At 39.4% G+C, this 144,179-nt stretch overlaps 3 protein-coding genes and 1 pseudogene across 13 annotated transcripts; 1 reads left to right on the top strand and 3 right to left on the bottom strand.

The window, feature by feature from the left end:
* The first annotated feature begins 24,616 nt into the window (after positions 1-24,616).
* ANAPC1 (anaphase promoting complex subunit 1) lies at positions 24,617-126,750 on the top strand. 8 transcript variants are annotated; one of them, XM_032843920.1, is made up of 49 exons: positions 24,617-24,880; positions 25,507-25,624; positions 26,611-26,847; positions 28,015-28,176; positions 31,530-31,581; positions 31,810-31,910; positions 32,445-32,527; positions 33,603-33,676; positions 35,408-35,553; positions 35,778-35,998; positions 36,703-36,912; positions 39,625-39,720; positions 41,614-41,704; positions 41,798-41,860; positions 45,947-46,081; positions 49,144-49,284; positions 50,453-50,513; positions 52,841-53,028; positions 58,222-58,296; positions 60,588-60,856; positions 62,673-62,764; positions 63,681-63,829; positions 67,398-67,476; positions 67,887-67,923; positions 68,016-68,086; positions 70,860-71,038; positions 73,914-74,128; positions 76,880-76,998; positions 81,297-81,568; positions 83,681-83,915; positions 86,687-86,778; positions 88,568-88,702; positions 88,879-88,961; positions 89,872-89,950; positions 90,656-90,730; positions 95,567-95,643; positions 96,169-96,259; positions 96,349-96,402; positions 97,298-97,491; positions 102,250-102,336; positions 104,863-104,980; positions 105,867-105,944; positions 106,301-106,368; positions 107,815-107,953; positions 110,180-110,266; positions 111,631-111,726; positions 113,359-113,557; positions 120,888-121,022; positions 126,378-126,750. In XM_032843920.1, exons 3-49 carry the CDS (start codon positions 26,635-26,637, stop codon positions 126,491-126,493), a joined length of 5,832 nt encoding a protein of 1,943 aa, XP_032699811.1. In that variant the 5' UTR covers positions 24,617-24,880; positions 25,507-25,624; positions 26,611-26,634; the 3' UTR covers positions 126,494-126,750. The 8 variants fall into 8 exon arrangements, with proteins under 8 accessions (XP_032699811.1, XP_032699809.1, XP_032699812.1 ...); XM_032843918.1 differs by having other exon boundaries at positions 41,795-41,860; XM_032843921.1 differs by lacking the exon at positions 126,378-126,750 and adding an exon at positions 115,107-115,153 and having other exon boundaries at positions 41,795-41,860; positions 120,888-120,975.
* LOC116858941 lies at positions 103,518-104,750 on the bottom strand (annotated as a pseudogene).
* LOC116858962 (protein S100-A10-like) lies at positions 118,833-119,144 on the bottom strand. Its single transcript, XM_032843927.1, has one exon. It carries the CDS (start codon positions 119,142-119,144, stop codon positions 118,833-118,835), a length of 312 nt encoding a protein of 103 aa, XP_032699818.1.
* Positions 126,751-133,371: 6,621 nt separating the features above from the next.
* LOC116858929 (putative speedy protein E7) lies at positions 133,372-139,002 on the bottom strand. 4 transcript variants are annotated; one of them, XM_032843886.1, is made up of 9 exons: positions 138,975-139,002; positions 138,151-138,263; positions 137,563-137,679; positions 137,180-137,377; positions 135,619-135,677; positions 135,201-135,286; positions 134,517-134,691; positions 134,332-134,429; positions 133,372-133,514 (listed from the first exon to the last, which is right to left on the bottom strand). In XM_032843886.1, the coding sequence occupies exons 2-8, from the start codon at positions 138,164-138,166 to the stop codon at positions 134,370-134,372; spliced, it is 711 nt and encodes a 236-aa protein (XP_032699777.1). In that variant the 5' UTR covers positions 138,167-138,263; positions 138,975-139,002; the 3' UTR covers positions 133,372-133,514; positions 134,332-134,369. The 4 variants fall into 4 exon arrangements, with proteins under 4 accessions (XP_032699777.1, XP_032699775.1, XP_032699778.1 ...); XM_032843884.1 differs by lacking the exon at positions 138,975-139,002 and adding an exon at positions 138,707-138,968; XM_032843887.1 differs by lacking the exon at positions 138,975-139,002 and adding an exon at positions 138,707-138,968 and having other exon boundaries at positions 134,577-134,691.
* Positions 139,003-144,179: the final 5,177 nt, after the last annotated feature.

Here is a 144,179-nt window from a genome sequence, read left to right as displayed (position 1 = left end):
TCCAGATGTGCAAGACACAGAAGACCCTGGCGGCGACGTTCCCAGAGGCGAAGGCGACCGTGGCACCGCTTTCCACTGAGCGCCGCCCCCTGGGTACCTGGCCGGAGGTGTGAGACTGGGCCCTGGCCCTGGCGTCGAGGAGCGCACTGCCTCCGGGACGAATCCTTTACTGCGCCCCCGTGAGGAGTCAAAGAGAGATGAGGCTCAGGAAAGGAGATGAACATCAAGGGAAAAGCGCACAGCAGGAGTGGAAAAGCAGCTGGAAGCTATAAAGTGTGGAGGGACCAAGAGGGAAGCCGCAAAGAAAGTTCATTATAAAAGAGATCTAAGCCACTTTTACTAATAATTGCAACAGGAGCTTACACTTACATATTTTCTCTAAGGAATCATTTCTAGGATTATCTTATTTTTAAAGATTTATTTGTTTTTTTGAGAGAGGGCGAGGGGCAGCAGGAGCCAGAAGAGAGAATCGTAAGCAGATTCAGAGCCTCATGGCTCCATCCCATGGCCCTGCTGAGATCACCACCCGAGCTGAAACCAAGAGTGGGAGGCTTAATTGTGCCACCCAGGTGCCCCAAGATTATTTTTGACAACGTTAGCCAGATTATTGTCATTTCTCTGCTCAAAACTCTCAAAACTCTACAGTGTTCCCTGCTTTTTTGCTGCGTAACGGCTGAAGGCCTACAAAGTCCTAGGGGATCTGGTCCCCTCTCCCCTCTGACCTCATCTCCTTGCTCCAGTTCTATTTATACTGGTTTGCTGTCAAACAGTCCCTGAACCTTAGGCTGGCTGGCCTCTTTGGATAGATTTGGTTGTAAAGAGACAACAAATCCAAATGGATTTAGGCAGGTGGTTATACTGACAGCAAAAGCAAAATCAGCATGGTATCAGCTCCTTGTGTCCCCAGCCCCAAAGGAGGACACCAAAACAGAGGGACCAGACGTACACACTCGAGCAGTGGGGGGCTCTAGAGCAGCGGACTCTAGACTATTGCCAAGCGGTTATATGGACTTCCACTGGGGCCTGCAGCTGTATCCTTTACGGGACGGGGAGGCATGGAGGGAAGAAGATGAAAAGTCCGGTGCTCAACTAGAACTATGGAGAAGAAAGAAAAAAGGCTTGCCACAATGTCCCTGCCTTCCAAGAGCTGCTCACCAGGCTTCCCTGCTCTTGTTCCAGGAGGAATCCTACAACCATCTGTCAAGACTTGGGTAACACTACAATCAAGCCCTGCCTACATGCCTATGTGGAAATGTGCAGGGTCACCAGGGCATCTCAGCAGGATCATTCTAGAATTTTCCTACTGTGGTTCATATACAGTAGACACTCTGCCAGCGCAGGGTATTACACCGTCTGCTCAGAATGCTCTTCCTCCAGACTCACACCCTCTTGGTTAACTCTACTCCTTCAAGTTTGCTCAAACCTCTCTTTCTTGGTGAGGTCTACCTTCATATAACATTGTAATATCTATTTCTATGTGACATATCACCTCAAAGATACTGGGGATAAAACAATAGCCATTATATTAGAGTCATGGATTCTGTGGGTCAGAGATTTGGACAGAGTACGGGGAAGATAGTTTATCCCTGCTCTCCCGTCTCTGCTGGGATCTTAGCCTCAAATGGCTGGGGACTAGAATCATCTAGAACAGGGGTCAGCAAACCAACAGCCAGCCAACCTATCGCCTGTTTTTGCAAATAAGCGTTCTTGGAACACAGCCATTTGTGCTGCTTTTGTACTATGACAGCAGAGTTGAGTCGTTGTGACAGAGATCATATGACCTTGTGATCTGGCCCTTTAAGAAAAACTTGGCCAACCTCTGATCTAAAGGCTTGTGCTGGGACTTGCACTGGGATGACCTGAAGACTAAGGTCACAGACCAGAGCACTTAATGCGGCTTCTCTGTGATGGCCTCAGTGTAGTTGGGAGTCTTGCATGGTAGTTTGGGCCACCAAGAGCAGGCATTTGCTCTGGTGAACAAGGTAGAAGCTGAAGGCCTTTTAAGACCTATAGCCTCAGAAGTCATCTGGTTCTACTTCACTAGACTGTCTTGATGGGATCAGGTACAACCCCATTCTCACAGGGAAGAGCCATAAACCCCCTTTCACCTCTTGATGGTGGAAGTGTCAAAGAATTTGCAGCTATGTTTTGTAACTTCCACAAATAGGAAAACATAGCTAAAATGTGGGATATCAGCTCTATTGTATTAATTTCACACATGCCATGCATCTAAAAGACATCGGAATTTATTTATTTATTTAAATATTTGAGTTTTTAAAATTTAAATCAATTAATTAACATATGGTGTATTATTAGTTTCAGAGGTAGAGATCAGTGATTCATCACTCTTACATAAAACCCAGTGCTCACTACATCACGTGCCCTCCTTAAGGTCCATCACCCAGTTACCCCCATCCCCCACTCCAGTTCCCTCCAGTAACCCTCAGTTTCTTTCCTATGTTTAAGAGTCTTTTATGGGGGTGCCTGGGTGGCTCAGTCAGTTAAGCATTTTCTTTTGGTGCAGGTCATGATCCCAGGGTCCTGGGATTGAGCCCTGTGTCTGGTTCAATCCTGTGTCGGGCTCCCTGCTCAGAGGGGACCCTGCTTCTCCCTCTCTCTCTGCCTGCCGCTCCCCCTATTTGTGCTCTCTCTCTGTCAAATAAATAAATAAAATCTTAAAAAAAAAAAAGAGAGAGAGAGAGAGTCTCTTTTGGTTTGTCTCCCTCCCTGATTTCATCTTGTTTTATTTTTCCCTCTCCTCCCCTATGATCCTGTTTTGTTTCTTAAATTTCACATGTGAGTGAGATCATATAACTGTCTTTCCCTGATTGACTTATTTCACTTAGCCTAATATCTTCTAGTTCCATCTATGCTATTGCAAATGGCAAAATTTCATTTCTTTTGCTGGCTGAGTAGTATTCCATTTATATATACCACTTCTTATTTATCCATTCATCTGTTGATGAACATCTGGGCTTTTTCCATAGTTTGGCTATTATAGACATTGCTGCTATAAACACTGGGGTGCAGGTGCCCCTTAAATCAATATGTTTGTAGAAGAGTATTCTAGAATATGTATGTTTTGTAAACTTAGGTCTTAGTAATTTAAAAATAAAAAATAAATAAAATCTCTAAAAAATAATTGATGTATTTGTATCCTTTGGATAAATACCTGGTAGTGCAATTGCTGGGTCATAGGGTAGCTCTATTTTCAACTTTTTGAGGAACTGCCACATGGTTTTCCAGAGCATCTGCACCAACTTGCATTCCCACCAGCTGTGTAAGAGGGTTCCCTTTCTGCGCATCCTCGCCAACATCTGTCATTTCCTGACTTGTTCATTTTAGCCATTCTGACTGGTGTAAGGTTGTAACTCCTTGTGGTTTTAATTTGCATTTCCCTGATGCCAACCAATGTTGAGTATTTTTTCATGTGTCTGTTGGCCATTTGGATGTCTTCTTTGGAGAAATGTCTGTTCATGTCTTCTGCCCATTTTTTTTTTTAAGATTTTATTTGTTTATTTGACAGAGACAGTGAGAGAGGGAACACAAACAGGGGGAGTGGGAGAGGGAGAAGCAGGCCTCCCACCGAGCAGGGAGCCTGATGCGGGGGCTTGACTCTGGGATGATGACCTGAGTCGAAGGCAGACGCTTAACAACTAAGCCAGGCGCCCCTCTTCTGCCCATTTCTTGATTGGGTTAATGGATTGTTCTTTGGGTGTTGAGTTTGGTAAGTTTTTTATAGATTTTGGATACTAGCCCTTTATCTGATAGGATATTTGCAAATATCTTCTATTCTGTTGGTTGTCTGTTGGTTTTATCGACTGTTTCCTTCCCTGGGCAAAAGCTTTTTATCTTGATGTAGCCCCGATAGTTCATTTTTGCCTTTGTTTCCCTTGCTTTTGGAGACATGTCTAGCAAGAAGTTCCTGCGGCCAAAGTCACAGAGGTTGCTGCCTGTGTTCTCCTCTAGGATTTTGATGGATTCCTGACTCACCTTTAAGTCTTTCATCCATTTTGAGTCTATTTTTGTGTGTGGCATAAGGAAATGGTCCAGTTTCATTTTTCTGCATGTGGCTGTCCAATTTTCCCAACACCATTTGTTGAAGAGATTGTCTTTCTTCCATTGGATAGTCTTTCCTGCTTTGTTGAAGATTAGTTGACCATAGTGTTGAAGGTCCTGACTTCTCTATTCTGTTCATTGGTCTATGTGTCTGTTTTTGTGCCAGTACCACACTGTCTTGTTGATTACAGCATTGCAATCGAGCTTGAAGTCAGGGATTGTGATGCCACCAGCTTTGGTTTTCTTTTTCAACATTCTTTTTGCTATTCGGGGTCTTTTCTAGTTTCATACAAATTTTAGGATTGTTTGTTCCAGCTCTGTGAAAAAAGTTGTTGGTATTTTGATAGGATTGCTTTGAATGTGTAGATTGCTCTAGGGAGCATAGACATTTTAACAATATTTGTTCTTCCAATCTATGAGCATGGAATGTTTTTCCATTTCTTTATGTCTGCTTCAATTTCTTTCATGCATATTCTACAGTTTTCTGAGTAAAGATCCTTTGCCTCTTTGGTTGGGTTTATTCCTATGTATCTTATGGGTTTTGGTGCAATTGTAGAATGGGATGGACTCCTTAATTTCTCTTGTGTCTGTCTCCTTGTTAGTATATAGAAATGCAACTGATTTCTGTGCATTGATTTTATATCCTGGGACACTGCTGAATTCCTATATGAATTCTAGCAATTTGGGGTTGGAGTGTTTTGGGTTTTCCACATAAAGTATCATGTCATCTGTGAAGAGTGAGGGTTTGACTTCTTGTTTGCTGATTTGGATGCCTTTTATTTCTTTTTGTTGTCTGATTGCTGAGGATAAGACTTCTAATACTATATTGAACAACAGGGGTGATAGTGGACATCCCTGCAGTGTTCCTGAGCTTAGGAGGAAAGCTCTCAGTTTTTCCCCATTGAGAAGGTGTGGGCTTTTTGTACTTGGCCTTTATGATATTGAGGTATGCTCCTTCTATTCCTACACAGTGAGGAGGTTTAATCAAAAAAGGATGCTGTACTTTGTCAAATGCTATTTCTGCATCTCTTGACAGGATGATATAGTTCTTGTCCTTTCTTTTATTAATGTAGTGTATCATTGATTGATTGATTTGTGGATATTGAACCACCCTTGCATCCCAGAAATAAATTCCACTTGGTGGTGGTAAATAATCCTTTTAATGTACTGTTGGGTTCCATTGGCAAGTATCTTGGTGAGAATTTTTGCATCCATTTTCATCAGGGATATTGGTCTGTAATTCACCTTTTTGGTGGGGTCTTTGTGTGGTTTTGGGATCAAGGTAATGCTGGCCTCAGAGAAGGAGTTTGGAAATTTTCTGTCCATTTCTATTTTTTTGAAACAGCTTCAGAAGAATAGGTATTAATTCTCCTTTAAATGTTTGGTAGAATTCCCCTGGAAAGCCATCTGGCCCTGGACTCTTGTTTGATGGGAGATTTTTGATTACTGCTTCAGTTTCCTTGCTGGTTATGGGTCTGTTCAAGTTTTCTATTTCAGAAAGGTTTGTGTTGCTATATTATTCCCTCTTAGGACTGCCTTTGCTGCATTCCAAAGTTTTGAACAGTTTTATTTTCATTTTCATTTGTTTCCATGAATTTTTCTAATTCTTTTAATATCCTGGCTAACCCATTCATTCTTTAGTAGGATGCACTTTAACTTCCATGTATATGAGTTCTTTCCAAATTTTCTGTTATGATTGAGTTCGAGTTTCAAAGCATTGTGGTCTGAAAATATGCACGGAATGATCCCAATCTTTTGGTACTAGTTGAGAACTGATTTGTGACTCTCTGTGTGATCTCTTCTGGAGAATGTTTCATGTACACTTGAAAAGAATGAGGATTCTGTTGCTTTAGGATGGAATGCTCTGAATATACCTGTGAAGTCCATCTGGTCTAGTGTGTCATTCAAAGCCCTTCTTTCCTTGTTGATCTTCTTCTTTGGTGATCTATCCATTACAGTGAGTGGAGTGTTAAAGTCCCCTACTATTATTGTATTATTATAAATGTGTTTCTTTAATGTTATTATTAATTGGTATATATAATTGGCTGCTTCCATGTTAGAGGCATAAATATTGACAATTGTTAGATTTTCTTGTTGGATAGACCTTTTAATTATGATATTGTGTCCTTCCTCATCTTTTATTACAGTCTTTGGTTTAAAATCTAATTTGTCTGATAGAAGGATTGCTTCCCTAGCTTTCTTTTGATGTCCATTAGCATGATAAATGGTTTTCCACCCTCTCACATTCAATCTGGAGGTGTCTTTGGGTCTAAAATGCGTCTCTTGCAGACAACATACTGATGGGTCTTATTTGTTTTAATCCAATCTGATACCCTGTGTCTTTTGACTGGAGGTTTTAGGCCATTTACATTCACAGTAGCTGTTGAAAGATATGAATTTACTGCCATTGTATTACCTGTAAAATCACTCTGTTCCTTTCTGGACTATATTACTTTTGGGCTCTCTCTTCACTTAAAAAATTCCCTTTAATATTTATTGTGGGGCCAATTTACTGATCACAATTCTTTTAGTTTCTGTTTGTTCTGGAAGCTTTTTATCTCTCCTTCTATTCTGAATGACAGCCTTGCTGGATAACGTATTCTTGGCTGCATATTTTTCTCATTTAGTATCCTGAATAATCATGCCAGTCCTTTCTGGCCTGCCAGGTCTCAGTGAATAGGTCTTCTGCCAGTCTAATATTTCTACCTTTGTAGGTTATAGACCTTTTATCCTGAGCTGCTTTCAGGATTTTCTCTTTATCTCTGAGATATTGTATGTTGAAGTGTTTACCTATTTTCATTGATTTTGAGGGGGACTCTATGTGCCTCCTGGACTTGAATGCCTGTTTCCTTCCCTAGATTAGGGAAGTTTTCAGCTTTACTTTGTTCCAATTACCTTCTGCCCCTCTCCACCCTTTCCTCTTCTTCTGGGATCCCAATTATTCTAATATTGTTTCATTTTATGGTATTATTTATCTCTCGAATTCTCCCCTCATGATCCAGTAGTTGTCTATCTCTCTTTTTCTCAGCTTCTTTATTCTCCATCATTTTGTCTTCTATATCACCAATTCTCTACTCTGCTCCACTTATCTTAGCAGTTAGAGACTCCATTTTTTAATGCATCTTACTAATAGCCTTTTTGATTTTGACTTGATTAGATTTTAGTTCTTTTATTTCTCCAGAAAAGGATTCTCTACTGTCTTCTTTTTTCAAGTCCAGCTAGTATCTTTATAATTGTCATTCTGAACTCTAGTTCTGACATCTTACTTACATCCATACTGATTAGGTCCCTAGCAGTCAGTTAGTACTGACATAGTGCAGACCACCCAATATACCTCTTGTTCTCCTTTTTGAAGTGAGTTTTGTCACCATGTTGTTGCAGAATGTGATTGCTTTTCTATTTGTTGAATTGTAGCAGTTCTTTTCTTAGATTTCCGTTTGAGTTCACAGGTGTTCATAATGAGTTGATAGGTATCTAGCTGAATTCCTGGGACCAGAAAAACTAAGGTCTCCTACTCCTCTGCCATCTCAGAAAGTCCATGACATTGTAATTTCATGTCTTAATTATTCAAGTGATCAAATATATGAAGGGAAATTTGAACCCCCCCAAAAAAAATTAGACCCCCACACTAAACCACTATTTCCATGCTAATAGGACCTCTGGCCCCAAATGCTACATGTGTACAACTTCAGCAGGGTGACACCACTGTGGAAACCATACTTAAATGCCTACTACGTATCTTACATTTACTAAGAGTCTGTTTATAACAAGGAGGAGCCCCTACTGTTAATTACCTAAGAAAAAGAAGGAATGTCAAGGGCCTGTAGTTGCATTCATCCAGGTCTAGGGAAGACTACCCCCAATGTTTCAAGTGTAGAGGGCTATTCCCCAAATCAAGAGGCAGTGTAATGACAATCTGAATTGACTGTGTTCAACATAACAGTGGCTAGATTTAAGATTTCCAATCAATGCAAAAGTTGGGTATTCATCCTTTCTGATGGCTAAGTAATATTCCATTTTGTATATGGATCACATCTTCTTTATCCATTTGTCTGTTGAAGGGCATCTCGGCTCTTTCCACAGTTTGGCTATTATGGACATTGCTGCTATGAACACTGGGGTAGATAAGGAGGGCACGTATTGCATGGAGCACTGGGTATTGTACATAAACAATGAATCTTGGAACACTGCATCAAAAATTAATTATGTATTTTATGGTGACTAACATAGCACAATAAAAAACCCCAAAAACTTCCAGTTGAACTCCCCATGAGCACACATGAAATATGTAGGGACTCATTCTCAACCACCCCATTGGAAACCCACACCCTACTTCTCTTTGTCCTCCTGGTATCCCATACTTACCCTTTCAGCCTTGTCCCCAGATGCAGTTTGTAATTTACTTCCCCCTCCTACTTCCAGTCTACCACATGGACCCCCAATTCAGAGCTGGTCTCCTCTTGTCCACTTTCACATAGTGCAGACCACCCAATATAGTATTTACACACCTGGCTTGGCCTCAGAATACTCTGAATGAGGATGTACTGAGTAATGGCTTCATTCCTCTTTCAGTGCCAGAGAGCCATTCATTCATTCACCATTTCACAGACATCACCTGAGCACATGCTCAATTCCAGATATAATATCAATACCTAGGACATATGCACAACACCTCCCTCAGGGAGCCAGTCCCATGAACCCTCATGCTAGTCATAGTCTGGACTCACTCACTCAGCAGCCATTCACAGTCTTCCAGTCACAGCTCCCTGGATTTCCTTAGCAGAACCTTGGCTCGCACACTCACATTCCTTCTTGTCCCTGAGTGCTGAGGTGGGTGTTCCCTTCCTGCCTTAACACCATTCCCTGACCCTCCTCTCTAAAGTCTGTGGCTTTGATCATTATGTTACCAGCCCTGCTTGCTCCAGTTATCTATAGACCCCTGGGGCTTTCTCTCTCATTCCTTGAAGATTTCAGTACTTGCACCACAGTCACTCCTTCATGGTATCCTTTTAGGGATACTGTGATTATATATACCATATAATGACATTCCAACACTATATATTTCAAGCTCCTTGACACTCCATTCAGTGTGCTGAGCAACACGTATATGTGCGTGCTAAGTTCTCAAAATTTACTGGGTAACTGGGTGGTGACAATAAAATAGTCAACTTAGAATGCCCCACATCTTTCTGTCTTTTTCTTTTTTTTTTTTAAGAGAGAGAGAGAGAGCGCACGCGTGCACAGGGGCAGTGCTGGAAGGGGCAGAGGGAGAGAGAGAGTCTCAAGTAGACTCCATGCTGAGTGCCACACCTGATGTGTGGCTTGATCTCTTGACCATGAGATCATGACCTGAGTTGAAAGCAAGAGTTGGATGCTTAACTGACTGAGCCACCCAGGCACCCCAGTGCTCCAAATCTTAAGGAAAGCACAGCATCAGAGCACCTCCGTGGCTCAGTTGGTTAAGAGCCTGCCTTTGGGGATGCCTGGGTGGCTCAGTTGGTTGAGTGGCTGCTTTTGGCTCAGGTCATGATCCCGGAGTCCTGGGATTGAGCTCTGCATTGGGCTCCCTGCTCAGTGGAGAGCCTGCTTCTCTCTCTCTCTGCTGCTCCCCCTGCTTGTGCTCTCTCTCTGTCAAATAAATAAGTAAAATCTTAAAAAAAAAAAAAAAAGAAAGAAAGAAACACAGCATCTTGTAGTTTCTTGGGCAAAAAAGATGGTGCATGGAAGGGTCTCCATTCAGTGAACCGAACAACATACTGGGTGTACAAGTGTATAGCTCTTGGAGGCCTGTGTTGTAGGGAAGGTAATCCACTAGGAATACTGAATCTAACACGAGTGTGCCACAGCACTTGTAGAACTGCTAAGTGGCAATTAGACAGAAATCCATTGCTAAAGGAGACTCACCAGATCCAAATCCTACAGTTTGTTACAAAAAGAGAATATGGATAGAAACAACAATAAAGTAAGACTATGCATCACAATTAAAGGTTAGTTTATGGGGAGGGGTCCATAGAGGCCAGGTACAGGATCCTTTGTCCTCCCTCCTGTAAGGCATGTGGCCAGATGCACTTTCCCTTTTGGATCAGGAACCACCTGAAACACGCGAAATAAAGGCTCAGCTGGGAATTTTAATATTTTTGTTTGGTCATCCAGATGTATTTCCAAGGCATAACCAGCCTCAACAGCAGAGTCCTCTTGGGGATCTCGCTGAGACCAGGTGCAAATCATCTGTCTCACTGTTTTCAATAAACAAGGCGGACAAGCTGGTACAAATCTGCTTGAACCTCTACAAACCCATGATTACAAAGCAACATTATTAATCAGTATGCTTCATGCCCTGACCAGGAATCAGGGCCATGCAGGAACTTTAGCAAAATAGCTCAAGCTGACTCCAGGCCCTCATGTTACAATAGCTTTTGTAGTCGTCGCAAAATGAAATGGTACAAGTAGAAGTTTACATTTAGCACAGTGATTACCAAAGTGAAATAAAGGCATTTCCTTTCATGGTGTTGGGAACTCTTTTGTGGGAAAATCCATTCACTAGACTGAAAAACTTACTGAAAGTAAAATTGTCTAGCTCAGAAAAGAGAGAGTACTGTTTAAAGATGCCCCCCAATGTATTGAACAATTGTATAAAAGAATTGTTGGGCTTTTGCTGTTCACTGGGGAAGTGATGTTGGGCATGTCAGAGAGTCCATTGGGTGTCCGGGAAAGAGCAGAAGTGCAAGTATTCCAGTGTTCCATTTTGTTATAAAAATGAGATGGTGTATGTTTTCACCATGGTGGAAAAAAAGTGGAAGTACTCTTGTCTGGCATTTGTAATTTGTTATGGGGCCAAGAGAATTTTTGAATACTTCATTCAGCCAGTAGACTGAATAACACAGTAGAAAGCCAAGTGCTCAGTTCTTGAATTTTTGGGGTATGATAATGGGGCATTTAAGATACCTCATTCCACGTGCTGAACAGATTGGAAATTGTTCAGCTCATGTATCCACATGTGTTTGCATGTGTGTGGAGGGGGTGGGGAGGGCAAATTTGAATTGTGTGTTTAAAAGGCTCAAATCACAGCCAGCAACATATGGGAAGTACAAGTATTGGAGCATATAAGTGACTGCATTTGGAGGAGTAAATGATAAACTGGAAGGACCAGTGTCCAACCCTTGCAACTTTTGGAAACCTGAGATGGTGTTGATAAGATATTCCTTCACGATGCTGAACAACATCTGGGATGTATAAGTGTCTAGACATTAGAATTCACTGAGGTACTCAGATGGTGCTTAGCAAAGTCTCAGATCAGTGTAAAAGCATTCTGGATGTACAAGTGTCCAACACTTGAAGCCTGGGGGACACTGAGACGGTGGATGTAGAGGGTTATTCAGCATGCTACAGAACATAGCAGAAGCATAGAAATCTAGATTTTGGGGGCACCTGGGTGAATCAGTCGTTAGGTGTATGCCTTCAGCTCAGGTCATGAACCCAGGGCCCTGGGATGAGCCCCACATCGGGCTCCCTGCTCAGTGGGAAGCCTGCTTCTCCCTCTCCCACTCCCCCTGCTTGTGTTCCTTCTCTCCCTGTGTCTCTCTTGCTATGTCTCAGTCCATAAATAAAATCTTCAAAAAAAAAAAAGAGCTATAGATTTTATAGTTTAATGGGAAACTGAGCTGATGCCTGTATGCAACTCCATTTAGCTTCTTGTGCAAAATACTAGTAGTCAAAGTGTTTTGCCTTTGTAGTTGTAGGGAGACCTGAGCTAGTTCATGTAAAGGACTCCATTTTGCTTGCCAAAACCATTCTGAAAATAAGAAGTTTCTAGTTCGTATAGTTTGTTGGCAAAATGGGGATGGTAAGGATATGAGGTTCCATTTGCTGAACCATATGCTGAAATTACAGAGGTCTTGTTTTGGTGGTTTCTCAGGAATGGCTGCTGTCTGGTGATCTGCGAGGTAGCAGACAACAGAATCTGATTGATAATAGCTTTTGATTATCTACTTGGATACTTGTACTTCTGTCATCTCCTCACATTCTCTGTGCTCTTTGATGTGTTCATTTACCACTTACAGTGCAAAGACTGTGTGTGTGCATGCATGTGTGTGTGTGTGTTGGAGCTGCTGGATTGGTGTTTTTGAGTTTCAGATTTCCTGTTAACCCTTGGCTGGAGCTGTAAAACCCAAGCTAGTAGTTCTTTTTGTATGGGTGAACATTTAATTTTATTTTACTTATGTATTTATTTTAAAAAAGATTTTATTTATTTATTTGACACAGAGAAAGAGAGAGAGAGCGCACAAAAGTAGGTAGAACAGCAGAGGGAGAGGGAGAAGCAGGCTCCCTACGGAGCAGGAAGCCCGATGCGGGGCTCCATCCCAGGACCCTGGGATCATGACCTGAGCGGAAGGCAGATGCTTAACCCACTGAGCCACCCAAGTGCCCTTGTATGGGTGAATATTCTAAAAGGGAGTATGAAAGGAGTGTCTGGGTGGCTCAGTCAGTGAAACGTCCAACTCTTGGTTTCAGCTCAGATGGTGATCTCACGGTCATTGAATCAAGGCCCGTGTCAGGCTCGACACTCAGCAAGGGAGTCTGCTTGAGGTTCTCTCTCCCTCACCTTCTGTCCCTCCCACTCCTTCTCTCTTTCTCTGAAATAAGTAAATAAATCTTTGAAAGGGAGTCCAGGGGTGCCTGGGTGGCTCAGTGGGTTAAAGCCTCTGCCTTCGGCTCGGGTCACGATCTCAGGGTCCTGGGATCGAGTCCTGCATTGGGCTCTCTGTTCAGCGGGAAGCCTGTTTCTCCTCTCTCTCTCTCTCTCTGCCTGCCTCTCTGCCTACTTGTGATCTCTGTCTGTCAAATAAATAAATAAAATATTTTAAAAATAATAAAAAATAAAAGGAGTCCAAGAGAGAAAAAAGACCTTTCCTCACAAAAGATGACAATCTTTTGCAAAGGCTTGTTTGTCAATAACCCTTTCTGCATCTCTCTTGTCTCTCAACTTAAGGGGAAAGCTCCATGGGCAATAATAAAGTGTTATGAAATCTTAAAAGCTATGCCACTAACTTCAGCCACAAGCTGCCCAGACAAGCCTACAGCTAAGGGTGTGGAACAAAATAGCTAGAGGTAATCTAGCTATTAACTCCTCTTTAGGGTCCTCTTACCTGAGATGAAATAGTCTTTGGAAGAAACACCAAAAGAACCACAGTCAAGGACTGTGGATATAGAATAGACTGACATTGTCAGCATAGACTGCTGTCAACTTGAACTAAAGGACTGGGGTAGGTTTTGCAGACTTCTTAGTCCAGAAGCAGACAAATGCATGAAAATACACTGCTTAACCCAGGAGCCGCGAAACCTACTTTTGATTTAATTATGGGTAATATTCTACTTTTAGTGAACATATCAAAAATCTTTTCCCTTCATCTCTAACCACCAATTTTACTGCCATACTTGTTCAAACTGGAATGAGACATCCTTTATATAGTATCCTGTACTAACTGACCCCTTGGAATTCAGAATAAGCAATCCCATAAAGAGTATAAAGTAGATTATAAGCTAACAATGAAAACATATGATAAAGATTATGTTATGATTAATGATATAGCTTGGTTAGCTTTACCTACAAAACTGCTCAGAATAATGGTAACATTGGTTAAATATTATGCAAAGTGTCTTTACCCAGTTCTCTTCTTTCCGGACCGTAATTTTTTTTTTTTTTTTTTGCATAGCTTCACTAAGAATCTGTCTTCTTTTTTACCAGGTTATAATTGGATAAATCAATTTATAACCATGATCACGGTGAAGATTTCATTTAAGTACAATAAGCTTTATCAAGGAACAAGGTGGTATGTTTCCTTTTTTTTTAGTTTTGAGAATTCTTTATTCTTTATTCTGGATAAAAGTTATCTGTCACTGATGTGACTTGCAAAATTCTTTTCCAATCTGGGCTTGGCTTTTCTTTCTCTTAACAATGTCTTTAGCAGAGCAAAAAGTGTTAATTTTGATGAGGTTCAATTCACTATTTTTTTTTTCTTTTTTGGATTGTGCTTTTAGTGTCTTATCTAAGAACTTTTTTTAAAAAAAGAGCTTTATTCAGGTATATTTCACATAGGATAACATTCTCCCTTTTTAACTATATAATTCAGCAGTTTTTAGTATATTAACAGACTTGTGCAACCATCATTATTTTAGAGCATTTCATCAACCCAAAAAAGAAACCCCATACCTATTAGCAGTCATTTTCTGCTCCTTCATCCTCACCCTCTGTCCCAACCCCCAGCCCCTGGCAACCACTAATTTATTTCTCTGCCTATTCCAGGCCTTTATTATAAATGGAATTATCTAACATGTGGCCATTGGTGACTGAATTCTTTCATTAGGCATCATATTTTCAAGATGCATTCATGTTGTAGCATGTATCAAAATTTCATTCCCTTTTATAGCTGAATAATACACCACTGCATGAGTATGCCACATTTTGTTTGTCCAGTCATCAGTTGATGGCCATTTGGGTTACTTCCACTATTATGAATAATGCTGTTATTAATTATGAATTAATTATGAATATTATGGCTATTATGAATAATGCTGTTATTACAGCATTCATGTAGAAGTGTTTATGTGAGCATATATTTTCAGTTCTCTTGGGTATATACCTGGGAGTAGAATTGCTGGGTCAGATGGTGACTCTAGGTTTAAATTTTTTGAGGATCTGTCAAACTGTCTTACGGAGTGGCTACACCATTTTGCATTCCCATCACTAATGTAGGAGGGTTCCAATATTTTCACATTCTCATCAACATTTGTTATAGTACAACTTTTGGGTTATAGCCACCCTAATGGGTGTGAAATGGTATCTCTCTGTTTTGAGATTTGCATTTCCCTGATGACTAATGATATTGATCATCTTATCATGTCCATTTTTTTGGTCCATTTGTTCATCTTCTTTGGAGAAATGTCTATTCAAATCCTTTGCCCATTTTTAAATTGTGTTGTCTTTTTATGTTGAGTTATAGGAGTTCTTTTTTTTTAAAGATTTTATTTATTTTAAAGAGAGAGAATGAGAGAGAGAGAGAGAGCATGAGAGTGGAGAGGGTCAGAGGGAGAAGCAGACTCTCCGTTGAGCAGGGAGCCCAGTGCGGGACTCAATCCTGGGACTCCAGGATCATAACCTGAGCCGAAGGGGTTTCTTAACCAACTGAGCCACTGAGGCGCCTGAGTTCTTTACATATTCTAGATAATAAATGCAGATGTATGACTTGCAAACATTTCCTCCCATTCCATGGCTTGTCTTTGTACTTTCTTGATAGTATCCTTTGAAACACAAAATCATAAATATTTTTATGAAGTCTAATTTTTTTATTGATTCCTTGGGCTTCTGGTGCCATATCTAAGAAATTAGTGTCTAATTTAAGGTCACAAAAATATACACCTGTGTTCTGTTCTTCTGAGTGTCTTACAGTTTTACTTTTACATTTTTTTTAAAGATTTTATTTATTTATTTGAGAGAGAGAGAGATTACAAGTAGGCAGAGAGGCAGGCAGAGAGAGATGGGGCGACTGGGGGGAGCAGGTTCCCTTCTAACAGAGAGCCCCTTGCAGGGCCCCATCCCAGGGCCCGAGACCATGACCTGAGCCGAAGGCAGAGGCTCAACCCACTAGGCCACCCAGGAACCCCTTACTTTTATATTTAAGTCTTTGATCCATTTTGAATAACTAGTATGAAGTACAGATCAAGTTTCTCTCTCTCTCTCTCTCTTTTTTTTTTTGCACATGGATCTCCAATTCTTCCAGCACTAATTGTCAAAAAGACTTTTTCCTCCATTGAACTGTTTTGCAACTTTGTAAAAAAAAAAAAAAATCAATTGGCTCCACTCTTTAAATGAGGGCTGCACATATTGTTTTCTTTAAGGGGGAACAGTAATTTTAAAGTTTATAAAGTAATACGTTACAAATATTACTTTGGCCAGGGGACCACAGTTAAAATCAGTACTAAGTCATGTGGTTGGTATACATATGATGGGATGAAATGGCACTTTATCTCTATAATCTTCCTCCCTCAAATCCTTATCCCCAGTCTAATCAGAAGAAAAACAGCAGACAAATTCCAGTTGAAGATTAAACAAGATACCTGACCAGTACTCCTCAGAACTGTCAAGGTTGTTATAAACAAGAGGAGCGTGGGCACCTGGGTGGCTCAATGGGTTAAGCCTCTGTCTTCGGCTCAGGTCATGATCCCAGAGTTCTGGGATCCTGGCTCTCTGTTCAGCAGGGAGCCTGCTTCCCTCTCTCTCTGCTTGCCTCTCAGCCTGCTTGTGATCTCTCTCTCTGTCAAATAAATAAATAAAATCTTAAAAAAAAATTTTTTTTTAAACAAGAGGGGCCTAAGGAAACACAGCTACTTAAATGTAATGTATCCTAAGTGGGATTCTGGAACAGAAAAAAGACTTTAGGTAAAAACTAATGAAATCTGAATAAAGCATGGTTTTAAATTAATGGTATATTGATGATATTGGTTCATTAATCTTCATAAATGTACCCACCTTATATTTGATAAATGTAAAATATCAATCATAGAGTAAACAGATTGTGGGATCTATGGAACTCTCTGAACTATCTTTTCAATTTTTCTGATAAACTGTTCAAAAAAATAAAGTTAATTTAAAAATACCAATTGACCCTATTTGTGTGTATCTGTTTCTCAACTCTACCTGTCCATGGATCTGTGCATCTAACTTTTCCCCTATAACCCACCCTCTCTTTTTTTCAACTTTATTGAGAGGCATAGTTGACAACTACAATTGTAATACACTTCAGGTGTACAACATGATGATTTTATGTACGTATACATTGTGAGAGGATTTTCTCCATCAAGTTAATTAACACATCCGTTACCTCACTGATTTCCTTTTTTTTTTTTTTTCAAGTGTTTTCTCCACTACTGTCCTTTTGACCAATGTAAGTCATATGGCCAAGGCCATATTCAGAGTAGAAAGGGACTACAATGTTACATGGCAGGGGCACCTGCGTGGCTCTGGATTAAAGCCTCTGACTTCAGCTCAGGTCATGATCTCATCATGGTCCTGGGATTGAGCCCAGCATCAGGCCTTCTGCTCAGCAGGGAGCCTGCTTCCCCACCCCCCACCCCACCTCTCTCTGCTTGTCTCTCTGCCTACTTGTGATCTCTGTCTGTCAAATACATAAATAAAATTCTTAAAAAAAAAAAGTTACATGGCAAAGCTTAGGGATATAGGGAGGCCTTTAATTAGGGCCCTTAATGCAGTCAGTCTACCATGGGTCTGAAGCCATTCTGACTCCTAACACTTTGTGTAGAAGATCTGTTTTATCTCTTCAAAAATGTATCTGAAATTTAGAAATAAGAGTTGGTGTACATCTTTTCTCATTCACCTTGGGGCACTTGGTGGGTCCTTTTAATAAGTAAATCATGTTCTGGACCATTTCGGTGGTTTTATTGATTCTGTGCTCTCTCTTTTTCCTATTCTCTCTTTTCGGAACTCCTGTTTGAATTTTGATTTCTTGGACCATTCTTCGAATTTTCTTACCTATTTTCCATTTTCCTGTCTTTTTGTCCTACTTTCTGGGAGAGCTTCACTTTATAACTGTTCTAGTGAATATTTTTCTTTCTATAACTACATTTTTAATTTCTTAGAATTCTTTTTTGTTCTGGCTATTACTTCGAATGGTATACCCTTCCTAGTTCACATTACCAGATCATTTAACTTCTCTTATCTGCTTGAAAATCTTACTTCTTTTTTTGAGAAGTTGTCTTCTCTCTCTATATTCTCCCTTTACTCCATGTTGCTTTTTATTGTTTTTGTTTTAGTGTTAGATGCTGTATTCATTTTTTAGGGCTGCTGTAATGATTACCATAAACTGAGTGGCTTAAAATGATGCAAATTTATTCTCTCACAGTTCAGGAGGTGAGAAATCCAAAATCAAAATGTTGACATGGTTGGTTCCTTCTGGAGATTCTGAAGGAGAAACTATCCCATGTTTCTCTCCTAGCTTCTGGTGGTTGCCAATAATCCTTGGTGTTTCTTGGCTTTTGGCAACATGACTCCAATCTCTTCCTCCTTCTTCACATGGCCATCTTCCTTCTGTGTGTGTCTATGCCTTTGTATCCAAAGTTTCTTTCTCTCTCTCTTTTTTTTTTTTTTGGAAGGATTTTAATCATTGGATTAGGTTTAACCATAGTCTGGTATAAATTCACTTTAACTTGACTATATTAGCAAAGACCCCATTTCCAAATAAGGTCACATTCTGAGGTTCTGGGTGGATATGAATTTGGGGGGAGGATGGGTGTAGGAGCTACTATAGATTTCTACAGATTTCTACTACAGTTTTCTCAGATGTGTGTTAATTCCTCACTGTCTGTCTGTTCCAAATGTCTATTGCTGTGCAACAAGTGACCTCAAATTTAGTGGTATAAAATAACAAACTTGTTATTTTAATATTCTATAGAAACTGTGAGATAATAATAAATGTGGATTGCCACTAGGTTTCTGGTAATGTTACAGAGCAAGAAATGACTAATACATAACTGTTGTGAAATTAGATTCTGTGTCTTTTAATTTACCTGGATGGAAGAAACTTTGATTGATGATAGAGTTGTACTTTGCCATGCTGGGAGACATTTCTGCTTGCCTTTCAAGGGGGCAGTCTGACCTTGTTCCTGCGGTAGGAAACCTTGGAAGATACAAACAGTCTCTGTGTCTGGTGCAAAGGGCACGTTTGTTTATAGCCTTTAAAGACAGAGATTGTGTCTCCTTTTGAGCAAAGGGCCAGATGTTCTTACTGCCCATTACTAAAGGTTTTTCTAATCTCACTGTTCCTTTCCTGTGATGCAACCCAATGTGTATGCAGCTGTCATGTGGCCCTCCTCATCCCACTCTGGGAATCGGGGCTCAGGGCACTGGCACAATAATGTGGCTACTGGGCTATTATAGCTTCAAGCAATAAATTACCCTTCTTCTCTGACCCACTGGTTTTCTGGCTTCCACTGGCATTCATGGAACTGTGGCAGGCAGATAGGGTAAAATTTCAGACCCTTCAGAATTCTTAAATAGCTATAGACAGCGGTGCCTGGCTGGCTCAATGGATTAAGTCTCTGCCTTCTGCTCAGGTCATGGTCTCAGGGTCCTGGGATCTAGCCCTGTGTCAGGCTCTCTGCTCAGCAGGCAGTCTGCTTCCACCTCTCTCTCTGCCTGCCTCCCTGTCTACTTGTCTCTTTCTCTGTCAAGTAAATAAATAAAATCTTAAAAAAAAAAAGCTATAGAGAATGATATACAGCACATATTCACCTGTGGAAATTGGAAAGCATTTTTTTTTTTTTTGCAGAGGTGGAAATGTAAAAACTATACATTTATATATATATAATATATATGTATACATATGTATACACACATATACATATAAATACACACTTATACATAGACTCTGAACCTATTAAAGAGGCAAGTGAGAATTCAAGCTGTGTAGTTCTTTCTCAGAATATGGTGTTACTTTTTCTCAACCAGCCTCAACTAGTCACCCTCACTTGGTAAAGTCTCCCTACCTGGGATCAGTTAGGCATGAATGATGGCTAAGAATACCTTTATCATGGAGAGATTTTAGAAACCACTACCTTAATTGTTGCTTGCTACTTTATGGGAACTGTTGTCCCCTCCACAGAGTGACTGCTTGCTGCCATTTGTACTTCAGGTAGCCGTTTTGTACCGTACGATAACATATTCACTGTACTATGAAGAAGTCCATTACCGTCACCATGTCACGTCTTATGGCCTACTAGTTTAGCAAGTATAGTAACAGCAAAGAGACCCAGAGGCCTGAAACAGTAAAGGATTCCTGGTTAAGATCAGAAGTGAGGGGTGCTTGGGTGGCTCAGTGGGTGGCCTCTGCCTTTGGGTCAGGTCATGATCCCAGGGTCCTGGGATTGAGCCCCAAATCGGGCTCTCTGCTCAGCAGGGAGCCTGCTTCCTCCTCTCTCTCTCTCTGCCTACTTGTGATCTCTGTCTGTCAAATAAATTAAAAAAAATAAAATAAAATCAGAAGTGAGAAGCAAGAACTTGTTATAAAATGTACTAATCAAACTAACCTGAGTTGCCTTTGGAAAAAAAAATGGTTGAACACAATCTTTTATTATTTAGTTTCCACATGCCACCTACTCTCAGTTTAATCTCTAATTATAGTTGTCTGATTGTTTTGTTTTTCTTGGGGAAAATGGGTCATTATTGGAAAAGGTAGCATTTAAGTTGCGTAATCAAAATATTGTAAACCATCTGTTTGATAAAGAAAAATTTTAGATCAGAAATATGAACCTTATCTTTAAGATGGGACAGGCTTTGATTAAATGAATAAAACCTCTAATTTCCTAGGTTTTTAGGCTTCCTGTTTGCTCAATGCAATGTTGGAAATTGTTCCTGACCTTGCAAATGTTTTTTGCAAAGACGTTGTGAGACATAAAGTTGGATCATCAGGCAAGCCATGTGTTTGAAATGGAGAAGACACTGTGTTTTATATGCTGTTTTATATATAGGGGTTCATGTCCCTGAACTGTCCCAATACCCAAGACCCAAGAAAGTAAGGGTTTGCTCAGCTGTGTATAAAGCCTGTATTTTGTCATTTCAATTGAGGGTGACAGTAGTCTCATTTGCTGTGGGACGTCTGTTTTTAAAACTGCAAGTCCTGTGTGCTGGGAAACCCCAGTCCTGGGAAAACTGGGATGATTGGTCGCTCTACTTCAAATATAAATCCTAACCCCTTTGCTTGAGTTGACTTCACATTTGTGAACCATGTTTGGGAAAACTGAATACATTCAGAAAGCATTGTGTTATAGCTCATTAATTGTACCTCTTGTTATTCACTTACCATGTAAATGAACTGGTAATGGTCCCCTGACTTTTTGGGTACTTTTTTTTTCAAATTTATAAAAATCACATATGAGGGGCGCCTGGGTGGCTCAGTGGGTTAAGCCTCTGCCTTCGGCTCAGGTCATGGTCTCGGGGTCCTGGGATCGAGCCCCGCATCGGGCTCTCTGCTCAGCGGGGAGCCTGCTTCCCTTCCTCTCTCTCTCTGCCTGCCTCTCTGCCTACTTGTGATCTCTCTCTGTCAAATAAATAAATAAAATCTTTAAAAAAAAATCACATATGATTTCAGGCATTTGAGAAGCAGACTGTCTTTCCTCTGCAGTAGTTAAAACACAGAAAACTTGGCTTTAACCAAAGTCCTTTAATAGTTTCTGAGATTATGAAGTTGTTGAGAACTGGAGGGTGGGATGTGGTCAGCTGTGGGCCCAGTACAGGCCTGGTAGACAGGCAGATATAGGGCGCTGGGCAGGCCCAGAGAGGAAGGGCAGAGGAGGGGTAACAGCAAGGGCTCAGAAGAGAGGAAGAACCTGGCATACATTTCACTCTCAGTTAAATTGGGTAGTCTAAGGCCTTATAGTTACCAGATAGATGTTGGAGACAGCAGTGGGTTGCTTCTGAGCAGGCCTCCGGTGCTCCCTGCTTCCTTATGTAATGCTCCCTCACCCCTGAGGGTGACTTCCTTCTAACCCTCAAAGGTGATTAGATGTCACTTTTGTGGTATTGTGACTGACTTCTTGCTAGTATGCCCTATTGCCTTCTTGGCTTGCATGCTTTGATGATATTGGGGAACTCTCAAGTGGCAAGGAACTGTGGGTGGCCTCTAGTTTCTGAGGACAACCTCCTGCTGACAGCCAACAAAATGCAGAAGCCCTTAGTCCTATAACCACAAGAAACTGAGTTCTGAGTGAGCCTGGGAGCAGAACTTTCCCCAACAGAGCCCTGGATGAGACCATATGCCAAGCAACACCTTGATCGCAGCCTTGCGACACCCTAAGCAGAACCATATACGCCTCTCTCCCGACACACAGAAATTGTGACATAATAAATGTACATTATTCTAACCTACACATTTTGTGGCAATATTTTTATGCAGTAATAGCTAATGCAGAAACTTGTATATTTTGTCACAAATAGATTAAAAGTGACAAATAGGGATTTTATTCATTTTTTTGGCACACCAATTACATATGGAGAATTTTGCTAATTACTGGGTAAGTACACCAACAGAAGAGATCTACTTCATAATACTGGATATACCTGTATCTGTATCCAAAATGCAACCTCGGGAGGCCTCAAGGTAATCCATGCTTCTTTGGAGGACATGGCAGAAGTGCAGTAAATTGGCTGCCTGTAGGAGTCTTCCTACAGGGCTTACATGTTCTGACCAAGGGGGATACCTCAAATGCTAGCAGAAGAAAATGGGAGGATGATGGAGATAACGGGAGGTGACTGTTCTCTGAAACTTCTGGGTTTGTGGTTTGGACCCCAGGAGTGGAGGTTAGCGGCAGAAGCTAGATTTTCTTTTTTTTCTTTTTTAAGATTTTATTTATTTATTTGACAGAGATCACAGGTAGGCAGAGAGGCAGGCAGAGAGAGGAAGGGAAGCAGGCTCCCTGCTGAGCAGAGAGCCCGACACGGGGCTTGATCCCAGGACCCTGGGATCATGACCTGAGCCGAAGGCAGAGGCTTTAACCCACTGAGCCACCCATGCGCCCCTAGATTTGCTTTCTTAAGAGATTTTGTCAGATCATGAAAGCAAGCGTGCTGTGATTGACTCTGGAGTGCTGTGTTTGGAGAGAATGACTTGTTTGACCACTTTGCGGGGAACACAGCCCTGCTCTGGCACTTGAGGATGGATGGTCTTTGAGACTACTGGAGGGGCAATGTCAACATCCCACTTGGTGTCTTCACAGAGCGCATTGTCAGCTGAGGTTGCAGAGAAGCATTTGAGAGAATTTACGAACAGCAGAGGAACACTCAGGACAGAGAGCTGAGTTGAATCCTTTCAGTGACTCTGCTTTACAGATTGGATAACTAGCAGCATAAGAAGCTCTTTATGGCTTATGCTGCCTGCATTCCTTAAAAGACAAGTTTGATGAGTGTTGATGTTCAAGCTGGAGAGCATGAAGGAAAAGGGAAAGGAAGCAGGAAGGACAAGAAGTGCTGAGTTGGAGCTGCTTCCCACAGGATGCCAGAACATCAGGAATCAACTTGGCAGGTGGCGCGCTCAGCCACACACATCTCCTGACAGGTGTGCAGAGAAACCATGCCTTACACTAGTCCACCTGGGGTAGAAGGAAAGGGAATTTATTTGTCTGGCTCCTTCTGGCCTTGTTCCTACTGATCAATTTGCCTTGATCAAAATTTGCTCCTCGTATCAGGCCAGGGAAGTCTGGGGTATTTTGGTTTCAGGCAAATGACTATAGTGAAAGGCAGGTCTACTCAAGCTTTTTAAAAAGTCTCTGGCTTAGTCCTTTTGGGCTGCCATAACAAAAGTACCATAAACTGCCTGGCTTATAAGCAACAAATACTTATTTCTCACAGTTTTGAAGTCTGGGATGTCCAAGATCAGGGTGCTGGCAGATTGGGTATCTGGTGACACCTGCTGTCGGCTTCATTGATAGCTGTCTTTTGCTGTGTCCTCACTTGGTGGCAGGGGCCCGGAGTTCTGTGGGGTTTCTTTTAGAAGTACATTAATCCCATTCATGTGGACTCCACCCTTATGATCTCAGCACCTCCTAAAGGTCTCATTTCCTAATACCTTCCCATGGGGCATTACGTTTCCACACACAAATTTAGATGGGACACAAACTTTAAGTCCTCAGCAGCCTCTTTCCTCTTGGAGCGAAGAATTTGAGAAAACTAAACCCTAAAGGGGTTTAACTAAACCCTGAAGGCTGACATTCCAAATAAAAGGAAGATAATGGACCAAGATACCAGGGCCAGGAAGTGCAAAACGTGTTAGGGGAATCCCAGTGGACGTAAAGTTTCGGCCCACTTTACATTTCTGGAGGAAGCACTTGAACTTTATTTTTTAGGCAATAACACGCTAATCAATAGTTTTAACCCAGAGATATCACGCAATGGGAGATTAGAGCTTAAGAAAAGTTTTCTAGTTTCTGTAAGTGTGGTATTGTACAGTTGAATCCACAAACACAGAGGGAGGGATAAAGCTGGGTTAACCCCTGTCGGTGAAACGCTTGGGGGAAGTGTCTGTGAAGCTCAGAAATTGCACCCTACGTTTTTATGGGGGGGTGCGCCTAACTTTCATCAACTTTTCAAAGGGTCCGGAACCCAAAAAGTTAAAGTGCCCTGCCAAAGAGAGAAAATCAGCACGTGCCTTTCTGTCCTAAGCCTGGAAGTACATAGCTCCCGTTTGGGGACCAGGAGACTGGAGTGAAACTAGCCTGAATATCTCCTCATTCAGAGTTAAGAGGCAGTTTCAGTTGTAATGACATGACCTGAAGAAAGATCTTGGATGCCAGGAGGGACCTATCACCGTACACACTCCAGCAGACACAGGCCGGATTCGGAGATCCATGTTGCGCGCAGAGAGATGAAGCACCCTACACATCCTGCCTCACGCTTTCTTCCCGCAGCTGCGCAGGCGCTAGGACCCAGGCCCCGCCGCGCGCCTCCCGCGACGCTCCACCCCGCCCCGCCCCGCCCCAGCGCGAGGCAGGACGGGAAAACCAAGATGGACGCGTTCATTTGAACGTCTCGCCTGAGCGGCTTCTTAGCACTCCTGCCTGTACCTGCTTGTCGTTCGCTGTCGCGCCAGTAGCTGCTGCCCATTCTTCCTCCGGAATAGGGGAGGGAGAGGGAATGAGAAGCTGCAGCGGCCGAGGAGTCACCGTGACCGACCCCGCCGCTGCCCTCGGGCCCCCTCGGCCCCGCGCCTCCGGGGAGCAGCCGGGGCTCACCGCGCCTGACGCGTCCCGAGTTACACAGGTGTGGGCCTGGGCCCGCAGCGTCCGGTGGTTCACCGTGTGCCCTGTGACCCTGCACCCGCCCCGAGCTGACCTGCGTTCGGTGACCAGAGGGCTGGGAGCCTAGGAGCAGGCCCTGAGCGCTCGTTTGCGCCAAGTGGCCCCCGGCCTGCGGACTGGGCTTTCCGGGGTGCACCTCCCCGCGCCGCTCCTCGCCGACTTCCTTCCAGAGCTAGACGTAGTGTCCCATGTGGGCCTCAGCTTCTATATCGGCCCCTTGCTTCCCGGACAGGATTTTTTGAGGTCCAGGGGCTTAGCTTGTTTGGTTTCACCTAACCCAAGAGGCTGTTCCTGCTCTGCCTTTTTGCGGAGACTCTACACAAAATGCCTTTCCTGTGCATTTGGGTCTCTTCTCGAAGCAGTTTTGTGGTTACCTTTGGCAGGGTAGTTTTTGTTTATTGTAAACAATGCCGATAACTTGATAGCTTATCAATGTAATATAGTACTTTTATATGTAGATTTTTATGTTGCCCTAATAAGTAAACACATAGAAATTTGGGGTACTATAAAGGTATTAAATATGTTTTAATCGTACAAAAAGATACTGCACTGTTAAAATAATTTTGTAATAATGTAATTTTCTCAAAGTTTTAATAGAATAACATTTCGAAATTGCACAACTGAAGTTGGATAAAGTCGCAAGTTTAATGCTGGCTGTCCTGTTGACTAGGAAATAGGAAGACCAGCAGAGTTTTGTTGTTTTCTTGTAAGTTTTATAAGGCACGTTATTAGTTATGTCCTAAATTCAACTGTTCTCAATTCTGAATTTTAGCAGGAGGAAGTAAGTGCCACCATTGTGACATACAGTTGTCTCAGGAATGTTAATTCACAGCAAAATAGGTTTGCAACCCTGGTTGCTGCATAGGAGCTAATGAGGCTTTGAGATAGTGCAGCAAGGAAAACTACTGATGCCAAAAAAAAAAACACCTCAAATGAGAACTCTAAGTCAAATTTAAATAAACTCTTCATTTTGAGTGCTTTCCAGATACTAAACGTTGTCTGTGGTGTTGACATCAAGTGTTTGTTTTGATTTCTTTGTTCGAGGATTGCAGTTTAAATGTGTTGCCACAAAACCTATTTCTAATGTAGGTGTTGTCTCAGACGGAACTGGCTTCCACTTTACATACCATATTGCAGAGAATCAGAATTTTATTAGCTGTCAGTTGCTGTATACAGAAATGTTTTGGAGGTAAAGGAGTATTTTTCCACCCACAGCTCATCTACATCTAATGAACTGTGCTGTAATAGATTAAAAGCTAGCACTCTTAAATTTGCTACAAGCATGAATATTTCATGGCCAGGGTTATTCATGCTTTGGTTCTGGTTTGACCAAAAATTGGAATTGGTTGTAATTACATGTTTAAATGAATTGGGGTGTCAAAACTGTGGATGATATTTGACAGTTTATTAGGTCTTTTGTGGACTGGTCAACCAAAAGCAGTACTTCAACTACTGATGAGTTAGAAGTAATTTTTTTGTTGTTGTTTCCTTTCAGTATGCCAGTGATCCTTTTGGTATGCTTCTCATGAAATCTGGAGTGCCCTTTGATGTTATGATTACTTGTATACCTACAATATGATAGGATTATTTGACACTCATCTAAGGATTAATGACTCTTCTGTAAACTTTTATGATATTTTTATTCTGGTTTTGACTTTAGAAGCTGACCAGAATGTGTTTGAATTCATGCAGAAATAATGTTGATATTTGGAACCCATGTCGAACTTCTATGAAGAAAGGGCAACGATGATTGCAGCCGGGGATTTGCAGGAATTTGTTCCTTTCGGTCGAGACCACTGCAAGCACCACCCTAATGCTTTGAACCTTCAGCTTCGCCAGCTACAGCCAGCATCTGAGTTATGGTCTTCTGATGGTGCTGCTGGCTTGGTGGGATCCCTTCAGGAGGTTACAATACACGAGAAACAGAAGGTTCCATTAAGCTTCCCATTATATTTTTGAAACGTAGAGTGGTGTGATCTCTTTGTAATTTAAGGCTACTCAGATGCAACAGAAAGGAATATGATGCAACTTGTAGAGTAGAGATTCAAATTTCAGTCAAGGCTAGAATAATGACATTATTGTATTATGGGGTCATAACTGTTTATTTATTTTAAAGATTTTATTTATTTGACGGAGATCACAAGTAGGCAGAGAGGCAAGCAGAGAGAGAGAGGAGGAAGCAGGCTTCCCACTGAGCAGAGAGCCTGATCTCGATCCTAAGACCCTGAGATGATGACCTGAGCCAAAGGCAGAGGCTTAACCTGCTGAGCCACCCAGGCACTCCACATAACTGTTTATTTAGACATATGTAACTCATGGTGTCATAATGAGTGTCAATTTCAGTAGTATGATTCTGGTCTATTTTAAACCTCCTCTTCACTTAGTATGTAGGGACCAGATTTCATGTTATTTGATGAGTAGATTGTAGAGTTAGAAATGGTTCCTACTGCAAAAGACCTGTATGTTTCTAGAGGAGAAAAGAAATGCTACACAAGTAGATAGAGTAGGGGAATGAGATGCAAGTGTGTGTCAGAAAATCAATCTTTCCCACCTTATGCCCTTTTCCTTTCCCTTTGTGATACCAAAATCTCAGAGGGGAGGTTTAAACCTTTCTGGTTCCCATTTTGATGGCTAGGACAAGGGAAGGAAGGTGAGCGTATATGCAGTCGTGAAATAGGGAAATCTGTATTATGCATTAACTCTGCTGGTGATTCCCACGTGTACCTCACTACTCCCTTTCCATCATCCCCACATATGCTTAATACACTTTTTTAGTGTCCCAAGTATGTTGGTTTCATTCTATAGATAGGATTATTTTTGTTTGTTTATATTTTTGGCAGGATAATGTGTTATAAGGCAGTTAATATAGAGAATTTTTGAGTAAATTTTTGTTCATGAAGTCATTTAAGATTTATAATACACACCCACTCTTAATCAGTGGCACCAGACCTTCCAAGAGATTGAGTCTTACTCCACAGGCAGAGAGAGAGTAGGAGACTTGTATCTGGCTGACCATTTGATTTAATTAATAAATCTTGTTTCATACTGTTGTAAAAGAGAGTGCTTTAACATGTCTTACATTTGTAAATTTTTAAGGAAAGCTGGCAGTTAAGGAAAGGCGTCAGTGAAATTGGAGAAGAAGTGGATTATGACGAGGAACTCTATGTGGCTGGAAATATGGTGATCTGGAGCAAAGGAAGTAAAAGCCAGGCATTGGCTGTTTATAAAGCGTTTACAGTTGACAGCCCTGTTCAACAGGTGAGTTGATTGGAATTTTAGCATTTTGTTGACTATATAACACTTTTTTTAAGAAAAACTTTTGTCCTAGAATTTAACAGAAGTGATAAAAACATAGTTGAATGATCCCAGCAGCTGGACATATATTTAAAAATGTAGTGAAGATAATAGTAGGAAAATAAAAATTTCACTTGTTTTCTTTGTCCTCACTTTTTTTAATACTGTCCTTTGTCAGTTTAATGATAATCTTTAAACATTGTCCTTGATTAATTTGATTTATTGTCAATAAAAATTTATAAGATGTTAAGGGTACAAAAATGTTTTAACATATGATTATAATTGATTGCAGAGTATTGAATAAAAATTTGGGTTCAGAGTAATAGAAAGGGAAAGGAAAATAGCCTACTTTGCTATCATTATAGTTGGCTATTAAAACGAACTCTTCTAAAATTGGTAATTAAAGGGAAAGAATTAAGCACTTGCCTTGCCTTTTTGGAAAATATGCAGTCCATCTCCAGTTAATGAGGGAAAACCCTTATTTATAAAATGCTGGTGAATAAATTAAAAGGGAATGGTAGGATTAGAAATTACCATTTTTTGGGAGCCTGGGTGGCTCAGTGGGTTAAAGCCTCTGTCTTTGGCTCAGGTCATGATCCCAGGTCACATCGGGCTCTCTGCTCTGCGGGGAGCCTGCTTCCTCCTCTCTCTCTGCCTACTTTCTCTGCTTACTTGTGGTCTCAATCTGTCAAATAAATAAATAAAATCTTTAAAAAAAAAAGAAAAAAAGAAATTACCATTTTTTAACCTCCAGTGTAAACTGATAAGAGACAGTGATTGTTAATGGACACTAACACTATTGAGTAAAAGGATGTGACCATGGCACCAAGGTGTCACCCTGTGGCTTACTTGTTAATGTGAAGGAACAACTGTATCTCTACTTTGGAGATATCTGTTGGTCTCTGCCTCAACCACATTGATTGACTTTATCGGCACTGGTAGTGAGGTGGAGTAATATGCACCTTGAGCTGTAATGCAGCATGAAATACATGTTGTCATCTACTAAGTTTTCTTCCCAGAAATACTTGACTATCTAGAGTTAACTTTTAGTTTTAGGAAATATGGGGACGATAGGATCGGTTTTTAAAATATCAGGAAATGAGGAGTGGGTGGGAGGTGTAGATGAAACAAGAATGGCCAAAGCTTGATAATTATTGAAGCTGGCAGATGGGAATTAATTGCTATTCCTTTTACTTAATACATATTTGAAATTTCCCATAATAAAAAGTTAAAAAAAAAAAACACTGTGAGAAAACAGTTAGGGGGATAGTCTGCAATTCTGGTCTCTTTAAAAAGTTAGGGACAGGGGCGCCTGGGTGGCTCAGTGGGTTGAGCCTCTGCCTTCAGCTCAGGTCATGGTCCCAGGGTCCTGGGATCGAGCCCTGCATCGGGCTCTCTGCTCAGTGGGGAGCCTGCTTCTCCCTCTCTCTGCCTGCCTCTCTGCCTACTTGTGAACTCTGTTAAATAAATAAATAAAATCTTAAAAAAAAAAAAAAAAGTTAGGGACCAAAAAAAGGTCAGGGAGAGAGAAAGAAAAGGTGGGGACTGCTCTAGTTAAAAAAAAGTAAGAGGGCATCAAATGCAGTATTTTTTGAAACTTGTTGAATGAACTTCCAATTGAATCCTGGTTTTAGAAAATTGGCCAAAAAAGACATTTTTGGGGAAAATTTGCAAAACTTGCAAATGGACTGGGTATTAAGTGATGTTAGAAAGTTTTTCTTAGGCAGGATGATGATTTTGTGGGTATATAGGAAAACATCTTTATTTGCAGGAAGTGCATGATGAAATGTTGAGGGGTAAAGTGTCATGACATGATTCAAATAATGCCCCCTCAATCCCACATGGACACAAACAGATATGGTGAAATACTAGTAACTTAGATTTAGGTGAGACAGATTTTTAGTGTACTACTTCAACTTATTGAGGATTTTTAGAAAGAAAGTTGAGGGAAAAAGGAATACATTTATAGTAGTTGGATTGTTAGGCTGTTTATGAGATGAGGCTTTTGACTAATATTAAATTTCTTACTGGTATACACTGAAACCTTTGTACCTGATACTACTTATTATTTATTATTTTTCCATTAACTCTTTTCCTGATGAGCACTAACAATTTATTGGGAAAGATAAACTGAATTATTTTGAAACCTGAGGGCATGTGTGAAAGTGTTTCTGTTCAAAAGTGTTAAAGTCAATGATCTTTTTTTTAAAGATTTTATTTATTTCAGAGAGTGCACACACATACACGCTTTTGCAAGCTGGGGAAGGGGCAGAGGGTGAGGGAGAGAGAATCCCAAGCAGGTTCCACATCCAGCATGGAGACCTAGGTGGGGCTCAGTCTCATGACCCTGAGATCACAATCTGAGCTGAGATCAAGAGTTGGGGTGTTCAACCAACTGGGCCTCCCAGATGCCCTGCCAGTGATCTTTTTGATGATGATTTTTCTCTATGTAATTCATACGGTTAGTGTAGATGTGAAAAATGGATTTGATGATGTCCAGATAGTTCTTTGCTTCGTGTTTCCATCTTAATTTCTCCCAAGAATGATTGCCTGTTTACTAGATTCCATTGGTATGTGGTTAGATATATTGTCTCTTTTTCTTATCTCCTTTCTCTTAAGATTGTTTATAAGTAGGGGTGCCTGGGTGGCTGAGTCGATTAAGTATCCAACTCTCATTTTCTGCTCAGGTCATGATCTCATGGTCATGAGATTGAGCCCCAAGTCTGGCTCTACACTGGGCATGGAGCCTGCTTAAGATTCTCTCTCTCCCTCTTTCTCGCCACCCCCCCACCCCCCAAAAATGGTTTAAGTGGTAAGTTTTATGTTGCATATATTTTACCACAATTAAAAAAATAAAACATAAAAATGCTGTTAAACAGTTTCAATAAGTGATTGTCAAGCATGCTAGTTGAAGTCTAATGGTTTTTCTTAATTTGTATTTTATAAGAGGGGCCTTTAAGAAAGGAAAATGTTAATTTTTCTAAAGCTTTTTTCTAAAATGAGTCTAGGAGAGTCTGAGAAAGTTAAGATCATTGGGTAAGTCTGGAGATTATAAAATGGCTTTGCAATTTTGAACTCTTCTGATAACTCTTTAGCTTTCTAAAACTTATTTGCAAATACCGTTTGTCTTTCCTTATATTTATCATTAATCTGATTTTATTTTATCTTATTCTTTTTTGTTCCAGTGGTGTATGTATTGAGCTGATAAGGAGAGACAGGTATTATGTAGGTGTAAATGTTATTAATCAGATACCATTAGTGAATAGGTTGTTATTTAGATACAATTTTCTCAGGTAAGCATTTTGTTTTGATTTTAGGCATTGTGGTGTGACTTCATCATATCACAGGATAAGTCTGAGAAGGCCTACAGTAAGTTTCTTTTTGAAATTTTACTTCATCTTACTCCAAATGTTTATCTCCTTGCTTATTTTTTGTTGTTGTTGTTCAAATAAGTAGCCACTAATAATAGTGATTTAGCCTAATCATTTTTTTTATGGTATGTTAAATAACTTGTCCTGTTGGGAATTGTAGTTTGTGATTGTTGAGGTTTTTTTTTTTTTTTTTTAAATGCATAAATCTTGTATCCTTTCTTTTCAGGTAGTGATGAAGTAGAAAAATGCATATGTATATTGCAAAGCTCATGTATCAACATGCATAGCATAGAAGGAAAGGATTACATAGCTTCTTTACCTTTTCAGGTAATTTGGGTATTTCACTATTCTTGTGTTTTGTTGTAGAATATTCTTGAATTAATTAGGTGCAGAACTATTGCTATTCTTATGCTTCGTAGTAATCAAGACCGTCATTTTTATTCAAATAAAGTAACCAAATTTTAACAGTTTTAATCCATTTTTCCATCCTTTGCATAAAAAATAAATTATTTAATGAAGTGGATTATGGAGTTTTTTCCTGAGGGATTTTTTTCAGTTTAAGTTATAAAAAGAAAGAATTTTGGAATATTAAAGCATGTGAAGAAGATTATTGTCTTTTTCCTGTTTCTCATCATCACATTGTCATTTTGGTACTGTTATTAGCCAGTGGCAGGAATTTCTGATTGCACTCTTTCTTAAATTTGATTTTGTCTTAGACTTTAAAAAAATATTGCTAATGATCACATTGTTTTATGAAGCTTTAAGTTGGAAGAAAATCTTAATGTTCTACAGTTTCCTAAGCACATGTTACAAAGAGTAATTTCTTTTACTTCTGTTTTTTCCTATCCTTTTACCTGATAGGTTGCAAATGTTTGGCCCACCAAGTATGGATTGTTGTTTGAACGAAGCAGTTCTACACATGAGGTACCTCCAGGTCCACCCAGGTATCCATTTTACTTAGTTCAGTATATTATTATTTGGGCCTTTTGGTGCTGGTTTTGAGGTAAAATTGTTTACCTAAAAGTTCAGGACGATGATAATTTCCGTGCTGACAGCATAGATAAATGCAATTTTCTCATCTCAGTACTGTACACTTATGAGGGCTACTTCTGACATGGCACTTAATTATCTACTGCTTCCCTACTCCCCTCCATAGTAAAATTAAATGAGCACATACTCAGTGGATATGAAGATTGTTCTTAGAGCCATTATTGTTTTACTGTGTTACTTTGGGCAAGTCAGTAGAGCTTTCTTAGCTTTAGTTTCCTTATCTGTCACAGAAGTACTGTCATTTACCTCTTAGGATTTATGCAAAGATTAAATGAGCTGACATATGTAATATATGATGTAAGATTTAGGACATATTAGATGCACAATAAATGGTAGGTGCTTATTGGTAGCATGTTTACCTTGTCTCCCTAATAAATTGTGAGCTCACTTGTCATAGTCTGGTGTAAGTAATAGACAATGTTTTTAAAAAATTGCTTGTAGATTTTAATCTTTCTGTGTTTAGACAGAAGGCCTGTTTTTTGTCCTGTTTAAATCACTCCTTAAAAACAAATAGCCTTTTTATTCACTTGATGTTTTTCTTCCTTTTTTGTGACACTTTTGTAAGTGGGTATAGGACACCAAATTTCTTTCTTAGCTTCCAGAGACACACTGCCACTAAGGAAGGTTAAAAAAAAAAAAAAGAAAAAAAGACTACCTTATGCTTATTACTCCATTGGCTCTGTAATGTGATGGTTCCTGTATGTAGAGATTCGCTGGGCTGTGTTGATTTCCCCGTGTGTGTGCATGCATAGAATTACCATGTACAAGAAGAGATATTTCCAGGAATGAAGTAGAAGATACTGTGAGAAATAGTATGTAAAAAGTTTAGAGGCTTGCTTTTTGAGATGATGGATTTCTAGTTGCCTATATAATCTGGAGAAGGTATTTCTTTGCAAGGAAAGTACAAAATTTGCACATAAATGGAATCATTTTGTGTTGGTGATTGACTGGTTATTTGTTTATTACTAGAGAACCTTTACCCACTATGTTCAGCATGCTGCATCCACTGGATGAAATAACCCCACTTGTTTGTAAATCCGGAAGTAAGTGTATTTTTATAAATTCTTTCATTCCTTTTTTTTTTTAATAAATTCTTTCACATAAACTTTTTTAAATTTGGGGGATAGGAGGAAATGGAAGAGCTTTATGAAAATTAGGCTTGTTTTATAGAAGTAATGTAGTTTAAATATTTTTATTACGAAAAATTATATTAAAGCAAGAACTTGAATACTATGGTATTGTTTTTTAATTGTTATTTTATTAATAATTTTATTAAATGTTATTAAATGTTATTAATTGTATTAATAGTTATTCTTTTATTAAAAATAGGGCCTATAATCAATCAAGAATATTGATATATTTGCTACCCTATCTGTAAATGACTGGATTCTGTTCTTCATTCATAAGTAAATGAACAATATTTAAATGAACTATAATTTTTTTTTGTTGAAGAAAAAAGTATAGGTTCTTAGGCCTCTTCTGTGTAAATTTTAATAACTCATTTTCTGTGCTCATAATAAAACAATTTGCTGAGATGCAGAACTTTTAGTATTTCCTAAGGTATTTCTAGTTGCTTATCTTAAAAATTTAAATGTGGCCAAACATGATAAGTAATTATAAATAATGAGGACTTGAAAACTGAAAAAAAGTGTTTATATTTTTTGACCAATTTTACTTGTAGGACTTTATCCCAAGAACATATTCTGAAATTCCACTGAGGTTTTTAATCTTGTGTATCAGGGCTTGGTAAACTGCAGCCCACGGGTTAAATCCAGCCAACAGCTTGTTTTTGGATAGCTTATGAGCTAAGAATGGTTTTAATCTTTTTAAAGGGTTGTAGAAAAAAACATTATGCAACAGTCATTATGTGGTCCACAAAGCCTAAGCTATTTATTCTCTGGCCTTATACTGAAAAGTTTGTTGATAATTCTGTATTATACTGGTAACAATTACAGACAACCTAAATAAACATGTTAGGATGGTGTGAACCATTATTGATCATGTTTTTGAATAATATTTAATGACCTCAGGAATTGCTTGTCCATACTGTTAAGTAGAATATAAAACTAAGTACAGTGATTTTAATTTTTGTAAAGGCATAAAAAGTGTGTGTATACATGTAGGAAAAAAACACTAAAAAAGGAATATTCCCTAATGTATTAAGAGTGGATATTTTGAGATGGTGGAATTATGACTGATTTTTATTTGTTTCTTTATAAAATCTCTTATTTTTATAAAATATTTAAAATTTAAAAATATTTTAACTGGGAGGGAAGAGAGGCATTTAGGAAGCTGTCAGATAAGGTTATAGAAATCAGTTTAGGGTACTATAGAAGTAAAAGCTAAAAGCTAAACTCACTAGGAAAAACTTACTTTGCAAGTATACTTAGTAAATAGTGTACTGTTCAGCTCTGTTTGAATAGTTATTACAGGGGACAGATTTCATATGGAAGAAAAACAGTCAAGAGGTTAAACTTGGCAGGATAGTTGATTGCAGTTTGCAGATCAGTTCGTTGTTGAGTAGTCATAAACCTGCCTGTGGCCCATCTTCAACATGTAATTGCATGTATGTGAATTGAAACTGTATTCTGTATGTAGGTTGAGGAAGTTGTTGCCCAAAGTAAATTTAAAAATTCAGGGTAATTGTATATTAGTGGATTTTTGTGTCTTAATTGGCTGGGTTTCTCTTTAGGAATTATAGAAAGTCATTTCATAAAGAACTGTCTTGTGAAGTTCATTGTTCAATATCTGATCATTTCTATTTTATCTTTAAGGTCTTTTTGGTTCATCAAGAGTGCAGTATGTTGTAGATCATGCAATGAAAATTGTTTTTCTCAACACTGACCCCTCCATTATAATGACCTATGACACTGTTCAAAGTTTGCATTCTGTGTGGGCTCTTCGGAGAGTCAAAACAGAGGTAAGGATAAAGGCAAGTCACTTCTTAGCAAGAAAGGATAGTTAACACTGAAAACTTTTCACATGTATTTGGAAGAATCATTTGTGAAATGCATTGAGCTTCTTAGGAAAAAAGAAGTATTGTGTCTTTAATAACTGGCGTCTACCCTGAATTCTCACCAGGAAATTACCCTTTTAATCTAATTATTGCCTTTTTTTTCCTCCTTCTCATCATTTTGACTTAAGGAAGAGAATGTTGTCTTAAAGTTCTCTGAACAGGGGGGAACCCCACAGAATGTGGCCAGTAGTAGCTCCCTCACAGCACACCTCAGAAGCCTCTCCAAAGGAGATTCCCCCGTGGCTTCACCTTTCCAGAATTACTCCTCCATTCACAGTCAGAGTCGCTCGACCTCCTCACCCAGTCTACACTCTCGTTCACCTTCTATTTCCAACATGGCAGCTCTAAGGTGGGAATTAAGTGTGGAAGTGTTTCCTTGTTTTAAACAAGATATCCCAAGAAAGAGATACCTTCTTTTCAAACTTTCTCTTAATGTTTTGAAGGATTTAAAATCTCTGTTGATAGCTCTTGGGTTTTTTTTAGGGAAAATAGTGATTATCCCAGTTGTGTTGCTAAGTAAAAGTTATTTTTTTTAAGTGAGTCCTATTTAGAAGCTGCCTGTGCTTGTCATAAGATTCGTTGCCTCATTTCCATCATTAAGTGGCAGCATTTTGATGAATATTAATTGCAAAAATATTTTGGTTTCTCTTTCCTTTCTTGATTTTGGTCTTTGTATGAGCTTTTTCATTTTTACTAGTATCTATCTGGTAATGGGGGGACATATTTTTGTTGGTATGTACATAATATGTAGGAATGTAGTTTGGACCTTTCTGAATATAAAAACAGTTCATGTTCTGAGGCAGAAATGAACAAATTTTCATTTTTAAAATTATAAAGATTGAATTTTAAGAAGAATTTTAAATCTTTAGAATACAATAAAACACGTAATATGAGCCATTTAAATAGTTATTCCCTTTTAAAACAATTTATTCCTGACAGGGATTATACCAGGAATGCAGTTGTTACATAAGAGTTTCAGGAAGTGTGATTGGAAAGCATGTTCTGTCAGCCTGCCTTGTTAATTGTGATGCCCTCTCTCTGTTTATTTTGCAGTCGTGCTCATTCTCCTGCCTTAGGAGTGCACTCTTTTTCAGGGGTGCAGAGGTTCAACCTTTCAAGCCATAATCAGTCTCCAAAGAGACATAGTATTTCTCATTCTCCAAATAGTAATTCTAATGGCTCCTTCCTTGCACCAGAAACAGAGCCAATTGTTCCTGAACTTTGTATTGACCATTTATGGACAGAAACGATTACTAACATAAGGTTTGGGATATATATTTTTATATTCAAAGAAAAATGTTGGTACAAGTCTTAGAAAACTCTTGGTGTTTTGCTTAGAGTTTCCTTTAGTCTTTTAATATAATCAGTTATTAATACTTATAAAATGTAGAGATAAGTGTTAAGGCTGCCTCAGTTTCAAGAGGCTATTAATGATATTAAAAGTGATTATAAAAGTATTCTTTTATCATTTCCTATTTCTTCTATAGTAGTAAGAATCTCTTAGATTTGAGGTGTTTGATGTTTTAGAGAGAAGCAACTAATTTCTGTAGATTAAAAACTTGGGTTTTTTTTTTTTTTTAAGATTTTATTTATTTATTGGACAGAGATCACAAGTAGGCAGAGAAGCAGGCAGAGAGGAGGAAGCAGGCTCTCCACCGAGCAGAGAGCCCGATGCGGGGCTCGATCCCAGAACCCCAGGATCACGACCTGAGCCGAAGGCAGAGGCTTTAACCCACTGAGCCACCCAGGTGCCCCAAAACTCGGGGTTTTAATAGTGTTTTTTTAAAGTTCTATCTTTATGTTAGTTGAGTGTCAGGAGTTGTTTCTGGGATGCAACTTAGACCTCTATTCTGGGTGGTCTTTCTCCTTTTATGTTATCTCTGATCAATCATTCATTCAGCCAGTTCCAGTGTGTATGCTAGTGGTTGTGGGTTAACAGGCAAATTGGTCACTGTCCCTATCCTGAAAAAGAGACAGCTGAAGTTGGAGGCACAGAGGCACTGCCTACTCTGCTGGTAGGGCTTTGGGAAGATGAATAGTAGGTATTTGCTGGGTGGGAAAGGGAAGAAGGGTGCAGTAGGCAGGATGATCAGAACAGAAGTTCAGAAGTATGAGTGTGTGATATATACAAATACTCTCACTTTGCTTATTATGCTGGAAGGAAGGGCAAGGGTTGGGAATGGGGACGGTTGAGAGAAAGATTGCTCTTCAGGGCTGCTCTGTTTGATGAGGGCTGTTAAGGTGCTTTATGTGTGGGTCATAAACTTAGGAGAAAGAGCAGAGCAATAAATGTGGGAGTTGTTGGCTTGTATGTGGTGATTGAGGCAAGGGAGGTGGATTAGAAGTTAAGGATTGTGTAGACATCAGGTTCCTAGAGGGCCTGGGGATGAGCTTGCGGTTGCAGAGGGTCTAGTAACGTAGCATCATACAGTAATCATGTGCACATTAGTTTATAAGACTTTTCCTAAGGAGAAGGTTTTAACATTCATTAGATTCTCATAGGGTGTCTGAGACCTCCAAATAATTGATCTGGTTGTGTAGAGTCAGAAGAGAGCTAGGGACTGAAGTCTTGGAAACCTAAGCTTTTGGGGGTAAAAAGAGAAAAAATACAACTGCTATAGAGAGACAGAGCAAGAAAGCTTAGGTGTGAAAGGCAGCAGAAGTGTCATGGGACACTGGAAAAGAGAGCCTTTCAGAAAGAAAGTTGCCAGTATTGCCAGGTGTTGATGAGGTGTGGCACTAAGCGGTGAACTCAGGACATACCTGGTTGGCAGTGAGTTCGCTGGTGACCTTGGCCAGAGCACTTGGGAGAGGTGCTGTGGAGTAGAATGGTGTGAATGGGGACTGAGGAAGTGAACGTTGACATATAGATTATTTTATGGATTGGGGATGGGGATACAATATTAGAGGGTGTCTCAGGGTCAAGGGAGACTTTTGTTCCTGCTGAATTACATTAGAGAAAATTAGTCTTTGTGACTAAATACCTCAGCGAGCATCTCTAAAATATAAAGACATCTTACCTAACCATAATACCATTTTTTACACCCAATTAACAGTAAGTCCTTTATATCATTTATTATTCAGTTCATCTTCATATCTCAAGATTTTTATCTTTATATGAGAGAGTAGGCTGCAAGGATGATACTCAATATAGGGAAAGCATCGGAAGTACAGGAAAGAGGAATTGACAGATAGAACGAGGAACCAGAAAGGAGCGCAAGCAGAGAGATTAGCTTTCTGGAGAAAGACAAAAGACAGTGATGGTTATTAGATACATAGGGCAGGAGGCTGGGCCCAAGCCTTACAGTCGCATTTTCTCTGTGCCGCAGAAGGCAAATGCATGTTCTTAGGGGTTAGGGAATAGTAAAGTGTGGAAAGTAAAGTGTGAATACAGTGTTGAAGTAGCTTCTCTGGTTTTGTTCCTCATAAATGAAATAAAAGTTTCCTACATTTAAAAATTGTTTGTCTGTAAATATCTGTTGGTAAATTTAATATATTGCAGATTATTATTTTATAGAATTATGGTCTTCTCTACTACTCCAGAAAGAAATCTTTGGAAATTAGAGATATGGTTTCAGAAAGAGGGATAAAGTAGAGCCTAATCTGAGAGAGGATGGATAGGAGAGGTCATGTTATAAGAGGTCTGACCCCTTACAACCTTTAAAGGATAGGAATTAAAGTTTGCAGCTTTAACAGTACATAACTTCACTAGTATGGAATTAAAAAGGTCATTGTTAATGATTAAATTTATTATAATTTATTCCCCCAAAAGCTGTAGAATGGACTCAGAATCAAAGAACTGAAAGGAATCTCAGAGATCATGAAGTTCCAGTCTTAGAAGTGTTGTGGGGTCTTCAGTGTTACTGCTTGGCCCAAGTAGTTTTAAGATTTCTTGCAGGATATTTTCATTAAGAGTTACAGTGGCAGATTTTGGAACCAATACTGACAGTTACTTTATTAATGTATCTACTACAGAGAGAAAAATTCACAGGCCTCAAAAGTATTTATTACATCTGACCTATGTGGGCAGAAGTTCTTGTGCTTTTTAGTGGAGTCTGAGCTTCAGTTACGGTAAGTATGCCTATTTCCCTTTGATTCTGTACAAATAAACTTAGGGCTGCTTTTTCTTTTTTCTTTTTTTAACTTAAGTAGCTTCACTGAAATAATTTACATGTCAGTGGGTTAATTTACATTTACATGTATATAATTTACATACATGAAATAATTTACAACCCAGTGGGTTAAAGCCTCTGTCTTCAGCTCAAGTCATGATCTCGGGTCTTGGGATCGAGCCCTGCATCGGGCTCTCTGCTCAGCGGGGAGCGTGCTTCCCTTCCTTTTTCTCTGCCTGCCTCTCTGCCTACTTGTGATCTCTGTCTGTCAAATGAATAAATAAATCTTAAAAAAAAAAAAAAAATTACATGCCAAAAAATTGACATTTTTTAAGTGTACAATTAAGTGATTTTTAGTAAAATTACAGTTAATGCAATCATCACTATAATCAGGTTTTATAACATTTCTGTCCCCTTAGAAAGAACCCTTGCGTTTGATTGGCAGTTAGTGTCTCTTCTGATTCTCAACTTCAGGTGACCACTCTGTATATAGGCTTTCTGTGTAGTAGATTTGTCTTTTCTGGAGATATATAAAATCATGCCAAATATAGTTTTTTGTGGCTAGCTTCTTTTATTTAGTATAATATTTTCTAGGATCCACCATGTTGTAATGTGTAGGAGAACTTTATTCCTCTCCTAGTGTAGTAGTCCGTTATGTAGATATACCACATTATGTTTATCCATTCATCTGTTGATGGACATGGTTTCCACTTTTTGACCATAGTGAGTTATGGCCCTGTGAACGTTGGAGCAGAAATCTTTGTGTGGACATATGTGATTTCTTTTTTCTTGAGATAGGTTACTTTAGGAGTGGAATTGTTGGGTTGAACAGTAAAAATTCATGTTTAACTTCTTAAGAAGTTGCCACTGTTTTCCAAATAGGTTACATCCTTTTATATTTCCACTGGCAATCTCTGAGGGTTCCACTTTCTTTATTGTGTTGTCCTTCTCTTTGTAGCCATTCTAGTGGATGTGCTGAAGTGTTTTTTAAATTTTTTTATTTATTTATTTTTTAAAAAGATTTTATTTATTTATTTGACAGACAGAGATCACAAGTAGGCAGAGGCAGGCAGAGAGAGAGGAAGGGAAGCAGGCTCCCTGCTGAGCAAAGAGCCCGATGTGGGGCTCGATCCCAGGACCCCGGGATCATGACCTGAGCCGAAGGCAGAGGCTTTAACCCACTGAGCCACCCAGGCGCCCCATGAAGTGTTTTTAATTTGCATTCCCTAATGACTTAATGATGTTGAGCATCTTCTCATGTTCTTACTGGCCAGTCATTTATCTTTTTAGGTAAAAATGTGTATTCATATCTTTTGTCCACTTACTTACCTTTTTATTTTGAAATAATTATAAAACACAGGCAGTTGCAAAATAGTAGGGGGGGCAGTCCTGTGTACCCTGTACTGTTTATCCCCCAAGGGTAACATCTTATATAATTATAGTACATTATCAAAATAAGGAACTTGGCATTGGTACAATCCACAAACATTATTCAGATTTCATTAGTTTTATGTGTCCTCATTTGTATGTGTTTACAATTCCATGAAATTTTCTCATGTGTAAATTTGTACAAACAACACAGTCAAGATATAGAACTTCTTTATTACCTCAAAAATGTCCCTCCTTTATAGTCCCGTACGCTAAACCCATCCACCCCATCCCTAACCCCTAGTGACCAGGGATCTGTTCTCCATTTCTAAAATTTTTGTCATTTGAAAATGTTACATAAATGGAATTATACAATATGTAACCTTTCAAAATTGGCTTTTCCCAGTCAGCATAATACCTTAAAGATCACTGTAAGTTGTTGCACATATCAGTAGTTTGTTTCTCTTTTTATTTTACTATTTAGCTGTGTAAAGTTTCAAGAGAGTAATGATAAAACTCAGCTCATCTTTGGGTCCATCACCAACATACACGCAAAGGATGCAGCACCAGTGGAGGTAAATGCAGGCACATTTCTTGAGAGTTGAAAATCATTATGTTTTATAATTTGCACAGATTGGCAAATAAAATTTTTGTCTTTCTCTCAGAAGATCGATACCATGCTCGTCCTTGAAGGCAGTGGAAACTTGGTGCTGTACACAGGAGTGGTTCGGGTAAGTAGTAAGTAGCCTTTCATCCTTTTGTAGGACCACCTCCTTGATTATTATTATTATTTTTAAACATTCTTTTTTAATGATTTTATTTATTTATTTATTTGACAGAGGGTGATCATAAGCAGGGGAAGTGGCAGGCAGGGGCTGAGGGAGAAGCAGGCTCCCTGCTAAGCAGAGAGCCAATGCGGGGCTCAACCCCAGGACCCTGGGAGCATGACCTGAGCTGAAGGCACTTAACTGACTGAGCCACCCAGGAGCCCCTGATTATTATTTTTTAATGTGAGTTTAGTTTAATTTTTAATATTAGTGACCTAATATTAAATTTGGTTGTAGAATTTGGCAGAAGATTTTTTTTTTAGTTGAAAATGAAGTTCCCGCCCAGGAAAAAAGAAGAAAGAAAATCAAGTCTCCAGTTAGGTTGTTCCCAATTTGGAGGCCTAGGACTCATTGCCATTAGATGGATTGGTGCTATCTGGCACAGATGGGGACTCATTAATGAATATAAGTAGATTATTTAAAAAAAGAAAAAAATATATATATAAAATAAATGAGTAAATCTTGAAAAAAAAAACAAAAGTTAACCTGAAGTTTTATAAAGAATGTAGTTTTGAAATTGATGTATGGGTAGCTTTGTTAAGTCTCAAGGTTTTTATAAAGTTTCATTAAGTGTGTAGTATGTTCACCATATAGTTTTTTTTAACAGTTGTGAAATTTATATACAGAATTATGTAAATTTTTAACAATTTAGATTGCAAAATTTAAATACATATACACAGTTTGAAGACTAATGAATTGGCCCTGACAATGACCATTGGACACCAATCTGGGCAGTACCTTTATTGTCTGCAGGATGCTGTTTCCTTACTTACATCCTCATCTCCCACCTCCCCCTAGATAGACTGACTTTTTGCAATAAATCTTGTTTGTTTGTTTTTTATTTGGAAAGCTTTTCATTGTTTATTGTCATTTACTGACTTAAAGAAGTGGCAAAAGTGGACATCCTTGTCTTGTTTTTGATCTTAGGAGGAAAGTTTCAGTCTGTCACTATTAAGTCTGATGTTAGCTCTAGGTATTGTTTTGTTTTGGGTTTTTTTAACATACTCTCTATACATTGAGGAAAATCTTGTTTTTATTACAAGTTTTTTTTGTAGTTATGTATGTACTAAGTTATGTACTAAGGAGTAAATTGTTTAGTTTTCCTTAAATTTGAATTTTTATATAAAGGAGATCATACCATATGATCTTCTCTGGACTTCATAATTTTTCTCAACATTATTACTTATTTTTAGATTTATCTATGTCCATGTGTAGCTGTATTTATTCATTGTTCTCTAGTAGTCCATTGTATGGTTATACCAAAACTTTTACCATTTTATTGTCACTGGCGGTGTTTGTGTTGCTTCTGCTGTTTCCTCTAGTAATGCATTAAAAAAGTTCTTACACATGTCCCTTAACCTTCAGAGTATATGCATATTCAATTTGGCCACGGGGGGTGGGCACCAAATTGTCTTCTAGGATGTAGGTTGTACCAGTTTATAATATGTCCCCTTAATCCTTACATTCAACAGTGTATGAGAGTTTTGAATGCTGCTTTATGTAGCGTTTATATTGGTGCCTTGTTAGAGTCAGGTGAGAATGGAAATCTAGGCTCCCCACTTGGACTTTGCTGACAGGACTGAGAGGTAGGACACAGTTTTTCCCATGGTGGGTTTTTTTTTTTTTTTTTTTTTTTGTTAAGATTTATTTATTTGTCAGAGAAAGTGCAAGTGGAGGGAACAGCAGGCAGAGGGAGAAGCAGGCTTCCCGCTGAGCAAGGAACTTACTGTGGGACTTGATACCAGGACTCTGGGATCGTGACCCAAGCCAAAGGCAGACGCTTAACTGACTGAGCCACCCAGGCATCCCTTTCCCATGGTGTTTGTCTGGAGTAGATCACTTATTGTCTAAAAGTTTTCGATCTTGTTAAGCTATTCCTTTCCTGATTTTTTTTGGCCAAGGAGAGCGGTATTTCTGGGACCTGTTTTTTTTTTTTTTTTGTCCGCTCTTACTGAGATTGTATCTGCCCCAATTTCTTTGCTACCCAGAGGCCAGCTTGATGAACTGAGTGGTGTTACAGATCAGTGTTTAGTTCTTAGATCTTTTACTGTGTCATTTTTGGTCAGTTTCACACATAGCTCACTCAGAGGTCTGCCCAGGATTTCATACACATATTTAAGAAATCCTTCTCTTATTTCCTTTCCGTTCTTCCTCTCACTTCCTAGGTGGAACAGAGAGGGGTTACTGCCTTGTTACTGCAGGGTGGTGATGGAATACAGTGCTCCACCCATAATTTCTGTGGAGGACAGAAGGGGAGAGGTATGCTGCCTTACTATTGTAGAGTAAGGATGAAAGCCAGTGTTCCTCCCCCTGCACCATGGGGAGGTGCAGAGGGGCTGCCTCTTGGCTATGAAAGCAGCAGTGGTCTGTCCATAGTCTCTGTACCTGCAGTGCCTGATGAGGAGGGGAGGAGATAACCACCTAGTTACCACCATGCAGAATAGGCCTGGCTCACAGTCCTTGTACTGAGGGAGGGACGCCACCTATTCCTTGCAGAGGGAATGATAGAACTCTGCCCATAGACTCCAGACCACGGCTCCTGATACAGAGGAAACTGAGGGCTGTGGCTTTATTCCTAGTGTTTCCTGGAGTGGGGCAGGTATGGTGAAGATGTCTCTGTCTTGCTTCGTCCCTCTTTTCCTGACATTTTTCTAAAAAGAGCAAGGTTTCTCTTGGTTTGCTTCTGTGGCCATTTCTGGGTTACAGGCCCCTTGAGAACGCAAAAACTAGTTATAGAAAGAGTGAAAGAAACAAAAATACCTAGGGAATTCATCATAGGTTATTTCTGGTTCTCAGGTCCCTAGCCAGTGTCTTCTTTTCCTCAGCTTTCAGAGTCTTCCATTACATTTTAAATTTTGTGCAGATTCTATTGTAAATAGTGGAGGGGATAGCATGAAATGTGCTTACTCCATATTTTCATTAACTGGAGGTCTCTCATAGCTTATTTTATTTTATTTTTTTAAAAAGATTTATTTATTTATTTGAGAGAGAGAGCATGAGCAGGGGAAGGGGCAGAGGCAGAGGCAAAAGCAGGCTCCCCACTGAGCAGGAAGCCTCATGCAGGGCATTGTGGGGCTGGATGCAGGGCTCAATCCTAGGACCCTGGGATCATGACCTGAGCCGAAGGCAGACACTTAACTGACTGAGCCACCCAGGCGCCCTCTTGTAGCTTTTTAAAAATTTTATATATACTGTTTTTCACCCTCATTTTATTTTCTAATCCTGAGGATTTTGTTTGGGTAACTTTGTAATTTTATTAGTTTTGGGGTAATATATGGACATAAATAAGGATTTTGTTAGAATTTCACTTGAGTTCTGATTATTTCTTTTGAGTCTTATCAGAGTTTTCAGCCTGCGTGGATCTGAACTTCTGTTGTTTTTCCTGAGAACCTCATGAATAGCCAAAATAAGGGGTCAACTCACTCTTTTAATGAAGAATATACATAAAGTTTTTTGAGGAATTATTTGAGAGTTTATGAGGGAAGAAGGCAGATTATGAGCTCAAGAGCACAGTTCGGATTACATTGGATTTACTCTCTGGAGCATCACCTGCATTTTTTTTAGCCCCTTGAAAGTAATTGATGTTCATTGTTTCTGACCGGAGATGTCATCAACAAGATTGCTGCTTATAGTTTCAGAACGCTTAGTGTCCCTGCTGTCTTTACCACCAATATGGTAGGAAAATGCATCGTATATGGGATTTTGTATTATGTTCTGACTTTATTAGCATTCACCCACTTTCCTATGCCAAAATAAGTCCTCAGTAATGAAGAAAAGGAATCAGACCAAGAAAAATTGTACCAAGATATTTGTAGGGGATGGTGGAATTACTAAAATTTTAGTTCTTTTAAATTCATTTTTTAGATGTGTTCGGTGTGTGTATAATTTAGAATATGAAAAGAAATTTATGCTTATGTGCCATAACATTTTATTTAAGGATATGATACATTAAAGCCAATATTTTTTCCCACATCTTTTTATTGCTTAAAGGTGGGAAAGGTTTTTATTCCTGGACTGCCAGCTCCTTCCCTGACAATGTCTAACACGATGCCTCGGCCCAGCACTCCACTTGACAGTGTCAGTACTCCTAAGCCTCTTAGTAAACTACTTGGATCCTTGGATGAGGTGAGTAATGAATTAGGTGTTGTCTAAAATTAGAGACTCTCTCTTTTTTTAAAAAGAGTTTATCTGTCAGAGAGCACAAACAGGGGGAGGGGCAGGCAGAGGCAGAGGGAGAAGCAGGCTCCCTGCTGAGCAAGGACCCCCCCCTCCCCCCCCCCATGTGGGACTCAATCCCAGGACCCTGGATCATGACCTGGGCTGAAGGCAGATGCTTAACCAACTGAACCACCCAAGTGGCCCTAGAGACTCTTACTCATAGGAAACGGAGGTTTTCTGGAGTGGATGGGGTAGGGGAATGGGTTAATTGGGTGATGGACATTAAGGAGGGAACATGCTGTAATGAGCACTGGATATTATATAAGACTGATGAATCACTGAGCTCTACTTCTGAAACTAATAATGCACCGTATGTTAATTCAATAAAAAAATACTTAAAATTTTAAAAAGTCAATAGTGTTTTAAAGAAGTTTGGTTCAAATATTAGTTCTTTCCATGGTTAACTTTTTTCTGTTTTAAAAATGACAGGATTAGAAGTTCAGGTAATACTTGGTAGAGTATGTATGTTTTCAAACACAAATGATTCGGTAAACTTACTGATCGCCCTTGTGATGTGTAAGGTACTACAAAGATGAGAATGAGACATTCTTTTTCATCTAGGAACCTCATAATTGATTTAGGTGGAACAAGTGTAATGCTGCATGAGAAATTGTAATTTAAGGTAGATTATTAAGATTTAGGAATGAGGAATAGAGAGTGCCACAGCAGATTTGCTGATAGAAAGATATATTCTGATGTGTTGATATGGCAGAACCAGAAGCTTGTATCTGAGGGGCATGTTTAAGTTGGTTTGGACCTTTACGATAAGTAGGATATCTATAGATTAAAAGGGGCATTCAGAGCAAAGAGGAATCTCATGGGAAATGAGTGTGGAAGCAGGTAAGTGTAGAACATTTCTTTGGAATATTCATATTTCCATCATGTAGCATGTAAGACTGTGGAATGAATGAATGCTTAATAAAAGTACAAGTTGCTTCTTGGGTGGGGCAGGGCAGGGGATGGGTAATAATAACTTGCTTTTGAGTGTTTTCTATGTGCTAGGCACTTTTCTAAAATGTTTTATATGTATTAACTCATTTAATCCCTTAGAATGGCTTTGTTGGGAAGATACTGCTCCCCATTTTACAAATGGGTACATAGAGATAAAAGGTTACTTATCTAAAGTCATATAGCTAAGTAAGTGTTAGAGTTGGGATTTAGACTCTAACATGTTCTTAAAGGCAGAAAGGATGAAAAGGTTTTTATTCTGAATGCTATCACCAGAACATTACAGGTTTTTGAGGATGGAGTTATGAATATTAGGCTCTGTGTTTTAGATGTTTATTTTAGGACTTAGACCAAAGAGATTCCAAGTGTTGTTTTCTGTGCTAAATCAAGAGGCATGAAGAGGATCCAAGGAGTTATGCCAGCATATTGGAAAGGAGGGGAGTGAGACGAGAGGTCTGGAGAAGTGGAAATGGCAGAGTCTGTTAGCTGATTGGTTTTGTGCTCTGCTGGGGAGAGATGTTGGGGAGCAAGGCTCAGAGTTCTCTGAGCAAGCTGGGTGGACACCCATGCTTACCAAGTTAGGAAGCCTGGAGAAAGGGCGTCTGTATTTGAGAGACATTTGGGTGCAGATGTTTAGGGGCAGTTGAAAGTGAAGGTTGGTGCAAGCAGTTTTATTGGTCAATGTCTAGGCCTTGGTTTTGTTTTTTAAATATGTGCATTATTGAGTTTTTTTCCCTTAAAGCAGGACATTTACGGAATTTTCAAAAGGCAGCTGGAGAAGTGTCAGAGTTTCGTGTGATTTGGAGGAATTTTTGTCTTTTTTTTTTTTTTTAAAGATTTTATTTATTTATTTAACAGAGATCAGAAGTAGGCAGAGAGGCAGGCAGAGGGGTGGGGGGAGCAGGCTCCCGCTGAGCAGAGAGCCCGATGCGGGGCTTGATCCCAGGACCCTGAGATCATGACCTGAGCCGAAGACAGAGGCTTAACCCACTGAGCCACCCAGGCACCCCAATTTTTGTCTTTTGTAATGTAAAATGGTTCCTAACTTTCTTAGAATTCCATTAACCCAGGAATGATTAGTGTCTTTGTGGTAGCCATGGAGTCACAAGATCATTATATTATACATTAGCCGATGACTTCCCACATCTCTGATTGATTGTGCAGTTAGACTTAGATTCAGGACCAGTGGAGCTCAGCTCTCTTTTTGTGGCAGCTGTGGGAGTAGAAGCTTGAATATAATAAATAATCTTATACTTGATGGGCTGTCAGTATTGATAAGATATTCACTTAGAGATGTCCTGTGATTTGAATTACGGAATTACAAAAAGGGTCAGTGTTTAGGACTCAATCTAAAGCCTGAAGCATGTGTATGTAATTAGTAATTAAGATCATTTAAGTTTTTTGTTTGCATGTCTACAATTGAGCAAGTAAATATTCTCATATGTTCAGAACAAACATTTGGCTGTAGGGGAGATATCACTATGTACCTGTCTTGTTTGTTTGGTTTCTCATTGCTCTCCTTTCACTCTGGGGTCTTAGATCCTCAAGTCATCTCTGCCTTGGCTGCCTCAAGTTACAGTTTATGTATCTAGCTCTGTAAGATTGCCAGAAGTGTTGCTGTCTCTTCTTCCTCTTAGCACTGGCCTTCCTTGCACACTCAGTGTATCCATACTCCCTACCAAATCCCCACCAAATGTCGCACATGCCAAGACCAGGAAAAGTGGTTTAAGAATTTTGGACCATCTCCCTGTGTCTCCCTTCTTTCTCTCCTGGATCTTGGCCACTTAGGTCTAGGTTGTCTCCATAGCTCTCCAGTGCTATTGATGTTTTACTATTTTACTGACTTTTTCTAGTTGCTTTGGGTGAAGATCTTGGTCTGCTGTAAGGTGGTTCATCATACCGAGAACAGAATGGCTTTAAATCATTATGTACAGTTGTTAGACCATGTACAAAAAGAGCTTTCTTTATCCTTAATTCCTCAAAAAATATTTCATCTGTGTTGTATTTATAACTGTTTACAGGTGGCTCTGTTCTCCCCAGTTCCAGAACTGAGGGATTCTTCAAAACTTCATGATTCTCTCTATAATGAGGATTGTACTTTCCAACAGCTTGGAACTTACATTCATTCCATAAGAGACCCTGTCTGTAACAGAGTAACTCTGGTAAGTATATTTATTTTTAAAAGATTAGGTAGCTCTCTAAGAAATACAACTATCATTTCAAATTTGTCAGAATGGAGAATTCTGTTTGCAATATGAAAACATATTTTTTATGATTTTTAAAAAAATATGTCTTTTTTTGTACTATTTTACTTTAAAATAATTTGAGGTAATTCTGCTTACCTTTCTACAGTTGCTTTATTATTAAAAATTATTAAAAAACAAATCTTATTTAAATAGTTGAATTTTGGGCATCTGGGTGGCGCAGTCAGTTAAGCAGCTGCTTTCAGCTCAGGTCATGATCTCAGGGTTCTGGGATTGAGTCCCACATTGGGCTTCCTCCTGAGTGGGGAGTCTGCTTTTCCCTCTCCCTATGCCTGCTGCTCCCCCACTTGTACTCTCTTTCTTCGTGTCAAAGAAATAAGTAAAATCTTAAAAAAAAAGTAGTTAAATTTTATATTAATAGGATTTTTGTCTTTTTTAAAAAAGATTTTATTTATTTATTTGACAGAGAGATCACAAGTAGGCAGAGAGGCAGGCAGAGAGAGAGGGGGAAGCAGGGTCCCTGCTAAGCAGAGAGCCTCACATGGGGCTTGATCCCAGGACCCTGAGCTCATGACCTGAACCAAAGACAGAGGCTTAACTCACTGAGCCACCCAGGTGCCCTAGGATTTTTGTCTTTTCATTAAAAGTTAATCTTTTTTAGTGATGATGAGTCTTAGTGTATGTATAAAAATTAAACATTTCATTAAAACAAGAACTTTTAGAAATGCTATTTATTTGTTTGTTTTTAAATATTTATTTATTTATTAGAGGGAGCATAGCAGGAGAGAGGTAGAGGGAGAAGAAGAAGCAGACTCCTCGCTGAGCTGGGTGTCCAACACAGGGCTCTAATTCAGGACTCTGAGATCATGACCTGAGCCAAAGGCAGATAGATGCTAACACGGCTGAGTCACCTAGATGCCCCTGGAAACGTTTTTTAAATAAGGACATTTACAGTTTCTGAAATTTGGAAGTATTCAGTTCTGTTTGAAAAATATTTTTCATTTATTATATGAATTTTACTTTGACAGGCAGTCTTATAAAGCATAGCCATTTTTAAGACATTCAGAGACTTAGAATGCACAAATTCTAATTATGTCCTCCTGTTTCTTTTCATTCTTTCCCCTAGGAATTGAGTAATGGCTCCATGGTTAGAATCACTATTCCTGAAATTGCCACCTCTGAATTAGGTATGATTGAAGTCAGACCTCGCTTCTGTGTATTCTCAGTTTGATTGCTAAGATTTGTAGTATTTGCTGATTTGCAATAGTAATTGGGATTTTAAAAAATTTGCTGTTTTTGAAGCTGTGGGATTGAGGTTTTTACTTAGCGGAGAAGCTGTGAAGAGCTGGGGATCACTTTTCAGTGTCTACTCCGTATGTGCTCTAAGACTAGGGGTATACTTGAAGGATGTACTCGTTCTGTTTCTCGGAGATTTCTTACATTGAAGAAGGCCATGCAGTGAGTAGATACGTCTCTTGCAAGAAAATCTGAGAAACAAGGAAGCCTAAGCAGCTAAAACATCTTTTGGCATATGTGGTAGCTTTAAATCATAAGAGACTTTTTTTTTTTTTTTTAAAGATTTTATTTATTTATTTGAAAGAGAGGCAGTGAGAGAGAGCATGAGCGAGGAGAAGGTCAGAGGGAGAAGCAGACTCCCCGTGGAGCCGGGAGCCCGATGCGGGACTCGATCCCGGGACTCCGAGATCATGACCTGAGCCGAAAGCAGTCGTCCAACCAACTGAGCCACCCAGGCGTCCCTCATAAGAGACTCTTAATCTCAGGAAACAAACTGAGAGTTGCTGGGGGGTGGAGGGAGGATAGGGTGGTTGGGTTATGGACATTGGGGAGGGTATGTGCTATGAGTGCTGTGAATTGTGTAAGCCTGATGATTCATAGACCTGTACGCTTGAAGCAAATAATACATTATATGTTAATTTAAAAAATAAATAAATATTTCTGTTGTTAGATAAATTGAGAAATTAACATAATTGCCTTAATTGAATAAAACTCAGTGTTATAGTCAAAATACAGTCAGGTGTATTTTAATAAAATTAGAGTCTGTTTAAGTTATTGAAACACAATTTGAAAAATACTAGGAGGATATTTCTGAATAGAGAATAGTAAAACTTCAGAATTGGAAGGATTTATCAACAGTTGTAAGTTAAGAAAACAATGTATAAGAAAATTCACAATATCTCTTAGTTTCAAAATCTAAGTGGCAAAGCAAAGCATTGGCAGATTGAGTGGTTTCTGGAATTTGGTTAAGTAGGATAGAATGACTTTTTTGTTCTAGGAACTATCTTTCATTGGTGTGGTAAAATGATACTGTGAGAAATGTAGAGATACCTTGCTTTTCTAAGAGGTATTTAACCAAGTAATTTCAAGGGCAATATACCTCAGAAGTATAAACCTAAACAAAAAATATGAAAACAGATAACAGACTAAATAAAATAAAATGAAAGCAGAGTAAAATCTTACTCTCTTATAGCCAGATAGAAGTCACATAAGTTTCTGTACTTTGCTTTGAACTTTCTGTACTTTACTTATAAACATTCCTCAACCCCTTAGGCAGCATCTGGTTTACACTTGTTCTGGATTCAACCATGATAAACTTGGTTATTTGATTTCTCTAGCATTTATTCTATTTGACTCTAATCTTTGCTGCAACATGGCAAATTGATGAGAGAGGATATGCTGCTGAGGATGGGCCTGGTGACAGTGGGAAGGGAAGAAGAGAATCCTCTAAAGAGAAGATGTGAGAATACAAAAACATTGCGGTTTGAGGCCACTTAACTACGAAAAGCAGACCCAGGCCTCTTCAGCAGAGTAGCGTGATAGTGTAGCACTGTGACTGATATTTCTACAGCATTAAGGAAGTAGCATTAAGGAAGGTATAAATTATGTAATATTGGCTGATCCCATGATGTAAAATATTTATAAAGTAAATGGTGTCAAAAATAATTAAAAATTATAAAATTTTGGTTAGCAGGAATGTTAACTCATTGAGACCATTGTTTAATGATAGTTAAGCATTGCCATTTGAGGTTGCGTATTTTGAGTATTGAATATTTACTGAAGTATTTTAGCAGTATTTTATATGAACTTATTCATGTAGAAATTACATGTTTTTGATAGAATGTCCTTTATTGTCCAAACTAGAATATTTCTGAGAGGAAAACGGGGAGCTGTTAGTAATTGCTAGGGCGGTGGGTATAAATCAGTTCTGTCTCAGGCTAATCTGGACTGTTGGTTGTCTTATTTCTGATCCACAATCAGTGAGTGAGAGGAAATCTGCCCTAAAACCTTTTGCAGTTCCTGTTGGATTCAGTAGTTGGTTTAAGTTTCAGGTGATCAGCTGGGAATGTTTTTGTCCCACTGGGTCTGTAATGACAGTTCTCTTTTCAGAGTAATTGGCATTTACACTGAAGTAGTTAAAAAAAAAACAAACTTTCTTATTGAAAGGGGAAAAGCTGCATATGGGAAGCATACTAAAATTAATCTTTGCTTTTAATAGTGCAAACATGTTTGCAAGCAATTAAGTTTATCCTGCCAAAGGAAATAGCTGTTCAGATGCTTGTCAAGTGGTACAGTGTCCACAGCGCTCCAGGAGGACCCAGTTACCACTCCGAGTGGAATTTATTTGTGACTTGTCTCATGAACATGATGGGTTATAACACAGATCGCTTAGCATGGACCCGAAATGTAAGTACCTATAATTGTGTTTTTTTTCTGAGTTATCCTGTTGTTACCAATGTAATGTTTGCATAATTGGTAATATAGTATTTAGAGTATGTAACAGATCAATTTACTAATAGGTAGAATAAACCCAGGCCTCTTCAGCACAGTAGCATGATAGTGTAGCACTGTGACTGATATTTCTACAGCACTAAGGAAGTCACTAAGGAAGGTATAAATTGTGTAATATTGGCTGATCCCATGATGTAAAATATTTATAAAGTTTTGGTAAGCAGGAATGTTAACTCATTGAGAACATTGTTTAATGATAGTTAAGCATTGCTATTTGAGGTTGCGTATTTTGAGTATTTAATCAACAAAGTAGAATAATACTAAGGCTTATTGTGTCTACCTGTATGGTAAATCACATGTCATTTAATATTTAAAGATCATATTTTACTAGTAATTATAATTATTGAGTTTTGTAACATGGGAGAACATGTTTGACTATAATTTCTCATTTCATCTTTGTAAAATGACTGGAAGTTATGCTAGGATTAGTAGTAATCATCTTGGTTTTATTAATGAAGAAACTGAATCACAGAGAGAACACAGACTGGTGATTTGCTCAAAACAGGGCCTAGACAGTGTCTTCTAAATGATGGCTTAGTGTTCTCTGTAGTTCATACTGTTTTCACAACACAAATTGCTTAGTCTTTGGGGAAGAAGGTTTGATTTGAGAGCGAATTAAAGGACTTTAGTCTAAGTATCTACTCTGTTAATGATATAAAGCTGTATCCCTCATTCTACCCCAGAAGCTTTCTTATAGGCCTTTAACAAGGTTATTTACAAAACCAGCAGAGTAGTGTCTTCAGTATTGGTGATTCCTTTTGGGTCTAGAGATAACTCCCAGGACAACCTTGCCTAGGTTACTCTGAAGAAGATCATTCTAGAACATACTTACCTCTGTCTGGTAACTCAGCTGTACATTTTAGTCTCATACTAGTAATTTCATTTAAAAAATCATTTTTTTCTTCATTATAACTGTACATTCTTACAGAGGAAAATCTGAAGAATTGAAGAATTAAGAAGAAAATAATTCTACTCAGATAACCACTTTGAACATCTTTGTATTGCCTTTTAGATAAACATGACAAATGAAAAATTCCAATATCATTAAAAATTCTTAGGAAACCCCCCCATTTTGTCATCTTCATAATAGGCTACCAGGTGGTTTTATCAAAATAAACCAATAGCTAATAATGGAGCATTGTTAAATCAGTTTTTTTTTCATTAGGAATAGTTTGCAAACATAGATCTTTTTTTTTTTTAATTTTTTATAAACATATAATATATTTTTATTCCCAGGGGTACAGGTCTGTGAATCGCCAGGTTTACACACTTCACAGCACTCACCATAGCACATACCCTCCCCAGTGTCCATAACCCCACCCCCCCTTCTCCCAGCCCGCAAACACAGATCTTATAGCTCTAGTCCTTTCCTAAGAATTTAACCTTAGAAGAGCTATTACTAGGTCAAATAATTTTCGAAAAGGGTTGTCCAGTTGACATTCTCACTAGCTTTATTTAGAAGTGCCCATTTCAGCATAGTGATGATTCGTGGTGTGGTGAACCTTTGCCAACTTAGTGAGACATTTTTTCTCATTCTGTCTGAGTAAACGGGAATGGGCTTTTCAGATTCTTATTGGTCATTTATTTATATAGGCTCCATGCCTAGCATAGGACCCTGAGATCAAGACTTAGATGCTCCATCAACTGAGCCAGGCAGGAGCCTCTTTCATTGGTCATTATGGTTGCCGGTTTTTGACTCACATTTCATGTCCTGACCTGTTTCATTTTCTTCTCTGCCCAACAGCAAAGTAATCCTGTCTGACAAAGTCAGGTCATGTTACTCGTTCAGAATCCTCTAGTACCTTTCTTTCCTACTCAGAGTAAAAGCCAGAAGCCTGCAAGGTGCCATGCGACCCATCCCTCTCTTACCTCTCTCATCTTGTCTCCTCATCCCTGCCTTGCTCACATTGTCCCCACCACACTGGCATCCATTTCTCTTCTTAGAACACACCAAGTGTGTTCCTGCTTCAGGATCTTTGCACTTGCTATTAACTCCGGAGAAAAAGCCTTCCTCCAGACAAGACAAGCCTAGGTCTTCTTCAGGTGGCATCTCAGTCCAGCCTGCTCTGTCCATTCCATGTGGAATTGTTACTATTCCCCATACTTTTTATCCCCTTTACCTGTTTTATTTTTCCCTTAGCACTAATTAAATATGCTGCATATTTTACTTATTTATGTTGTTTGTGTGTCTCTCTTCCTTCTAGAATGTGAATTTTATGTAAGTAGGGATTTTTGTTTAGTTTTGTTCACTGTCTCTGGGACCTGTAGTAGTGCTTGGCATAGATGGATACTCAGTGAATTTGTTAAATGAATGCCCTTTTACGTCTGAATGAGATACTGTTTTTAAGAATTTGTGTTTATTTTATCATATGGAAGAATTTCCCTCTGAAATTTCCTTGAGAAAAACCTTCCTGGGAAAATAGGGACAATTTTCTTATTTTAAACAGTTGCATGAAAACTACTTTATTCCACATTTTCTCATTCTTCATTAAATATGAAGAAATTGAGCCTTACTAGGAACTGAGGATTTCAGTTGTGCTTCAGCTTTTTGTGGTTGTTGTGTGTGACTGTGCTGTGGAACTCGTTGATGAATACAGATTCTTCTGCCTCATTCTCTGGCAGAGAGCCAGGGCCTCCTCTCAGGTTTCCCTGTTATGACGGAGCACCCACCATTTTTTCTTTTGTAAAGAGGGATGGGGCTCTCTGACTTATTTATTGGATAACAGTCCTAAAAGAAAGAATAAGGAAATCAGTTCTGAGGCTGAGTTGCTTCACATTTATTTATAGGACTGCATAATTAAACCCTTGCTATTCTTTTGTCCTTATATCAAAGCTCAGGATGAAAGGGCCCTCAATGGCAAATGGTTTCCATTTTGCTTTGTTCAGATTTATTCTTTTTTGTTTTCATTTAAACAATGGCGGGGAGAGTAGGCAGTTTTTTTTTTTTTGCCAATGACTAGTTAAATGATTTTTGGCATTTCTTTGGGCCTTCCTTAATTTACTGATGTGTTAGATGAGAGCACTGGGCCAGACTATGTTTTCTTCTGGTTCTTCCATTCTGTGAACAGTTGCATCTGGGGTTAATGTTTTGTGTCCTTCAGGATGCCCATATTTTCATTAGTTAGAAGTTGAACCTCTGCTGAAGGCCAGGCATGATGCCAGGCTTTTCAGATATGCATTAGGCAAGGTAGTTCCTCTCATGGAAATGACGGTGTCAGGAGAAGGCAGATAAGTATTTTACATCAGGTTATGATAAAGGTCAGGGATTTACTACACAAGTGTATAACAGGTAGGTAGCCTGCAGAATATTAAAATAATGAAAATAAAATAGATCCATATATGCTACAAAGAGGTATCCGTATCAGATAATTTCTGTTGTTTTCATAACCTTAGGTCTTGAAATGTGGTAACCATAGCAGGAATGAACATTCTTTAGACTGTGGTACTTAGAATAGGTGTGAGAGAGAATGTGTGTATGTAGGTGTGCATGTATGCGCTAAATTTTGGTTGAAGCTTTAACTAAGATAGCTAACAGAATTGCATCCTTTGATTTTTACTCTGGTCATTTTGTTTTTTTGATAGTTTTGTCTGTGAGTTGGATGTGTTTTCTTTGAATACTTCGTAAGAAAACCTTTTCTGTTGATCAGTTTTAAGAATTACTCAGTTTAGGGACACCTGGGTGGCTCAGTTGGTTGGACGACTGCCTTCAGCTCAGGTCATGATCCCGGAGTCCCGGGATCGAGTCCCACATCGGGCTCCCAGCTCCATGGGGAGTCTGCTTCTCCCTCTGACCTTCTCCTCGCTCATGCTCTCTCTCACTGTCTCGCTCTCAAATAAATAAATAAAATCTTAAAAAAAAAAAAAAAGAATTACTCAGTTTAAAAAATACTTTATTCCATTTTATATTTAGTATTTAAATATCTTATATTTATTAAATATTAAAAATAATTTATAAAAATTAAAATATTTATATTTAAATATTCAGCTTTAAAAATTACCTTATTGCTATCTTTAGTTTTTTTATAGAAATCAACTTTCATATCAGTGATATTGATTGATAAAATGTAAATTTTTTTAATAAGGCATTGGAAAATAGCCATTGTCATTTATGGGCTTATGGTTGATTCTTTGGTAGTTCAGTGCCCATGTGAAGTAGCAGAGGTGGCAAAGGTGATGCGGGGGGAACCAAATAAGAGTAAACGTTGAGAAAAGTGCTTTTATATAACTGTATTAGTTAGGATAGGCTAAATATGATAGAAAGTTCTCAAAAGATATAATGACTCACACAATAAAAACATTAAGTCTTGCTCATATAACACTACTTAGCAGGTAAAGAGGCTGCACAGTTATTAGGGACCCAGGCAGAGAGAGAGAGAGAAAGAGAGCACAAGAAGGGGCAGTGGCAGGCAGAGGGAGAAGCAGGCTCCCTGCTGAGCAAGGAGCCTGATGCAGAACTTGATCCCAGGACCCTGGGATCATGACCTTAGCCGAAGGCAGAGGCTTATCCCACTGAGCCATCCAGGCGCCCCTTAACATCCACTTTCATTCGTAGTTATGCTGTCACAGGGTCATACCTCCTAACTCTGAGGGAGGCAGGGATATGTAGTGTGGCTGTGAGTCCCAGAGGAGGAGGAGAACTCTTTACTTTAAAGAGTAGCTACCTGCCTCTGCCCTAGAATTGTTAGCCTGTCCACTATAGACAGACTCTAAATAAATGTCTGCTTGATTCTGACATTTGGCTAACATTGGATGTACTTAGCATATTTGGGATATGGCTCAAGGTCCTCGTTCTACTAAAGCAGTGTTGATCTGTGTCATAACAGAAGTTGGGTTGGAAAGAAACCACAGTTGCAGTGCCTGTGAGCCGAGGCACTGTAGTAGATGCCTTGCATATATGATTTCGTTTCTTTTTCACAGCGACCTGAGAGGAAAAGTATTCATACCATGTTTTTCTGGATGAAAAAATAGGTTTTGGTGACTTTCTTTAGTTTCCATAATTCATGGAACTGATACTCGAATTCTTTAAGTTGAACAGCTATCAGTGATAAATGTATATGATTTTATCTTTTTTGGGGTTGTCTTTTTCAGTTTGACTTTGAAGGATCACTTTCGCCCGTCATTGCACCCAAAAAAGCAAGGCCTTCTGAAACAGGATCTGATGATGTAAGCATTATTATTTCTTGCTACTACAAGTTCATTTTTGGGTACTCTTGTTGATTTGTGTATCTTTTAACACCTTTTGCTTTAATACTGTATAGCAGTTATTTTGAAGGTTGGATATATTATGTTTTCTGTAGTTATTCATATACTTTTATCTTTAATGATCATCTAAAAATTACTGAACATAGGTAATACTGCATGATTTGAATTTGGATTTGTTGATGTTTTCCTGCTAATTAATCCTCTGATTTAGGTTCTCAATCATATTAGATTCCGTGGTTATATTCTTAAGTGATAAAAAATTTTTTTTTTTAAATTGAGGTATAGTTTACGTAAATGAAATGCTCAGATCTGAAGTTTACAGTTTGATCAGCTTTGACAAATGAATACTCAAGTAACCCATACCCCTCTCAAACACAAAACATTTCTATTATTCTGTAAAGTTTCCATGTGCCATTTTTTTTTTTAAGATTTTATTTATTTATTTGACAGAGAGAGATCACAAGTAGGCAGTGAGGCAGGCAGAGAAAGAAGGGGAAGCAGGCTCCCTGCTGAGCAGAGAGCTGGATGATGGTCTTGATCCCAGGACCTTGAGATCATGACCTGAGCCAAAGGAAGCGGCTTTAACCCACTGAGCCACCCAGGCACCCCTCCAAGTGCCATTTTTAATCATTCCCTTTTTCTATTTTTGAAGCAACCACTGATTTGAATTGTGTCACTATAAGTTAATCTTGCCTGTTCTAGAACTTCATAGAAATTAAATGTGGTACATAATCTTTGGTATAAGGTTTCTTTGACTCAGCATGATATTTTTGAGATTCATCCCAGGCGTTGCAGATATCAGCACTTTGTGCCTTTTATCGTTGAGTAGTATGAATATACAATAGTTTGTTTATACATTCTGCTGATGGATACCTAAGCTATTTCCATTATTTGCCCATTATGAATAAGGCCACCATCAGTATTCAGTGACAACTATCTGTGGACATATATTTTCATTTCTTCTGGATCAATACCTAGCAGTGAAATTGATGGGTCCCAAGCTCATTATACTACATTGCACTCTAATGAGTGATATATGAGAGTTCCTCTTGTTCTTCATCTTGGCCAACATTTGCTGTTATCAATCTTTTTCATTTTAACCATTTGAATGTGTATAAAGTAATTTCTCTGAGGTTTTAATATGCCTTTTTCTCAGGACTAATGCTGTTAAACACTTCTTTATGTGCTTATTAGCCACTTACATATCTTTTTGTCAAGTTTGTGCTCAAACCTTTTACAATTTTTTAACTGGATTTTTAGAAATATCTGTTGAGCTGTAGAAGTTCTTTATATATTCTGAATAAGAGTTCTTTGTTTTGTATATCTTAGTATATGGCTTAATAGTGTTTTTTAATGTGATTTTTTATTTTATTTAATTAATTATTTGACACAGAGAGAGAGAGAGAGAGAGAGAGACAGTGAGAGAGGGAACACAAGCAGGGGGAGCGGGAAGAGGGAGAATGAGGCTTTCCGTCAAGCAGGGAGCCTGGTGTGGGGCTTGATCGCAGGACCCAGGGATCGTGACCTGAGCCAAAAGCAGACGTTTAACGACTGAGCCACTAAGGCACCCTGAACAGATTTTTAAAAATTTTAGTTACTCTTATCAATTTTTTACTTTTATGGCTTATTCTTTCTGTATCTGGTCTAAGAGAGTAACACACTGTACTAAACCTTACAAAAGCATCAGTAAATTCCAAGACCTGAAAATAGCATAAACCATATTCTCAACACAATACGATAAATCAAAGTAGAAACCAAAACAGACTCAGTACTTGGAAAATGGAGTACAATCAGTGTGAATGTAAAATTCAGTTGATTATTAGGTTGTAATTGCTAGCCCCAGCATCTTATAAATAAATATTCAAGCTGAATACAAGTAGACGTCACTCCTTATCAAAACAGATCAGTGTAGTGGTCACTAAACTTGCCTATCTACACTTCCCACCTTTTATTCTTTACTTTTGGCCTCATAGGAAATTACCTAAGATAATCTTAATTTCTTCCTCAATCTCTATAAATAGTGGAATTCTTCTCTCAGTCTCTTTCCTAATACGGCACGACTTAAACTTTTCAAATGGCTTTTGAAGTGATTTGTCTTAATGTCTGTTGCTGGCATCTGGAAATTGCTTAGCTATTTTGATGTAGGTTTTAATTTTTTTCAACTTAATGTAAAAATAGAACTTGTATTGTTTTAATGATGACATTTTAAGGAGGCATTATTTAAAAAATTAATATCTTCTTTATTTTCTCAGGACTGGGAGTATTTACTAAATTCAGACTACCACCAGAATGTTGAGTCTCATCTTTTGAATAGATCTTTATGTTTAAGTCCTTTGGAAGTTTCACAGATGAAGGATGAAGATTTTTCACAGAATCTCATTCTGGATTCTTCTACACTTCTGTTTACTCATATACCTGCAATTTTTTTTGTTCTTCATCTTGTCTATGAGGAGCTTAAGTTGAATACTCTAATGGGAGAAGGAATTCGTTCACTTGTTGGCCTTCTTGTTCAGTTGGCAAGGTAAGTATTATTTGTAGATCAGAAACTGCCAAGAGGTCCTGAGGTGACTTGATCTCAGCCATGAATATCATATAGGAACCTTATAAATAAATTTCTGAAATCTACCTTTTCAGAAAACCAGAGCATTTTCTATAAACCACAGAAGTGTTTTAAGGTACTGCCTGTGTAAAGCCTTGTGGGCTGTTAATGGGGTTCTTAGTCTTTGTCCTAAGATTAGTGGGAAGTCACAAAACTGTGTTAAATAATGGAGGTGACCTGTTCAGCTCTTCATTTTGACGAGATGACTTGGCACACTGTGGTGGGCGTTCTGTAACACCTGCTGTTTTGTAGTAATACCGAAATTCAAATAGGAGGTATGGTTAACGTAATTGTAGTTTACATAGATGAATTATAGATATTATGACCCCTATTTTTTTTTAACTTTATTTTTTATAAACATATATTTTTTTCCCAGGGGTACAGGTCTGTGAATCGCCAGGTTTACACACTTCACAGCACTCACCATAGCACATACCCTCCCCAATGTCCATAATAACCCCACCCACCCAACCCCCCTCCCCCCAGCAACCCTCAGTTTGTTTTGTGAGATTAAGAGTCACTTATGGTTTATCTCCCTCCCAATCCCATCTTGCTTCATTTACTCTTCTCCTACCCCCTTAACCCCCATGTTGCATCTCCTCTCCCTCATATCAGGGAGATCATATGATAGTTGTCTTTCTCCAATTGACTTATTTCGCTAAGCATGATACCCTCTAGTTCCATCCACGTCGTCGCAAATGGCAAGATTTCATTTCTTTTGAGGGCTGCATAGTATTCCATTGTGTATATATACCACATCTTCTTTATCCATTCGTCTGTTGATAGACATCTAGGTTCTTTCCATAGTTTGGCTATTGTAGACATTGCTGCGATAAACATTCGGGTGCATGTGCCCCTTCGGATCACTACGTTTGTATCTTTAGGGTAAATACCCAGCAGTGCAATTGCTGTATAACCCCTATTTTAATGATGATGAAACTTGTCTAAGGTTGTTCCTAAGAACATGAATATTAGTTGAGAGTTCTTTAGCTGTGTTTTTGTTATCTCAGTCTGTGGTTGTCCCTGTCTTCGAGGCTCTTGTAGTGTATCCACAATAAGACTGTGTTTGGCACTGAATTCTGAAGGTCATATTTAGGTGCTGTTTCAGCCTTTGTGACCCCTGGTAATAAAGAAAATTGAATTTGAATTGAAATGTCAACCTCTGAGTTAAGATCATAGCACATTTTCTAATTTCCATGATCTTCCTTGAAACTTTGAAATTCTTTTCTGAAATGTAGCAGTTTTAATTGATGGTCAGTTTCTCTTATGATGAATCATTACTATCATGAAAATTCTTTTGTAATGAAATGACTTCCAAACTCTAACCATGGCTTTCTGAAATAAGTAACATTTTTATAATGTTTTACATTTAAAGCTATTTTTTACATACATTTACTATTTAGTCTTCAAAACTTCTGAGTGAGTGAAGGAGAATTTGCCTACTTCCTGGAGGAAAATACTGATGTTCATAGAGATAACTTGCTGAAGACAACAAAACTAACAAATAATAGAGGAGAAACTAGTTTTACCCCCATAAAAGTTACCTAGCAAAAAGTTTGAGTTGCATTTGTTATACTGGGCACTTCAAGGTCCAGAAATAGAATAAAAGGATTGTAGATTTGGTTATCTTCTTTGTCATAAGTTTTTTAAATTGAGAAGTTGAACCGATGAATCCTTTCTTTGGGGGAAAATACTACCTTTCTTGGGATTTCTTTTTTATATGTTTTTATTGTTTTAGGGATTTAAAATTGGAGCCTTATGTAGATCATTACTATAGAGATTACCCAACACTTGTCAGAACTACTGGACAAGTGTGCACAATTGATCAAGGTAAGTGTTTATATCATTAAAGATTTTCTAAATGGTGAGTGATGTTTGTTTGTATTTTTATCAGTGAATAGCACTGTATTTCCTACCATTAGTCTCTAAGTCAGAGGTGATATCTCTCCATCAGGTAGATTTCAGTTTGTAGTGTTTGATCTCTGACTTATATAGTAAGAGATAACATTAACTTCTTCAGTGTGTGGGGAAAATTCTACCCATCCCCATGTGCTAAGGATGCTTTTGCCTGAGACTTGTCTAATCAGTAGCCAACAACCATCTGTTATTTCATACTGAAAATTCAGTTCCTTAGTTGCATAAGCCACATTTCAAACTTTCAGGAGCCATATAGGGTAGTGGCTGCCATATTGGATAGTACAGGTTATAGAACATTTCCATCACTACTCTGCTGCTCTAGACCTTGAACTATAGGTACTCAAGATCGGAGCCCAATTGTTAAGAGTGGAATCCTAGGTTTCTCTTGTTTTCTCACCGTTAGGATTAGGGTACAAAATTTTAGTTAAATTCTTTATGCCTTGAGTACAAGAATTTGTTAAATTTCCATCCAGAATGGGATAGTAGTCATTTGGTCTACATATTATAATATAGTAAAATATTTTCTGAGGCAGAAAACATGAAGTATTTTGGAGAAAAATGTTATTCTGTTTCCAAATGGCACATACTGCCCATTTTCCCTTTAGAATAAAATGGTATTGTGGGGGTGCCTAGGTGGCTCACTTGGTTGAGTATCCGATTCTTGATCTCGGCTCAGGTCCTCATCCCACACTCCAGAGTTGAAGCCCCATGTTGGGCTCTGCACTAGTCATGGAACCTACTTAAAAAAAAAAAAAAAGGAATAAAATGGTATTATCTTAATGTATTCTTATTCTTACATTCTTTATAAATGTTTGCTCTAATTCTAAAGGTCAGACAGGATTTATGCATCATCCATCGTTTTTTACTTCTGAGCCACCAAGTATTTATCAGTGGGTGAGTTCTTGTCTGAAGGGTGAAGGAATGCCTCCCTATCCTTACCTTCCTGGAATCTGTGAAAGAAGCAGACTTGTAGTCTTGGTATGTATTGCCTACCTTGTTTATTTTTTTCTTTCTCTACTTATTTATTTATTTATTTATTTAAGATTTTGTTTATTTATTTGACAGAGATCACAAGTAGGCAGAGAGAGAGGAGGAAGCAGGCTCCCTGCTGAGCAGAAAGCCTGACACAGGGCTCAATCCCAGGACTCTGAGATCATGACCTGAGCCGAAGGCAGAGGCTTTAACCCACTGAGCCACCCAGGCGCCCCTATTTTTTTCTTTTTAAACTTAATTTTAAAAACTATACAAAAAATGAACTTTTTTTCATTTTGTGTACATTCTGTGAATTTCAGCAAATGTATAGTTTCACGTAGTACCACCATAATTAGTCCATAGAACAGTTTCTTCACCCCCAAAACTTCGCGGAAGCTTTCGTGATTCATCCAAGTTGTTGTCTGGTCAGCAGTTTGTTGCGTTTAATTGCTGAGTGCTAGTCCTTTGTGGGATATTTCACAGACCCATTCACCCGTTGAAGATATTTCGGTTGGTCCCAGTTTTTGGCAGTTATGAGTATAGCTCCTATAAACATTCATGCCTAGGTTTTTGTGTGAATGTAAATTTTCATTTCTTAAGGGTGGATATCCAGAGATAGGATTGATGGTTAAAAAAGTAAGTATTTTTCATTTTCCATTGGATAGTCTTTCCTGCATTGTTGAAGATTAGTTGACCATAGAGTTGAGTGTACATTTCTGAGTTTTCTGTTCTGTTCCACTGATCTGTGTGTCTGTTTTTGTGCTAGCACCATACTGTCTTGATGATTACAGCTTTGTAATGAGCAAGAAGTCTGGAATTGTGATGCCACCAGCTTTGGTTTTCTTTTTCAACATTCCTCTGACTATTCAGGGTCTTTTCTGATTCCACACAAATTTTAGGTTTATTTGTTCCATTTCATTGAAAAAAGTTGATGGTATTTTGATAGGGGTTGCATTAAATGTGCAGATTGCTCTAGGTAGCATAGACATTTTAACAATATTTGTTCTTCCAGACCATGAGCATGGAACGTTTTTTCCATTTCTTTGTGTCTGCCTTCATTTCTTTCATGAGTTTTCTATAGTTTTCTGAGTACAGATCCTTTGTCTCTTTGGTTAGGTTTATTCCTATGTATCTTATGGTTTCAGGTGCAATTGTAAATGGGATCAATTCCTTAATTTCTCTTTCTTCTGTGTAGAAGTTGGTGTTGGTTATAGAAATGCAACTGATTTCTGTGCATTGGTTTTATATCCTGGGACATTGTTAAATTCCTGTATGAGTTTAGCAGTTTTGAGTTGAAGTCTTTTGGCTTTTCAACATAAAGTATTATATCATCTGCAAAAAGTGGGAGTTTGACTTCTTTGCCGATTCAGATGCTTTTTATTTATTTTGGTTTTCTGATTGCTGAGGCTAGGACTTCTAGTACTATGTTGAACAATAGTGGTGATAGTTGGACGTCCAATTCTTTTTTTTTTTTAAAGATTTATTTATTTATTTATTTATTTGAGAGGAGTGAGTGCAAGTAAGAGAGAGCATGAGAGGGTAGAAGGTCAAAAGGAGAAGCAGACTCCCTACGGAGCTGGGAGTCCGATGGAGGACTCCATCCTGGGACTCCAGGATCATGACTCGAGCTGAAGGCAGTTGCTTAGCCAACTGAGCCACCCAGGTGCCCTCCGATTCTTTTAATACCATTTGTTGAGAAGACTCTCCTTTTTCTATTGTTTTTGCACTTTTGTCAAAAATTAATTTGCCATAATATTGTGGATCTCTTTCTAGGCTTTCTATTGTAGTTCATTGATAGTATTGCTATCCACACTGTGTTGATTCCTGTAGCTGTACAGTGAGTCTTAAAAATTGGTTAGTGTAGGGGGATCTGGGTGGCTCAGTGGGTTAAAGCCTCTGCCTTCAGCTCGGGTCATGATCCCAGGGTCCTGGGATCGAGCCCCACATTGGGCTCTCCGCTCGGCAGGGAGCCTGCTTCCTCCTCTCTCTCTGGCTGCTTCTCTGCTTACTTGTGATCTCTGTCTGTCAAATAAATAAATAAATAAATAGATAGATAGATAGATAAATAGATAGATAGATAGTGTAATTACTCATTTTGTTACTCTTCTTTTTCAGAATTGTTTTAGCTATTTTAGTTTCTTTGCCTTTTCATTTAAATTTTATGTTCAGCATATTTATAGCTACAAAAAAATTCTGCTTGAATTTTTTCTCCAAAGAAACATCTTTACTTACTTTAAAAAAATTAGTTCACTTTAAATAGTTAATACATGTCCAAGGTCAAACCTTTTTGTTCAAATAGAACCACAGGACTTTGGTAAAGGTGAGTCCCTTCTCCCAAGGGCAGCTGGCCTACAGGTCCTTTGTGTAGCTTTCCAGAGGTGGGGCCTTCCTAGGCTTATAGGAGAACCCCACGCTTTTGTTTCCTCCACAGATACCACCTGAATGTAAATGTCTTTGTATCCCACATCTTTTCCTTATTCTGCATTCTGCTTTGCTTCATGTTGAGAGAGGCTTCAGAGTCCCCTGTGGTTCTGAAACAGACATGTAAATAGTGATTCTGCTTTTTTAAAAAAATGGTGTTAAAATCTACATAACATGATATTTATTATTTTAACTTTAAGTGTACAGTTAATTCAGTGGCACTAAATACATTCACAGAATATTAAGATCAGGTTAATCCCAGAACTTTCACATCCCTTGATGCTTTTGTCGAGACATTTAAGTGAAACCACCAAATACATTGGTCCTTTCCAACTCTGCTGAATGGGGGTAGACTTGGTATAGTCTCTAGCCACAAAGAGGAGCCAGAGAAATATTAATTTACCAAGTTGGTCAACCTCCAACTTAAATTATGTTAGTCAACTTCTAGATACTCAGATTATGGCCTTCTTTTTTTTTTTTTTTGTTAAATAGTGGTGTCAGTTAGGTTCAGGATTATGTCATTTGCGATGCTTATATAGGATTTTTAAGATTCTCCAGCATTGTAGTAAAATTTTAATAGAATTGTGCTACTTTTTTCCAGAAAAAAATTAAAAGCTACTTGCAGGTACAACTCTTAGTGGTAGCAGCAAGTAGCAAATACTCAAAGGAGAACTTTGAAGGCCAAAGTGGAGAAGGGTGTGCGTTAGGGTTCACCTAACAGAAGCAATCCAGGTTTATGAGTAGAGATAGTTTGGTAAATCTGCATAATGGAATACTACTCAGCAATAAAAAGAAACAAACCACTGCTGTATGCAGTAATGTGAATGAATCTCAGAGGCATGCTAAGTTAAAGAAGTAGGACACAGGCGATTACCTATTCTAAAATTCTCTTTATGCAACATTGTAGAATAGGCAAAACTGTAGGGAAGGAAAACTGGAGAGTTGTTTCAGGTGCCGGGTATAGGAGGAGTGGATTGACTACAGAGGCTATAGGGGAAGTTTTTGTGTGATGGAAGTGTATATCGTGATTGTGTTAGTGGTTATATTATTGTATAATGTTTGTCAGTACTCAGTGCTGTACTGGATGGATTTTCCTATACATAATTATATCTCATTCCTTTTAACAAATAATTTTAATTTTCTCCTTTTGCAGAGTATTGCACTCTACATACTTGGTAATGAGAACTCTGTTTCTGAGGATTCCTCACAGTATTTATCCAGAATAACTATAGGTAAGTCAGTATAGTGATAGGCTTCCCAAAATGAATTTTTTCCAAAACAAATTTTCATAAATGTTGATATCAGAGTTGAAATTAAAAAATGAAAAACTTCCTAAGTGTGTGTTTTAGAGGCCATGTCTTGCCTCATTTTTGAGGTGACCTCTTGTACTTTTGTAGCCTGCAGTCCACAGCTGATTTTCAGAGACCAGGAGTACTTTAGATTTAACAAGTTTTTTGTTTTCTCAATGAATGTAAAAAGGGTTAGGGTTAGGGTTAGTATTTCCAGTCTGCCAATGGACTGCTTATTTTGTTATTTTTTAGGAATTGTTTGTGAATTTTTATTTCCTAATATCTTCTACATGTTATATGTTTGCTTTATGTGGATGACTATCTGAATAAAATTTCATTTTGTTGCCTTTTAGCCCCTCAAAAGTCACAAGCAGAACAAGAAGAAAACAGGTGACTTTTGTTCAGATTGTGCTTGTATATTAAAAATAGAAAGCACTATTGTATTTTACTGTTGAGTAACTTCATGTTTCATTCCCTTACAGGTTTAATTTCAAGCATTCTACATCAGTTTCTAGTCTAGCTGAACAATTAGTTGTCTGGATGACTAATGTAGGTAAGGTAGTCCTTGTTACTTTCTACATGTCTTTGAGATGCTGGTGAGAGCCACCTGCTTTCCCCAGACACATCCTTGTTAGTAGGCCCTGTTTCCTTCCAGTGAGCTAGAACTGGGTGGCAGGAAAGGGGCTCTCACTCTGTATAAGTGTCCCGCAGGACCAAGATTGTGGCCCATCAAGCCACAGTTCCTTTCCCTGACATTGTCACAACTTCTGTATCATAATCCTGCTATATCAGCTTTTTTATCTCTCACTGGGTAATTTGCCTCTTATTTGCTTATTTGCCTCTCACTTTAGAGCAGTCAAAGCTGTGACTCTGCAGATTGGCCTCAGAATGGAGGACTGTAGTTAATACACGTTCAAACTTAAAACCGTTGTAGTGCTCACATATCAGAAGGGAGGATTTCTGGCAAAATCGAAAAGTAATTATATAGACATTTCAGGGTGCTTCTGAAGAATATAGGTTAGTGATTTAGGTTCCAAGATGAGGAAACAGTTGGGAGGGAGGGAAAGGGAAGAAAGGAGTTCCTTATTCCCTCTTCCCAAAGCCGGTGCTCTTAGGCTTTAAATGGAGTAAAATACTAGACTTTTTTTTAAAGATTTTATTTATTTATTTGACAGAGAGAGAGAGAGAGATCATAAGTAGGCAGAGTGAGAAGGGGAAGTAGGCTCCCTACCGAACAGAGAGGCCGATGTGGGGGCGCCTGGGTGGCTCAGTGGGTTAAAGCCTCTGCCTTCGGCTCAGGTCATGATCCCAGGGTCCTGGGATTAAGCCCCACATCAGGCTCTCTGCTCAGCAGGGGACCTGCTTCCTCCTCTGTCTCTGCCGGCCTCTCTGCCTACTTGTGATCTCTGTCAAATAAATAAATAAAATCTTTTTTTTTTTTTTTAAAAGAAGAGAGGCTGATGTGGGCCTTGATCCCAGGAACCTGAGATCATGACTCGAGCCGAAGGCAGAGGCTTAACGCACTGAGCCACCCAGGTGCCCCTAGAAATTTTTTTTGAAAATGAAGAACTAGGGCGCCTGGGTGGCTCAGTGGGTTGAGCCGCTGCCTTCGGCTCAGGTCATGATCTCAGGGTCCTGGGATCGAGTCCCGCATCGGGCTCTCTGCTCGGCAGGGAGCCTGCTTCCCCCCGCCCTTCCTCTCTCTCTGCCTGCCTCTCTGCCTACTTGTGATCTCTCTCTGTCAAATAAATAAATAAAAATCTTAAAAAAAAAAAAAAAGAAAATGAAGAACTAAGAAAAACTTTAAATTATGGATATGAAGATATAAAAAAATGGCAGTGTTCTAAAATAGTATGTTATAAAGTAATGAATATTACAGGATGTCTGAATTCTTATTTAAAGAATATTTTAAATGACTTAGTTTTTGCTTTTATTTTGTATGCTTCCTTGGAAAATTATAATAATTGTCATATAAAATTATAGGTAGGATACCTATGCTGAAAAGTATTAGATAAGCTAGTTATATTTGTATACTGTATAATATTTAGTAAAAGTGTTACAAGGAAACAGTTTTACCTCAATAATTAACTTTCAATATTAATAAATAATATATAATAGTATAAAATTTAGAAAATCATTATAAGAAAAATAAATTTTATATGAGGTTCTGAAAAATTTTAAATATGAATGTATCGAGTGTGTAGAAAATAATAGTAAGGTGAGCATTGTTGTATACTGGTTACCTACCATTAGAAATAGAACATTGCTAGTGTACTAGAAGGCCCTGCACCTCTGCGCCACATGTAATCTTCCTCTCACACACTTTCCTACTACCCATAATCACGGCCTTACCTAAATTTTGTATTAGCTCTTTTTTTTTTTTTGTAGTTTCATCATCCGTGTTGTAAGGCTTTGAACTTCATATAAATGGATATAGAGATAAATTATTTTTTTTCACTCACTTCTTCCATGTTGACTTGTGTAGCAGTAGGTCATTTTCACTGCTGCATACTCCATTGTTTGACTATAGCACTATTTATCCATTCTGTTGATGAGAGTAGCTGTTTCCTCCCTTCCCTCTTTTTGTCATAGTGAATAATGTTGTTACTGAATGTTTTAATAGTTGTGTCCTGGTGCACTTGTGTACAAGTTTCTGTTATGCCTATTAGTGGACCATAGAGGTGGACCTCTCTGTACCTGCCATGTGTTTTCCAAAGTGATTGTACCATCACCAGCTGTGGGTGGGAATTTATATTGCTCTACATAGTTGCCAACACTTTCTGTTGATTTACTTTAATATTGGTCAAGTGAGTGTGAAATTATAATTGTAGTAATTTTAATTGGAGTTTTCTTGATCACTTTTCATATGTTTATTGCCCATTTGTGTTTCCTCTCTGGGAAATGTTTCTGGGTTTCTGGTTGTTTCTCTCTTTCTTAAGGTTTTTCTTTCTTTTATTATTATTTTTTAAAGATTTTATCTATTTGACAGAGTGAGTTGAGGGAGCACAAGCAGGGGGAGGGGCAGAGGAAGAGGGAGAAGCAGATTCTTCACTGAGCAGGGAGCCTGATGCAGGGCTCGATCCCAGGACCCTGGAATCATGACTTGAGCTGAAGGCAGACACCTAACTGGCTGAGGCACCCTGGTGCTGTTTTCAGTTCTTTTAGTTCTTATACTAATCCTTGCTGTCTAGACACTAGTCTGGCAGTAAGATGAAAAAAATCGATCTGTCTTTTGTCAGAATAGATACTGATTAATTTGAGTCCGAGGATAATTGGGACAGTGACAGGTTTAAATGAAACATTTTCTCCCTTCGTTTCATCACAAGGTTTCACTTTAAGAGACTTGGAAACTCTTCCCTTTGGAATTGCTCTTCCCATCAGAGATGCAATTTACCACTGTCGTGAGCAGCCTGCTTCAGACTGGCCAGAAGCTGTCTGTCTCCTGATCGGACGTCAGGATCTTTCCAAACAGGCCTGTGAAGGAAACTTACCCAAAGGGAAATCTGTGAGTATCAACATAGAAAGTTCAAAGTTCAGATTTAGTCTCAAAATCAAAGTAGAAATACTCTCCATTTTTTTCTTAAGTCTTTTTACAAGTGTATATATCGGTTTGTCTTTTACATTGTATGCCATATGGGATTTATTATTGGGCAGATTTTCTTACTTGTAAAGTGAACATGGGAATAAGAGATTATGTGAAGGTTTTGTCTTGCCTAGAACTTTCTTTCCTTTGAGTCAGGTCAAGTACTGAGTCAGTAGATCAACTACCATGACTATTTCTTTACTTGTACTGTACTGGTAATTAACTACTTTTTAACTTACATAGAAAAAGAGGGAGCACATGTATCTTCAATTTGAATATGTTAACTATTTCCTCTTTTATACTTTTTTGATATGTTGAATTTCTAGAATTTAATCTTTTAAATAGGAGTAAATATATGTTTAATCACATAAAATTGAAGTTGCAGGCAAGAGTTTTTTTGGGAGCTGGGATGAGACACTGAAGTTGTTTAGAAGATGTCTTAGGTTATTCCTCCTGACTTTCTATCCTTTGTCGTCTTCCTCTGCTTTTATAAAGAATGGGTTCTGAGAAGCCTACAAGTAGGAAATGAAATACATCATTACTCTCCGATTATCTCTCTTTTAAAATCAGCCTCTTTTAAAACTTAAACATGGAATTTTGATTTTTTTCTAGAACTCTGTTTAAGTTAAAAAAATATAAATGGTAGCACTGCATTACTCTGAGGGTCATAGGATTCAAGGATGGTTTTCCCACTCTTGATAATTCTTTAACTTTGGATTTTTTTTTTTTTACCCCCAAGAGTGAGTGGGGTGGATGGGGGCAGGGAGGGAGCAAGAGAATCCTGAGCAGGCTCCACCCAGCATGAAGGCTGACATGGAGCTCCATCTTACAACCCTGAGATCATGACCTGAGTGGAAATCAAGAGTTGGTCTCCCAACTGAGCCACCCAGGCAGCCTGTTTGTACTTCATTTATATCCCCAAGAGAACAGCACAAGCTTGCCTCATCTCATATTAGCTTTTGAACCAACACATACTCATCAAAATGGTGTAACTATTTATAATCCACATTAGGTCTTAGGCTATTAATGCTTCTTCAGAGCTTCAGAGTCTGTATCAAAATTTTATTTCTAACATCAGAGTTGCCTACTGAACCTATGAGAGTAGCAGTTTCCATGGGATTCCATCTCCAGCAGGGTTGGCCCAGCACATCTCTCTCTTAATCTGCACTCATATAATAGCTCTTAGTTGAATTAGTGTTTGTCCTACTTTAAACAAAAAATGATTTTTTTTTTTTGCTAATAATATGACTATCCTTTCCTTTACCAAGATAAGTTTTAGCTTTAGACCTCATTTGTTACTATGATTGAGAGCAGTTTAATATCATTAGCACTAAAACCAAATGGCATTGATAATCTTTGATCTATTTAGATATTGTTTTGAGTAATTCTATCTAAATTCAGTTTGTTCCATTATTTGAGGTTATATTTTATATTATTTGAGGCTAACTTTTATGACTCATTGAAATTCAGTTTATCAGCTATTTGGATCTATACTTTATAGTTAACTCACCCAATAGAATAGTTTTTTTAAAAGTTAGATATTCCACAGGACCTATAATGAATATTTATGAACTAAGTAAGGGATTAATTAGTCATATCTGCTATAATTTTTTTTGACTTTTTTTTTTAAAGATGTTTATTTATTTATTTGACACAGAGAGAGCACAAGCAGGCAGAGAGGCAGGCAGAGAGAGATGGGGGAAGCAGGCTCCCCGCCGAGCAGAGGGCCTGATATGGGGCTTGATCTCAGGACCCTGGGATCATGACTCGAGCCAAAGGCAGAGGCCTAACCCACTGAGCCACCTAGGCACCCCTGCTATAATTTTTTATAGGCTAATGTTGCTTCCATGTTAAATGTTGCAAAAATTTAGCATTTTAACTGGGAATTAATCTTGTTAAAGGAATGTAAAATTCTTGAGAGAAAATGAGAAGATTTTATACTATGCTCATTGAAGTTGCAGTGTGATTGAATTTTTTGGATGGGGAAGACTCATAGGAAAACACATGCTAAGCTTCTGAGGACAGAATGATAATTAAGAGATTAACCTTCTTCCATTTGTTTTGCTGTTGCCACTTTCTGATTAAGAAATTTTTATTTAAGACATCCTTACTTAAAAAGGTGAAAATCAATAATGATCCATTTAAAGTACTAAAGTATGAAAATATTGTTCAACTTCCTCCAGCCCTTGGCTTATATCCTTCCAGGTTGTTTTCTTCTGCTTATATTAATCAAAGATAATATTTGTTTGTATGGGCTCTTTAGTAATAGTGGGTTTCATGTTCCACTTGCAGTAATTCGTTTCCTTTTTAAGATATAGTTAGGATAACTATATTTTAAGATATAGTTTAGGATATAGGTAGATCTTTATAAGTTATTTAGAATGTTTCAGTGGAATCAGCTTCTTGACTGTTGTCCTAAATTTAATGTTTTTCCCTTGGCTCAATAAAGAATGTTCCCAAGTGAGCAATATAATTGTACTTTAAAAAAAGACTAATAGATAAGAGCCCCAGTATACATGGGAACCCAAACCAGCCTTGCTTTGGAATGCATATTTTCTCTGTATGATAGAGAGATAGATGGTTTCCCTACTTCCACAATTCCTGTTTGAATTTGCTATGAGGGGCTACATGGAATGTGATTTAACATAGAAACAAGTTAAGTGTGGTATATTAGTTTCAAAATATAGCCTATTGAAGCCATTTTAACTCTCAGGTACATCACGTGTATATCCTTGTGTTCAGTAAGCGCATGGCCTTTGGTTTTTAAATTATTATTACAACCAAGTCTGTTACTCAGGTGCTCTCATCAGATGTTCCTTCAGGAACAGAAACTGAGGAAGAAGATGATGGCATGAATGACATGAATCAGGAGGTCATGTCGTTAATATGGAGTGAAGATTTAAGAGTGCAGGACGTACGAAGGCTTCTTCAAAGTGCGCATCCCGTCCGTGTCAATGTAGTACAGTACCCAGAACTCAGTGACCACGAGTTCATTGAGGAAAAAGAAAACAGGTAAAAGAGGCATGTTGTTATCTGTTATCAGTGTTTAACACTGAAAACCCTGAAAAGATAGTTAAGAATTAAAAGTACCATGTGTTTTAAGTTTTTATCCATCCTCAGTAAACCATACATTTTTTTCAAAATATTTTGGCATTTGGTAACCCAAGAGTATCTGATGACATAAGTGATCCTCCTCCTCTTAAAATAAGCTTTGTGCTACTTAGAAAAGGTGACTCTGAGACCATTTTGCTTAGCTACCATAAGAATTTACTAACAAAGCAAAACTCTGAACTCATTCTTCTGTATCTTGAGGAGGAAAAAAATATGTGTATGTGTGTTTTTGTGTGTGTGTGTGTGTGTGTGTGTGTAAGTTTTTAGTGTAGCTTAAACTTATACCAGTATTTTTTAACCTGATATGACAAGTAATACTCTATAAATCTTCTCTACTGCCAATCTCTAACATATATTATATCCCTTGATAATAGTAATACTCAGTAGTAACCATCCTGTGACATTCCAGAGTTGTTGCCTTGGGACAATTCAACTTGTATTTGAAAATTCTCTCCTGTCCTATTACCTGCCGTGTCTCTGTCACCTGTCACTTTCCACCATTATTCTCTGGTTCTCCTTGGATTGCTTATGGTGGTCCTGCTTTACGGAGAAGGATCGTCTATTACCTAGCTGCAGGGTGCTGAAGATCTGATTTGTCCTAATCTGCCTCTCACTGTTTCCTCTCCATCTGTACTTAGGTGTTAGTCACCCATAATTGAAGAGTCTGAGGGACAGAGAAATTGTGTGAAAACATAGTAGTTATTGTGGGCTCTGGATCTGATGGGTGTCTTTGCATGAATTACTTAACTTCTTGCTGCCTCCATTGTCTCAACTTTAAGAATAGGCATAATTGTAGCATTCATACCTCATGGGGTTGCTCTGTGTATAGAATGAGTTATGTCTATATCGTGCTTAGAACACTGCTCTGTATGTAGTAAAGCTCAGTGCAGTTAGCCATGATTATTAACTGAGTTCATTGATATATGAAGCTAGTTTTTTTTTTTTTTTTACCTTTATAATCAGTGACATCTCAGAAGGGATTACAGTATTTTGTTTTCATTATTATAGTTTTGTGGTTTCTGCTGAAAAGTTCTGTGGGATATGGCCTTGAGTTTTTCAGATTCTAAATTAACATGGGGCACTATTCCTAAATAATCTTGGGACCAACAGATTTTTCTCACCAAAAAACTAGAAAAGCAGCTCGTATGTATGTCCAAGTTAGGGAGAGAACATGCTTATGAATAGCTTTGAAGAGAAAAATGTTAGCCTCTGCTTGGGTATTTCTGTCCCTTAACAACACAGATATCTTAACAAGAGTTTGATTGTTGAGTGTTTCCTGGTTATAAATGCCCCTATTTCCACAATTCCTGTTTGAATTTGCTTTAAGGGGCTACATAGAAACAAGTTAAGTATGGTGTATTAGTTTCAAAATATAGTCTATTGAAGCCATTTTAACTCTAACATTTATAGTGCTATTAATCCTGTAAGTCTTGAGCGCCTGGGTGGCTCAGTGGGTTAGGCCTCTGCCTTTGGCTCAGGTCATGATCTCAGGGTCCTGGGATCGAGGCCCACATCGGGCTCTCTGCTCAGTAGGGAGCCCTCCCCCCGCCCCCAGGCCTGCCTTTCTGCCTACTTGTGATCTCTGTCAAATAAATAAAATTTCAAAATATATATATTAAAAAAAAGATATTTGAAAAATAAAATCCTGTAAGTCTTAGCCATCATATAAGTGAAACTAATTCTTGTTTCCTTGGACACACCATGAAATCCACTGACTTCTAATATAGGAACTTCTTCCTTTCTCTGTACAGGTCACAGAAGTGACACTTCTTTTTTTTTGAAGATTTTATTTATTTGTTAGAGAGAGCATGAGAAAGAGATCATGAGGGGCACCTGGGTGGCTCAAGGGGGTAAGCCTCTGCCTTCAGCTCAGGTCATGGTCTCGGGGTCCTGGGATATAGCCCCACATTGGGCTCTCTGCTTGGCGGGGAGCCTGCTTCCCCCTCTCTCTCTGCCTGCCTCTCTGCCTACTTGTGGTCTCTCTTTGTGTCAAATAAATAAATAAAATCTTTAGGGGAAAAAAAAAAAAAGGGAAGGAGATCACAAGCAGTGGGGAGGAATAGAGGGGGAGAATCAGACTCCCTGCTGAGCAGGGAGTCTAATGTGGGACTGTATCCTACGACCCCAGGATTATGATTTGAGCCGAAAGCAGATGCTTAACTGACTGAGCACCCCCCAGGCGCCTGCAGAGGTGGCACATCTGAGGCTATGTTGGCAAAAAGGATGGCAGGAGGATCCCAGATACACTGAAGGCAGCTAGACTGAAAATAACAAAATGAGGAAACCCAAAACATAATATTTTTCCTTTGATCAGGTTAGCATCAGAATGGCATTTTGGGTTTTTCTTTTTGGTTGCTGAGGGAGAGTTGGCTTGGTTTATAGACCAAGTTTTTCACTCAAAGACTGGTTTTCACTCAAAGCAAGTATGGAACAAAAGAAATGTGTATCTCCCTTAGAGTTTCTAAGAACAGGAATATTAAAATGAGAATAACCATGTTTGGATGATTCATCTACATCTTTGTGTGAATTTACTATGATGTGATTTCCTCTTACCTAGCAGTTTTTCTTTTGGAATGCTTAACTACAGATTATATTCCAGGTTTTTTTTTCTCTTAAAGATTTTTCACATGTTGGTTTTGATTTTAATTATAGATTGCTCCAGTTGTGTCAGCGAACTATGGCCCTTCCAGTAGGACGAGGAATGTTCACCTTATTTTCATACCATCCTGTTCCAACGGAACCACTGCCTATACCCAAATTGAATTTGACTGGTATGTTAAATTCTGGGCTCAGTGAGAAAGGAAAATGGTTAGGTATATTTTTAGTGCAGTTATTGAATTATTTTAGTTAAAACCAAAGGAGTGGTCTTTCTATCCCCACTGATTTAAGATATCAACCACTCTAGTGGATGTCAGAGCACAAATAGGAAATTAGACTCACCACTGTAGAAAGTCGCATGCAGCCCATTACTAAATATGCTTTTAATGATACTGTTCCATGATACAAAAAGGCACTTGGGAAGGTTTAGAAAGATGATATTGATGATAGTGAGATTACTGGACTTTAAATAATCTTAAAGTATAATATATAAAAACGTTGTATCTTAATGTGTCTTGTTATATCTTATTATGAGTATATGATCCTTGTACAAAAACACAAAAAGATACTAAGCAGAAAGAAACAATGCTCATGTATATAGTATAGTATAGTATAGTATAGTAGTCCCACTTGGTAGTGTTAACGTTTTGGTATATATGATTCCCAATTTTATTCTTCTAGTTTATAATTTTATATATTTTTTAATTATCAGAAAATTTAACTCTGTTTTAGAAATTGTTTTCAGATTTAGAGTAAGCATCCTTTCATATCTAGCATACATAGGTATATAATTATATTGTGTATATATGTAGGTAGGTAGGTATTATGTACAGATATTTTTAATCAACTTCATTTTTATTTTTACTGGTGGAATATAGTTTAGGTAAACAACGTGATTTTGTTGGAAATTACCATTTTTTTGCTATTATAAATATGCTGTCAGGTTATAGTCATTTATTTATATTAATTGCTTTAGAGGTAGAACTCCCAGCGCAGCAAGATTTTAAGGTTTTGATATAATGTATTGTCAAATTACCTTTCTGATTGGTTGTGTGAATTTTTACTTCTATAAGATATAAGTGTGTTCCTTTCCTAATGTTGATCACAGTGGGTTTTATAGTGCATGTTCACCTGATGCTGGTAAGAATATGTTCTAAAGGTGACAGTTGTGTACAGTTGAAATTATCATTGAAAATTCCTAAAGGTATAGTATGTGTGGTTTTATGAGACATGTACGAGTTGTATTTATGATACACATAGTAATGTATAGTGTAATAATATATACCAATAGAACTCCACAGTGTTTTAAGTTGCATAATTTAAAAAAAACAGGGTCCCATTCACATATGTGGAGAGCTCATACTTTCAGTAACATATGGAAAATGAGATCAGCTGAATGAAGAATACATTTTCATCTCCAATATTATACCTATTGTGGAGCCCTGATCTTATTTAGAGACATAGCAAGCAGAATTACCTTCAATATTTGTATTGTCTTCTCTCTTAGAGAAGGAGCTGTATGGCAAAATCTGAATAATTACTGAATCTTCATGGAGAGCGGGCTATATAGGTGTTCCTTCTGTTAGTCTTTCAGCTGTTTGAAGTTTCCATATAAAGAATTTGAGTTAAAAACAAAAGAATCTCATGTAAGACTGGCAAATGTTAAAATGTATTAAATCTGGGCAGTAATGCTAGGGTGGGTATTAAAAAAATAAATACATGAGTCATCTTTTTTTCCCCCTGCATACATTTAGTTAAATTTGGATGTTTAGAATGTGTTTCTGACATTAGTCCGAACTTTTATTCTTTTAGCCATTCTGGTACCCCCCCAAACATTCTTAAAATACGTTCAAGATACGTTCTTAAAATAGCTTCTTAACTCACACTGATATCAGTACCTTTGTATGTCATTATTCTTATTGAAGAAAATTTGCTTTACCCTTTGCCTGTCATTTTTTCTTGTGTGTAAATACTCTGGTGAATATGATGAATTCTTTTAGAAAGTTCATTTGTTTTTTTCATTATTAATCTCTCTGCCTTTTGAGAAGGTGAAAGTATACCTCATGAGCTTGTCGCCCATTGTGGCACTGTCATACACCAGTATTTGAGTTAGCTCTTAGGTACACAAAGCAAATGGTAAAAACAAATATATTTCACTTTGTATGTTTGTGTATACATACTCCAATTAAGACATTGTGCTTCTATCTGAAATTTATTTTACATAACTTCAGAACTCCTTTAGAACCATATTTTCAAACTCGTAGTGAACTATGTAATTTTATGCAGTATTTAGAATAGTTATTTTAAATATTCATCTAAGACCTGACCTAATTAATACAGAACATTAAAGATATAAAAAGCATTCAGTATTTGCATATACACAGTGGAGATCTAAAAGAGAACCAGAAGACTCAAGGAAAGGAATTCAAAGAGAGCTTAGTAACATTATGAACATTTAATTTACAGTATTCTTACATAAGTTGACCATAAAATTTAATTTAGCAAATACTCTTTATGAAGTTCACTGGGTAACTCAGGTGTATAAAATTATACTTTTTATAGTACTATCTGAATGCAATTTGGCATTTTTAACAGGGGCATGTAATTAGAAACATAGAGAGAGACAAACATATATAATAAGAGAACAAATTTATAAAGGTCCTTGTCTCTTTTTATGATATATTTAATGTTCAGAGAAAAATATAGGCTGAAATGTTTGAAAGTAACATCATTGTCATCAATCACAGGTTGAAATTTATTATTCATATAGCTTGACTGTGATGTTAGCCTTCATTTTATTTTTTAATAAGCTTCTGTCAAATTTGAAGTAGTGGGTATCCTAATCAGATCTGTATAAAGTTAAATTGGTATCCATTTTCAGAACCTCATGTATTTTAGAAAAAGGTTAATGGATTATTTTTTTTAAACTTTTTTTATTTAAAAATTTTATTTGAGTATAGTTGACTTACAGTGCTAGATTAGTTTCAGCATAGTAATTCAGTAACTCTGTATGTTATGCTCACCACAAGTATAGCTACCATCTGTTACCATGCAGTGTTTTTATATCATTGACTGTATTCCCAATGTGGTATGCTTTATTTCTATGACTTATTTGTTCCATAACCGGAAGTCTAAATCTCCTACTCTCCTTCACTCATTTTGCCCATCGTCCTACTCTCCTTCTTTCTGTTGATCATCTGTTTATTCTCTGTATCTATCCTGATTCTGCTCTTTGTTTACTCATTTCTTTTGTTTTTTTAGAGTCCACATATAAGTGAGATCATGTGGTATTTTTCTTTCTCCATCTGATTTATTTCATTTAGCATGATATCCTCTAGGTTCATCCATGTTGCAAATGGCAAGATCTCATCATTTTTAGTGACTGAGTAATATTGCTGTGTGTGTGTGTGTGTGTATACGTACGTACACTACATCTTCTTTGTTCGTCTATTGATGGTAGATGTTTGGGCTGCTTTCATATCTTGGCTATTGTAAATAATGCTACAGTGAGCATAGAGTGAATATATCCTTTCAAATTAATGCTTTTGTTTTTGGATGGTAAATACCCAGTAGTGGAATTATTGGATCAAATGGTATTTCTGTTGTTAAATTTTTGAGGAACCTCAAAATACTGTTTTCTTCAGTGTTTATACCAATATACATTCTCACCAACAGTGCATGAGCGTTTCTTTTTTCCCCCACATTCTCACTAACATTAGTTAATTCTTGTCTTTCATTCTAGCCATTCTGGCAGGTATAAGGTGATAGTTCATTGTGGTTTTGATTTGCATTTCCCTGATGATGAGTGATGGTGAGCATCCTCTATCTGTTAGCCATCATATGTCTTCTTTGGAAAATTGTCTATTCAGATCCTCTGCCCATTTTTAATTAGTTTTTTTTTTTTCTGATGTTGAGTCATTGTAAATTCTTTATATATTTTGGATATTAACCCCTTATTGGATATATGATTTTCAAATATCTTCTCCCATTCAGTAGGTTTCCTTTTTGTTTTATTGATGGTTTCCTTTGGTTTTGTAAAAGCATTTTATTTTGATGTAGTCCCAATAGTTTATTTTTGCTTTTGTTTCCCTTGATTTAGGAGACATATATAGAAAAATGTTGCTTTGTCCTCTGTCAAAGAAATTACTGCCTGTGTTCTCTTCTAGGAGTTTTTTGGTTTCAGTTCTCACATGTAGGTCTTTAATCTGTTTGGAGTTTATTTTTGTATATGGTGTAAGAAAGTGGTCCAGTTTCAGATGATGAATTATTTTAAATACGGTTTTTTTACCTTGCATCGAATTTGATGTACAAGTTAAAGTTTAAGTACTCATAATAACTAATGTCATTCCAGATATTATGGGGTTAAGGGTTTTGAATGTAGAAAAGGTAATCACTGTTCTCAAAAATCTAAATGGAGCAATTTTGGATTTATGAATTAGTCTCTTAATTTTAAATTCATTTGATTGAATAGGACGGGCCCCTCCTCGGAACACAACAGTAGACCTTAACAGTGGAAACATCGATGTGCCTCCCAACATGACAAGCTGGGCCAGCTTCCATAATGGTGTGGCTGCTGGCCTGAAGATAGCTCCCGCCTCCCAGATCGACTCAGCTTGGATTGTTTACAATAAGCCCAAACATGCGGAGTTAGCCAATGAATATGCCGGCTTTCTCATGGCCTTGGGTCTGAATGGGCACCTTACCAAGCTGGCTACTCTCAATATCCATGACTACTTAACCAAGGTGAGACTCCCAGCACCTGGCAGTGTGCCTCATCCAGGCCTCTGCAGTAGCTCCTAATTGTACTCTTTGCTCTTCCTTCTTCATTCTTGTACTTCTCAGTCCATTCTTCCCATAGCAGGTGGAGTCATTTTTCTGAAGTGTCGATTAGCATGTATCACTTCCCTGGTCAAAACTGTTTAAAGACCTTTCATTGCTCTTGATGTACATTCTGGGAGGCTTTATGATCCCCCTCACTTATCCAGCCTTACTTTGTACCACTCATCCCCTTGCTCTCCACACTCCAGCCACAGGGACTGGCCCTTTTAACTCCTTGGCAAACCAGATTCTCTCACTTCAGAGTTTGGCAAACAAACTCTTTCTCTTGGCATAAACTCTTCCACTTATATGCCGTAAAAATACACTTAGAGTATACAGTTCTGTGGTTTTAGTGTGTTCAGACTTGTGCGTCCATTCCTGCTGTTAATTTTGGAAAGTTCATCAGTCTATAAAGGACCCTCATAGCAGTAGCAGTCACCCTCCATTCCCTTTCCCTCCAGCCCCTGGCTACCACGGATCTACTATTTGTCTCTGGATTTGCTGATTCTGGGCCTTTCATTTAAATGGAATCCTATAGTGGGTGGTCTTTTATGGCTGGCTTCTTTCTGTTACAATGTTTTCATGGTTTGTTCATGTTGTATCATGTATCAGCACTTAATGTCTTTTTTTTGCTGACTAGATAATTCCATTTTGTGAATAGACTGTGTTTATCCATTTATCAGTTGGTAGGTAGTTGGGTTATTTCTACTTTTTAACTGTTACGAATAGTGCTGCTGTCAACATGTACATGTTTTTGTGTGGACATATGTTTTCATTTCTCTTGGGTTTATTCCTAGGTGTGGAATTGCTGGGTCATATGGTAACTCTTTGTTTAAATTTCTGAGGAACTACCAAACTGTTTCCAGAGTGGCTGGAACCTTTTTACAGTCCCACCAGCAATACATAGGATTCTAGTTTCTCCACATTCTTGCCAACATTTGTCTGTCTTTTTAATTATTGTCATCCTAGTAGGTGTGAAGTAGCATCTCATGATTTTGGTTTGCATTTCCCTGATGGCTGATGATTTGAGCATCTTTCATGTGCTCATAGGACATTTGTAAGTCGTCTTTGGAGAAACGTCTATTCAGATCCTATGTTTATTTTAAAGTTGAGTTATCTTACTGAATTGTATTCTCTATGTATTCTGGATACTAAGGCCATTAACAGATAAAGGATTTGCAAAAATTTCTCCCATTCTTTGGGTTGTCTTTTACTTTCTGATGGTATCTTCAAAGCACACAGGTTTTTAATTTAATGAAGTCCAGTTTGTCTATTTTTTTCTTTAATTGCTGTGCTTTGGCATCATATCTCATTGCCAAACCTGTGGTCCTAACCCATGAACACTTATGTTTTCTTCCCGGAATTTTACAGTTTTAGCTCTTAGGTTTAGTTCTGTGGTCCACTTAGAGTTAATTTTGGGGAAGGATGTAAGGAAGGTGTCCAGTTTTATTCTTTTGCATGTGGTCTGCAATTATCACAGCACCATTTTCTGAAAAGACTGGTTCCCACTGAATTGTCTTGGCACCCTGTGGTCACTTGACCATTACTGTGAGGGTTTATTTCTGGATCACATCAGAACCTTTTACATGTTGTTCTCTCACCTGACCTCATTTTCTCTTATTTTCTAAAGCTGCGTACCTCCCTTTCTACCACTTTTCCTGGTTAATTTGTATTAATCCTTCAGGTCCTGTTGTAAGTTTTACTTCTTTAAATATTCCTAATAATTCTTCAGCTCCTCCTAATCGAAATTAGGCTTTCAAGAAACACTACTTCATATTACTTTGTACTTTTTCAACATACTGCTTTTTAATAACGTATTTATTTTTATATTTTTACTTCAATGCTTTCCCCCCCATTAGGGCGCTTGCCTCATGAGAGTAAAGACTATCTTTCTTTAGTTTGTTGTTGTATTCTTGGTACTTCTCACTGTACTTGTTAATAAAAATACTTACTGAAAGTCTGGCAGGCCTTAACTTTATTCAAGACTGCATATTTGTTTTGGTAGTGACTTATATTTCATTTTACTTTCTACTGTAGGGTCATGAAATGACAAGCATTGGACTGCTCCTTGGTGTTTCTGCTGCTAAACTAGGCACCATGGATATGTCAATTACTCGGCTTCTTAGCATTCACATTCCTGCCCTCTTACCCCCAACGTCCACAGAGCTTGATGTTCCTCACAATGTCCAAGTGGCTGCAGTGGTTGGCATTGGCCTCGTATATCAAGGGACAGCTCACAGGCATACTGCGGAAGTCCTGTTGGCTGAAATAGGTATGGCATTAACAGTGCTGTGTCTTCATAAGCATATACTGCCCTCTCCACAGGAACCCAAGTAAAAACGATAGTAAAATTATAAAAGTTAAGGAAAAATAGTAGCTTTTATTAGAATATTCTGATGCTAATTTAACAAAATAGTGTAAGTAATATTTTCCAAGGCTGATACTAGTGTGCAGGTTGTTTATCTGGATGCTTATTTGGTCAGCCTGTTGTTGGGCTTTAGAGAGCCTATTTAATGAGCTAACCTGTGTTCTTAATCACTAGTGAGAGGCTGTTTATGGTGCTTTGTCCTTGCTAGGCAATATCTGGCAGTGATCTGCACTTGAAATGCGAAGTTGATTACTTTGATCCCTAGAAACAATGTTCATTATGTTAGACAATTCTTACTTTCAGGAGAATGGAAGTGATTGACTCTTGCTTTTCCTCCTTTCCATGCTGGTGGTTATGTTGTTAATGAAATGCATTTGCTCTGTCTGTAACTGAGTCTAAACCTTTTGGAAATGTGTCTTATGTATTGTTATCTTTTTCTGACAAGTGGAAATACTGTTGGCCTTACTAATATATTCCCTTTAGATACATAGTTCCATGTCTTGTTCTATATTCAGGATCTTTTCTACATATATTTCAGGATATATTGTTGAAGATACATTTTCTCTGGAATTCTGTTAGCTATTGTCTCAATAATGCTTCCTAACAAACAACTACAAAATTGGCCCAGCATCTCAGCTTTAGGCCATAGATCTAAACGTGGGTGTGCTGCTCTGGCTCCTGCTCCAGATGACTTATTCTGGGGCCCAGGCTAGAGGATGTGCTTGTTTTATGGTGATAACAGAGGGCCAAGAGGGAGAACCAAATAATGGAAGCACATTTCAGGCCTTTGCTTACATTGTGCCATCTGAGATCCCTGGTTAAAGCTAGTCACGTGTTAAGTCAACCATCAGGCTCTGTCAAGAGTATGGATGTGTACATATGAGCACTGTAGGGCAGTGAAGTATTTCAACAATTTAATCTACTACAGTGATGAAACAAATTATTTATAAAACTGACATTTTTCTGTTACCAAAATACGTAATAGCATAAGTTGGTCTGAGAAACATTTATTCAGAAGATACTTAAGAGTAGCTTTTTTTATTTTTCATTTTTTAAAGATTATTTATTTATTTATTTGACAGACAGAGATCACAAGTAGGCAGAGAGGCAGGCAGAGAGAGAGGAGGAAGCAGGCTCCCTGCTGAGCAGAGAGCCCAATGCGTTGCTCGATCCCAGGATACTGGGATCATGACCTGAGCTGAAGGCAGAGGCTTTAACCACTGAGCCACCAAGGCGCCCCAAGAGTGGCTTTTAAAGCTTGTTCATCTGCAAGGTGAATCAAAGCACACCTCTTTTACGTGGTATATAGAAGATTTCATCTAGATTCATATGCATATGCTCTTTTATATAATTATAGTCAGATATACATACTATTTTATATTGCCCTTTATATATATCATTGTCATAAATGTTTTTTAAAATTAATTTCATGGGGCGCCTGGGTGGCTCAGTGGGTTAAGCCGCTGCCTTCGGCTCAGGTCATGATCTCAGGGTCCTGGGATCGAGTCCCGCATCGGGCTCTCTGCTCAGCAGGGGGCCTGCTTCCCTCTCTCTCTCTCTCTCTCTCTGCCTGCCTCTCTGTCTACTTGTGATCTCTCTCTGTCAAATAAATAAATAAAATCTTTAAAAAAAAATAAAATAAAATTAATTTCATATTGTGTAATCTCATTGAATTGGTGTTCTGTAAATTGCCTATTTTCTGATTTTCAGGACTTTTTAGTTTATTTCTAATTCTTTGCTATTATAAATAAATACTGCTTTTGTATAATATTGGTTACTTTTGTATAATATTTCTTTTTTTTTTTTTTTAATTTTTTCTTGTGGGTAAAATCCCAGGAGTGTGAAATTTGTTTTAGACAGAGGGGTCTTTATGTATAATACATTTTGCTGTCCTAAAGGGTACAATTAGAATCAGGAGGTGCTTTTTAAAAAAATGAGCTAAGTGTCTGAAAACATAATATTTAGCTTAAAAACTTAGAGTCTTTCCTGTCCATTATTAGTATTTGAACAGTGAATTGGAAATAGTAAAATAAAAACAAAATGCAAGAGATTAAAAATTAAAACATTTTTAAGTGCTCTTCTTTTAAAAAATTTTTCTACTTCTTGATAATTTTTTCCCCCAGAACATCAGTTTTACTTTAAGAATGGAGAACATGTGAACACATCCTTTTTATACTAAACCACTTAAAATGTTTAAAAATAAAACAGATTTTTATATTTTAAGACAAAACAAGAAATACCTTACATGTAAAGATATATATTTATATGAGATCTCACAGACTCCCTGGTGTATCAGTTGACTTTTCCTTTTATTGAGACAACTTTTAGAAATACTGTATTAAATCATTATCTTCTATTCTCAGTTTTTCTCATATGTATATACTTGGAAGTGGTCAAGTAGTTTTGTTTTTTTTTCTTTAATAAAACCCAAGGTTTCATAGTGTATAAAAGTCACTGCTTTCAAATTGATACATTAAAAGACCCATCTTGAGCTTTACATTGTAGTAAACCAACAGTTGTGCATATCATCTGTGATAATGTCATATCTTTCTGAGTGGGGTTATATTGAATCCATGGTTCTTATGCAACTTACTAGAAAGCTAATTCTAAAACTTATGATAGAATTTTAAGAGGCCAGGAGGCCAGCTTGAACTGTGATATTTTCTATTTTATAGGACGGCCCCCTGGACCTGAAATGGAATACTGCACTGACAGGGAGTCTTACTCTTTAGCTGCTGGCCTGGCCTTGGGCATGGTTTGTTTGGGGGTAAGCATTCTTTGTGCATTCACATGCTTCATTTATGATGTCTGCATGTTGAGACAAATGATCTTGACACTTAACTCTAAATACCACTCTGCCTTACTATGACTTAACCTGATTCTCAGCTCTTTTTTCTTTTTTTCTTTATGGATATTTTTCAAAGTGCTAGATTTGGAAATGGAGAGAATTTGAAGTGAAGAGTGGGGCTTTAAGGTTTTTATTCCCCTGGCTTAGATGTCAATGTTCATGAATGAACCAAGGGAATGAACTGTCTTGAAGAATTGAAGACATAAGATGAAGTGATAGCCCCCTCAGACAGAAAAAAGAAAATTATATGTGATCAGGAGCTCTAAGTGTCTATAGTAGTTGCTAGAGATAAACCATGTCCATTTGACATCTTGGTATTCACTGGGATCTCATTATGTTGTCACCATAGTATTTGCTTTGTGACGGAATGCAGTATGACTTTGTTCCATCTTTAAACACATCCATGAGACATAGTGTAGAATTATCGGAAATGTTTGATCGAATTGACTATGTCACCTGAAATGTGGGTTCTTAAGAACCACCAATACTGTATTATACTGAAACTAAATTATAAAAAGAAAGTTCAAAATAACATGGAGGACATGGGGAGATGGAGAGGAGAAGGGAGTTGAGGGAAATTGGAAGGGGAGGTGAACCATGAGAGACTATGGACTCTGAAAAACAACCTGAGGGTCTTGAAGGGGCTGGGGGTGGGAGGTTGGGGGAACAAGGTAGTGGGTCTTAGGGAGGGCACGTAGTGCATGGAGCACTGGTGTGGTGCAAAAACAATGAATACTGTTACGCTGAAAAAAAAAGAAAAGAGAAAAAGAAAGTTCACTGTCTGTTAGGTGTTTGATTCTTCACATTTGACACATGAACTGAAGAAGCAGATGGTATAATGGAAAAGCAGCATACTGGGAACTGGGATCTTGATTTGGTTCTGACCAGTGAGTCATGTCCTTTAAGTATAGTATCGTCTAGTGGTTAAGCAACTCCATGGGTTGTTTTATATCCTCGTTTATATCCACCCCTGCCGGGTACTAGCTCTGTAACCTTGGGCTTTATGTGTGCCTCACTTTCCTCATCTGTAAAATAGTAGCCGTTTGGTAGAATTGTCATATTAAGTAAGTTAATCCATGTTAAACACACAGAATAGTACCTGAAACAGTGTTCAATAAGTTTATTATTATACTTATTATTGCTGAAATAGTTTGTAGGTACAATAATGAAAGAACTCAGATGTTCAAAGTTCAAGTTTCATTTACATGCCTCATATATTCTTTTATTATTAGTATAATTAACTGTATTTTGAAGCCTTTATTTTGTGATATGAAAGTATTAAACATATAAGTTTGTCATTTTTTTTTTAAGATTTTTTATTTCAGAGGGAGAGAAAGCATGTGCGCTAGCACGTTCAGGGGGAGGGACAGAGGGAGAGGGAAAATAGAATCTCCAGCAGCCTCTGTGCTGAGTGAGCACGGACCCGGCCTGGGGCTTGATCGCACAACTCTGAGATCATGACCTGAGCCAAAATCAAGAGTCGAACGCTCAACCTACTGAGCCACCCAGGCATCCCGAAGTATAGTAATTCTTAATGTGAATAATTAAGAGCTTGTTTGAATGTTAAGTCTTGAGTAATAGTTATCTTAATTTAAAAAACCCAAAATACCTTGTTTGAAGTTAGTTCATTCTTTTATTTGCCATGGATGTGTGTTATGAGTCTTATTCCATAAGATTTCCTTCCTATGTTTGTTATCTCATTTTCCAGCATGGCAGTAATTTGATAGGTATGTCTGATCTCAATGTGCCCGAGCAGCTTTATCAGTACATGGTTGGAGGTCATAGGCGCTTTCAAGCAGGAATGCACAGGGAGAAGCATAAATCTCCAAGTTATCAAATCAAAGTAAGTTCAAAATAAAGCAACAGATCAAAATTCTGCAAGCTAAGAAGTTAATTTGAAAATAGTAATTTTCTTACCAACATTTGTAGATCTGTTAATTTTAAGCATAGGCTAGTATGCAGAAGAATTTGTAATAATTCGGAACTTTTTTACATAAATAAACTTTTTTTTTTGGATAGGAAGGAGATACCATAAATGTGGATGTAACTTGTCCAGGTGCCACTCTTGCTTTGGCCATGATCTACTTAAAAACCAATAACAGGTATCACATTCCCCCACTTCACCCCTTGCTATGATAGTGTGACTTCTTTTATGACCTCAGTAGTAAAACTAAATTATTTAATGTATTTATTTTCCTTGTACTAGATTAACTTGATTTTGATTCTCTCCAGTACTCAAGTTCTACAGATTTTTATCTAGAAACAGTATATTTTGCTATTTTAATCTTTGATAATATAGTTGCCAATTTTTATTGATTTTTGTTTTGTAGTTGATGTCACAACTAGAAAATACCCAAAGTCCTCTTCATTAATTATGCATGTTATTTGAGGATTGGTTAAACCAGAATCACTTAACATTATTCTATTCTTGGTTACCATGTATAAAAATGATTTCTGTTTAGTTCAAGAACTTGCCTAATAATCATACCAGCTTCCTTCCCAACTCCCAGTAATTAGGGCTGGACACATAAAAGTAGACTTTTGGCATTTATTTTTTTATTTTATTTAGAAGAGTAAGTTAGGTAGGAGACATTAAACTATGTTTTATATTTTAAGTCTTTTAAGTTAAAAAATGTTCTGAGATTCAAGAATTTTTTCAGCATTGTGAATTTCCCATGTTAGAAAAAGTAAATGTATGTAAAATTAACAAAATGGTTAAAAAGAGGTATTTATTCATCTATTTTGGTGAGTATGTATGTTAGTGCTTTCTTGGTAATGGAGATATTTCAGTGAACAACAACAACAAAAAACCTAAAAATACCTGTTTTCATAAAGCATATGTTGTCATAGGACAGGCATTCATCCATGACAAATGCTGTATTAGAGGGTATGAAGTACTATGAAAAGCAAATATGGTAATGGATGGAGTGGGGGTTTCTTGAGTGTCTTGGGGTTCCTCATTTTTTTGTTCTCTAGTTGAGCAATAATGCCTCCTGATGCCCTCCACCACAGATCGATTGCAGATTGGCTTCGCGCTCCTGACACCATGTATCTGCTGGACTTTGTGAAGCCAGAATTCCTCTTGCTTAGGGTATGGCACTTCGTCCCTTTTTATTTCTGCTAACATGAGTTTGTTTGTGCTTCTCAAGTTTAGCTCGTGAATATAAATGTTTCCACAGGGGAGCCTTTTGCTATTAATCCATCATCTAGATGTAATTGGTAGTAATCTTTTGAAATTTCCCAAAGTAGCTTGTAGGATTGCCAGGAAACACAACCATATTGCTATATAATACTAGGAGTTAACATTTCAACTTCTTATTTTAGTCAACAAGCAGTAAGTGGCTGGGGCTGCTTTATTTTATGTCCTTTCATTATTAAGGATGCAACATTACTCTTTAGGGTATAATTAGTGACAGTAACTATTTGACATAATTGCTTACATTTTCCCCTTTATTCTTTAATGTTTAAACTTGTATGTTTTTAGCCCATGAAAGCTTTTAAGTTATATAGACAGTGCTAAGATTCTCTGTGATTTTTCTTTTATGAAGCGAGTGTTTAAAAATTCTTTAACTTTGGTAACAGTTAATTCAATTTAGGGTTTTAGGTGTGTTTTAGGTGTGTTAAAATTTAAATCTTCAATTTATTTTAATGAGTTTAGCTTAGGTTGACATTTTGTACCGTATTTTTCAAATTGCCTTCAGTTGGGAACTGATTTTTACATTATTTAATCAGATCATTGTTATAAAATCTGTGAACTTTGCCTGCTCTAATTGATTTTATCTGTTACATTTTTAAGACACTTGCTCGATGCCTGATTCTGTGGGATGATATTTTACCAAATTCCAAGTGGGTTGATAGCAATGTTCCTCAGGTGAGTATATATAATAAATATTGTTATATCTTTAATAGCATAAATTATAATTTCTTGTGGGGTTTTACAAAACCCTGTAAAATACTTATTTTTAATAAAGACAATATTGATAATTATAGTATCTCTTGAAAACATGGGACCTTTCAGTTTAAGATTGTGTGCTGACCAGACCACAGTCTTCTCTTTTGGCCCCAGATCCTGAGAAATTGTAGTATTAAAAATTAAATATACCAAAGTACCCTAAAAAAGTATTTTGACCTTTTTATCCTAATTAAGCTGCCCTCTACCAGGACCTGTCCTCAGTCCAGAAGCCATGAAAGAGGAAACTTACCCAATGGTTTTCCTGTCTTCCAAGTGTCACCTCTCCTCTAGAAACTGCTTGCTTTTGTTTGATCTCTAGTGCATTTAGGTCAAGAATTGGGGAACCATGGCCCACCTATTTTTATAAGTAAAGTTTTTTCAGAATGCAGCCATGTCATTCATTTACTTATTACATATAGCTGCTTTTGTGTTAAAACAGCAGAAATCAGGAGTTGCTTTAGATACTATGTTATCAACAACCCAGAAATGTTTACTCTTTGGCCCTTTAAGGAAAGGTTTGCTGACCCCTGCCATAATAGTTAATTTTTATAATAGTTAATTTTTATATTTTGCCTAGAGTTTATACTTGTTTCCTTTTTTTTTTTTTTAAAGATTTTATTTATTTATTTGACAGACAGAGATCACAAGTACGCAGAGAGGCGGGCAGAGAGAGAGGGGGAAGCAGGCTCCCTGCTGAGCAGAGAGCCCGATGCGGGACTCGATCCCAGGACCCTGAGATCATGACCTGAGCCTAAGGCAGAGGCTTTAACCCACTGAGCCACCCAGGCGCCCACCCATACTTGTTTTCTGCAAGAGTCAGTCTGATAGTTTATTCATCCATTACCTAAACCCCTAGATTTATTTCTGTTTGTTTGATACTTCCAGTTTGTTAGTGAGGAACAGGTGAGGAAGAGTTGTTTTAATTGACTCAGCCATTGGTCAACCAAAATTTTGACTCCTAGCACATCTGAATATCAGAGATGTCAGTTCTTTCTGAAAGTGCCATTTAAAATCTATACTGTAGGATAAAATTAAACTTTTTTCCCCATTCCTTCATTTAGTGCATATTTGTTGATCTTCTTAAATGAACTCTATAAATGTTAAACTCTAGGCTACATTTAACATGGATCTGACACGTGGACTGTCCTCAAGAAACTCTAATAAATTTACTAAATTTAGTTTACAAAGTTAAAGATACACGCAAAATAACTATTCCAGAACAGAAAATGAAAATCTATGCCAGAGTTCTCTTTTTAACTTTTGTGGAAATGTGGCCCTTGGACTTTGAATACATAATTAACTTTCTCACATTTCTTTTACTTCAGACTCAATATTTTTAACTTTGGTCTTTTTATATCAGGGATCCTCGAATACATGTTAACAAATTCACAGTTATGTTCATTGATACTCTCTGTCACTCTTCACTTTCTCCTAGTTTTCATCCATTCCTTTCACTGGTTCTGTAGCAGGGCCTCTTGTAGGATACAACCTAGTGTCAAAAGAGGTATTAAAATCACTTTGTAGGACGCCGGGGTGGCTCAGTTGGTTGGACGACTGCCTTCGGCTCAGGTCATGATCCTGGAGTCCCGGGATCGAGTCCTGCATCGGGCTCCCGGCTCCACAGGGAGTCTGCTTCTCTCTCTGACCTTCTCCTTGCTCATGCTCTCTCTCACTGTCTCTCTCTCAACTCAATAAATAAAATCTTTAAAAAAAAAATCACTTTGTAAATGGCTTTTTTTTTTTTAAGATTTTATTTATTTATTTGACAGAGAGAGAGAGAGAGATCACAAGTAGGCAGAGAGGCAGGCAGAGAGAGAGGGGGAAGCAGGCTCCCTGCTGAGAAGAGAGCCTGATTCGGGCCTTGATCCCAGGACCCTGAGATCATGACCTGAGCTGAAGGCAGAGGCTTAACCCACTGAGCCACCCAGGCGCCCTAAACTGCTTTTTTCGTTTGTTTGGACTTAAGGCACATCTAAAATAACAATAACTACATCTTCTTTTTTTTTTTTTTTTTTAAGATTTTATTTATTTGAAACAGAGAGAGAGATCACAAGTATGCAGAGAGGCAGGCATAGAGAGAGAGAGGAGAAAGCAGGCTCCCCGCTGAGCAGAGAGCCCGATGCAGGCCTCGATCCCAGGACCCTGAGATCATGACCCGAGCCAAAGGCAGAGGCTTAACCCACTGAGCCACCCAGGCGCCCATAACTACATCTTCACAGCACTTTTTCCTTCATCACAAGCTTTACCCTACAACCTTATGTTTTGCTCCTAGGCAGTGCTCTACTGTGAGTTGTTCAGGTATTGCCCTCTGTGCATTGGTGGGAACAGTGTGCTCTTTTTGTTATCAGTATGTCTTTGAATCCATAAGACTGTGAACTTCTCAAAGTCATCTGCTGTGTGTGTTCCTTCTTTCCTTCCTAGCAACTAGCCCTTAGTAGCAAGAGCTACTGTGACACTGTTACAGTAGACTCTTAATTGAAAGAAGGCAGACCACGGCACTAGACTAGACTAGAGTCACCCAGCTAGTCAGAGCTGAGGTAAAACGGAAACTAGCTATTAGGACCTCAGATCTTAAGAGTTTTGCATTGTACTCTCTACGAGACAGAGGAGTTTGGTGGTCTTTTCTTGTTCATTTCCTGTATGCCTTACCTTGCCTTTAAAGGACTACATTTCTCCCTTTGATTACTCCTTATATTTTTGATTTTTTTTTTAAAAACTTCCGGAGACCATAGGAAAGATGACAAGGACCAGATTGAGGAAGGGTTCTCCCTTTCCTCCCCCAATTATTTACAACCCAAGTTCTTAGTGATGCTTTTTAATGGCTTATGATCAAGTATAGTGTTAGAATACCTAGGTTAATGATGATGATGATGATGATGATGATAATGATAGCAGCTAACACTTAAGACTTAGGCATTAATTTTAAGAGCTTTGAGTAGATTGAGTCTTCTAATTCTCAAAGGAACTTAGAAGGTAGGCACTTAAATTGTGCTCATTTTACAGACAAGACACAGAGCAGTCAAGAAAATTGCTCATGGTCACAGAGCTAGTGTGGGCCCTGCTGAACCTAGGCCTTAAACTCCAGTTTTAAAGACAAAAGGAGCTTATAAATGCCTGCTGTGAAAATAGAAATACTCCATTCCTATATGATATGATAGACACTTTATATAAATGTTATAATTAGGTTATCTATGTATATATAAATTACGTTGGAGTTATAGCAGTTTTTTAGAATGTCACTCAATTTCTGAGTAAGTAACATACAAAATTAAAAATTAAGTCTGAAGAGGAAGGAAGAAAGATGGAAGTAGTTACCAGTCTATATTACACAGCCAGCATAATTGCTTACCTCATTGAGATTATCAGAGAGAAAAGGTATTTCAAGTTTTTTGATTTGGTGATATTCAGTACATAAAAAGATTGTATCAAGGGCATATGGGGTGGCTTACTTGGTTAAGCGACTGCCTTTGGCTCAGGTCATGATCCTTGAGTCCCAGAATTGAGTCCCGCTTCGGGCTCCCTGCTCAGCAGGGAGTCTCCTCCTCCCTCTGACCCTCCACCCTCTTGTGCTCTCTCTCTCTCTCTCTCTCAAATAAATAAATAAAATCTTGATTTGTATACTTTTTTTTTTAAGATTTTATTTGAGAGAGAGAGAGAGGGAGCACAAGTTGTGGGGAGAGGTAGTGGGAGAAGCAGACTTCCCTCAGAGCAGGGAGACTCATATGGGGCTTGATCCCAGGACCCTGGGATCATGGCCTGGGCTGAAGGCAGACGCTTAACTGACTGAGCCACCTAGGCGCCCGTAAATAAAATCTTAAAAAAAAAAAAAGATTGTATCATTAGTGAGTTTACAATATTTATTGGTTTATTATAGAAAGCATCCTGAAATGTTACTCTCCTAAATAGTCTTTGAAAAGATTATAAGAATAATTTTCAAAATTTAATTTAAAGTTAATTAAATGATTTAATTGAGTAATTTAAATCAAATTTAAATTTGATTAAGTTGTTTACTACTTAAACTATAAGGATGTGTTTCTCAACAGTAGTTAAAGATTAACATATCGATGGTTTAGTTTAGCATAGGTAATTTAGTGACTAACCTTACTCTGGTAGGCATAGGCTAGAAATACCTCATGAATAAGAAGTATATATTTCTGATTAGAGTTCTTTCCAGTTGCTTTTTCCCCTCTTCCCACTGTTTTCTCATATCCTTGCTCCAGCCCTATTCTCCAGTCATCTTTGCATTTCACTTCACTGGTGTGAAGTATTACATCAGCCTGTTACTGACTCAGAATACACTTCAGTCCTCCAGTTCATATGCATTCAGTCCTAATCAGTTATTGTTGGGTCTGTCTTAGATTTGAAATTGGATTGCATTCAATGTGATTAAAATATATGTTTTTGAATGAAATAGCTTATTTTATGTAATATGACCATGAAAAGCAGTTATGTTTTTCTTTTCTATTCTTTTTTCTTTTTCTTTTTCTTTTTTTTTTTTTTGGTGAAGGGGCCTGTGGGACAGGGCAAAGGGAGAGGGAGCAAGAATCGGAAGCAGGCTTCACGCCTAGTGCAGACCCCTTTGTGGGGCTTGATATCACAACCCTGAGATCATGACCTGAGCTGAAATCAAGAGTCAGATGGTTAACCAGCTGAGCCACCCAGGTGCCCCAAAAAGCACTATGTTATTTTTCAAATCATGTAATATTTGTAACTTGAATATTAATGTCCAGGTATTCTTGCTTTCTTTCTTAACAGATTATAAGAGAAAATAGTATCTCTCTCAGTGAAATTGAACTTCCTTGCTCAGAGGATTTGAATTTGGAAACTTTATCGTAAGTCAGGAAATACGTAAATCAAATGAGCTATTATAGAATCTCTCATAAATAAATAGAAATATACTGTGTGGGAAAAGTACTCCTTGATTTGAGTAATTCTGAATCCCCTATGTTTCTAACCGTTACTTACCAGATGCTCACAGAGTTAATTTTTTCTTTGTTTTTTGTTTAGGTCTCTGAAGTGTAGAGCTTTTGCCCTCAGAAAACAATATCAGAGATTTAGCTTGTACATAGTCCTCATTTATCCTTTTCATTAAAAATATTGGCAGTTATTTTTAAAAATTATCTTCTTTGCTGTGTGTGAAACATGCAGTCAAGAGGCATACTTTATCAGTAAGGGCTACATGGTCCTTCTGCTGCAGAAATTCGCTGGTGGAGTAGAGGCACAGTTGAGCATTCCCAGAAGAATGTAAACTAGTTTTGAGAACAGGAATATTTATTATTTTTACCCCCAGAAAATAGTAATAATGAATTTTAAAACAAAATAATGGTAGTATTAAATTTCTTGTAATCTGTTTTCAGGCAAGCACATGTCTACATCATTGCAGGAGCCTGTTTGTCTCTGGGTTTTCGATTTGCTGGCTCAGAAAACTTATCAGCGTTTAACTGTTTGGTAAGAAGTATCTTAGTTTATTCTCTTTTTTTAAACAAAGTGTTAATAGGCTTCTTTTAACCTCAGATTTTTTTCTTCTGTTTTTCCAGCATAAATTTGCAAAAGATTTTATGACTTATTTGTCTGCACCTAATGCTTCTGTAGTAAGTCTTTTTAATGATCATTCTCCTTGGGAATAAAATTGAACTTGAAAAAATTTACTGGTAACTAAGTTACTTAACTTATGTGTAGTTAAGTATCTCTGCAGTTTGTTGAGTATGGGAGATTTGAAGTTTTGGCTCATTTTTGTATTTGTGGTCTGGGGTATTAATTAGGTGAGAGTATGCTGACCCTTGAAGGAAATGCAGGTCTCTAATTATTGTGATATCAAAAACCATATCTTTCATGGATTGTCATACCTTATGGCAGGGATCTCAGGACTGAATATTGGTAACTGCTTTTTTTGGGTAATTGCTTTTTTAAAAAGAAAGTCCTTAGTAAAAATGCAATTCCCTTTGAGGCATGCTGCTCTCATAACAGGAGATTATAAGATTTTCCTGATAAAAACCACACAGATTTCTGCAACATTATAATATGAGAAAACTAGAAAATCAAAAAATCTGAAAGTAGTTAGGTAAATTTGATTATGGTATATCCAGACATTGTTATACAATGGAGCTATCATACTCATGCTGTAAGAACTTTTTATGAGTAAGGATTGGTTACATATAATAGATTTAAAAAGTTAAAAATATGTGTAGTGATATCTCAGTTTAATTTAAAAAAAAATTCATAGATACAGGAAAAGATTTGGGGAAAGGCCAAAATATTTATGGCAGTTTTCTTTGGATGTTAGTATTTCAAGGAATTGTTATTTCCTTTTCGATACTTTATTTTCTGACTTTTCTACGTTGAACTTAAATTTCATAATCAGAGAAAATTTTTGTTTTTACAGATATTTTTAAAGTTGTAAATATTTGTAGTATCATGATGGCCAATTTAGTTTTGATAATAAATGTAATGCAACAGTTGTAGTATGTCATCTTTTTGCACTTCCAGACAGGTCCTTACAACCTAGAAACCTGCCTGAGTGTGGTGCTTCTGTCTCTTGCCATGGTAATGGCTGGCTCGGGGAACCTAAAGGTTTTGCAGCTTTGTCGCTTCTTACACATGAAAACAGGTGGTGAAATGAACTATGGTTTCCACTTAGCCCATCACATGGCCCTTGGACTTCTCTTTCTGGGAGGAGGAAGGTAAGTGAATATATATTTTTTCTTCAATGAAAAGATCTCATGAATAAGATCTGTAAGAGTGAGTTATTTTGGTTTTGAAGATACTTGAAAAAAAATTTTTTTAAAAAGATTTGATTTATTTGACAGAGAGAGAGAGAGACACAGCGAGAGAGGGAACAGAAGCAGGGGGAGTGGGAGAGGGAAAAGCAGGCATCCCTCTGAGCAGCGAGCCTGATGCGGGCCTTGATCATACGGGTCTGGGATCATGACTTGAACCGAAGGCAGATGCTTAATGACTGAGCCACCCAGGCACCCCAATACTTGAAAATTTTTGATCCTGACTGGCTGTTAGCATATTGAGGAGCATTAGTATACTTTACAAGGGCTTTTTTGTTTGTTTGCTTGTTTGTAGTTTAACTATCAATTATGCCTTACTTAGTAGAGTTATCATCCTTGCTCTATATTTGCAGAAGAGTCAGTACTCATTTCTTCAGTGCGTCACCTCTTGTTCCCCACTGTTTAGTGACTTTGCCTTTCTACTGAACTGCTCTCTCATAAAGGTTGTGAATGCTATCAGTCATCAGGTCCTATGAGAGTTTCTTGGTTTTCCCCTTCTTTACTCTTTTCAGCATCTGTCATTCCTGACCACCTCTTCTTTTTGTAAGACTTCCCCAGAATACCTATCTCTACCCCTGCTGTGCCTCTCCTGTTAACTATTACTTCACTTCTACCCAGAGATAATCACTATTTAGTCTCCTAACACCTTAGACTGGCTTTGCCTGTTTTTGAAATTCAAGTGGAATCATACACTGTGTGTTATATCATACTTAGAGTGGACCCTTGATCAGGATGGGTTTGAACTGTGCATGTCCACTTAACACAATTGTTTTGGTTAAATACAATACAGTGCTGTAAATATATTTTGTCTTCCTTATGATTTTTCTAATATTTTCTTTTCTGTAGCTTTATTGTAAGAGTACAGATTATAGTATATATGTTCAAAATATGTATGTGTTTATCTACTTTTATCTACTTTCAGTCAACAGTAGTCTGTTAGTTAAGCTTTGGGGAAGTTATAAGTTATTCATGGACTTTTTTGACTATGCAGGGTTGTTGGTACCTCTAACCCTCACATTGTTCAGGGGTCAACTGTACTTCTTTGGCTCAGCCTTTTGAGATTTATCCATGTTGTATGGAGCAATGTTGTATTCATATTTCTGTGCTGTTGAATTCCATTGTCTGATTATACCGCAGTTCTCAATCTACTCTGCTCTTGATGGATGTGTTGTTTCTAGTTTGGGGCTGTTACAAATATTCTTGTACCTGTCTTTGATTTTATTATATGTAGATCTATGCGTGGATCTGTGCATATATATGTATCTATGCTTAACTTCTGTAGATAATGCCGTCAGTGCTCCAAATACACCCGTCAGTGTTGTATACCATTCTAGTTGTTCCCTGTCCTTCCCAGCACTAGTTTTATTGGATAGTCTTTTTGATTTGGCCATTTGGTAGTAGTTGTGGTTTTAATTTCCATTTCTCTGAATAATGATATTTAGCACCTTTTATATTTTTAACGGCTAATTGGAAATCTCCTTTTGTAATACCTAAATCTCCTGCTACCCGTTTTCATTGGCTTAGTTATTTATTTAAAAATCTTATTTGTGGTGGGGCGCCTGGGTGGCTCGGTCAGTTAAGCGTCTGGCTGCAGCTCAGGTTGTGGTTCCACGGTACTGGGATCGAGCCCCAGATCGGGCTCCCTACTCAACGGGAGCCTGCTTCTCCCTCTCCCTCTGCTTGTTGCTCTCCCTGCTTGTTGTGCTTTCTCTCTCTGTCAGATAAATAAAATCTTAAATTTATTTGTGATACTATACATATAACATAAAATTTATCTTCTTTATCATTTCTGAATGTGCAGTAGTAGTCGTTAAGTGTATTCACCAATCACCAGAACTTTTTTCCACCTTGCGGAACTGAAGTTCTGTCCCGCTTAAACAACAGCTCCTCATTCCCTCCTTCCTCCAGCCCCTGACAGCCTCTGTTCTACTCTCTGTTTTTATTCATCTGACTATTCTGTATGGGTTTATCATTATGATCCTGAACCCTCTGTCACTCTTACGTGTTGTACTTACCTTCTGCTGTGTGGTTCACCTTTTTGGTGTCTTTTTTTTTTTTTTTTTTTTTTTTTGGTGTCTTTTGATGAACAGTTGTTAACATTTTTCTTTTATGGTTTGTACTTTTTTGTCCTTTGGATAAAATATTTCCTTACCCCCCTCCTCCAAATGAAGATACTCTATTTTCTACAAGTTTTTTAGCTTTTCCATTCACATTTGGATATAAAAATCTACCTGTACTTGATTTTTCTATAAAATTCTTTTTAAAGATTTAATTCATTTATTTGACACACAGAGAGACAGACAGACACAGAGAGAGCACAAGCAGGGGGAGCAGCAGCAGGAGAGGGAGAAGCAGGCTGTCCCCTGAGCCGGGACCCTGAGATCATGATCTGAGTTGAAGGCAGACACTCACGGTGTCTATCCAGGCACCCATCTATGTGATTTTTTGATAATTGATGCCCCAGTATTACTGAAAAATTTATCCTTTCTCCACTGTTCTGCAATACCGTTTTTATTATAAATTAAGTGTCCATATATATACATTTATTTCTGGGCCATTCTATTCATCTGGTCTGTTTTTCCATACTTGCACCAATACCACAGCCTTAGTGCTTGTAGTTCTGTAGTAAGTCTTGATGTCAGGGAGAACAAATCTTCCAAACTGGGATTTCTTCTTTAAAAATGTGTTTTTCTGTTTGAATTTTTATATAAATATTGGAATTTGTTTATGATTTTCCACATTAAATAACCTGATAAAATACTGACCAGAATTGCATTGAGCCTATATATTGGTTTGGGAGAAATTGAAATCTGTTACACTATTGAGTCTTTCAGTGTATTGTTTCATTTATTTAGCTTTAGTGTGTGTAACCTTGGCCAACTGATACAATTTCTACAAGTCATATAGGTTTATTTTCCTCTCTTCTGTAAGACTGAATTAAACATTGGAGCTCACCTTTCTAGAAGATTGTCAGAAAGGGTGCTTTCCCTTTTAACAGGTTTTGTAGAATTTTTCTTTCTCTAATTGTTTAGAATTAAGAATAGTTAAAAAAACTTACTATGAAAATTCTTATTTTATGATTTTTTAAAAAGATTTTATTTATTTGACAGAGAGAGAGTACAAGCAAGGATAGCAGCAGGGAGAGGGAGAAGTAGGCTCCTGCTGAGCAGAGAGCCCAATGTGGGGCTTCATCCCAGGACCGTGGGATCATGACCTGAGCCAAAGGCAGACGATTAACTGACTGAGCCACCCGGCGCCTCTTATTTTAGGATTTTTGAAAAGTTATTTTCCTTTCAAAATAAACCCCTGCATCTCTTGTTCTCTTATTCATTCTTTTTAATTCCAGTGTAGTCTTATTCAGTGTTAATCTTTCATTGTTTTACACTGTGACCCTACTTGCTCTACTTTCATATTGAGTAAATTTTCTCCCACTCTGCCCTGCTTTTCTAATGATTTGTAGTCTTTAAATGGTTATGTGTACTTAGTGAAAAACATTTAAATTTCTCATTGCATAGCCACATCCTGTGTTTAATCTCAAAATTTGTAACATTAATATCTAATATTATCTTTGGGTTTTGGTTTTGTCAAAATGGTAAAGAGATAAAGGCCTATTTTATGCACATGTGAAAATGGATATATTTCCTTACTTAAATTTTAAAATATCTTCTTCCTAATTCATTAAATATATGTATATATGATAAGTGCTATGTTCTTACTTGATGCCTAAATTATTAAAATGATAAAGACTTGGGGATATATGTGTTTATGTGTGCATGTGAAGGTATATAATGAAATGTATATTGATTATCTGCAACAGTGGTTTTATGTGATGTCCAGTACCATCTTTATTTCAAGATTTTTGTAAAATATTTGTAAGAATAAAACTATTCTTACAAAATCTTTGTAAAAACTTTAGAACTTTAGAGTCCTCTGCCTGTTGGCCGTGCAGAGTTTGAGCAACGGTAAAATAACATAAGGAAAATCTCAAAAGATTTTATTAAGAGTATGTGACTTTTATAAAAATAAGTTTATCATAGTGATAAGAAAAAAACTGTTTATACTTGGAGTTCTATACATACCTCCTTATTGTCATGTCTTCATTCATGACTTTCAGTATGTGTAATCTCTAGGATTGCATTCATGTTCCTCACTATTGTGATATTTGCAGTTAAAATCCATGTTTACTAATTCAGGTTTTGAAAGTTATCGTCTGTGGAATGTTTTTTCCGCTTTCAATAGTAGATAATCTTAAAATGGCTTAAAGACTCACTGAAGGGGCGCCTGGGTTGCTCGGGGCGCCTGGATGGCTCAGTGGGTTAAAGCCTTTGCCTTTGGCTCAGGTCATGATCTCAAGGTCCTGGGATCGAGCCCCACATCAGGTTCTCTGCTCAGCAGGGAGCCTGCTTCCTCCCTCTCTCTGCCTCCCTCTCTGCCTGCTTGTGATCTCTCTCTCTGTCAAATAAATAAATAAAAACATAAAAAAAAAAAAAAGACTCACTGAAAAGTGAAACGCTGATAGCACTGGCACACTAGTATCTATCAAAGCGTTTGTTTCATCAGTGGGCCTTGCGATAGTACCCCAATTATTGGATTCTCAAGAAGGCCTTGGAAGTTTGCACAGTGTATTTAATAACATTTTTCCCTCCTGCATTTGTTTCACAGGTACTCTTTGAGTACGTCAAACTCTTCCATTGCTGCTCTCCTCTGTGCCCTTTACCCGCACTTCCCGGCTCACAGCACTGACAATCGGTGAGTCTGATGATTGTGTCCTCAGTGTGATCTTCTGTAAGGTCTCCAAGGGGTAATTTGATGGTGCTTTGGTTCCATGGACTCATTTCCAAATTAATTTGTTCTCTTCTTGGACTTAGTTACCTTCCTGACTAAATCTTCTAAAATGTTTCTCCAAATATTAGACCAAAAGAGAACTTTGGATGTCTGATGGACTGATGGATCCATCTTCCACCATTCTTTAATCAGTAGAACTGCTCTGAACCCAGAAGTGGGCCAAACAGGGTTACCGTTAGGGAAAAATTCATCAAACAAAAGATATTAGCCAACAGAAGCAAGATGATATATTTTATATCATAATTGTTTAATTCTAAGAGAGAAATTGGTCTGATTTAGTGGCAGTGTCTATATGAATTCCATTTTCCCTTCTTTTACATTAATGCTGAGAAGTTTGGTATAAATGAAATAAAAGGGACATGAAAAGCAAAATGTAGCAAAGAATCAGAGATAACTTATAAGTGGCAGTGAGCCCTAGAACCTCAAACATGTAGGAAAGGAGTGATTGTACAGAAGCTCTGCATTTGAGAGCACAGACGGCCTTCAGCACTGCAGTCTCCCTGGCAGTTTCAGGCATAGCTGATTCCTGCTGCATATGGAGGAGGGGGAAAAAATAGCTCTTTATGTTCCCGTGACATCCGAGGTGACCAGTGTGTTCGGCTCATCTCTCAAGAGATGCATCAAGAAGTGGAGCACTAATGTAGTAACTGAGCTGTCATGCTGTAGTGTAATGTCGTTTAAAATAGTAATAATAAATGAAAGTTAGCTGTTTTATAAAAGTGGCCTGATCTGACGTCTAAACTCTGATGATAGGTGGAGCACAAGCATATTCTTGTTAAATTATTGCAACTCTGACAAGTGGTCTCTTGCTTGTCAATTTAGGAAAGACTTTTTGAGTTGTTAATGTCAGTAATTAGTGGTTAGGGTACAACAAGGAGCCTCACTTCCCTATTGCTAGGAGAATTATTTGGTTTAGCTATTTTAAACAAAGCTGTTTGGTGATAAGCACCAAGAACCTTTATGTAACTGATAAATACTGTTTTTTTCTTCCTGGCCTTGATTGCTTTTAATTTTTTCTTCTTTAAACAAGAACATATCTACACATTTATTTATTTATTTATTTATTTATTTATTTTTCAGTAAGGTTAAGTCCTTGGGTACAGCATCACACAGATTCTGTGGCCAATGACTTTAACAGGAAGGTGGCTTTGGAATTCGGCATGAACCATGCCACTGTTTCCATGAGCATGAGTTACTTTTTCCCAGATTACTCTGGTTTTGTGCAGTTTGCCACCAGGAGTAACTGTGTCATTCTTTGCTTTGTATATATAAGCATATCTCTTGCCTAGATAGAATTCAGTTTCATTTCAAGCATAAACACTTTCAATTTTAAGAGCTATGTGCTCCCTCTGGTTTCGGAGACCCTCCTTATAGCCAGCAAAAATGGCCTTGGACCATAGCCTTCATTGGTCATTATAGGAGTCCTCTTCTCAATAGGCCCCACTTACTTGCACCCAGAGTTTAGCAGCAGGAGCCCCCCTCTGCTTTTAATTCTGATTAATTTATAGGAAAGGGTAGGTTTGGGTGGGAGGAGGGGGAGGCTATTGCTGTAACTTAAATTTAAAAAGAAAAATTTGAAGTCTAGTTTTATCCTTTTATGGCATCTTAAAATCTAAAAACTTTTTGTGTCTAAATGCTAAAAAATAGAGGAGTGCCTGGGTGGCTCAGTCCATTAAGCGTTCGCCTTCAGCTCAGGTTGTGATCCTGGAGTCCTGGGATGGAGCCCTGTGTCAGGCTCCTTGCTCAGTCTTCCTGTCCCTCTGCCATTCCCCCTGCTTGTTCTCTCCTGTTCTTCTCTCTCTGTCAAATAAATAAAATCTTTATAAATAAATAAATAAATGCTAAAAAAATAAATGGTAGTTAAAAAAATTTTTTTTTTGAAAACCCAGAAAAGCATCATAATCTCCCCCATTAGTTTTTGGTGTCCTGGATCCCAGGTGTGTGTGTGTATATATTTGTGTATAAGGTTGCGTACGTAGATGAGCTTTCCTTCTCCCTACCAGCCCTTACGCCAGAAAAACAAAGACCTAGAAATAAGTCCCTTGGAAGGTAAAAAGGTGCCTGTGTAGGTCACTAAAGGATTATTTGAGAGCTGGTTTTATAAGTGATGATTTTTTTTCAGTAAATATTTTCATGTTAAGGTAATTTTTACCTTATCTATAAAACCTTGTAACTATGAAAAAAAAGTTTAAAAAGTAAAAAAAAAAATTAAAGAATTCTTGAGTCAAGGATCATGTGTCTATAATTTTTTAAAGAGAATCTCTTCGTTAATTTTTAATTGAATCTTGTCATCTTCCTAAATTTAGGACCGCTGTCATGGGAAGATAACAACCCCAGCTTCTGTCGGGGTTCAGTGTCAGCAGCAATGGGGTGGAGAGCTCACACTGTCTCAGCTGTTCGTTACCTCCTGTCTGTGTTTTCTGTGAGCAGGTATCATCTGCAGGCTCTGCGGCACCTGTACGTGCTGGCTGCGGAACCGAGGCTCCTGGTGCCCGTGGATGTGGACACAAACATGCCCTGCTATGCCCTTTTAGAAGTTACCTATAAGGTCATTCTCTCCTTTCATTTATCTGTAGTTTTGTTACCACTCATACATTCTTTGCAGGTCAAAATATTTCAGAACTCTTGTCCTTTAAAAGACGACAGAGTGAATTAATCTTTTATAAAAATTGAAGCTTCTAAAGTTCTTGTACATCCTGTCAGGCCATTCAGGCTCACTTGTAGTTTAGGAGGGTAATAGTGTAGAAGTCATCAGCTGCTCTTCTGCCCCAGAGTCTAGAGTTTGAAAATGTCCTTGTTCACAAGTTTGAGTTAGAACTATTCTAGATCTGTTTGCAGAGCGTATTTGATAAGAGATCTTTGATTTAGATGCACACGTTGTAAGTCATGTGTATCCTTCCTTCATTCAGAATATTATTAAGTACCTTCTGTGCATCAAACTATGCAAAGGCTCTGGGGTATAAAAATTACATCTTTGTATTCCTTAAGGACCTGCTGTCTATCAGGTAGCCAGGCATGGATGCAGTAAGAGTAGCGCATGGGGGTATGTGTAGAATGCAGGGGAGCAGAGGAGAAATGTCCCCTCCAGCTGTTGAGGACTGGGGAAGTTGTCCTGGTAGACACAGTGTTTGGGCTGAGGTTTGCCAGCTGAGCAAAGGCACGTTCCCAGAAGACGACATGTGTGTAAACCCAGAGGCTTCAGAAGTACAGATCTTCTGAACTGCTAGTATGTGAAGTGGTATAAGGTGATGCAGGCCTTCCAAAGGATTGTACATTTAGCCCTTAAGACTTGATACAACAAGCATTTTATGCCATCTGGCCATCTGTATATAAACAGTGGGGAAAGAGAAGTACAGAGTGGATGGGGATGTTTCTTCTTTGTAGCTTCCCCTAACTACATAGTGAACTGTGGCTGTTTTTTTACTTCTGTAAAGGGTACTCAGTGGTATGAACAAACCAAAGAAGAATTGATGGCTCCTACCCTTCTTCCAGAACTCCACCTGTTAAAACAGGTGAGTGGGATGTGATTTAGGGAGATCTGTGCAAGAGGTTAATTCAGCCACATCAGTGTGCATCAAAGGTAACTGAGATGAAGCCTCTGCTTTCTCAGTGTTCTGTAGGAAATAGGAAAGCAGCCCCGGGAGGAATTAATCATGAACAGAGACGGTCTTTACTTGCAGATCTTTACTGAGAGGTTAGATGGCCATAGAATTTGATTCACATACATTTTTGTGTAGTAATGAAGCTTGTTAACTTTTCAGTGTCTCTTTCCGGCTTATTTTACTTCCTCTGAGAAATGTGGGTTTCATTTTGCCACACTAGCACCTTTTTAGCGTTTGATTGACTGTGTTAACATTTATCTTGGCAGATTAAAGTAAAAGGCCCGCGATACTGGGAACTGCTCATAGATTTAAGCAAGGGAACACAACATTTGAAGTAAGTATACTGAATTTCTTAGATGTGTCTGTGAAGTGAATAGAAGTAAATGGGAAGGTAGAAATTGCAGATTATTATCTAGGATGATTCCTTGTCATTCTTTGATCTCATGCAGGACAGTAGCGTATATATCGAATAAAGTGGTCTGTAACTTTGAAATGGAGTTTATATTAGAAAATGAGTTTTTTTTTTTTTTTTTTAAGATTTTATTTATTTATTTGGCATGGGGGCTGGGGAGAGCAAGTACAAGCAGGGAGAACAGCAGGTAGAGGGAGAAGCAGGCTCCCCGCTAAGCAAGGAGCCCGATGTGGGGCTCGATCCCAGGACCTTGGGATCATGACCCGAGCTGAAGGCAGATGCTTAATCGGCTGAGCCACCCAGGTGCCCGAGTTTTAGTTTAGAAGACACTCCAAGTAGTTAGTTATATTTATTTATTGAGAAACTTGTAGTGACCTAAGTTGGTACAGTAATGGAATTATCTGTTGGAGCAGTAATAAAAGATAATCAGTGTAAAAGAGTAAGGCTGGGGGGGTGCCTGGGTGGCTCAGTCGGTTCAGTGGGAAAAAAAAATAAGGCTGGTATGTATGTCCATCTACAAAGGGAACTTTGTAACAATTGATATTTGCCAGACCACATCTTGGATATTTTTATTACTGTTTTGTTGAATTGTTCTTATAAAATTAAGATTATGATAGATAACTTTTGAGTGGAAATAGTCATATGCAACTAATTACTTTAATGAACAGAGTGTTAATTTTATACCTTGAGTAGGGTAAATTAAGTCTTTAAACTTCTAGAAAGTTTAATAAGCCCATAACGATTTGGTTTGAGAGGGTTGGGGGGTGGGGGATGGGGTAACAGGGCGATGGGTGTTAAGGAGGGCATGTGTTGTGATGAGCACTGGGTGTTACACGCAACTAATGAATCATTGAACACTACGTCCAAAACTAATGATGTACTATACAGAGACTAACTGAACATATTAAATAATTAATTAAAAAAAGAATTTTTATAGTTTGGTCCCAATTTATATTTCCCTTAAACTATATATGGTGGCTGTTTTCTCTGTTGTTCTCTTTAGATTTGCAGCACCATTTTTTCCTGCTGCTGGCCAGTCAGTAGAGATCTCGTACCTCCAGTGGATAGAGGATAAAGGGAATATGGAGAAATGTTAGATAAAATATTGCCTTTGAAGCACACACTTGAGCAGGCAGAGCATGAACTAAGTTCTGTGAACTTAGATACCAAAGAGTAGTAGAACTTTATTTTGGCTTTCTCATAGGGACTGATTTAATTTTAGACATAGTAAATGATCATATACCCTACTGGAAAACGATGAAGGCTTCATCTCATGTGAACATGATGTTGGGAGACACTATGTTTCCAGCTGAGAACTATAAATAATACCTCACATAAAATTCATTCTTTTTTTTTTTTTTTTCCCAGATCAATCCTTTCCAAGGATGGAGTTCTGTATGTTAAGCTCAGAGCAGGTCAGCTCTCCTATAAGGAAGATCCAATGGGGTGGCAAAGTTTGTTGGCCCAGACAGTGGCCAACAGGAACTCTGAGGCTCGGGCTTTCAAGGTAGTATTGACTGGTTAAAAACTGAAGGATGAGATGGAATAATTACAAATCCCACTAGCCCACTCAAAGCATGTACTTCTGTGGTAACATTTATGGTACCATTTAGGTGAATCTGCTTTCTCATCACTGCAGATTATAAAGACTGAATGACCTTGGATCTGTTTCTTGTTTTATGTAGCAGCTACAGTAAAATATGGGCCATCTGCCAGGACTCTAAGGATGACTTACATTTAGCAGTAGGGATAGTATATCTTTTTTATTTTTTAGTTAACATGTAATGTATTATTTGCCCCAGGGGTACAGGTCTGTGTATCGTCAGGCTTACACACTTCACAGCACTCACCATAGCACATCCCCTCCCCAATGTCCATAACCCAACACCCAGGTCAGTATATCTTAACACTATAAAAATGTTTAGTTTAGTAATTTTACTTATTAATCTTCAAATCTGTTAAGATTTGTTTAATTCATGGCAGAAATAGATAAAGATTTTTACAAGGTAGCGCTAATTAGTTTTTCTTTAAACCCCCATTTGTTGGTTAAATCTTGGTGAGGGTAAAAGGATGACAGGTTTATTGGATCAGTTTGCTTTATTATTCTCATAGTACTTGACCGCTAATTTAAGAGTATTTCAAATGAATAAGCAGTTAAATTAAGAGTGAAACAATCTCATCCCTATCGTGGTCAGCACGTATTTTACTCTATACTTAAGAAATTAAATATGTTCCCCACACTAGAAGTGTGTTCCACAGGGACGCCTGGGTGGCTCAGTCAGTTAAGCGTCATGATCCCGGAGTCCTGGGATTGAGTCCTGTATCGGGCTCCCTGCTCAGCGGGGAGTCTGCTTCTCCCTCCCTCTGCCTGCTCGCCCTGCTTGTGAGCGTTCTCTCTCTCTCTCTCTCACAAATACATAAATAAGATCTTAAAAAAAAAAATGTGTTCCATAAACTAACATTAAAATTTCTCAGTTTAAGTATAGTTTTCAGGAATTTCATGAGCAAATGTGCTCCTGCTGAAGATACATCAAGTCGCAGTATAAAGTGATCAGAGCCCCTAGAGGGTGGCAGTAGAGGCAGAAATGTGGCCAGTGGACTGGCTAAGTGGTAGCCAGGGAACTAAATTAGCCGCCTTTTTTTTTCCACATAAGGAGATAGCATTTATTTTAATTTAACTCCTATTTCATTTTAGACCGGTTACTTACGACTGAGCCTTTATAATAGTTCCCAGGGCTTAAGTAGATGTAGTTGACATTAATGAATTTTGTTGGGCAGTATTTGATAGGATGTCTGATGAAATAGTTCTGAAGGACTTTTGGATATGGTTTAACTTAAGCTCTCTTGCTTGTATAAATTAGAGCCCATCTCAAAGACCCTAATCTAATTTGTAAAGAAAATAGAAAAGTTTATACTTGATTTTGAATTGGAAAATTCTGTAAAGATTAAAAGACATCTCAATTCTCTGCTTCAAGGGAATTCAGAAGCAAAACAGAAACCTCAGTGGAAAATTGTAATACCTTTGTATTCCATATATTCCATATTCCCTTTTCTTGAACCTTGAGTGTTAATCTCTTTTTTTTCCAATTTTTTTTTATTGTGGTAAAATATATACAAAGTTTGTTGTTTTAACCCCTAAGTGTATAGTTCAGTGATGTTAAGTCCATTCATATTGTTGCGCAGTCATTAGCCACCATCCATCTGTAGGGCTCTTTCATCTTGTAAAACTGAACCTCTGCACCCATTCAACAGCAACTCCTGTTCCTGCTCACAGCCCCAGGTGCCCACCATTCTGCTTTCTGTCTCTGAATTTGATTATTCTAGCATCCTCATACCAGTGGAATCCATACAGTATTTAGCTTTTAGTGAGTGGATTGAGTGGTAGTCTTTTTGCCTTACCTTTTCAGTTTCAGTTCTAGTTTCTTATTTGTTTTTCAGTTAGTGAGGGAGAGGGGAAAGCCTTTTGGGGGCAAGTTGTATAAGAAAGACCTATTTATTATTGGCCTTTTGAGAAGTCAATAGCTTGTGTTTGGCTTATGTGAAAAAGCGTCTTATAACTTCTCAGCGGAAGCGGTTGGTAAAGCTCTAGCAAACTTGTACAACCTTGGGCTTTATGGGAACGTTGTGTGAAAACAGTGAGGTAGTTTTCTTACAACTGCATATACTACACTTTGAGCAATAAGGAAAATAACCTCTGGTATTTCACATTTGTTGCTGTTGTTTATTTTTTTAGCCAGAAACAATTTCAGCATTTACTTCTGATCCAGCACTTCTGTCATTTGCCGAATATTTCTGCAAACCAACTGTGAACATGGGTCAGGTATGTATCATGTTTGACTCAGCTGCCAGGCTACAACTTATTATTTATCTGTGACCACTACCAAAAAACTCGGGTACATTGGATGATTTTTGCTTGGCAAATACAGATTTTTCATAGTCTTTTTTTTTTTTTTTAAAGATCTTATTTATTTGACAAAGAGAAAGCAGGAATGCATAAACAGGAGGAGCAGGCTTTCCCGCTGAGCAGGGAACCTGACGCAGGGCTCGATCCCAGGCGCCTGGGATCATGACTCGAGCTGAAGTCAGTTGCTCAACCAACTGAGTCACCTAGGTGCCCCAGATTTTTTGTAGTCTAAAACTATTAAATTTGTTAACTCCCTACCTTGATAGAAGAAAACAACTTAAGATTTCTAAGACGTTAATTTCAATAGGTGATATTTTCTTATGTGTCTTCTTGTACTGATTGATATTTTCATTGTTTACGGTCTCTTATTTTTTACATAATTTTATTATTTGTTTCCTCGCATTTTATAGCTTTTTTCTCTTGGTCATAAAACTTGTTCTCTTCAGGATTCAAAGGGTGCCCAGTAGATCTTTTATTTAATCCAAAGCTTGGATGTAGGAATTTGATATCTGGGATTGAGGGCCTGTTGCCTATAAGTGTGTATAGCTCCGGGAAAATTTTTTAGCCTCTCCAAAATGCAGTTTCCTTGTTTCTAAAAGTGGGATTATGATAGAACCTACCTTACATTGTTGTTTTGATGGCTAAGTGAGATAATTGTAACCCCTTTAACTTACTGAATCTTGACTATTTATTAGACACTTTGCTTAGTATTTTATGTAATTTTCTTATGGATTCTGACTCTGAGGGTAGGTACTTTATCATTCCAGGTTTGCAGATGAGGAAACTGCCACTCAGCTAGCACATGCCTAAGATCGCACAGCTAGTAAGGGCTGGGCAAGCATTCAAGGCTGCAGGTCTCTGATGAAAGTCCGTGCCTGTCCTTTAGCCCAACTGGGTTTGGTTGTGCTGCCACCTCCATACCTGTTCTGCTCAGTGTTTTTAGTGCATCTTTGTGGATGCTGGGTTTTCTTTCTGGACCTTGCTCTTGCCAGCCTAATCCAAGGCACGTCTCTGTAGTGTCTTGTCAGCTCATTTTACTGCAGCCAATACTTCCTCTCCTCACAGCACTTATAGCGCTAACTGTCCCTTCAGACTTAATTTTACTACATTTGATTGATGTTTAGTGTTGCATTCACTATGCTTTTATAAAGAGATAGCTCTTTTACCTTATGTATTATTGACTGTTGAGCTTAAGAATGGGCCATGTAGTTGCTCTACAACGTTGAATTGATTTTGGAATATACATTGATGTGCTACAAAAAGTTTCTAATTTTCCACAGAAACAGGAAATTCTGGATCTGTTTTCTTCAGTACTGTATGAATGTGTTACTCAGGAGACCCCAGAGATGCTGCCTGCATACATAGCAATGGATCAGGTATGGTTTAAAAACCAGTTCAATTCTGATGACATTTATACTGTATTTTAATTAACATACTGAACAGTGAGGTAAGGTTCCCTGTGTGTCCATCTTTTTTGGTTTCTCATTGCTTTTAGCAGTTCAAAAAAGGAAACCCTATAAAACTTAAAAGCTTTACTTATGACAAAAAAAAAGCTTAGAATTTATGATGCCAGGAACTCTAGGGTTCCCAGTCTCCCCTTTTTTCTCTTCCTTCGACTATCAGGGGAAGACCACGTCCCCTGCCTTTCTTCCCTAGCATCCTTCTCTTGCCTCCTTCCTGCAAAGCCTCTTCATGGAAAAGAAATGCAAATGAGCAGTAAGTGAAAAAACAGTACTCTAGTGATGACAGTAATGTGAAATTATGCTTGTGTGATTAAGCGTGCAAGAGGTTATAGTATTAGTATGTAGGGATTTAGGAAGCTGGAGTTCATTTTTAAATTTCTTTTATTTTATTGCTGTTTTAAAAGAGCCTAAAAGTGGTAATGCAGAAAGTGATGCCTAACTGCTTCCCTAAAGGATCAGGCCAATTTATTCACTTTGGGTTATTAGTAATACACAAGACTTTTTAATAGTATCACACCTTTCAGACCCAAAATTGCAGTTAAGCTTAGTCAGTAGTTTTCTAACTGGGCTTAAATTTATAGAGTAATCTTCAGAATACAGATCTTTAAGTCCCGTTCTGTATCATCTACTGAAACAGAATTTTCTGGGATGAGGTCCAGATCTGTGATTTTTAAAGAATTCTTTAAGTGAATGTGACATGGTGAGTTCATAGATAAGCATGTGGGACTCAGTGTCTAAATCCAAAAGAAGTAATCTCTAATGGCAAAATAATCTTTATTGAAAAGTAGGAAATGACACTTAGGAAGGAGAGAATTTCCCAAAACCTGAAAATCACATTCTGTCAAGTTATATTCTTAATTAAAAGGCAAGTTCTAATATAACCAGATAGGCCCAGAATGGCATTATTGTCTGGTATCCATCCGCATCTTTTAATCGGAAAGTATGATTTTGTGATGTCCACACTAACACTGTTTGTCACAGGGCCTCTCTATATAGCAGTTAAATAATGAGTTTTGTTTTTCCTTTGTTGGCCAAAAGTGTTCCCTTTTTATGCTCTGAACCTTTACCCCTTCACAGTCATGGGCAGGTGTCTACAGAAGAACATCCCTGCCGGCTGCAGCCATGGTGATTTTGCAGATGGGTCCCAAGAACAGTATTATTAGTAGTATTGTTTTGCCTTCTGACCCCTGGGTTCCCTGGCCAAGTCATTGTACTCTACTTGGGTTTCCCAGAGGTGATGGCAGTAGACCTAGCGGGTCTTCATTTTTCAGAGCCATTGAGCCAAGAATGAGGTCATTTGCCTTTGTTGTTTTTACCTAAAAGCTATTTATGTGGGGACCACACTGAAGAGGGTGGACATGTATCTGCACCCTCTCCTCTGGGGCTAACTGCATCAAAACATGGAATGGATTCCCCTCTGCCCTTTATTGATCTATGAGCCATATTTTAAAAATACTCTATTATGCAACTCTAAGGAAGAGATGATTAGAGCAATTTCACTCTTTCTTTCATTAAGTGGACTGCTGTTACTTTTATCTCCTCAAGGCTATGAGAAGACTAGGAAGAAGAGAAATGTGTGAAACATCTGAACTTTGGCAGATAAAGCTGGTGTTAGAGTTTTTCAGCTCCAGGAGCCATCAGGAGCGGCTTCAGAATCACCCTAAACGGGGGCTCTTTATGAACTCTGAGTTCCTCCCTGTTGTAAAATGCACTATTGATAATACTCTGGACCAGTGGCTACAAGGTAATAATCGCATTATGCCCAGTGCTTTTTTATTTTTTAAAATTCTTTATTTAAATTCAATTTAATTAACGTATAGTATATTATTAGCTTGAGGGGTAGAATTTAGTGATTCATCAGTTGCATAGAACACCCAGTGTTCATTACATCAAGTGCTGCCTTAATGCCCATCACCCAAATACCCCATCCCCCTCCACCTCCCCTCCAGCAACCCTCAGTTTGTTTCCTAGAGTTAAGTGTCTCTTATGGTTCGTCTCATTATTTTCATCTTATTTTATTTTTCCTTTCCTTCCCATATGTTCTTCTGTTTCTTAAATTCTGCATATGAATGAAATCATGTGGTACTTGTCTTTCTCTGATTCATTTCACTTAGTATAATACCCTCTAGTTCTACTACGTCATTGCAGATGGCAAGATTTCATTCTTTTTGATGGCCAAGTAATACTGTGTGTGTGTGTGTGTGTGTGTGTGTGTGAATGACATCTTCTTTATCCATTCTTCTGTTGATGGATGTCTGGGCTCTTTATATTTGGCTATTGTGGACATTGCTGCTATAAACACTGGGGTGCAGGTGCCCCTTCAAATCAATATATTTGTATCCTTTGGTTAAATACCAAGTAGTGCAATTCCTGGGTTGTAGGGCAGTTCTATTTTTGACCTTTTGAGGAACCCCCATACTGTTTCCAGAGTTCCTGGTGCTTTTAAGATATTGGGACTCAGGCTTTTTAGTTGTAACATTTTCTTTCATTGTTAACCAAGATAAACCTGAATATAAGCTAGAATGGCTTTAGATGTAATGTTTTCAGTTAGGTGAATTGGACTCTGCTTATTTACTTCAACTTCTTTAAAAAATATATTTAACTCTGCTTAATACACTACGAGAATGTATATACGTACATATATATATATATATGTATGTATATTTATACATTCTATTTTTAAAATTTATTTATTTATTTGACAGACAGAGATCACAAGTAGGCAGAGAGGCAGGCAGAGAGAGAGAGGGAAGCAGGCTCCCTGCTGAGCAGAGAGCCCAATGCGGAGCTCGATCCCACAACCCTGAGATCATGATCTGAGCTGAAGGCAGAGGCTTTAACCCACTGAGCCACCCAGGCGCCCCTATTTATACATTTTAAATGCCACATGACACTTAAGAACTTGTTTTATCTTTTCTAGCATCAGATCCTGTTTCCTTTCCCATGTCTCTCTCTGCTGTTTCTTAGGGGTATGGCCTGTCACCTAGCTATGAAGTCAACAGGCTGTTTTCTTCCCTTGCCTTCCCTTCTGCCCTGTGTACACCAAAAACTCAATGTGTGCTTAGAATGAAGGTTTGTTTTACCAGCTCTTTGAGTCAGTCAGTGGGAACCTGGGACATCATGTGACTGTGGCTTAGAAGTATAGACTTACAATTGCAGGGGAATAGTGTAGAAGTACTTATGCCTCATGTGAGGCAAATGAGGGCCTTTTGATTTTTGGAAACCTGTCTAATGTGTGATATATGTTTGAAATTGATTTTTAGTCAACATCTTGATCTTTTTATTCTCTTCAGTTCCTTCAAATAACTTCTGATACATACCTGACAGCAACCTGTTTGGGGTAAATACTAACCTTAGTAATAGCAATAGTAATAATTCTTGATGTTTTAAAGCTGTTAGTAGCCAGTAGAACCTGCATTTGAATATAATTTAGGTAAAAACTATCTACTGTAATATAGGGAATAAATTTCTGGAAAAAAAAAGAGTAAACCAGATTATGAAGAGTATACATGGAAAACAGCAATTTCAAACTCCTCGTGTTTGATTAACAACTACATTGTTCTGTCATTTTCTCTTAGAATTCAAAAGATTATGTAGTTTTAAAATGTTTTTTTAAAAAATCTCTTTTTGGGAAATATACAAGTTACTACATGGGTTTTGATATTCTGTTTGTATTCAGTTCAGCATGATCATCTATGGCAGACCTTTGCTGTTGGTAAGAAGTGTGTTCTTAACCTTTGCAGAGTCTCTGATTTGCACATTTAAGTAATGAAGTAATGAACTTCGGCAGTGAGTGGAGCAGTCTCTAAAACAGTGCTCTGTTTTTCTTACTGCTCGTTAGGGCATTTGGTAGTTTACAACATTGCTCTTTACCAAATCTGACTTGCCATTGCGATTACCAAAATTTGCATTTATTTTTCAGTGAAGAACCATCACTTTTAAATTGAGGTAAAATTGATTGCATTGGTTTCAGTATAATGCATTTATATTAGTTTGAGGTGTGTAACATAATTTGATACTTGTATATACACAAAGTGATCATGATAGTAAGTCTAGTTAGTTACCATCCTTCACCATACATCTGACTCCCTTCACTCTTTATCTACCTCTAGCCCTCTTCCCTTGTGACAACCATCACTCTCTTCTTTGTATCTATGAGTTTTGTTTTTTAGGTTCCACATATACACAAAATCATATGGTATTTGTCTTTCTCTGTCTAACTTACGTCAATTAGCATAATACCCTCAAGGCCTATCCATGTTATTGCAAGTGGCAAGATTTCATTCATTTATATGGCAGAGTAGTATTCCATCATGTATATATAACCACATCTTTATCCATTCATCCGTTGATGGACACTTAGGTTGTTCCAGATTTTGGCTATGGTAAATGATGCTGCAACTAAGTAAATATCTTTTTGGTTTAGTGTTTTTTTTTTCTTTCTACCATATATGATCCAGCAATGCCACTGCTGATAAATACCCAGCAGTGGCATTGCTGGATCATATATGGTAGATCTATTTTCAAGTTTTTGAGGAACCTCCATACTGTTTTTCATAGCAGCTGTACCAGTTTGCATTCCCACCAACAGTGTAAGACAGTTCCCTTTTCTCCACATTCTTTCCAATACTTATTCCTGCCTTTTGATCGTAGCCATTCCAACAACTATGAGGTGATAGCTCATTGTGGTTTTGATTTGCATTTCTCTGATAATTAGTGATGTTGAACATCTTTCATGAGTCTGTTGGCCATCTTTATGTTTTCTTTGAAAAAAAAAGAGTCTATTTGGATTCCCTGCACATTTTTTTTAAGGATTTTTTAATCATTTGACAGGGAGAGAGAGAGCATACGAGGGAGAAGAGCAGGCGGAAGGAGAAGCAACCTGCCTGCAGAGCAGGGAACCCGATGTGGGGCTCGATCCCAGGACCCAGAGATCATGACCTGAGCCAAAGGCAGATGCTTAGCCAACTAGCAACCCAGGCGCCCCTCCCCGCACATTTTTTAAAAAGATTTATTCGTTTATTTTAGAGAGAGAGAGCACATGTGAGGAGGGGGAGGGTCAGAGGGAGAGGAAGAGAGAGAATCTCAAACAGACTTCCTGCTGAGTGTGGAGCCCCAAATGGGGCTCAGTCTCATGACCCTGAGGTCATGACCTGAGCTGAAATCAAGAGTCGGATGCTTAACCAGCTGAGCTACCCAGGCGCCTCTCCCTGCACATGTTTTAATTCAATCTTTTTTTTCTGTTGAGTTGTTTGAGTTTTTTAAAATATATTTTGGGTATTAACCCCTTATTGGATATGTGATTTGCAGATTTTTTTTTTTTAATTTACCAGGTTGCCTTTTCATTTTGTTGATGGTTTCCTTTGCTGTGCAGAAGTTTTTAATGTAGTCCCACTTGTTTAATTCTGCTTTTGTTGCCTTTGTTTTTGGAGTCAGTTCCAAAAATTCAGCACTAAAGAATGATGTCAGGGATCTTACTGCCTCTGTTTCCTTCTCAGAGTTTTATGGCTTCAGGTCTCACAGGTCGTTAATTTTGAGTTATTTTTTGTGTATAGTGTAAGATGCATATGGCTGTCCAATTTTCCCATCCCCATTTATTGAAGAGACTATCCTTTCCCCACTGTATAGTCTTGACTCCTTTGTTGTAAATTAATTAACCTTATATATGTGTGTTTATTTCTGGGCTCTCTGTTCCATGGATGTCATGCATTTATGCTGATACCAACTGTTTGGTTCCTATAGCTTAGTAGTATAGTTTGAAATCTTCCTTTCCAGTTGGGATGCCTTTTGTTTCTTTATCTTGCCTAATTACTGTGGCTAGGATTTCCACTACTATGTTAAATAAAAGTGACAAGAGTGGGCATCCTTGTCTTGTTCTTTGTCTTAGAAGAAAAACTGTTAGCTTTTCATAGTTGAATATGATGTTAACGACAGCTTTGTCATATATGGCCTTTATATGTTGAGGTGCATTTCTTCTGTATCCACTTTGTTGAGTGTTTTTTTGTCATAAATAGATGTTGAGTCTTATTAAATGCCCTTTCTGTATCTATTGAGATGATCATGTGATTTTTATCCTTTTTTTTATTAGAAGTAGTTTACCATCTGGGGTGCCTGGGTAGCTCAGTGGGTTAAAGCCTCTGCCTTCAGCTCAGGTCATGATCCCAGGGTCCTGGGATTGAGCCCCACATCAGGCTCTCTGCTCAGTGGGGAGCCTGCTTCCCCCTCTCTCTTTGCCTGCCTCTCTGCCTACTTGTTATCTCTCTCTGTTAAATAAATAAATAAAATCTTAAAAAAAAGGGGGCGTCTGGGTGGCTCAGTGGGTTGAAGCCTCTGCCTTCGGCTCGGGTCGTGATCCCGGGGTCCTGGGATCAGGCCCCACATCGGGCTCTCTGCTCAGCGGGGAGCCTCCTTCCCCTTCTCTGTCTGCCTGCCTCTCTTCCTACTTGAGATCTCGGTCTGTCAAAAAAAAAAAAGAAGTAGTTTATTATCTTTAGATGTAATAATGTTTAAAATGTTTTAAAAATGAACAGTTTTAAAGTTACAGAAAATCAGAATAAATGAGAATATTCTACATTTGGAATAAGGAAATAATGATTTCCTCTTAATTTATTAATAGTTGCTTAATTATCCTTTGTTTTGTTATTGTGCTATATCACTTTGATTTGCAGATGTTGAACCATCTTTGCATTCCTGGAATAAGTCCCACTTGGTAGTGGTGTGTGTGATCCTTTTAAAGTAGTTTTTTGTTGTTATTGTTATTGTTTTGAGGAATTAAAAAAGAATTTATTGAGGACAAGAGGAAGCACGCAATATAAAAATCAAAAGTTTATCTAGCTTTCGCTGACTTTTCTTTCTCTGCTTGTCAAATGGTTGGATTTTACTTGTACATTTTCAGAGGATCCTGGCCTGTTCATGCAATCCTTTATACAGGGGGAAGCTATGGGGCAGATTCCTTAAGGGACTACTTAAGAGTCCCTTTGGGAGAACTCTCATCAGGCAGGAGTGTTCCTGAATGATTCCTACTTCTTTCTCTTCCATGTCATGTATACTACAAAATACTCATTGCATGCGGTGGTGAGCCCAGCAGTTAGCGAAAAGAAGTTCTGAAAGTCCACTTTGCCATCTTGGCACTGGTCTAGGTCCAGGTCTAGGTTCAGGTCCTTCATTATTTTGTCCACAGCCAGAGGGCCTTTTTGATTTTCCAAAAATCCAGGGAACTGCTTTTCTGTGAGTACTCTTAGGTCCTCCTTTGTTAAGTAGCCTTTATCCCCAGCAAACCTGGGGAACATGCACATCATGGTTTCCATGGTATGTTCCATTTGAGATAGCATTTTGGTGAGGTCTTTTGAAACCGTGGCCAGAGGTATGGTGGGGACCCCTTTTGATGTATTTTTGAATTCAGTTTGCTAATATTTTGTTGAGTTTTACATCTATGTTCATCAGGGATATTGGTGTGTAATTTTCTGTGTGTGTGTCCTTGTCTAGTTTTGGTGTTAGACTAATGCTGGCCTTGTAAATGAGTTTGAAAGCATTCCCTTCCAATTTTTGGGAAGAATTTGAGAAAGATTGATATGTGTTGAATTTTCTTTGAATGTTTGCTAGAATTCACCAGTGAAGCCATCTGGTCCTGGAGTTTGCTTATTGGAAGGTTTTGGATTACCAGTTCAGTCTTGTTACTAGTAATCAGTCTATTCAGATTTTCTATTTTTTCATGTTTTGTCTCAGACATATGTTTCTAAGACTTTGACTTTATCTGTTTCTTCTAGGTGGTCTCATTTGTTGGTGTGTAGTTGTCCATAGTAGTCTCTTATGATTGTTTGTAGTTTTTTTTTTTTTTTTGTATCAGTTGTAATTTCTCTTTTTCCTTCTTTCTTGGGACTGTTAAATATGCTGCTTTCCCTCCCTACAACCTTTTTCTTTCATGCTCTGCCTACTCAACTTACATTCATTCTTATAGCCTCAGTTTACGTGCCCCCTTTCTCATAGGCCTTCTAAGACAACACTACTTCAGGCACCTTTCCTGCCATTTTTATTTCTTTCTCCCCGCCCCCTTTCTCCTTCCCCTCTCCCAACTTTTATGTATCAAAATGCCTTTGTATACAAATACTAGAGGGCCTAACTGAACCTGGCTTAAACAATAAGGACACATATAAGCTTACATTGTTGGAATAGGTAAGGTGGTCTAAGGATCATCTTATTTTAGTGCCTTCAGCTCCATTTCTCTGAGGTTCCATTATTTATACTCTGTGCCATGGCTTTATCCTCAGAATTCTTTTTCTTGTGGTAATAAAATGGCTGTTCCTTTCCTCAAGCTCAGAATTTTGCAGAGAAGAATAGAGTTGTTTCTAGGAGCTTTGTCATAACAATGAGGAAATTTCTTTCTCAGAAGCCTCTAGCAAATGTGTTATCAAACATCTCATGTCTCTGGCTTAAATTGGAACTCATACACATTCTCCAGTCAGTCCCTGTGGCAGAGATTGTCTCTTACTGAATAGCTTAGGTCTTCCAGTTCCTGAACCAGTCATTGTGTTGAGAATGGGATTGCCTTGATTGTCCTGGACCAGTGGTTTTCAAAGTGTGATTCTGGAGCAACAGTAGCATCACCTGAGAACTTGTTTGAAATGTAATTTTTCTGACCCCATCTAAAAAACTTTGGGGATGTGGGTCCACTCATCTGTTTTAATCAGCTTAGGTGATTCTAATGTGCCTTAAAGTTTGAGAAAGTCTGGCTAATAGTAATCAGGATCCAGTTCTGGACCTGAAGTCAGTCCCCTCAAATGTTGTATACTACAGGGAAGAAGGGGCTTAAAGTGGGTGTCTGGAGAGGAAACCTCAGTGACCACCACTCCTTTATAGCACTCATTACAATTTCTATTTATGCATGTTTGTGTCGTTATTTGTATAATGTCTCTGTCCCTTACAACACTTCACAGTCTGTGGTGACAGGCACTCTGTCTCGCTTACCGCTGTAGCCCTAGTTTCCAGCATAGTACCTATCTGGTGTATGGTCAGTGATTAATGAGTTCTAGATGAAAAAACAAGTTGCTTCAGTTCCATTTGTGTTTCTCTTACAGCTGGGGGTGATGTGTGTGTGCACGCCTACCTCAGTGGGCAGCCCTTTGAGGAATCTCAGCTGAGCATGCTGGCGTGTTTCCTCGTCTACCACTCAGTACCAGCTCCATGGCACCTGCCGTCTATAGGACTAGAAGGTAATTGCAGATCTAAATCCTCTTCAGTACCTGTATTATTGACTCACTTATTTTTTAAGTTTCTTGGTAGGAGGCCTTTCTAGTGAGTTATTTTATCTAGTTAGGTTTTGGTCTTCATTCATGTTTGGGTGTTACTGTTGAGAACTTCTTCTAAAAAGACTATCTGAACTTTATACATGCATAAACTTTTATTTACATTCAGAAAAGGATGGGTTCTTCTTCAGAGAGCCCCAAACACCAGTGTATACTAATAAATTAAATGGTTATGTTATTTTTCTTCCATAATTTTTATTAAAGTTATTTTTAATTTTCTTCATTTTTTCGGTTTTTAGTTTGGATTTTTTTTTTTTTTAAGATTTTATTTATTTGGCAGAGATCACAAGTAGGCAGAGAGAGAGGGGGGTAGGCAGGCTCCCTGCTGAGCAGAAAGCCTGAGGTGGGGCTAGGCTTTATTTTAACCCACTGAGCCACCCAGGCGCCCCTGGATGTTTCTTTTTAATCACATAATCTTAATTTCTAATATTAAAAAGCTTTAAAATGACCAGGTACCTGGATTTTATATGAATTTGAATGTTTCTTATGATACAGAGTTTAAAATATTAACACCTCACTGTATTTTTCAGAATATGTAATTAGATATGGAGCTTGCCCAGTGACGTGAATCCTAAAATAGAATTAATTCTAAGCACCCTTATTATTATCACTTTCAAATTTGTGTTTACTAGTTGAGGATTCAAAAATTGTTTTTAAGAAGAGCATAGATTGCTCCATTTAATCATTTAAAATTTAATAACATTACTAGTTTATTGCGGTTTTGAAAACCTTGGATAAGAATGTACTTTCTAGAGACTTCCAGTCATAGCCGTGATGGAATTGCTTATATTGGAGTGACCTTCCCTCAAAAACAAATACAAAAGTTTGACAAATCACATAAAACAGCTATTTAAAGGAATTGGTAGCAACCATGCTGGCCAGACTTGATTGAGGGGTCACAGTCCCCATGAGAAGGGAAGCATAATGAGGAAACTCCATATTTACTCAAGCTTTCTTCCAAAGGAATTTGCCAGTTCGTAGCACAAATAGAGTCCCAGCAAAAGGCAGTGGTGCTACTGGGCAGAGTAGCCAGAGGTTAGGTTAACAATTGCCTGAGAATCTAGAACTTGAGCTAAATCCCTGGTAGGAGGGAATAATAGGAATAATAACTCAAAAACCTGGATGTACTCTTTCCTTGAGACCCATACCAAATCTTACACATGCACAGGATAAGACTTCAAGAAATCTAGCAAAAGCCAGGAGACTAAAAATGTGAGCAAAGATTTCAGCAACAGCATAGTGCCAGGGAGACAAAGGGTAGTGTTCCAGGGCTGCTCAGGTGTGAAGTGGCTCTGATAAGCATCCCAGCCATTACCACAGCAGGACCAAGCCCCAAGAGTAAAGGTAAAAAGTAAAACCGAGAAGACCTAAAGTTAGCTTCAAGTAGAACAGAAATTTGTTTGCATTCTGCCTGCCTTACAGAAGAAACCATAACCTTCTTAGGAAGAACAAAATATCTCCTGAACCTTTATACTTTTTAATACACAGTATCCACTTTTGAATCAAAAATTACAAGACATAACAAGAAAAGAAGGTAACAGAAGTTGACTTATATGTGACCTAGATAAAAGTTACTGGATTGGGTCTTAAAATAACTACAACTAATATTACCAAGAAAATAGATGAAAAGATAGAGCATGCCACCAGAAATCTGGAATCAATAAGAAAGAGTTAAATGGAAATTCTAGGACTGAAAAAATATAACTGAAATTAAGAATTCAGTGTATGGATTAAGTGGTATATCAGACACAGCAGATAAATGAACCAGAAGGCAGGTGTGTAGAAAGTAAGCAAATTAAACACAGAAGATGGGTTGAAAATACAGAAAAGAAACATGGTAGAATATGGTGAAAAAGTCAAACATGCACACAGTTGAGATCCCAGAATAAGAGGAGAGAAAAAATGAGATAGAAGCAATGTTTGAAGAGACTGGGGCTAAAAATTTTTAAAAACGGAGAATGGACATCCACTTAGAGTGAACAATAAGCAGGATAAATATGAAGAAAACCACACGTAGTCACAGAATAGTCAAACTACTAAAAATAAAAGAGGAAACAGTTTTCAAGCATAGACTTCCATTTCCAGCCAGGATGGTGTAACTGGGATTTAATTTGCTATCCTTTGTGGAACCAAAAAGACTAAACAGTGCATATGAAGCAGTGGCTTTTGACACATTATATATTAGGTGATGAAGAACAGTGATCCCTGAGGATGAAGAACAATGTGATATGCCCTATGATTGCCCCAGATTATAACCTCGAGAGGTCCCAGATGTGGGGAGGGATCGAGAACCTAGGTGGAGCCTTGGAGACTCCGTGAGTTGAGGTCATGTTGCTGAGAGTACAGGGAGACCAGAGGAGCTAGAGTTTACAAGATGAAATCCCAGAGAGGAGAGAGCTACACAAAGAGATAATGTCAGACATCTGCAGAGGGTCTCCCTCAACTATCAGAAGAGTACTTACTGGTCAGCACATGAATGTGAAGAAACTATGAGAGGGTGGGGGGAGAACTGTCTACATGGATTAGAGGACACACATTACCAGTTGCTTATATAGGTTCAGGAATAATGCCTGTTCCCACAACTTCATAATTAAAGGGGCCATAGATACTCAGAATGGTCTTGCTCTAGTAGTGGGAAATATTTAGCTGTAGACTAAATAGACCTGAGTGTATTCTGGTCCCACCTAGCAAATCTTAAAAGCATGCACAAAAGGATTAAACTTTTTTCCAAGAAATGTAATTCCAGAACAAAACTCAAAAACATAGAAATACAGAAATACCCAGCACCCAGTAAGGTGAAATTCTCAAAGAAACAGGAAAATAGGACCTATAATGAGATGAAAAACAATTACAGCTGACCTGGAATTGACACAGATGTTCGAATTAGCAGACAAGGACATTAAGACAGTTATTGTAACTCTGTTCTGTATTTCAGAACATTAAGAAACATACAAGATATAAAAAGACTGTAATTGAACTTTTGAGATGTAGAATGCGATGTTTGAGATGAAGAGTACACTGAATGGGATTAATGGGCAGATTAGACATGCCATAATAAGAAATTAGCAAGCTTGATGACATAGCAATAGGAACTGTCCAAAATTAGATGCAAAAGTAAAAGAAGGAAAAAGAGGAACAGAGCATAAATGAAGTGAGCTGTGGAACTTAAAACACCTGATTCACATGTGATTGGAGTCCCTGAAGAAGAGAGAAATTGAGGGAGGAAGAGGTGCAGCAGAAAAAAATATTTGAAGAAATAACGCCTGGAAATTTTCCAGATTTGGTGAAAACTGTAAATCCACAGATTCAGGAAATTCAGTGAATCCCAAGCATGAGAAATATGAATAAAGTTATATTAAGGCAATCATAACCAGATTGCCCAAAACTGATGGTAAAAAAGTCTTAAAAGCAGCTAGAGGAAAAAGACATGTTAATAGAGATAAAAATAAGAGTGACTGTGTATTTCTCATAGGAAGCAATTTAAGTGATCGATCAGTGGAGTAAAGGACCCAGAGGAAAATAAAATGTCTTGTTAGAGTTTTATACCCAGCAAAAATATCTTTCAAAACAAATGACCATGAAATAATTCCAGAAACACAGAAGCTGACAGAATTCGTCACCAGCAGACCCACACTACTGGAAATGTTGTCAATTAAGTCCTTTGGGCAGAGGGAAAATAATATGAGATGGAGATGGGGGGTTACACAAAGGATTGCAGAACACTGGAAATGGTAATGGCATAGGTTTATTTATGCAAGGTTTATTTCTCTTAAAAATACTTTTTTAAAGACCACTGACAGAATAAAAATACCAGCAGTGTGCTATGGAGTTGATAAAACATGCAGAGTGAAAAATAGGACAATAGTAGCTCAAAGACTGGGAAGGGAGAAATGGAAGTACTATGGGAAGGCCTTTATGCTAGTATGTGAAGTAGAATAATCTCACTTTGGTGACACCTTGGGTGAGATCAAAGGTAATCTTTGATCATTTAAATGTGTATGTGGGAAGTCATAAAGCAATTACTAAAGTAAGAAAACAGAATCAGAACTTACTTCAACAAAGAGGCTACAGTGGAATCATAAAAAATCATAAAAAGTAATCCTTTTAAAAGAGGACAGTGAGGAACAGAGCACAGATGGAACAAATAGAAAGCGAAGAGCAAGACGATATGTTTAAACCTAACCATTTCAGTATCGCATTGAATGTAAATGGTCTATTACATTCCACAGTGTATTAGTATGTTGGAGTTGTTTCATATCTTCCTGGATGTTTTTATTCTCTGTGCTTGGGTTTTAGTAAGGTCTGGGGAACACCATAGAATAACAATTAAATAAGAAATTTGTCTAGATTTCCGTTGAGATTTTTTGAATATTTAATTCGGCTGGCTGGCAGAGGCCAGTCAATGAAAGGAAACAGGATTAGTAGTTGCCTCCCTCATATTCTATGTAGCAGATCTCTCTCTTGTGTTAGTCGTGCCTTAATCAGAGAGCCACATGATCACATTGTGAGACTTTTCTGTTCATCTTCATGAGGTCCCATGATCATGAACATGCCTCTGGTGTCTGCATGTCTGCTAGGATGCTTCCTGTGGCCTAGAGTCACAGGGACCATATTCACATATATATTGGAGCTAGGAGAGAGGGAATAGTTTACCATTATATGTGGTAGGATGGAGGCAAAAAGGAAGATGATGCTTAATAGGATTTTCAGGTTATACACTTGCTACTTCCTTTAGAGCGGTGTTTCTTGACTTTGGCTGCTCATCAGAATCACCGGGCAGCCTTCAGGCCTCCAGATGCCCAGGCTCCACTCCACGTGAATTATGCTGGAATCTGTAGGACCACAGTTGAGAACCTTTGCTTCTTGGAGATTGAGGCATTAGATTAACTTCTGTGTTACTCATTTTAAGCCTTTATTCTTTTTTTTAGATACCTATTGGAGTGTATGGATTATGGTAGTTGAAAGTAGACAGGCACATTTATTAATTATATTTAAGTAATATGTAAATAGTAACAGTTTCAGATGTAGTTACAGGTCACTTTTTGAAGTACAGAGGAGGATACATTTGACATTTTTATATCAAATTATATTTTACAGTGCATTCGGGAAATTCATAATTTAAATATTACCTTTGGGGAATTGTTTTCAAAGGGAAGAATGTAGCTTTAAATGTGATTATGTTTCTGAAGCTTCCTTGAAAGGGGTGTGTACAGCTGAATTTATATAGAAGTTTGACTTTCCCCCCCATTTCCATTTCTTTAGGGAGCACAAGCTTTGCTGAACTCCTCTTCAAATTTAAACAGCTGAAAATGCCAGTGCGAGCTTTGCTAAGATTGGCTCCTTTGCTTCTTGGAAATCCACAGCCAATGGTTATGTGATCATGTCTGGTGGCAAACCTACCCTGAAGCGTGACTTCTGCACAAAAACATGACCAAACAACAAAGCTAAAGAAACATTTATAAGTTTTATAATATAACTAGTGGGGAATGAGCTGCACAAACCTCAATGTATTTTAAAATCCAAGTGTTTTAAATATTCCAGAGGCTCTGTTGCTGTCAGCATTAACATTATATGATATATAAAAGTGAGTTAAAATTTACTTTTGTAAATAAAGTTTTTTGGTTTGTTTTCAAAACTCTTGATTATTTTAGTTTGGGATCTCAGAGAGTAGAGCAGTGGGGGCTGGGGTGGATATTCATTTTTTAAGTCTTCCAGCTAGGGTGATTCAGATGAAGTGACTTATGTTTAAATTTGCAAGGTTTTTAAAGAAGCTGTGTCATCGAGTTTTATTCTCTGCAACAAGAAAATGGCTTTTTAGCATCTCCTAAGATGTCGCAGTGTTTGGGTCTAAACTTGGTGTGTACTTTCTGTGACAGTGCTAGGCATCCTCATAGTATGAGCAGTCACCTTCAACAGGAGGACGTTTATACCCTAATGAGGAATGGGTCAACGTGAAGCCTGTTCTAAATAAAGAAAATGTGCAATTTCTACTAAGAGAGGTCTTCAGAAATTGCATTTAAAAATAAATGATGGTCCATTCCCACCCAAGATTTAGAGAACGTACATCTGTATGGAGAGTTTGTAGAGTAGGTAATGATGAAAGATATTCCGAAAGAGAGGCCTGCAGCTTCAGGTTTCCCGAAGAGGAAGAAGAAAACGCCCTGCTGTCCGGCGCCTGACGTGCGCCCTGCGCTTCCCGAATGGCCAGCTGGATTAGTAGAAATGGCAAGATCCATTCAGTGATTTCACATTTCCACATCCTGAATTTTGCTGTTTAGCTCTCAGTGTAAAAATCAAAGCAAACGGAAACGTTTCCACTGAGATTCTGGCAAAAACCCATGTGGCATTTGCTTCTGCAGGGTTGGGGGGGCACACCTGTAGTGGTGATGGGTTCTCTCTAGACTCAGTACTCCATCTGCACGCTTGCTCCGGGGACTTGCTCCGGCATTACTGCATAGGTAAGACACGGCTGCCTGGGAGGATGAAATGTGCTTCCCTTTCACACTTAGCTAGTTTTTTATGTAATTGAAAAAAACCCAGGTTACAGAAATTCCATTTGAATCAAGATTTTAAGAACTCAGTATCCGGGCAACTTTTGCTATTTTCAGTCTCAGTTGTTTATGATTTGTATTCCTTTCTCTGAATGATGACTTGAGAGACTGTTACTTGCACATTATGTATTCTCATATATGAGGGAGAACAGTCATTAGAGTGTTGTCAACAAAAGCAATAATCAGGCTTTCTAAAAGAAAGAGCAGAATACAAGATTGCAGATGGTCTGGACACAGCATTTTCTTTGTAGTTTAGACCCAGTGTTTAGGTAACAGGGAGCAAAGAGGGTATTCTGGGCAGTCTTTTGAGCAGACATGCTAGGATCATCAAAGAAATGAATTCTCGCTATTTATGGGTTCTCAAAAAATTTGGAAAGTAGTTCTCACCATCTAGAATATTTCGGCCCCTCAAAGTTAAGACAAGGGAAGAGCTGGAGAAGTGTGTCTGACTCCTAAAGGTTTTGGCCCAGAAGTGGCACATGTCACTTCCAGTCACAGCCTGTTGGCAGGAAGTAGATCAATCCACATCGTGTGACTCCTCCTCCATGTGTCCATGAAGGGGAGGAGAACAGCCGCTGGTGAGTACTGGTTACTTAATGTCACAATATGGTTCCTAACTTACCCCACATTCATCTTTTCTACTTACACAGCTACACATGCTTCCATAGATGGGCATAATTAAATAATAGTTGCAAACACCCCCCAAGGGAGGGCTGATATCTCCCTTGAGTACGATGTCCTATGAAGAGGTGAAGGCCTGAACTTGTGGGTAGCTCTGACGCATGGACGCCAGACCCTAGCAGGAGCGTCTGTTGGCTTAAGCCTTACAGAGCTCCCCTCAGTGCTGCCTGATCTTCAGTAAGGCCACTTTTTTACCCTTTGTCTAAGAACCAGCCAACTTAGCTTATGGTGATCCCAGCTCAGAGATCTTTTGACAGCCCAGTGGAAGCAAGGAGGAGGAGGCGGCCTCTCATCTCTCAGCTTGATCGGTGTACAGACCCATTTGGTGGGAGGCCACTGTGCCTGCTGGGCACAGGCCAGAGTTTGGGAGCCACGATTCCGAGTAGAAGCCAGAGCATGTGGATCCAAGGCAGGAATTTGTAGACTGTGGATTTGTAGACTGTGTGTGTGACATGTATTCCGAGGAAAGCTATGTCAAAGCCCAATCTGAAGACAGGAGTAGGCCAAAGTCAGGAGAGGGTGCTGGTAGCTGAGCGAAGCTGGAAGGCCATGGAACAATTTGAGATCCAAACCAGGAAGACTTAGTTGGTAGCACATAGATTAACTAATATTTCTTTTGCATATAGGGCTGGGGCCTTGTCTTCTGGGTTCCTCCATCCTCATACCACATTTTGTAGAAAATGCCAAGTTGTATAAAGATCTCTCCAATTCAGCTATGCGGGAGGGGATGGGATTTGGTCACCTTTGTACCCCCAGTATCTGCAGTGTTCAACCAGCAATAGAAGGAAGCAGAGGGGAGGTTGGAGGGGCAGCTCCTAAGAGGGTACCCCCAGGCTGGAGGCCTCTGTCAGCACATAGCAGTCACCCTGCAGATAACCATGTAACTGGCTTTTCCTGCTTCCCAGGGCCAGCCAGGTTTCCCTGACTCTGAAATACGTTGCTTGCTTCTCATCAGTCACAAGCCGTGGGAAAGTCTTTTTTGAGAAATTGAAAGAAAAGCCCTTAAAACCGTATCCTTAATTCTGGCTTGTGGGTAAGGATGAACTTGCCTGTGGGCCATCCTCTTGCTTTGCTCCATGTTTTGTCCTTGAATGAAAGGGAGGCTGGGATGGGAGTAAGGGTTGCCCAGATGGCAGGACTGTCTGTCTTCAGGCAGCTGCATAAAAGGTCAGCAGTGGAAGATCTTTCTGCCCCTCTTTCTATAGCTGAGACTCCTGAGGCTCAGGGAGGAAAGTGGTGGGTTGGCCCAAGGCCGCACTGCTCCAGTCCCAACCCCTAACAGGCCTGGGCTTTCAGACCATACTGTTTCAAACCCCCAAATCTGGTTCAGTATTCCCTTAGTGCAGTAGATGCTGAGAAAGAGGCAGATTAACGTAAATTAGGAGGATGTTGCACCAGACAGAGTTTGTGGACCCTTCCCTTCTCTGCGCATCTTTAGAAAAACAAAGACCTTTGTGTACTTTCTTGGAATTAAATTAGTCCTGTGAGCTGCTTTCTGGGTCATATAACAACGGTCTTAATTTAAAACGTCTCTTTTAGCTGAAAATATTTCTTCCTATTCTGTGGCACATTATAACATGAAATAGGAAATTTAGAAAAAAATTTATTCCAGGTTCAATAAAATCCGTGAAAATCTATTAAAAATGCACATTCGTAATTTCCACTGCTTTTACTCCAATACTTAGGTGTGAAATCTGTTTTCTTGTCTCTGTGGTTAATGGATCCATCTCTCATCTTACATTCAGGTATGCTGCCTTGGGAAGCTGTAGTCCACGGGCTTCCAGAACCCAGACGTGCTAGATCATGATCTGGGTAATCATGTCAGTGGGGGGACTTATCACAGGGACAGTGTTTGGAAGCTAGTTAGTGCTGCCCATGTTCTTTCATTTGTCTTGTGTTCATATTCGTGCGTATTTTTCATTCAGTCAAGGCTTTCGTTTGCTTACTGTGCACCATTCCAGAGATTAAGAAGATAATCTCATCAACTGAAGTGTGGGTAAACGTATATAGTTCTTCAACAATTGAAGGAAGAATCATTAGCAAATCGTTGTAATTAGCATCCCTAGCTGCAGTGTCTCTCCCTGGTAAGATCTAGATGAGATGAGCACCAACCCCTACTTGAAATTTCTGCAAAACCCCAGAGGGCTGTGTGGGTGCTATCTTGTCATCTTGGTGTCATCTTGCTCCAAACTCCCTCTCTCCTCTAGTTAATTTTCATTCGGGTCATCTCACTGGATCCATGCCCTCTGCCTGGACTGGATGTCAACTCAGTTATCTTCACCACCTCCTCCCCTTGCTGCTCAGCCTCCAGCTATTTCCTGTGTGGGGCCAGGTTAAGTGTGTGCCACTGGGAGGAGCCAGTGAGAAATGCCCACGTGAGGCCTGGAGGTGGAAGAGGTAGCCAAGGCTTCACGGGTCACGGGTGGGCAGGAGGGCAGACGGTGCAAACCTGGCTGCAGCCACCACCAGCTGTGACAGGTGTCCCCTCGCCCCCAGATGAGTTTTGCAGGGGCTTCTCAGGCTCCTGCTCCCTAAACTTTTCCATCTACTTCCCTTCATCAACACCCTTTCTGCTTGGGTCCCTGAGCAAACCCTGTGGTGTTAGGTGGGACATAATGACCCAGGTGTGAAATCAGCCCCATCCCCAAGTCCCATAAAATCCACTCACACCACTTGGTATCTGGTTTTGCTCATGGAATTTCCAGCCCCTTGGCTATCTCTTGAGCCCCAGGTGCTGTTCACTTTCCTTTCCCATGATCACACCCTCAGGTGTGCTCTAACACCAAGATTTTATGACAGTCCTGCAACTCGTACACTAACTCATCTGGATGGGACCAAACTCAGGCCACAGTGGCAGTGACCCCCCTTGAGTGGCCTTGGGTTTCTCCCTAACACTGAGAGGACTCCCTGACTAAAGGAAGAACGCATGGTCTTTCATCATCAGCTGAGTAACCCAAACCGTGTGGGTTGGCCCCGTATTGTGCCAGATTTCCCAAGACTGAGTCACTAGATGCATGAGTGAGGAGAGAAACCACCTCTTAGCCTGTTTCTCCCTTGGCCTTCTGGGGCTGCAAGGACTAGGTGTCACAGATAGTAAGAGCTATGATTATTTGCAACTGCAAAGTTCCAGAGGACTCAGGAAGAAAATGCTAAGCCCTCATGGGATAGTCAGGGTTGAACAGCAACTGTATTGCTTCCTGAAGGGAGTCAACTTTTTACAAGACTGGATATTCTGTCTCTGCTTGACTGTGAGGTTCCTGGACATCTTGTAGTCTAAGCAGTTTCGTGGCAAATCCAGCATTTCTATGGGAAAAAAGTGATGAAGAGCTAGACTGTCTGTCTGGTAACTGCAATTATTGCCCAGTAATTAGACTTCCTATCTAGAAGAGTTATACATATCTATACATCTGTATATCCATCCACCCATCTATCCATCTGTCTGTCAAGAGTGCTATAAACTCTAGGAGCATCACTGAGCACATGGAGAGGCGGTGGGCCAGCCCAGGCTTGTGGAATTGCCTGGAATACTGGGCACCTGCCCCCAGATCCTGCCCCCCAACCCCAACCCCATCCCAAGTGTTCTTCCACGTCTCTGAAGGGTTTTGCATCTGAATGTTCCTTTCCTTGGTATCAAGATCACAATCCCTACTCTTATTGGAGGGTGTTTGCATGGTGCGCCCCACGCCCTCATCTCATTGTTAGCACCTCGGCATGATCTAAGGATAATCTGACAGAGCTGGGTTTTGCTTTGTGAATCAACCTGAAAGTCTTTTAGTTGTGAGTTCAGATTTATTCATACAAGTAATATGATTGATCTCAGTTGAATCTCATTTTTTAATTGTTTCTGTATTATATTTCTACTATATTTCTCATATTTACCATGTAACTTTGATTTTTTTCCCCTCTTAAAATTTGTCATATTCATTTATTTGGCATTCAGGATGATTGTATTCTTGTGCATACATTTAACATTAATATCCGTATAGGATTCTTCCAGTCACCCCCCCCCCCTTTTTTTTAACCTCAGCTTCCACTGCCTTTTTCTAGCCTCAGTAGCACCCTGGGACCTCCCCACCTGTCCCCCAGGCATCCATCCGTTCATGACATCCTCCTTTCTTCTCTCCCTTCTCCTCTCATTTTGAAACTTGGGTTATTTCAATGATGTCAGAGCCTATGATGGCATAGGATTCCCCCCTTTACTCCCATTTCTTGTTTCAGCATTAGATCCACACATCAGTGAGCTCCATGTCTCCCTCTAGTCTCCTGGCTGGAATTCCCCACCATCTCTTCTAGTGGAGTGTCAGGAAAGCCTCCAAGGACAACTGTCCCCAGGATGCTGATTGCCTAGAATAGGCTGGCCACATCCTGTATCCTCTCCCCTCATGTGTTTCTACCCCCTTCCTGTCTCCTTCTCTTCACCTCACCATCTTCTAGCTGTTTCTTTGGCCTCTACCTTCAGGGGCCTCCTCCTCAGTGATCCAGGCCTCTTCCCAGACTTTCCGTCCCCTCTCCCAGATTCTCAAGTTTCCACAGAGGCTCCTGTTCTGGTCTCTTGCCTCCTTTGGTCCCCCCTCCATGTTACTACTACACTCTTCCAGATTACCAGGGGTCAGGGCCTTTGCAGGCTGACACTCACTGGAAGGTTGGGGAGCCATTGTGCAGGCTGTCATGGTTCTGACTGTCCCCACACCCTCCTTCCTGTAGGTCTGAGGAAAACTGAAGGCCCAGTGCTGTCCCTCTGTGCCTCCCGGAGCCTGCCAAGGAGGCAGCAGCTTGGTGTTGGGGCAGGAGAGGCAGGGGATGGGTGGGAGCTACAAGAAAAGAAAGTGAGATCAGAGCAGGAGGCAGACTCCCGGGTGAGGAAGTTCTCAGTGCACCACTACAGGTGCGTGTTGGAAAGGGGCTCAGGCAAAATCAGCTGCCCCCTTTCAGTGCTTGTCTAAGTGACCAGATCCAAGAGTGGCCCCTGTAGCCACTATTTGTCTCTCTTTCTTTTATTATAGCAATAATGCGGTTTTCTCTGGAATTTGAGATTCTGACATATATAGTAGTTGTTGGTCCTCAAATAAGCCGCCTGTGGATGAATTAAACTTTATCCCAAACTTGGTTTATCACAGAGCACACTTGACCTTCTTTTTCCTAGGGTCAGAATGGGCTCCGTCACACCCTGCAAAGAGGTGGGGGGGTGGCTCAGTTCACAAGATTATTCTGGTATAACCATCTCCCCAGGCAAAGGGTGCCTTCTGTGTTTCACCAAAGGTCTCCCCCTCCAACTTCAAGTAAGCCCAAAAATAAAAACCAAATTTAAACAAAAGAAAACATGTTCTAAAGAGCGTGGTGCTGGCCAAGCGTCCACTTTCATAAATGTGGCATCTACGGTGTGCTTTCTCAGAGTTCCCCAGGTGCTTGGTGCCCTTTTTTCCCCAGCGATCTGATCTTTGCAGAGACCAGGAGCCCTAGAAGCTCCTTTTGCCTGTGACAAGACGAAATTGACACAACCTTCAGGGACCCAGGTACTAAGCTTGCTTCATGTGGGAGGTAAACACATACCACTTCTGATGACATGTTGAAATTAATCTCTCTCTTTCCTCCAAAGAGCCACCAGGGGAACAACCCCCCTTTTCCAGAAAGGGTGACTTCAGTGTATTCCATTTATTTGTTTAAAATTTTCAACTCCGATCAAAACCCCACAGAGGTTTTCATTATTTAGATCAGCATTTCCAGGAGTTTTCCCAAAAAGTTTTTTTGATATCAAATCGGGATCTGGTGTTGCATACTTGATTCCATAGTCAAATGCATTTGGAGAGTTTTGATATAAACACAGGTAATTACTTTCTGTATCATGGGAGTTCTCAGAGCCCTTAGATGCTAATATGCTCAAAGGGATGCTGTACTGCTTCCCCTTCATGCCCACCAGCCCAGGAGGTGACTGCAGGGGCACAGAAGGTGGAGACCTCCTGTCCGCGGAGCCCCAGAGCACTCACCTGTACCACCTGCAGCCCCCGCTCTGTTCCCCGGGGAACTAGGGGGCGCACTGGCGCTCCCGACTCCAGACCCAGTGATGCGGGTTCTGGGCCTGGATCTGAAAGGGAAACAGCAGCGTGAGCACCTGGAGCAAGGGCACAGCCCCACCACTGGGGTGCGCCCCCCGTCCAGGTCCCCAACAGACCTCCTCACACAATTCCGGGGTGACCCAGGCACGGTGCCCCATTGCATGGAAGAACTCCACCTTCAACTTCAGGAACTCCTTGTAGAGCTCTGGCCAGTGCTCCCTGCCCAGCAGGAACTGGAAGATGCTCCGTTTGGATGTGGGGTTGTCCTCCTCCATGTCAGAGGCAATGTAGCTGCCGTGGGGAAAGGGGGGACGCTTGTCAGGCCCAAATGAGGGCCGGTCTTAGGCAGCATGGCCAGGAGAAACTGCAAAGGTCACACCGGAGAACCCAATGCCCAGGGCGGTCTGTCCAGGAAGGAGGGTCCGGGAAGCCCTATCTGCGGGGAGTCTGGCTCCAGAGGGACAGCAGGACCGTCCTCGGGACCCAGCCTGTAGGGCCCACACTGTGCCTGGCCCAGGCCAAGGTTCTTGCCATTTCCCTGGGGCTTCTCCCTCTGGTCACTCAGTCTCTGAGCAACAAGTGATGTTTCTTGGCTACTTTTGCAGCCTTCCCCTCCCCCATGACCTTACTCATTGCCTTCCCCTTCCCCCCACAGAGCCTTGCGTGCTCTGTGGCCAAGAGGAACCACCACTTGAGACCCTCAGGTGCATAGGCATGGCCAAGCCCATCCTGATGGGGTGGTGAGGCTGTGGGACGGGCGGCTGGGCCAGAACTGAGAGCATCCTCGAGGCAGCACTCACAGGGCCAGGAAGAAGTGGATCCTGTTGTAGAGGTGGCCGGGCAGCCCGACACGGCCGAAGTACTCCACCACCATGGAAAGCAGGTACTGTGTGGACATGGGAGGCAGGCAAACGGTCAGTAGAGGTGAGGACAGTGTCCCACATGGGCCGCAGGTCCTGCCCCATCCAACGGCCATGGCGGGAACCCCTCAGGGCGGGCTGTGCTGAGGCCCTGTGGCATGTGGAGAGGAACCCACAGGAAGCCAGGAGAAGATGCCCATAGGCAGGCTAGGCCTCAGGGGGTGTGTCTTCTGACATGGATTGCAGGTCCCCCCAGGGCTTCTCCCGCCCGACCAGAAATCTGGTTCTCTGTTCCTGCCCCCACTGGTGGTGACTGTGTGGACCCCGTGGCCCCTCCTCATTTTGGTGCTGCAGATACCTTATCAGATACTTTGAGGAAAATATCAGCTTCCAAGAAGCTCTGGATCACGGGGTCCTCTGCAAAGGAAGGGAGAAGTGAGGGGCTCTTGGAGCAGCCCTTCTGGGAGAACTGAGCGGTGGGCTATGGGACATTCCAGAGGGAAGGAGGAAAACCGGAGCCTCCCCCAAGTCCCTTTGTCTCCCTGAAGTGGAGGCAGCCTCCCTTCTGCCCGGAGGGTTGTGAGTCTTAATATTTGTGACAGTGGCTTTTCCTTCCAGTGATGCCTGTCGTGAGTTTCAGCTGTGGGTCTTGGATTTTGCTATTATCAACTTCCACGTGATAGGCAGGGATACATCCACTGATCACAGAGATGTGACCTGACTCTCAATGCTTAACACATTTGCCCCAAGCCAGAGCTTGGCTGCAGCCACGGTCGCTGTGATAGCGCATCTATCCTTGTTACTTTATCATGCCCAGTGAAGCTTCCTGCCACCTCCCGTTAACCGAGTGCCCTGAGCTTGTGGTGTTCGGTCCACAGCCCCTGGGGGTGCTGGGCGTCCTGCCCTCCTCCTCCTGGATGCCCTCGTTTCCGGCAGATAATGACCTGACCTCTCGGCCTCCCCTGCCCCCTGCTCCCAGCAGCCTTGTCTGGGATTAGAGTTGTCCCCTGGAGGTCCCATTTTCCAGGGGCGCCCTGAGAGAATGCTGGGCACTGTCTCTCCCTCTCTCCTTGCCTAGAACAATGACACTTGCACAGCAGCGTGACCCTTCTCCAGTGAGTCTGGCTCTCTGCAATAGAACTTTCTGTGACGATGAAAGCATTCTAGATCTGTACCATTCAATACGGTAGCCATTAACCACGATGTGGCTGCTGCACACTTGAAATATGGCTCATGAGACTGAGAAAGTGAATTTTTAAATTTAATTTTAAATGAGTTAAGTAAACTTTTCATAGCTACCTGTGGCTAACGAATGCTGCATTGGACAATATGATCACAGCGTCCCCAGGGCTATCACACTTAATCCTGCCTCTGCTCCTGATGGCACCTTCTCAGACACACGTCCCCTGAGGACACCGTTTCACAGAGCTCCCCTCTCCTTGCTCACACTCCGTCTCCAGGCATCGTTGCCTTTGGAAAAAAACATTACTTCTCTGCATTTGTCACTGGCTGAGAGCAACTTATTTCTGTATAGCTTTGTTTTTGTCTCCTCCCACCTTGAACGTAAAAGCAGAGAGATCTAGGTTGTCTTTTCATCGCTGATCTCCAAAATCTTAATTGGAGGGAATCTGTGAATGTATCTCAGTGGGCAGAGGTCGCAGCCCTTGGTTTATTCTCAGATGTCTTGCCCATTGAGCACCCTCCTCTGTAGCCTCCCCCACTCCCGCTAACAACTTGTCTCAGAGAGGAGAAACCTGTCGGCCTCTCCAGCAGAATCAAGGTCCCTCTGTGTCGGGTACCACCAAGACCCCTGACAGCTCAGAGCCCAAGGCGGGGAGATTTGAGCATGATCCCAGAGCCACCGCCTCCAATGTGACTCTCCGCAGGGCCCTGACGCTCCATCCGCTCAGAGCACACACCCAGAAGTCGGTAGAACGCTTCTTGGTCTTCAGGACGGTAACTGGGTCTTCTCCTCTTGTTCATCCTGAGTTTCATTCCCTCAACATGATTGACCATCCAGATGTTCCTCTTCTGGCCCCTCTTCTTCCAGGACCTCAGCTCAGAGACAGCTTCCAAGGTGGCAGAGTTGGAGGCCGGGACGCTGCTGTCTTGGGCCGCTGCAGAAACAGAAGATTCTGAGTGAGCGTGGATGTGACCCACCTGGGAACTGGGGTCCTTGTCTTGCCGCTCACTCTGATAACTGGACCTGGACTCAGCCTCGTGAAGACAAGATGGTAAGTGGTCGCTCAGCAGCAGGTGACGCTTCGTGCAGGGATGCTGAGGCACACCCGGGGACACATACCTGCTGTGACATCCATCGATCTCCTCCTCTTCCGGCCTCTCATTCTCCTGGCTCTCTGCTCAGGGACAGCCTCTGAAGAGGCAGAACCGGAGGCCAGAGGGCTCCTGTTCCATGGAGCTGCAGGGAGAGAGGAAGGATCCCGTGTAAACATGGCGGGAGGACCCACCTGGAAATGCCAGGCTCTTCCTTTCCCGCTGCCCTTGAGAATTTTGCATGTGACATCTGGAGGGATAAGAGAGTGACCATCACCCCTTTGCGCCTGTCTATAGATGAGCGTAGGGATTAAGTTACCATTTCCCTTTCTTTGCCCGGAGAAGCTGCTCTCCTGTGCCTCTTTCCATGGATTGTTCTGCCTGGAAGATACCTCTACAGAGACGGATGTAAAATTCTCTCGTCATGATGTCTTTAATCGCCACAAACGTGCACAGGCTAGTGACATCCCTGTCTCACCACAAAAGCCCTTTCCCCTGCCCATGCAGACCCAAACACATGAGAGCAGAGAGGAGGAATGGGAAGTACTATTGGAGCCATGGTGTTCTGGCAACTTCAATCATTCAGACTGGGCAGAAGCCAGACGACCGCGCACACCTGCTTTCCCTTCCATGCATACCCTTTTCTTCTGACTCTTCTTTGCTGGGTCCTGTTGGCTCGGAGCAGTCTCTGAGGCAGCTCATGTGGAGCCCAGAGGGATCCTGTCTTCTCTGCATATGGAAAAAAACAGAGGGCACTCAACCTGATTCTGACCGGGCCATTTCTATTTGCTTAACCTGCTCCTGGTGAAACCTAATAATAATTAAAATGGCAATAATAGGGGCGCCTGCACGGCTCAGTGGGTTAAGCTTCTGCCTTCGGCTCAGGTCATGATCCCAGGTTCTGGGATCGAGCCCCGCAATTGGGCTCTCTGCTCAGCAGGCAGTCTGCTTCCCCTTCTCTCTCTCTGCCTGCCTCTCTGCCTACTCGTGATCGCTCGCTCTGTGTGTAAAAAAAAAAAAAAAAAAAGAAAAGAAAAAAAGAAAGGCAATACAACAAAATAAAATAGCTAACAGTTATTGGTTGCTTATTGAACTTCCAATATTGATCAATGCATAAAAAATGACCTCATTCAATCCTTAAAATGATCTGTGAGGTAAGGTGTATGACTTACATGATTTACAGATGAGGAAATGGAGACTTGAGTTGAGTAAGATTTGTTCCTTGACTGAGGTTAGAGCACTTTGGAGTTGGGATTAGGACTCGTGTCTGACCAGTGCTCAAGGGAGGAATGGCCAGGGGCAGTGAGAGTTGAGCCTCAGTCACCCTTCTAGGAAGGCCGAGCTGGGTGGCCTTACATACTCAGTCTAGTACGGGAATGAGTGACACTCACCCAGAGCGGACCTCTTGGCTCTCTCAGGATCTAGGCCTCTTACCCTTACCCGGAGCACAGCCTCAGAACAGTGTGAGAAGAACACTCACTGTAGCCAGGTCTTTGGAACCAAATGGCTCCCAAGATTCCAGAGCCCTTGACACGAGTCACTGATGACATCACATCATTCCACCAGGAACTGCTTATTGGTCTATAAAAGGAGGTCAAGAAAAAGAAGATGCACCTCAAAGAAAGGCAGTTAGTGTCCTGGCCTGAGTACTGGGCTCACCTCCTTTTATCTCAACGTTGTCTCTTCTTTGAAACTCATCCTGTGTATAACCAAATCAATTAATGATTACAGATGAAAGCAATGCACCCACATATCAAAAACACAAACTTAAAAGTTGACAAAGTGCTCCTCCATAATAAAAGCAACTCAGGTAGTTTATTTTTACTATCTTCTCATTTCTGTTTAGCTATGATCACAGTAAGATTAAAAATTTTTAACTTTTATATTTTGAGATAATTGTAGATTTATATGCACTTGTAAGAACTCTTTACCTAGGAGCACCTGGGTGGCTCAGTCGGTTAAAGCCTCTGCCTTCAGCTCAGGTCATGATCTCAGGGTCCTGGGATTGAGCCCCACATCGGGATCTCTGCTCATCGGGGAGCCTGCTTCCCCCTCTCTCTCTGCCTCTCTGCCTACTTGTGATCTCTCTCTGTCAAATAAATAAATAAAATCTTTTTTTTTTTTTTAAAAAAAAAGAACTCTTTACCTAAATGTTAGGTGTGGCTCTAAACAGGACACTGCTAATTTTTTTTTTTTTTTTTTAATGAACACATTGGGACACACACTTTCATGAATGTCATCTTGTTTGAAGTGGTCACTCTTGGAGATTTTACATATGGACGGTGTTCCTATTATCGCTCCAAATTCTTTGTGAAGTGTCTTCAGAACATGAATATCCTCAGTGGCGGCACATTTCCATTATTTAAAATTAGTTTTTTGGCATCAAGAGTGTCCCTACCCTAAGGCAGGTGATGGAGTCACTTTTACCAGCTGCTCTGCTGGGCCCCAGAAGGTGGTCAATTCATATTTGTTGAAATGAACCAAGAAACCAGGGAGGGGGTGGAAAGCTGGGGATGCTCATTTGCTTGGGGGAACTTTTAAATAGGATCTTCCAAACTGTTAAGACAACACTTGGATATCTTTACGTTGGTGTGTTTGCCTTGGAAAACAGACCAAAAAGGAACTATTATGTTATAGTTCCACGTCGCAGCAGGTACCCTGACCTTTCCCTCTGCATGTTTGAAAAATATTGAACCCAGCGATTGAACCTCTTGGTTTTCTCATCTCTAAAATAAGAATAAGAGAACACACTTCATATCAACTGTTCTGAGGGTCAAAGGACCAAAACCAATTTGTCAAATGTTACCCGGCAAATGCTATAGTTGTAAGCCACAGGGAGGTGTCTGTCCCTCATCTTTAAGTCTGAACCCATGTGTAGAATAATTCTGTGATGTAAGGTCCCCTTGTCCTGAAGTACCCTCTCGTGGGAGCAAGAGACTCAATGGTGGCCTCAGATAATAGCCCAGGTGACCAGAGCCCTTTGTTAGGGAGCACAGGTCTGGAGCTGAGTTCCAGGGTAGGACGGTTGATTGGTGGCATTTCCTAGTCACCTCCCGCCCTGCAGGGTGGGTGGGGCAGTGCTTCTGGTAAGTTCATTGGTAGGTGGCAAAGCCCGGTCCACCCCTTCGGCTTTTGCTGTGTGATGCCCACAGTGGCCAGTAGGTGGCGCAAGTCGCACACCTGTCTCTGCCGCTGGCTGCGCTCTTTTGAGCCGTTCTCAGAAGGGAAAGGTCTATTTCTAATCCAGCCTGGGCTTTATGGCAATGCTTAATCACATGGAAAGGAACATGCAATAACTACTGGTATTCCTGTAAACACACATGCTAAGTGCAGCTGCCAGTTGGGGATGAGGACAGAAGGAACACTCAGGGAGAGGTCTCCTGAGGACAGTCTATAAAAGGAAAACCCTGCGGCTTTTTAATTCAAGAGCCTCCCAGTTAACCTTTCTGACTCATAGAAAGAAACATTTAGAACCCGGAAGGACAATGATAACACATTTTGTGGATTGTAACCTGGTCCTCTGTCTACGCTGCCGCCTCCCCTTTTCCCCAAAGGGCCAGTTTCAGAAGGAAAGACCAGTTCCTGGGCCCAGGGCGGGTATGCTCACCTCCCAGCCCCTGGCAAGGCCTGGCTGAGGGGCAGAGCCAGTGCCTCCTGAACTGACCGTGACTTATTTCTCTCTCCTTTGGTCCTGGCAAATTGCCTGTGTCTTGTGTTCCTTCTTTCTCTGTCCTTTTCTCCTTTCTCATCCTACCATTAATAAGACCGGCGTTGGATTGCGAAGCTGAAGGAGGAGACACGTCACAACAAAACAAGGAGTGAAACCTGGTCATTGATGGAGCAATAAGGACCGGGGGGCTCTTAATTTTAATGTGTGGACACTTAAAGCACTGTCATACGGTACACATAACATAAAATTAGCCTTCCTAGCCATTTTTATGTGTACTTAACACATTCGTGTGGTGCAACCGTCACCCCCATGCACCTCCTAAGTTCTCCTGTTGTAAAACTGAAACGCGGTCCCCGTGAAACACCAACTCCCCACTGTCCCCTCCCCATGACCCCTGGCCACCGCCGTTGGACTTTCTCTCTCTATGAGGGTGACTATTCTAAGCGCCCCATCTAAGTGGAGTTGTACATCCTGGTAGTTTTGCGACTGGCTTATTTCACGGAGCAGAACGTCCTCAAGGTTCATCCGTGGAACATGCGCCAGACTTTCCTTCCCTTTTAAGGGCGAATGCTATTCCCTGACGTGTGCACACCAGATTTTCTTTATCATCCATCCATCCATCGACGCTGGGATTGCCTGCGTGTTTCAGTTATCACAAATATGTGGCTGTTAATGTGGGCGTACAAAGATCACTTTGAGATGTGCTTTCTGTTCTTTTGCGTAGGTACCCAGAAGCAGAATGGCCAGACCACGTGGTGATTCGATTTTCTAGTGTCTGAGGAGCTGCTCAATTGCTTTCCATAGAAGCTTTTACATCTCATCCACAGGCCTCACGGGTCCTAATTTCTCCACATCCTTGTCAGCACTTGTTTCTGTTTTGTTTTGCTTTTGGATAGTAGCCGTCCTAATGGGTATGAGATGGTGTGTGGACACTGAGTTTGTTTTCTCTAGGGCTTTCTCTTGAGTGGACTGGGTCACCTGATATCATCTTATGACAGTGATCTTATGATAAAGAAGGTGTCTTCCCGCCCCCATCCTCTCCTCAGAACCTCTGCCCCCAGAGCCCTCCAAGTGTGGGTACATCTAGGGCCGGCCCCTCTACCAGGGGACCCACTTGAGAGCAGCTTCATTTGGACCAGTCTTGGGTCCCCAGAGTTTCCTGAGGTGTTACCGGGTCACAGCGTGAGCTCCTCTGAGGACGGGAGCAAGGCAGGCTGATTAGCTAACTGCACGGTGGTGCTCTCCCGCTCCACAGGGGGAAGGTCCCAGGGGTCTCTCCCTCAGAAGGCTCTCACTGGAAGGAGTCTAGGGAGCCTGGGAAGCTTGAAGTCCTCAGCCTGCCTTTGAAATATCTCACAGCATCTCCAGGGACATGGCATGGGCACATTTACCCAAAGGGTGACAGGAGTCACTGGGAGTGTCTGCACACCCAGCCTTCAGTCACCCCCAACGTTCTCTTGGGGCCAACTGCTATATATCGCTGTGGGGCAGCCTCCTAATTTCAGATGCATTTCATTTAAAAAACTTTCCAGAAACAGAGTGAAACTTTCTCACGCATCTTGTGAGAGATATGTTTCGTGGCAGATAGTAGTCAGTAAAGGGCCATCTGCCCCCACAGAGCGGAGACTCGGGAGGAGGCGCAGCCGTGACTCAGGGTGAGTGACCAAGTGCTGGGGTCTCTGGGGATGCGGGTGCGATGGCCTCAGGTAGGCTTGTGCCTGAGTCCCAGATTGGCACTTAATTTGTTCTGTGTCCTTGACAAAAATGAGCTTAATGAGAGCTACCGTTGGAGTTGCCCGGAGGTTTAAAATGAGCTAAGGATACTCTTGCTTAGAAGCTTCTGGAATAGGGAAGTACTGTCCGTGGTTTCCCTCTTTTCCCTCTCGTCATCTGCTCAGCAAAGATGGGAGTGTTGTTGAGCCCAAGTCCAGGCAGAGAGACGAGGAAGATCAGGGAGTAAAAGCCGGAGTCTTTTGGTGGACTGCTGCACCGGCAGACGGACAGACGGATGTGCTCCCTGCAGTGGGGAGAGGAAGGTGCAGGGGATGGAACTCCAGTTCGGGGATTCCTGGCTCACTCTGGCCGGGGATGAGGTCCCACACAGCACCCACCACTTTCTGGTTAAGCTGGGGTTTGGCCTTTGGAAGGGCTCAGCTTCCCAAGTGAGGGCTCTGCCCTGATTTCTGCTTCGTCACTGCTGCCAGGGGCCCAGCTGCCCAGAGGCAGGTACAACTTACGGAACTGCAGGAGAATTTCTAGTTTTATTGTTTTAGAAAAATCACATCATTCATCAAGCATTGAGCTTACATTTTGAGATGTTTGTTGGCTGGTAATTAAAGGGCTATTCACGATAAGGGCTTTTTATTAAACAGAAGGTAATAACTTCTATGAGGTAGGTCTGCAAATCCTCTTGGTTAGCAGTTCACAGTTTGCCTTTCGCTGATTTCGTCTCATTTTTTCCTTTGACGCTCCTGTGTGGCAACAAGGTCCCCCTTTTATAGATGGGGAAACGGAGGCTGAGACGGAGGGCCCCTGCAGGCTGTGAGGGGTGCCTGGGGCGTCTTGAGGGCACACTCGTCTTGGTGCTGGCTTCCCCAGTCCCCATCGGTTGATGTGTGTCTTCGGCTGTGGTTCGGGGACACACTTGCGGGCACTAGAAGCTCACTTTCCAAGAGGGAAGCTTAGTTTATATCTCAGTTTTAGGCAGGGGATACAAAACACTACCTAGTTATGTCTGGGGTGTGGACAGAGGGAGAAGGCGGATTGAATGCCGATCCTGCTTTGCTACTCACGAGGAACCCAAACCTTAGCGTTCCACTCTGTCGTTTCTATCTTTCCCCTTCTCAGGGCTCTTCGGTTAACTAACCAGGGGCAGGAAATGACCAACCCTTTCTTCTCCTGGAGAGGCTAGAGAACACGGAGAATGGTGAGGAGCACAGCTGTTGGGGGGAAAGGGGATGGGCAGAGAGCGGGGC

The sequence above is a fragment of the Lontra canadensis genome, unplaced genomic scaffold (genome assembly GCF_010015895.1).
Source record: "Lontra canadensis isolate GAN:19392208 unplaced genomic scaffold, GSC_riverotter_1.0 scaffold144, whole genome shotgun sequence".
NCBI lineage: Eukaryota > Metazoa > Chordata > Mammalia > Carnivora > Mustelidae > Lontra > Lontra canadensis.
Note: the sequence above shows the minus strand (reverse complement) of the source record. Positions and strands in the feature narration are given on the sequence as shown.

Bases quoted from the DNA above. Each gene is read 5' to 3' on its own strand.
- ANAPC1 (XM_032843919.1), top strand. From the start codon at position 26,635: ATGTCGAACTTCTATGAAGAAAGGGCAACGATGATTGCAGCCGGGGAT. The intron at 36,913-39,624 runs GTTTGGGATATA...TATCTACTACAG, and splicing joins GAAACGATTACTAACATAAG to AGAGAAAAATTCACAGGCCT. The intron at 89,951-90,655 runs GTATGGCACTTC...TACATTTTTAAG, and splicing joins CAGAATTCCTCTTGCTTAGG to ACACTTGCTCGATGCCTGAT.
- LOC116858929 (XM_032843886.1), bottom strand. The intron at 134,692-135,200 runs GTGAGTGCTGCC...TCCCCACGGCAG, and splicing joins ATCCACTTCTTCCTGGCCCT to CTACATTGCCTCTGACATGG. The intron at 134,430-134,516 runs GTCTGTTGGGGA...TTTCCCTTTCAG, and splicing joins CCCCGGAATTGTGTGAGGAG to ATCCAGGCCCAGAACCCGCA.
- LOC116858962 (XM_032843927.1), bottom strand. From the start codon at position 119,144: ATGCTATCTCAAATGGAACATACCATGGAAACCATGATGTGCATGTTC.